Source organism: Phyllostomus discolor, chromosome 9 (assembly GCF_004126475.2).
Source record: "Phyllostomus discolor isolate MPI-MPIP mPhyDis1 chromosome 9, mPhyDis1.pri.v3, whole genome shotgun sequence".
Taxonomy (NCBI): Eukaryota; Metazoa; Chordata; class Mammalia; order Chiroptera; family Phyllostomidae; genus Phyllostomus; species Phyllostomus discolor.
In genome coordinates this window covers 57485993-57606702 of record NC_040911.2, presented here as the reverse complement: position 1 = coordinate 57606702, position 120710 = coordinate 57485993, and the positions used below count along the sequence as shown (strand labels likewise).

The following is a 120710-nucleotide window of genomic DNA, read 5'->3' as shown; positions in this document are numbered from 1 at the left end:
CAAGAAAGGGCTTCTGCTGCTCAGGGCAGTGAGTACACGCCATTAGATAATAGCCTGGGTCTCTGCAAAGAAGGCCAACCTTCTCTCCCAGAAATGAGGAAGCTCTAAGTGGAACTATCTGCCAGGGTTTCTGAAATTGAGCTAAGCCCTGGAGATGGCACTGGAGAATTGGAAGGGTTTTTGCAGATACTGAACTGCTTGAGCAAAGACCTTGAATTCTGAAATGCAAGGCATGTGCTCGCTGGGGTTTGGGATCCAGGATTCACAGAGGATGTAAAAGAAGAGACAACATGCAGATGCCATGACCCATGGACAAGTTTCTGAGCAGAGGGCACAGATGAGAAGGTGCATGGTGATCCTCTCTGGGTGGACCAGAGTGCCTAGAAATGGGATGCAAACAGGGACACCCAGAAGGCAGCTGGCCTGAGGAAACCAGGTGGAGAGGAGTTGGCCAGATAACTGGATGAGAGGGGCTTGAGCTTGGGTCTGTGAAAGATCCATGGGCAACCAGAGGGTAATGCCCCTGATCAAATCCCACTGTGCACAGCAAGGGCACCTCCCAGACTGGAATTTGTGCCACCATCACCAGAGAGAACACTGGAAATGTGAATCTGGAACTGGTAACAGCAGCATGCTGCGTGAGGGAAAAAAAGGGAGTATGTGAGAATGGTAGAAAAGGGAAGCTGCTCCACTGGAGTTGGAGGAAGAATAGTCAAAGAGGAAGGAAGAAACCAGATGTGGCTAGTGTCACAGAAGGAAAGGAGGAGGAAGTTTCAAGAAGGGCTGATATGTCACAGTGCAGACCACTCAGAAAGTGCATTGATCATCGGTGTGGACAGGTTCAGCAGAGCTGAGGAGACTGGTATTTCACCCAGTTTCTTTTTTAAACCTAAATTACTTACAGTATTTAAAAATTTTTAGATCAAAATGCAGTTCAACCCTGGCTCGTGTGCCTCAGTGGATTGAGCGCAGGCCAGAGAACCAAAGGGTTACCTGTTGAATCCCAGTCAGGGTACATGCCTGGGTTGCTGGCCAGGTCCCCAATAGGGGGCCTGCTATAGGCAACCACACATTGATGTGTCTCTCCCTCTCTTTCTCCCCCCATCCCTTCTCTCTAAAAATAAATAAATAAATAAATAAATAAATAAAATCTTTTAAAAAATGCAGTTCATGTCGAGGCCACCGACCAGCAGCGACCGAGGAACACTGCAGATGGCTCATCAAAACATGAGAAAAACATACACAGAGACAACCGAGTCCTGTGGAGAAATAGAGATGAAACGGCCACTCTCTCTAGTGGGGAGTGCCTCGTTCCCCTGCCTGAGCAGGCTTCTATTGGGTTTGTTTGCATAAGAATTCAGGTAAAGCTCATTACTCATTGCCAGGAAGTAAGGATCAAACAATAGATAACAAGGAAGTATGAGGGCCTATTTTGAGTCAGGGTCAAAGAGCTGTAAAACTTTAAGGAACAAACTTACTTCTTCCTTAGACCCTTATCATTCAATTGAGAGCATTCTAAACAAAGCAGGTTTCACAGGATTTTACATATTCTTTCTTAGAATATTCTTTCTTCACCCAGGGAACCCGCTCTTTCCAGCACAGGGCTGCACCACCCTCTGTCATTGTTTCAGGCTTAGGTGGAGCAAGGGAACTAAGGCAACCAAGAGATAAGGAGATTTTCTCACAGACAGTGAGGACTCAGGCTTTGTCAAAGCCAAGGGGCGAGGGTCCATCACCCCCTTTTGCTGTAGCCCCCAAAGTCCCTCCCTGGGGGCCTCCCATGTGATCGTGCCTGCCTTACCTGTCATTGGCTAACCAACCAAGCATTGGGGGCCAGTTATAGATGAAGTAAAAGGAGCAAAAGTGGTGCTCCTGCCAGAGAGATAAGCCTGTCTCCTTGGTGGCTTACAGTTCCAAGGTTGTTCCCTCAGCCTTAGCCTTGGCAGGTGTTACAGCTTCTGATACCAGGCAGAGTGGTTCCCAACAGTTCAGATTTCCCTTTAAAAAAATCTGATTTGACATGGGTCGGAAAATGAAGGGGTGCGGCCTCCTCTAGGTGAGCCAGACTCCCAGAACCTGGTCAGTGAGGGGGTACAGCCATTGTGAGGCAGAGGGAAGGTTCTGAAGCTCTGGGGGGAGACCTGGCTATAACTGGAGGAGAGAAGAAATCAGTGGAGGAAGGCAGTGTGGCCCAGGTCATGCATGGGGAAGGATACAAAAGACACTGTTCAGAGTCCATGCCAGCCCTGATAGATCCCTTGGTGTGCCAGTAGAGGGAGTACTTTTGCCAACAGGGGGTTTGTTATCTGAGTATCAGAGCTTGGGAAAACTAATTCCAGGCTTTGGGAGCTGGCAGGGACCATGTGATTTCATCCCACTGGCCTCATTATACAGATGAGAAAACTGAGACCTTGAGGAACGGGTAATTAAGTGGCCAGGATTAGTGTCCTGTCCGCCTTCAAGGATACCTCTCAAGCCCCACACTCCTAGGTGGGTAACTCTCCTGCCACCCATCAAAGGAAACCATGAGTGAAAGGCTTCAAGTGGCCAGTAATAAGTGACAAAATATGGAAAAAGAAGCATCTGGAAGTGGCCAGGGCCTAGCCAGCCTGGAAGAAGTTCCGGGAAGGTACTCTATCCCTAGGTGAGCTAGTCCAGTCCTGGGACTCCAAACATCATCCATAAAATGATGATACTCCCTTTCTGTCTCCAGAACTGATTTCTGTCTTCTGACCAGTGGCCTCTGGCATCCAGCTGCCTGCTACCATTTCCGCATCTCTTCTGTTTAGTGGCTAAAACAACTCATTTTCTCTTGCAAGCATGTTCCTCCCCAGATTTTTACAAACTGTTCCAGGCAGAAAGGAGATCCCCTCTGATTTTTTTTCCTCTACCCTCTCACTCAACCCTTCATCAGGTGATCCCCAGTTGGGCCCTCCATTCAGTCACTTTTTTCCAAGCCACTATGCTCTCCACCCTTCCACTCTGGCTTCTCTAGTCCTCTCCATACAGCAGCAGGGGGAGTAGTTAACAGAGTGCAATCCTGTGTGTCCTGCCTCTGCTAAAAGGCCTCCAATGAATTCTCACCAAAAAGGATAAATCTGCACTCAGCCACACAGGCCTTCTTGTTCCTCATACATACCCAGGGGGCTTCCATCTCAGGGCCTTTGCACTTGCTGTGTGGTGGGCTTTCATTCAGATCTCAATTCATAAATACCTCTGCAGAACAGCCTTCCCAGTCAGCTGTGTTAAAATACCTCCCTAGAATTCCTGTTATCACCCTTACTTTATTTTCTCCATAGCATTTATCATCTGACCCTATTTTGCCTATTTACTTGACTACAGGGAGCTCTCTAAGAGCAAAGGTCTGCCTTGGTTTCTGCCAGGCCTCAACCCTGGGCACATCTTACCTGGCTCATGCAGCACCTGCTCTCTTTTCTGGGCCTAAGGAATACACGGGTTTGCCAGAAAGGTGGCAACAGGAAGGTGGACTGGGAGTCTAGGCCCTGGTTTGGCTTGAACCTGGCTCTCCCACAAACTCTATTGTGACCCACTACTTCGACCCACACAGCCCAGCCTGGATTCCCCAGTTTGTGAAAAAGGGTTGGATGTATGGACTTTGCGTGACCACTTCAGCTTTGACAGTCTGGTTCTGGACTTCTGAACAGAGATAGATGTCCTTGAGAGAAGTGAGGATCTACAAGAATATAGCCAGGCTGGAGGATGGGACACAAACTTGATGGCCAGGTATCAGAGGAGTTGTCTATAGGACATGCTGGGAAATACAGGACTGGGAGCCCACAGCTGTAGGCTCCTGTATCTCTGTGGGCCTCAGTGTTGTCATCTCTGAAAGGGGTATATGCACAGGAGCTCACAGAGGCACCTCTACCCTGGGAAGGTTTCTGAAAGCCTGGGCAGGAGCCCAGGAGATTGGGGGTAGGGGTGGGGGCACTGAGGAGTGCTACAAAAGTCACCAGCCCTGGGGATGGGGTTTAGAGGCCCTGCTGCCTGAGGGCCCCTGGCTAGGGAAGGACCACTTGCTTGGGCCACGCTGCTGAGGATAACCGTTGAGGGCCAGAGTCTGTCACCCCAAAATGTTTTAAATTGAGAGATTGGCTCCAGCCCCTGCCTGGGCTGGTAGGAAGGGTAACAGGGCCCCATTTGGGATTTAAAATGTAAATAGGAATTTAGTGCTTTTCAGTATTTAAGGGGAGACAAAGGGAAGTAATCAGACAATGGGAAGGTTGCCTTTAAGATGCAAATGTTGTTTTAAAACCCTAAATGGGGACATGGTTAGGGGCCTGGGCCCCACATCCTGAGGCAGAGCTGAAGGGCCTTCAGGCCTGATGAAACTTGGCAGGCAGGCCATAGATCAAAGCATCAGAGGAGTTGCTGTTGAGGTTGAGAGGGTGCAAAATGTAGGGATTGGGACAGAATGGAGTTCCAGGAGGTCCAGCCTGGAGGGAGCCTCGTGGCTCCTCCCCTGGTAGGAGTGGAGGGTAAAGTAGACGCTGGGCCCCAGCTCTCAAGGGGCACTGGGAAAGGCACCTGGGAAAACATGCTCCATCCACCTCCTCTTCTCACACCTGCTAGTATCCAACTGCTCACAGCCTAGGTTTAGGGCACCAACAAAACCAGAGCTCCCCAAAGTGTTTTAATGTAATAGGCATTTTTAAAAGAATGGACTTAGTACTTATTATGGAAGAAACCAGGCTCTGCAGGGCTTTACACAGCACCAATACTATTTTTACTTGGAATCACATTAACGGAGAGAGAGGGTCTGTGCCTCAATCTCCAACTGCCACAGGCCACATACACACATCTGCATTATTTAGTCTCAAGAGAGGGCTTCTTTCCAAGTGCTCAGTTAAGAATCCCCAAACTACAGATAAGACCTGCGATGCTGAAAGAGTTCTGGACAATTGGAGATTTGAACTTGTCATCTTGAACATGAACAGTTATTCATCTCCAGAAAAAAAATTAGCCATCTTCTTATGCCAGTTTTACAAGAACTGTAAAATTAGTTGGACTGGGCACTGTAGTGGCACTGGAGAAAAGGGAGGTGGGGGCCCCAGCCCAGCCTGGGCCCAATCCTGCTGAATGAATGAGATGTGATTCAAACCCAGCTCCAGCTTGGTACTCTTTCTTACACCTGTCACAGCACTGACCTACACAAGTCCTAACTCAATGTGTCTGTGTGCTGGATCCCAACAGGCCACCTGGCAGAGCAGGCAGTGGTCACACAGGGGTTGTGACACCTTCAAAAAGCTTAGTAGAATGCCTACTGTGATCTTTATAAGGCTCACAAATTTATTTCATACAGTTATTGCTTGTCCAGTCTTGTGGATCGTGAAATTCTCTACTGGTCAAGAACGAGTGAATAGCTGACTTGGGAATTTTCTACTGAGATGGGGTCCTCAACCTCAAACCAGACTCTGTTGCCTAGCTACCATTATCTGAGGAGAGCTGGAAGAATGGGAATATTGTGGCTTCATTGGGTAGGGAGTAGCAAAGGGACTTGCCACTTCAGCAGCTGTCAGTCACTTAGTCCATACTACCATTATCTTCTGGCTGGTCCCCTACTTCCTCTGCCTGCCTTTCCTCCAATTCACCCCAGTCCTTTCTCCACTTAGACACAGTCTAAGTAGCCTTTAAAAAGTGAACCAGAACTTGTGGCTCTCCTGCTCAAAACTGTGTTCCTTTATTTCCTCTAATCAGGTAATAATTCTTGAATGAGGTGGCCCTTGAGGAACGCTTTGGAACTATTGAGGGGTTGAATGGTAAGGATCCTCAGATTTGTCTTACTGTCCTGTCTGCCCACCCACACTTCATATGAAGAAGCTGAGGTCCAGCAAAGAGGAAAGCTTTTGGATTATACTCCAACTCTAATTCCTGAGCCAGTGAGAATTAGGCTTGCCCTATTTGACTCCCCTGTCTGTCCACTTAGCCAGGTGTGGGGAGGGTAAAGCAAGGCCAAGAAGAAGCCACAGACTGGGGATAGGCATTCAGCTCTTTGCCTTCCTTGTCTGGATGCAGAAAACAACCATTGGAAGTCTGTCCAGACAAGGCCCCAGAACCACGCCTCCCTGGGAGCAGCCCAGGGAGCTGTATAGCCTCAAGAACAGTTGTGAGGAGAAACTGAGCACTCTTCTGACATATAAACTATATTTTAGGTGTGCACATTTTGTGCAATTTGCACCCAGAAGATTGAGAAAGCCTCCAAGTCCATCTCTTTGTGCCAGATATTCAAAGAGTCTAAGTTTTCTCAAAACACTCATTGGATCCTGCCTACTCCCTGCTTAAACACTTGGGTGGCTTCCCATCACACATAATAAAATACAAATGTCTCCCCACAACTCTGAAGGCTTGACAAGGTCTGGGCCTTGCCAGCCTTACTTGTGTTCCTACCCCACTCCTCTTTGCTGCCTGCCTTTCTGTCCATGCTTGCTGACTACAACCCCACCGTGGTGCCTTTGTGCTGTTGTTCCCACTCTTTGTAGACCCACAGATCCCATCTTTTGTTGCCAATCTAGTTAATATCACTTCACCTCCTTAAAGAAGCCCTCCCTAAACACCCCATCTGCAGGATTGCCTCTCACCTTTCACCATCATTTTTCCATGTTTTTCTTCATAGCACTTAAAATTACTCAGAGTTTTTGCATTTTTTCCTAGTTTCTCCATCCCATCAAAAGGTCAGCTTATGTTTTATGTTTCACCAAATCCTCTGTACCTGGCATACAGGAAATGTTCAATAAACATGTTTGAATAAATGAAATATGAAGGACCTTCATGGAATACAGAGATTTGCCATGATCTTTTCTGCCCAGTGTATTGAACCGAGTATCTGGAGACCCAGGAGGTGAGGACCAAGACAGCATATTCCCCTGCAACCTCTTACCTGATATTTTGAGGGTGAGCAGTTCACCCTAGTTGAGGACTGAGCATTCACAAAGGAGACGACTTGGTCTATCTTCCCATTCCCACTGTAAGCTCCCCTGCAGAGGGACAGGTGTTCTGCGCTGGGTGAGTGCCTTCTGGGAAATGCCTGTTTGAAGGGTGGCTTGGAGTAAATGTTGACAGAACATGTATGCCAGGTGTGGTATGAGGGAGTGCTTTGCATCTGGAGACCTGAACTGGTTCTCAAGGACAAATTCCTCAATCCTAGGGTTAAAAACAACCCGTGATTATGTTCAGTAACAACCAAGGCCGGATCAATCTTTTTGGAGGCCTCTGGGAATATAACAAAAAAGACCCTTGGTATACATATGAAAGATGTTTAGGGCTGACTCCTAAAGATTCTGGACCCCTCAAAGGATGGGTCTCTATTTTAGGGGGAAGTGGTAGCAGGTTCCCAGTTATCACCATTTTTAGCTCTAGAGCCTCTTGAGGGTGGGAGGGCTAGTCCCCCTATTAGCCATTTCAATGGTGTGCCTACACGTTGCTCAATTCAGTGCTCCTGAGCAAGCGGAAGGCGCGGCCCCCTCCGGGTGTTTGGCTTGGCCCAGACGGGGCGCAGGGCCGACCTTTCTTACGCCGTTTCTCTGTACTCCAGTGGCTGGAGCCTTTCCTTCTCCCTAGCTGCACCCACACCACCCCCTCCTCGAGGGTCAGACCCCAACATGACAGGCCCCAGTGCCAGCACAGGCTGCGCAAGCGACAGCAAGGCTGCCTCCTAGGTTCAGCTAGAGCGCTCGCGACCTTTCCCGGAAGACTCAGCCACGGGCCTACTCACGTCTACCCGGAGACCAGCACGCCTGTTGGGCCGCCTCCCAACTGCAAGGCCCGCTAAAACACCCACCAGAGTTGCGCGACTTTCCCGAGCACTACTTGAATCCTGGAATGTGCGCCTTTTTCTGGGGTTAGTGGGTTGGCGCCTCCAAAATTTGCAGATCCTAAAAACCACCAGGGACGCTTATTAACATACACACTCCCCGACTTCCCTTCTTTTAGGAATCAGTCTACAGTGAGGAGCGTGGATTTCTGTACTTGAACAAGGTGGTAATTAGGTAGGGTTCGCAAAGCCTAGAATTGGGATTCCGGTATTTTTCGCTAGTGTCCAGGACCAGCATTAGAGATTTTCTCCAGGAAGGTTCTCCACTTGAGGCCTTGGCTAGTTTCCCTGGGGTGGGGCCCAAAGCTTTGGGGACTGCCTCTCTATCCTGGTAAATTCTGGCCAGGCCATCACAGTTCTGCAAAAGCTGTCTTTGAGCTCCACCTGGGAGTCTAAAATTAACGTTCCAGCACCACTCGGTCCCTGTCATCTCAGGCTATGCCACATTTAAGTTTGCTGGTCACCTCACAAGACCCCCTGCACACATTTTTTAAAAGATTTTATTTTTAGAGGGTAAGAGGAGGAGAAAGAGGGTGAGAGAAACATCAATGTGTGGTTGCCTCTCAAGCACCCCCAACTGGGGACCTGGCCCGCAACCCAGGTATGTACCCTGACTGGGAATCCAACTGGCGATCCTTTGGTTCACAGGCTCGTGCTCAATCCACTAGCTACACCTACCAGAGTTGCACATATTTTTAGATGCCCACAGTTCCAATAGAGGAGCCGATCAGTTAAAAATATAAAGGGGCAGGCTGACCTGAAGGCATACTTCCAGGGTGATCTGGCCAAGTGAAAGCTGGTGCATAGCTGACCTGCCTGGCACAGAGCCAACTAACAGCTAGCTTCCAGAATGACCTTTTAACTGATACCCCTGACCATTCCTGATGCTACTTTCAAGGCCTGTGCAATTGGACTGCCAGGTCCTGTGGTTATATTGGACAATGGGGACCAGTGTTTCTCAGAGCTGTCTGATCATATACACCACAAGAGACATATTCACAGATATAACTACCAGACTCCAAACCTCAGTACTTTTCCATGCTGCCTGTACCTGTCTGGAATGCTTTTTAAGTTTTCTCCCAGGAAACAAACAAAAAAGACAAAAGGACTTATTTTTATATGTCCCAGAGTCCACCAAACTTGTGGACTGGTGACATAAAGGACAGAGTGGGGCAACCCATGAAGGAACAACTATGGTCAGCCCCAGCTTGTGCCAAGCAGAAGGTAGGTCTAGGGACGCAAGCTTTCTTTAGAGTAGACAGTGTTTCTAAATATGTAACCCCTTGTTTTTTTAAACATTGGAGCATTCAAAGTTTAGATTAAAAAAAAATGCAGCCCTGGCTGGTGTAGCTCAGTGGATTGAGCGTGGGCTGCAAACCAGTGTCGCAGGTTCAATTCCCAGTCAGGGTACATGCCTGGGTTGCAGGCCATGACCCCCAGCAATCACACATTGATGCTTCTCCCTCCTTTCCCTCTCTAAAAAAAAAAAATAAATAAAATCTTCAAAAAAAATGCAAGTAAAACACATCTGCACCTCTGGGTTGGTCCTTAGGCTGCTTGCCTATTAACCCCGAACTTCAGTGCAGATTCAACCCTGTATGCCCATGACCTTATCAAAGCTTAACTCATGTGCAGACCTCCAGACACCATTCTCTGCATGTGGTTGATGCCACAAAGATCCCTCCTTGTTACTGGGGCTGTCGCTCTACAAGTCTATAAGACTCTGCCTTACTCAGCTGCCTAACATGGTTCTCCTTCATGAAGGCCAGGAAACCTACTGCTCACTGAGGAACTGGTTGAAGATTCTTTACCAAACTGATTTGGGAACCCAACCTGGAAGGATACCCCAGGAAAAAAGGGAGCTGGCCTGAGGCCCCTCAGTATCTGGGCCTCTCACCACTACAGGGCACTCAGCATTGTGAGACTCATTGCCAGGGATCTCTTTTTTCCTTTTAACTTTCCACCCCAGACTTCAAAACTTTCTCCAAGGCCCCTCCTAGCACTGCTGAACCTAGAGATCACAGAAGCCAGCAGCAATACAGGAATCTGGCAGTGCAGGTCTGGGCAACTTCCACAGGTCTGGTTCACTCCCAGTCCTGACATTCTCCAACTCAGTGCCAAAAAGCTAGAACTAGTTCTAGTGCCACTTTTTGCCTGGTTTATGTGCTAAGCAACCTGCCTGTGTCTATCACCCAGCACAACACTCAGATGCACCAGTGGTCAGCTCAGGGACTGCATTGTTCCAGGGAGTTCTCGCCTCCTCCAAATCCAGGTTTGGCTTCTCAAAGTGGTGTCATAGCCACAATTTCCTCCAGTAACCACATTCATGTGCACACAATAAGGAGCATGTGAACAGTTCTGCAGGCTTCCCATCTTTTTTTTTTTTTTTTTAAAGGGATTTCTTATTTCTTCTTTCAACAGAGTATGATGTTTGCTGTGGGGGCTCTCATACATGGCTTTTAATATGTTGAAGAAGCTTACTTCTATTGCAATACAAGTTTTCAGTGTTTTTTATCATGCAAGAATGAATTTTTTTTTATGATTGATGTACAAGTTGTTTTTTTCCCCCTTTGTTTTTTAAGACACAGGAACCAGGCAGATTAAGTTTTAAATGAGGTGGGTCCTCAATTACTGATTACAGGGAATTCAGGAATGAGAAAACTGGTGCATTTTCTTCCAATTTTTTAAGAGCAGCTAGAAAACTGGATTTTAAAAAAAGATTTTATTTATTTTTAGAGAGGGTAAAGGAGAGAGAAACATTGATTGGTTGCTGCTCATACACACCCCGACCAGGGACCAAACCAACCACCAAGGCATGTGCTTGGACAGGAATAGAACCAGTGACCTTTTAACTCTGCAGGATGATACTCTACCAACTGAGCCACAGCAGTTAGGGCAGAAAACTTAATTTTGTGTGGTATCGTCCAAATTTAAATATTGGCTTGATGTGTGTAGGGTAAGTAGGTCAAAATTGTGTGCATTACAACAGTGGTGGCGGGGGAGAGGGTTAGAGTACATTTGAGATGTTTAATTTTTTTAAAGGCTACATCTTCTGTGTCTTACGACACAACAATGGGCCTCACACATAATTGTAGCTCAAAATACTTAGGGAAATATTTTTACACCAGTTCAAGTCTGGCTGCACATTAGATTCTCCTGGAGAGGTTTCAAAAGGGTACGTCAGCCTCCACCAGTGCTATGAAGTTTAGTAAACTGAGTTGGGTCCCAGGCTCTCAGTGATTCTCATACAGAGCCAAAGCTTGAGAGAAAGGAACCTTTCCCCAGCCAACTTTCAGCAATTGCTTTCTCCTCTTTACAGAGGGAAGTTTGTACTTTAACAACTTTTTGAAGAATTAAAATGAGCCAGGAAATGGGAAACCCAGCAAGAAGGCAGCTTTAAGAAAGAAAAGTTAAAAAAAAGTCAATGTTAGACATGGGAGCTAATATGTAGATAGGATATGTTAAGGGCTGAACCGTGTCCCCTCCCAAATTCCTGCATTGAAGCCCTAAGTCTCAGTAACTCAGAATTGGGACTGTATTTGGAGACAGGCTCTTTAAAAGTATAATTAAGTTAAAAATGAGGTCATTTGGGTGGGCCCTAAATTGGACACCCTTCATTGCATGTGGCTGTGCCATAAATATCCTTTATAAGACTAGGAGATTCACCCTGGCTGGCATAGCTCAGTGGACTGAGCGCGGGCTGCGAACCAAAGCATCGCAAGTTCGATTCCCAGTCAGGGCACATGCCTGGGTTGCAGGCCATGGCCCCCAACAACCGCACATTGATGTTTGTCTCTCTCTCTCTCTCTCTCCCTTCCCTCTCTAAAAATAAATAAATAAAATCTTAAAAAAAAAACTAGATTAGATACACCTGAAACTAATATTGTACAACTATAACTGAAAAATTAAAATTAGAAGGGAAAAAAAGATTAGGACTGACATATGGAAAAAGGATCACGTGAAGACATGGAAAATATGTCCATCTACAAGATAAGGAGAGAGGCCCCAAAAGGAACCAATTCTGTCAACATCTTGATCTCAGACTTCTATCCTCCAAAACTGTGAAAAAAATTTGTTAAGCCACCCAGTCTTTGGTATTTGTAAGAGCAGTCTTAGCAAATAAGACAAGAGCCAGTGAAAAGGAATAAGATGGTATCTAGAAGTGATATTGGGGGACACAGGAAAATGCCTGTGCCACATCATGGTCAGGTTCAGAGGTAGCTTCACAATCAAGTTCAAGGTGTGACACTGATTATCAAAATCAAGATGAAGTTAAAAGTGACGGTAAATATCAGAATCAATGTTAAGGTCAATTTTAAGAATAATATCATTTAATAATTGGAGTGGGCCAAAGTATAAATGACAGTCTGTGACCAAAGGAAGAAAGGGTTAATTCAGGGGTTCAAGGTCAAAATGGGTCATAGTAGCAGGATCAGTATGATGCTAAGATTATTTCATGGTCAAGCTGAGAAAGGTCAGGATGACTGGTAGTGTCAAGGTGAGGACCTACAGTAGGGTCAAGGTCAGGTTCAAAATGAAAGCAAGAAGTGATCATATTCAGGGTCTGAATTAGAGTCAAGTTCAAGAAAAACAAATTCAAATTAACCTCAAAGTCAGGGTAGCTCAAGGTAAGATTGTTAGTGTAAGGAAGAGGGTCATGATGAGAATTAAGGCCAGGTTCAAAGTCACATCAAAACTTAGGAACATAATTCTATAGTCAGGATGCTGCTCAGCATCAGCATGAGGATCAGTCAAATGTCCGAACAGGGCTAAGGATTAAGGCCAGTATGAAAATCATTTTATGTTCAGAGCAGCTCAAGATCAGGTGTATCATTAGTGACAGAATGGCAGATTCAAGATCAAGGATAAATTTAGAAATAATATAATGAAGACAATGATCAGGGTATTTCAGGTTGAGGTTAAAGGTCACAGAAAGTATCAGTGTCACAGTCAAGGTCAGTTTCAAGAACAAGTTAAAAATGAGGGCAAAATATGTTAAGCATGATGGTTAGGATAAGAACAAGGGTCAAAATTAGGGCACGGTCCAGGGTCAGGGTTAGAGTTAGGGTAATTTTCAGTGTGCAAGTTTCAAGATCAATATTATTAAAAGTCAATGTCAAGATCAAACTAAAAAAGTGGTTGACACAGAACATTAGTGGATCAAGGTCAGATTCCATGTTAATATCAAAGCTAATCCTAAGTCACTTCAAGTGGATAATGGTCAGGATAGCCAGTACCTGAAGAACAAGATTGGAGTCAAAAAGTTCAAGGTTAAATACACTGACTGAGCATGAAACATTGGCAGGATGGAGTCAGAATAAGGATCAATTTTAAGGCCAACTTCAAGATAATCAAATCCAAGGGTAAGTTCAGTACTAACCTTAGTTAACATGCCAGCACCAGGTTAAAGGTCAATTTTAAGGTGAAGTCCAACTTTATTCCAAAGTTGTAATAAACATTTGTGTGACATACATGGTCAAGTCCAGGTCTAGCTCAAAATTAGGGCACTTCCCACCAGTAGATGAGTGGATAAAATATCTGGGGTACATTTACACAATGGAATATTATGCAGTCATAAAAGAGAAGGAACTCTTACCTTCTGAGACAGCATGGATGGACCTGGAAATTATTATGCTAGCTGAAATTAAGTCAGTCAGAGAAAGACAAATACCATATATTCTCACTTATATGTAGAATCTAATGAACAAAATGAATTGACAGACAAAACTGAAACAGAGACATGGGTACACACAATAGACAACTGTCAGCAGACAGGGAGAAGGCAGGGCTGGATGAAAGAAGGTGAAAGGATTAACCAAAGAAAATATATACATAACCCACAGACAGACACAACAGTGTGGTGATAGCCAAAGAGAAGGTGGGGGACAGGGGTGAGGGCTGAGTAGAGGTAGGCAAAGGGGGGTGGGCATGGGAACATCTGTGTCAACAATAAAAATAAAATTTAAAGAAGGGCAATTCATAAGGAACATGATATTCACAGTGAGAGAAGCTGGATCAGGGTCAGGATCAAGGTCAGTTTCATAAGATCAAGTTAAAGGTCATTTCAAAGCCATGGTAGGTCAAGATCAGGTTCATGGTAAAGATCCAGCTTCAGGTAAAGTACAAGATCAAACTAAAAAGAGCATGAGCTCTGACCCACGTTGCTCAGTGGGCTGCGTGTCATCCTGCAAAGCAGAAGGTCATCAGTTTGATTCTCATGCAGGGCACATGCCTGGGCACAGTCCTTGGTTGGGATGCATATGGGAAGCAGCCAAGTGATGTTTCTCACATCAGTTTCTCCCCCTCTTGTATGCCCTCCCTTCCCCCCTCTCTAAAAGCAGATAAAATATTTAAAAATGATAAAAATAGCATAAGCCCTGGCTGGTGTGGGTCAGTGGACTGAGCACTGTCCTGCAAACCGAAAGATCACTGGTTCGATTTCCAGTCAGGGCACATGCCTGGGTTGCAGGCCAGGTCCCCAGTTAGGGGCATGTAAGAGGCAATTGATCAATGTATCTCTCACACATTGACATTTCTCTTCCTCTCTTTCTACCTCCCTTCCCCTCTTTTCAAATAAATAAACAGCATTCGATATGGTCATAATCAAAATGAGGGTCAGTTTCAGGGTCAAGTTCAAAGTCAGACATGGTCAGAATGAGAATTTCAAGGTTATTTCAAGGCCAGGAAGTGTGAGTTCCAGGATGACCTTCATGATAATGAAGGTAAGAGGTTAACTATCAAAGTCAAGTTCCATGTTCAAGGACACACTCGGGGCAAATCATGGGTCTTTAGAGTGTATCTGGCTGAGGATCAGAGTATGGGTTAGGATTAATGAAACAAGATGAAGGTAAACTCAGCAATATACATTCCCCTCAACAGCAAGCACTTACTGAGAAGTTAAGCCTATTAGAATGAGTATAAGTAATGGTAATGAAAAGAATCCGTCTTAGTGCCAGCAGGCTCAGTCTTAACCATTCAATTTATGTAACTTCTCAATTTATGTAACTTCTCAAAGTGGATACAAGCAAGTGCTACATACATTCATCTTTATGGTACATTCTTACTGTGAGTAGAGTGAATTAGCATGAATTTAATTAGTGCTATTGGAAAGCATACTTACTAATGCAAACAGGTTCAGCCTCAAACATTCTTGTCAAAGGTTAAACATTATATAGCTGATTATTAACTAACGTGAACACAAGCAACATACTAACCTTTAATGTACCATCTTACTGAGAGATGGAGAAATTAGGATCAATTTGAATAGAAGTTTGGGTAAGAACTCTTCTTGTTAAGGTAAAAATCTGTACTCAGGAAATTGTAAGATACTGAAGAAAGAAACTGAGGAAGATACAAATAACTGGAAATACTTATTCCTATCCAGTGTCCATGGATAGGAAGAATGAACAGCATTAGTCACAATGGAGTATCTCACAGAACTAGAACAAATACTCCAAAAATTTTTATGGAACCACAAAAAGCCATGAATAACCTCAGCAATCTTGAGAAGAAAGAACAAAGGTGGACGTATCACATCACCTTGATATCAAGCTATGCTACAAGGCAAAAGTAGTTAGAACGGCATGATACTGGCATAAAGACATATACAAGTCAATGGGAAAAACCTGCTCCTTCATGGTCAATTAATATTTGACAAATGAGACAAGAACACATAATGGGGTAAAGACAGTGTATTCAATAAATGGTGTTGGAAAAAAGTGGACAGATACATGCAAAAAACTGTACTGAACTGGCCAATAAGTCCACTTAGTTTTTCTGTAAGATAAAAGACACATTTTTTTCATTTTCACCAAAAATTTTATTGCTTTGGATATTTTGAGCATGTCTGCTCTCTCCTGAATGGTAGAATGTTGATTGTTCTCAATGTCATGATTTCATCGCTATCAACTTTACCTGGTCTACCCAACTGTGGATCATCGTCCAGAGAGAAATCTCCAGTACAAAACTTCACAAACCACTTTTGACATGTTCAATCCGTCACAGCATCAGTCACAGCACCTTCTCCATACGCTGCACAAAACTTTTTTTTGCACTTAAGTTGCATTTTTCCTTTCTTGAAACATTAAAGAATAATATGCCAAGAATGTTCTGTATGTTCTTCCATCTTCGATATTAAAATAGCGGCACAAAAACTCACCAATTTGAAGATGGAGGCGTAGGTAGACATACTGTGCCTCCCTGCACAATCAAAATAAGGACAAAAATTTAGAAACAAAAAACAACCAGTACTGACAGAAAATTGAACTGTATAGAAGTCTGACAACCAAGGACTTAGACACATTCATCCAGACCAGTAGGAGGGGAGGAGTTGGGCGGCCAGGTGGAGAGCAATCAACGCAAAGCTGTGGCTGGCCAATGCGCGACCCCCGCCCCGCCCCCCCCCCTGGCCCCAGCAAGGCGGCAGTGGGCAGACCCAGCTAGGTGGCAGATTGTGGAGGGGCTTGGCGCACAAGGCGGCTGGCAGACCAGGCAGTCCCACATTCGCACACAGATAAACCACGAGAAACTGGGGAGCAAGACAGGCCACGCAACCCAGGGTTCCAGCATGGGAAAATAAAGCCTCAAAACACCTATTGAACACACCTGTGAGGGTTGAGGTTCCAGGAGAGACTCCCAGCCTCAGGAGAGTTCGCTGGAGAGACCCATAGGGTCCTAGAATGTACACAACCCACCCACCTGGGAATCAGCACCAGAAGGGTCTAGTTTGCTTGGGGGAAGTGACTGAAATCCAGCAGAGAGTGGAGCAAGCGCCACTGTTCCCTCACGGACCCTGGCCCCACATACAGCATTACAACCCAGCAACGTGGGTTGCCTCACCCAGGTGAATACCTAAGGCTCCACCCCTCACTAGCTAACAGGAGAGTCAAGACAAAAAAAAATGGCCCAAATGAAAGAACAGATCAAAGCTTCAGAAAAAATACAACTAAGGAAAGAAGAGATAGCCAACCTATCAGATGCACAGTTCAAAGCACTGGTGGGTAATCAGGATGCTCACAGAATTGGTTGAATTTGGTTGCAAATTAGATGGAAAAATGAAGGCTGTGCTAGGTGAAATAAAGGAAAATGTATAGGGAACCAATAGTGATGGAATGAAAGCTGGGTCTCACATCAATGGAAGGGACCAGAAGGAAGAAAGAAACATACAACCAGAAAAGAATGAAGAAACAAGAATTCAAAAAAATGAGGAAAGGCTTAGGAATCTCTAGGACACCTTTAAACATTACAACATCCGAATTATAGGGGTAGCAAAAGGAGAAGAGGAAGAGCAACCAATGGAAAACTTATTTGAACAAGTAATAAAGGAGAACTTCCCCAGTCTGGCAAAGGAAATAAACTTCCAGGAAGTCCAGGAAGCTCAGAGAGTCCCAAAGAAGTTGGACCCAAGGAGGAACACACCAAGGCACATCATAATTACATTAGCCAAGGTAAAAATGAAGGCAAGTATCCTAGAAGCAGCAAGAGACAAGGAGACAATAACCTATAAAGGAGTTCCCATCAGGCTGTCAGCTGACTTCTCAAAAGAGACCTTGCAGGCAAGAAGGGGCTGGAAAGAAGTATTTCAGGTCACGAAAGGCAAGAACCTACACCTAAGGTTGCTCTATCCAGCAAAGCTTTCATTCAGAATGGAAGGGCAGATCAAGTGCTACTCAGATAAGGTCAAGTTAAAGGAGTTCATCATCACTAAGCCCTTATTATATGAAATGTTAAAGGGACTTATCTAAGAAAAGGAAGATAAAAAATATGAACAGTAAAATAACAACAAACTCACAACTATTAACAACTGAACCTAAAAAACAAAAACAAGAACTTAAAAAGAAACTAAGCAAGCAACTAGAACAGGAACAGAACCACAGAAATGGAGATTATATGGAAGGTTAGCAACAGGGGAGTGGGAGGAGGAGAGGGGGGAAAAGGTACAGAGAACAAGTAGCATAGATGGTAGGCAGAAAACAGGGGGAGGGCAAGACTAGTACGGGAAATGTAGGAGCTTAAGAACTTATAAATATGACACATGGACATGAACTAAAGGGGGAGAATGTGGGTAGGAGAGTGTGTGCAGGATGGAGGGGAGTGAAGGGGGGAAAATGGGACAACTGTAATAGTATAATCAATAAACTATATTTTAAAAATTCACCAATTTGGTAGTTCTTTAATAATGCATGCTGACATGACAGCTGTCAAAATATAATCTAACAAAACTGTTTCAAATGAAATTAAAGACAACTAAGCACTACTAGTAAGAACCATCTTATAGAAAAAACCAAAGGAACATTTTGGCCAACTGCAATAACTAGGCAACCAAATTATAACAGATACGAAAATAAACTCAAAATGGATTAAAGACTTAAATCTGGAAACCATAAAAATCCTAGAAGAAATCATAGGCAATAAAATCTCGGACATTTCCTTTTCTGTTTAAATTTTTTTATTGTTTATTGACTTTATCTAGATAGAGTACCACAGATTTGTTTTTTCACTTATTTATAGTTTCACTGGTTGATTATTTTTTTAAAAAAGATTTTATTTATTTATTTTTAGAGAGAGAAGGGAGGGAGAAAGAGAGACAGAGAGAAACATCAATGTGCGGTTGCTGGGGGCCATGGCCTGCAACCCATATATGTGGCCTGACTGGGAATCAAACCTGCAACACTTTGGTTTGCAGCCCAAGCTCAATCCACTGAGCTATGCCAGCCAGGGCCAGTGGTTGATTCTTGTATGTGCCCTGACTGGGAACTGAACCTGCAACGTTGGCATATGGGGACAATACTGCAACCAAGAGCTACCTGGCCAGGGCTCAGACATTTATTGCAGCAATATTTTTTCTGATGTTATCTCCTCAGGCAAGGGAAAAGAAAAAATTTAAAAAATTGGACATCATCAAATTAAATAGTTTCTGCACAGCAAAGGAAAACCATCAACAAAATGAAGACACAACCACTGAATGTGTGAACATAAAGGGGGTTGTTATACAAGTTTATAAAGAACCTACAAAACTCAACACCAAAAAAAAAAAAAAAATCCAACTTAAAAAACGAACAAAAGTCCTGAATAGATAGTTCTCCAAAAAGGACATACAAATGGCCAACATTTGATATGTGCTCCAGTCACTAATTGTCAGAGAAACTCAAATTAAAACCAAATTATCACTTCACACCTACCAGAAAGGCTATCATTAATAAATCAACAAACAGTAAGTACTGGTGAGAATGTGAAGAAAAGGGAACCCTTGTGCAATGTTGGTGGGAATGCAGATCGGTGTTGTCACTGTGGAAACAGTGTGGAGTTTCCTAAAAAAATTAAAAATGGAACTGCCTAAAACCCAGCAATTCCACTTGGGGGAATGTACCTGATACATACCACTATGTGTAATAGCCAAACAGATGAGAGAATAAAAAAGCTGTGGTACATTTACACAAAGGACTACTACTTAGCCATTAAAAAAAAGGAACTCTTACCTTTTGTGACATCATGGATGGCCCTGGAGATTATTATGCAAAGTAAAATAAGCCAGTCAGAGAAAGACAAAGACCATACGATGTACTTTATATGTGGATCTAATAAACAATAAACTAACAAAATATTAACAGTCTCACAGATACAGAGTATGGACTCACAGCTGTTCGGCAGGGAGTGGTGTTGAGAATCTGGGTGGAATAGATGGAGGGATTAAGCAAAACAAAACAAAAAAAGAAAAAGAAAAAAGAACTGACACAGACAACAGTATGGTGATTACCAGAGGAAAAGTGGAGGTAGGAGAAGTAGAAAACAGTAAAGGAGTGATAAATAGTTACAGGAGATTTGACTTTGGGTGGTGAATGCATGATGTCATAAACAGACGATATGTGATAGAGTTGTATATTTGAAACCTGTATAATTTTATTAACCAATGTCACCCCAATACTTTTTCTAAAAAGAACTTTGAAATGTTAATTATAGTAGTGCTTGTATTAGGTAAAACTTCTAAAAGCTCAACCCCCCCGTACTGTTTCATGTATTTGTATAATATTCATAAGAGTAACTAAATTATGAATTTCCATAACAAGGATAATGCAAAAAGTATTAACTTTGGTAGTTCCTAAGCCTCTCACATAATTAAATTTTTTACATAAAGTAAATAAATAGGAAAAAAACCCTCTTCTTGCTAATGTAATCAACTCCATTCTGGATTCCTCATAGTTTGTTAAACTAAATGAAGATGAAGGTACACACAGCAGATAGTATTTCACATTCACACTGTGAAGAGAGTGAGTTTGGATTAAACTAAGGATTACTAATGAAATGAATCTGTGTTAGTGCAACAAACTCATTTCCAGACATTCTTCTCAAATGTAACTTATTGTTTGTTAGAGCAAAGTGAGATGTATGTAAACAGAGCCAACACACATCCGCCTCAATTCACATTATTTCTGGGAGGCAGGGCAAACACAGGAACACACATTTGTCTCAATTCACATTCTGACTGGTAGGCAGGGCAAATTCAAATGAAACTAAAGAATATAACTGAAAAGAAACCTTACTGCTTGGTGAAGCAAATGAACTTATTTCTCTCAAAAGCACATGGGTATTGTGAATCTAAGTAGGAATATGGAAAAAGTTACTGTATTAGTGCAGACTTTAGTCTCAGCTATTGCTTATTGTAGATAAATCAAATTTTGAAGACCATAGTATGTATGTGTACCATTTAGGTATACACAATGTAATCAAGATCAGTCAGACATTGGGCTGATGGGATACTAAACTGACAGTCAGGGTTTGGAGAATGAGATTCTCCAAGTAGGGTTTAATGTTAATTTCAAAGTCAGGATTATGATTAGGGTCAGCTTTAAGGTCATTTCAAGGGGACCACATTTATAGGATGACTGTCAGTGACAAGATGAGGGTGAAGATTAGAGTCAAGTTCAGTGTAAGATCAAGATTAAAATTAGACTGAGTTATTACTGGGATCATGGCCACCTACAAGGTTGCATCCAAGCTTATTTCAAGATAAAACAGGTTGTTAGGATGATCATCAGCTTTAGGATGACGGTCAAGATCAGAAGTCTATTTCCATGTTACATTTAACACATTGTTTGCGGGTAGTTTCTATCGCGCGCTCTACTACCAGTCAACGTAAAACGTATAAATACGTTTCCCACATACAATGTGTTAAGGTTAGAACCAGAACAGATTAGAGGTAAAGTAGTCTGGTTGTAGAGGTGAGCATCAGGCAGAGTCCATAAACCATGGCCCAATCACTAGGCTCCAAGTTGGAGAGGACTCTGCTTCTCTAGAAGCCAAACATAACACCAGTTAGACCCAATTAGACCAATTGGAACAACCAATTAGACCCAGGGAGTAGGAACAGAGGAGATTTAAGCCACACGTTACTAGGTGGGATTGTAGTCATAAGCTTCTAAGAATGCCATTTTTAATGCACAAGTATGAGCCAAGAGCAGGTGCAAGGTAAGAAACCAATTGAGGAGCTTGAGAAGTGGAAATGTAGAAAGTGTAGCAAAGTATAATCCAAGAGCTATGTCAACAGGACATTTCTGCAAAACCTATATCCACCCACTAACTGAAACTAATTTTTATAAATTAGTTCTAAGTGGCACCTATTTACTTGCAGTTGGTGCCTTATATATGTTGGAATACACGTCACCTGCTGTCAAATCTTCGTCTCCTGTGAAACATTAGAAATCCAGAACTATAATATCCAAGTACCAGCAACTACAACAATTAAAAAACAAAACAACACAAAGGCCACTCACAGGCTGTGTGTGGCCCATAGGTCACCAGCAACTTGTGGTTGCTCCTCTAAAGGGACAGTGTCTTCTCCATTCAGAGTCCCCACCTCCCCAATACCATAATTAGTTAAAAAGACATAAAACAAAAACAAACTAGGACAGATACTACAGAGCTGAATATGAGAAAGACTTTCTGCCTCAAAGCACCACATGTGGCCAGTTACGGAGGGCTCTCTTGCTTAATAAAGCACTGGTTATGATTAGCTAACATGATGTCTACTGAGCCAATCAATGGTCTGGAAGAAGGAAAAAAGACAGGGCAAAGGCAGATGATCTTTGCTCTTGTTACATTTTATTGGCATCACGTTCATCTCTTTACAGAAGAACTCAGCCTACACCCTAGAATGTAGACCTTCGGAAAAGAGGAAAGTGCTTCGTTAAGCAAGCTACAATGCAGGGGTAGATCTTCAGGAGGGTGCAGAACTGCCAGGGTTCCATACCAAAGAAACGGGTTAATTAATAATGGGCAATACTGGGGAGCCTATGGGGAAAGGAGAAAAAAGTCTGCTAGCTTAAGGATACCACAACCCTGAAAGGAGTGCCTTCTAGAACAAAGGTAAAAATCTTGAGGACAGATCTGTTTCAGGAATTTCCTTTTCCTCTTATAAGTAGGATGCTGATCTAATGGGGAGTTTCCAAGTGTGGAACAGGGAAAAAAATGGGGGGTGATAAGTGAGAATTTTAACAACAGTCATCTATCCACTGCATACACCACTACATTATGCAAATCAACCTTTTGGAAAATTTAGATACAGAAGGGAACCAGACAGTTCTCCCCCTGGAGAGATGAAAAGCTTTTTGGCTCTTAAGTCTTTGATAAAAGGCATACATAATTCTTGTGCCTACTGTACAGAATACTGCCTCTAGCTGGATTTCTGAATTCTGAGTTGCTAACACTCTGCAATCCAGACAGGGTTCAACCCTCCATTTTACATGCCTGCACTACAGGACTTAAACACATAATCCAAGAATTTCTTACACTAATTTATACATTTTTAATTGGTTGCATATATTAACATGTACTATAAGATTCTTTTCTAAGAAGCATTACATAATAAATGGATACTGTAAAAAGATCTGATTAGTTAAAAGTAACAAGCATTAACAGATACATACAAAACTCAGCCTGATCAGACTGGGTATGAGCCTGTAATGAAGCATGGGGCACCAGCCTTCCCAAGTGGTAGCCTTCACAAGAGGGGGGTGGGGATGGGGTAAAAAGATCACAAGACCCTTAAAAAATTCAGATAACTAATTAGACACAGATTAACTGTAAACAGTTGTCTCTCCCTGGTGGGCAAAAATAATAAGCTTCTGATGCCGACTCTACACCAGAACAATTTCTACAGCTGGCCCACCCTACTGCCACACGAGGGCTGATATAGTGGGTGGGCAAATCCTGATGGAGCCATCACATTCCTGGGCTGCTGGAGTCTGTCTGCTTGTGTAAGATCTGTGTGTGGAGGGGCGAGTGTGTTTGACGGGGTTTCTTTTGGCAGCTGGATATGAAAAATCACTTTATGTTTTGTCTGAAAAAGGAGAGGGGGGCTTTGTGTTGGAAGGCCTAAGTGTGTTCTCGGTTTGTGAAGGGCTCTGTGCTCTGCTCACTGCCCATTCAGCAACTGCAGCTTTCCGTCGAGGGTTTGGCCCGGTCATTCTTATCCAGTTTGATGGGTTCAGGAAATTCATTGTACAGCTCCACTTCCGTTTCCTGGACAAGGAAAGGCACAAAAAGGTTTGTTACTCAGGGCATACAGAAATTCCCGTGGTATACTTCCACTCAGGCCTAGTGGGTAGGGAGTGGGGATAGACCTAGCAGTGAAGGGAAGGCTCTGGCAGAATCAACCCTCAAAGGCTAATCAAGAGGAAGAAAGGTGTTATGGTAACTATAGGACAATGTGAAGAGAATTGAACAGGAAGAGCAGCAATTGAAACTGAGCAATAAGGACAGAAGCTGACTCATGCTCTGTATCAGATGGCAATCTGGTGGCTTAGAGATGACAGCCAGCTCACAGATGCTTTCAGTATGGTCCACAGTCACCAATACTTAAAATAAAAAAAGAAGTCAGACTTTACATGGACTGGATTTTTGGCAACTCTTATTTCCAGAAGGCAACAGTGAGCTGAAGATGAGTGTTGCTGCCTCTCAGTTACAAAACATTCTTCTGGTCCTCTATTTGCCACTAAGTTTTCTGGACTTAGGGTCTATTTTCTCCTCCCCCTCCCCAAAGATTTAAGAGAGTTTCATTTCCAAATGCTGAATGCTTAGAAACCAGCTGTGGATGAATTTTATCACCATCTGTAGTAAGAGATCACAGGAGATGGGATCTAGCAAATTAGTGTGACTTTTGCAATTAACATTTCCCAGTGAGGAGCAGATTTCTACTTTCTGGTGTACAAAAACAATTTATCACTTAAAAACTGAGTAACTGTATGTCAGGAACTGTTCTAGGATTTGCAGATTGAAGCAAATGTTTCTATTAATTAAAAGTTCTCTAGGAAGAATTATTCCATTCACAGTAGCTACAAAAGTAAAAACCTCTAGGAATAATACTCTTAAAAACTAGCTCCCCATCTCCATATGGCAACCCCAACCCTTGCTAACCATTTTTCTACTTTAATAGTTGCCCATTTTGGACATCTCATTTGATGGATATTTGTTGGGGCTATTTCCACTTTTTGGCTATTATGAATAATGGTGTTATAAACATTTGTATACAAATGTTTGTGTAAACCTGTTTTTGTGGGTACGTACTTAGGAGTAGAGCTGTTGGGTCATATAATTACTCTGTGTTTAACTTTTTGAGGAACTGTTTGTTTTCCAAAGTGTCTCCACTACTTTACATGCCTACCAGCACCTAGGCATATATTTGGTATGAAAGGCAAAGGACCTTAAAAATTATAAAATCTTATTGAAGAATATAACACAAGACCTAAAATAATAGCTGTTACTGATTGAATGTTTGTATCCTTGTATCCTTCCAAAATTCATATGTTGAAGTTCTAACCCCACAGTGTAGCTACATCTGTATTAAGTAATTAAGATTAAAATGAAATCATAAGTGCATCCTTATAAGAGACACCAGAGAGCTAGCAGTATCCTATGTCTCCCCACCCTCTGCATTTTCACACAGAGAAAGGCCATGTGAGGACACAGGAAGAAGGTGGCAGCCTGCAAGAAATGAGGAGAAACAGAATTTGCTGGCACCTTGATTATGGACTTCTGGCCTCTAGAACTGAGAGAAAATAAAATATTGTTATTTAAGCCACCCAGTCTGTACTCTGTTATGGTTCCTAAAGAATACTAATACAATAGCTATAATGCAATTCCAATCAGAATCTCAATTAGGTTTTATTTTGGAGGAGGGTAAGGAGAGAAAAGGGTAGAACTAAAATAAAATTCTTAGTTTTAGTCTAAATGAAAGATAAACCAAAATAGTCAGTAAAAAAATATAAATAGGCCCTGACTAGGTGGCTCAGTTGACTGGAGTACTGTCCTTTGAACTAAAAGGTTGCGGGTTTTGTCACCAGATAAGACTGGAAATAGATCCCAATATACATGAACATTTAATATAACAGAGTAATGTTTCAACCTGGTGGGGAAAATTGTTTATTTAACAAATAGTTACTAATATTTGAAATAACCAGCTATCCCTCTGAAAGAAAAAGGTGAGTCCGTACTTCCTGTCATAAACCAAAATAAATGCCAGCTGAATTAGACAGGACATAATCTAGATATAGGAAAGCCAGAAATTTAAAATGGCATACCTGACTAAAAAATAACTTTTTTTTTACAAGATTTCATTTATTTTTAGAAAGAGGGGGAGTGAGGGTGAAAGAGAGGGAGAGAAACATAAATGTGTGAGAGAAACATTGACTAGTTTCCTCTCACACGCCCCCAACCAGGGACCCCACCCACAGCCCACGTGTGTGCCCTGACTGGGAAGTGGCAACCCTTCAGTTTGGGAATGATGTCCAACCGAGTCATACTAGTCAGGGCAAATAAACTTTTTTTCTATGGCCAAAGGATATGTATATATAAAAAAGACAGCAGCCATGGCCAGACAGATCAATTGGTTAGACCATCATCCCAATACCCCACAGTTGTGGGTTCTATCCCCAGTCAGGACATAGACCATAATCAACCAATAAATAGGTGGAAGAACAAACCAATGTTTCCCTCAAAATAATCAATGAAAAAATTTTGAAATAAGACAGCTGAGTTAGAAAATCACTTGCAATACAGGTGATGTTAATTTTAGTTCATAAAGAGCTCATGAGAACTGAGAGGTGTCCAGGCAAGTGTTATGTATTGGGTATCTGCAGCAGAGAAAACTTAAAGATTGGCAGTGTCAGCAGATTTACAGATGATGCCTATTGCTTGCTGACAAGGAGTCAAGAGAAAGAAAACCTGCATTGCTGGTGGGATATAAAGTACTACTGCACTCGGGGAAACTAATCTTGTATTATCTCTTAAAAATACACACACCTTTCAATATAAGAATCTCACTCCTGAGAGGCTAGCTTGTAGAAATAAAAGCATTATAAGGTGGCTATAGAGAGAGCAATATTCGAAGAGAAAAACAGTAAGGTTGATGGCAGTCAACTTCCCATACATACTTAGTTTTACATGCAATTATGAAAAACACACTAGGTGTGTGGGTGGGTTAAAGGCAGAGGGAAAGAGGAAGGCAAAAAGGACTTAAGTCTATATGCTGGTCAGTTCCTTCCCATTGCATCAGTGTTTCTCAGTAGGGGATCTCCTGGAATTTGGTGTGGACCAATTCTGTGGCTAAGGTTGTCCCTTTTCATTATAGAACACTTGGTGTAGTCCCCAGTCCTTGGAACAATCCATTCCAAGTATCTCCTGCCTACAAGTCCAGATGCCCTATCCCGCTGAGAACCACCACCTTCTTCTATACACTGTTTCCTGGAGCTAGCAGAACCTGCTTGGATCTTTACAATCACTATGTGCTCCCTGAAATGTTCTTTGCATCCCTGACACCCCCTCAACCCAAGTCTGACTACCACAGACGACTGACAATGCCTCATAACTTGCCTTAATTCACTGGCTCTGGCAGAGCTGCTAAATCCAAAAAGCCTTCAACTCACACATGCCAACAAGTACCTTTTTGGTCTGTGAACAACTGAGTGAGCACAAGAAAGAAAATACAGGAAAATTTTATTCAAGGAATACAGCTCCTAGAGCTTCTGGTTAACTTTCTGATGACAAAAGTATTAAGTTCATCTCATTTAACATGTACAACCTATGTGCAAAGCTGGTATTCTGATTTTTCAAATGAGGAGGTAAAGTCTTATATATGGTTAAAAAAAGCCCCACAAAACCAAACTCTAGAGCTAATGATGGGTATCAGAGCTGAGATCAGAATTCAAGTTTATCCCCTTAATAAACAGAAGGAGCAATCTGACCAGGGACCTCCTAATGGCAGGATCTCCTTAGCATGCAAATAAAATAAAAACATGCCCAGTCAAACAAGGGTTTGACTGGGGACCTCAAAGGGACCTCAGCTGAAGTCTTCACTGCCCCTGCATCATTCAGTTTATTCACCAACAAGCTAAATTTCTAGAAGCTTTAGCAGAATGTGCCATTACCTTTCCAGACAAACATACAGGCTTTCCGGCTACATGGAAAACAAAGTCAGCTAGGAAAGACAATTAAGAATCAGGAAGCCAGGCAGGGGCTAGGTCGATGGTCAGTCACCACAGGGAGCCAGACAGCTTCCAGAGACCCACCTGTTTAAGTGCATTCCGTGCAATTGTCTGGAATGCCTGCTCCACATTGATGGCCTCCTTGGCACTGGTCTCAAAGTAGGGAATGTTGTTTTTGCTGTAGCACCAGGCCTGTGCTCGTTTCGTGGCCACCTGGAACAGGAAGCAAGGTGCATGTGTGCTCATATTAGAAGCAGCTAGCCAGGTATGTAAACCAGCCAGACTGGTGGCAGCGCAGGACCACCCTGGCACCGGAAACAGCTACTGAGAGGGAATGCGAGGTGCAGGGCAACGATGTCTATAGGGACCTGGTGACAGTCTGAGAGGTACTAGCTTTTGACAGGTTTGCACCATGCATGAACGAATGTAAGCTAATCATTCTTGGCTAGGAGAGGTTTGGAAAATGTGCACCGACTGTACAATTTGTTCAAGGAATTTTTGTTGAAAAATATGATCCTATAATAGAAGATTCTTATAGAAAGCAGGTTGAAATCGATGCACAACAGTGTATGCTTGAAATCTTGAATACTGCAGGAAGAGCACAATTTACAGCAATGTGGGATTTGTACATCAAGAGTGGACAAGACTTTGCATTACTTTATTCCATCACAGCACAGTCCACATTTAATGATTTATAAGGTTTGAGAGTATAGATTCTTCAAATTAAAGACACTGATGATGTTCCAACAATTCTGGTTGGTAGTAAGTGTAAGTTGGAAGGTGAATGAGTTGTGGGAGAGGAACAAGGTCAAAATCTAGTAAGACAAAGACAACTGTGCATTCTTAGAATCCGCTGCAAAATAAAAAATAAATGTTAATGAAATCTTTTATGACTTAGTATGGCAAATCACCAGAAAAAGTCCAGTACCTGGGAAGGCCCACAAAAAGTCATGTCAGCTGCTTTAATATACTAAATGCATTGTGGCTCTGAGCCAGGGCTGAAAAACTGTTGCCCAATTCAACAGTGCCAGTATTACAACTTTGTTAAACCTACCAATATCTTAAATGGACTGTGATAGTGCCCTGTAAGAGGCAGATTAAAGCTACTACATCAGTTTTACACATTATAATCATTTTCTAGTATCACAAGAGAAAATTTTACTTATATTAATAGTCCTAGAGTGTGCAGCTGGTAAAACCAGAGCCTACAATCCAGTATTCCTGCTAAGAGACATTTTCACCCACTACTGCTATACAAGTATGAACATGGTATACTATTAACACACCCCATAGTTTGTATTGGAGAGTACAATAATGTAAATCCTAAAAGCACCGCTATTTTAGCATAATAAAAAAGGAAGTCCAAGGAGCTCCTATACAGACTACTCCAGGTAACTTTGTTTCTTTGATACTTGCAGTTCACAGCAATTTTTTAAAAAGAAAACCAAGGTCACTATAATTGTATTATACAAATAAGCACTTTAACACAGCTATACAGTTTTTTTAATTTTTAAGAAACCTGTGGAGACAGTGATCTTGTCTTTAAAACAGGATAGCCCTTTCAGTATAATGACTTAAACATGCTGCCTATAATATCTGTTGGGAAGGAAATGTCCAGATTTTTCAAATCTATTATATGTTTCCTTTTTTGTTTACATACAGAACAGTGTTTATAGATGTATGTACAGTGAGAGTCTACAAAAAGTTAAAAATAATTATATTTTCAAACAACTTTTAATTGTTTTAATAATTTTTGTAAATCATTTTCAGGCTTCTGCAGCTATAGATTCTCACTGTGAATCCCTTGCTTGCTCATGCATAAGTATACTTGAAATACCAAATATACACATTTAGTATTTTCATCTGTTGTTTCACATGTGTACTGTTTCGGCTGAGATGTTAAATGGTGGATGAGTACTGTGGGTGTGAATGTGGGAAGTAATTTTAATCATCTGTAATTGGTCACAATGCCTAAGTTGCAGTAACTATGGCTGTTTTATTTAACTATCCAACAGGGACCCACAGTATTTAAATTGACCAACCTAATGTTACAACTACTTAGACATGACTAAATGTAAACTAAAAGCCCTAATTAAAGTGGTGCAATTTTATATTACTTAGCATCAGTAGTTCAATGAATTTGGATTGCCATGCAAGGGTTTGCATTATTAAAAGAAAAAAAAAAAGGTGGTAGCTAACACTGACTCAATCCTTCCCAGGAAGAATTACCATCCCTAGTATACATGTAGTATAGGTGAGTAAACAGATTTCAGGGATAAGGGTATGCAGCAGGTAGAGGGTAGGGAGAGACCTACAGACCTGTCCAAGGTCACCCTGCTGGCTATGCAGAGTACAACTAGGATTCAAACCCAAAGTTCATTCACTGTCTACAACCCATAGCTTTTGACCCTCAGCTACATATGTGTACACAAGCAGCTTGTGAAGAGAGTAAGTAGCCAGCCCAGGAAGAAATGAATTGCCTCTCCCAGGACCTCAGAGATCCCAGCACAGGAAGTGCCTGACAACTTGGTCTTAGGGTCTGCAGTCTCTTCCCCATTACTGTTAATGTTAGATCACCTGTGTCACACACCAAAGTGCCAAAGAATTCTGAGGCTCTCAACAACACCCTCACATATCCTAATTTCTTTTACTACCCCAGCCCATTTTCATGTACAAGAGCAGGACTAAGTCACTTAGGAAAGAGAGAAAAAGAGATCAATGGTCAGAAATAAACCTAGCTATAATTAAGGAACAGTCTATGTTCCCAAGAGAAATGCATATGAAAGTAAAAAAAAGTAATTTTACTCAAAACAATCTTCTGCACCATACAGGTGGCTTCTTTAAGGTGCTGGGAGAGCACTTGAGAATGATAAAATCTAACTCCCTCCATTCAGGTACAGAAAGGGAACTGAGGCTCAGCAGGCAAAGGCAACAGCCCAATATCAGAGCCAGCTGGGGACAGGTTAAAGATTCAAACCAGGTCTCCTGGACCCTGGTCCTTAAAGGCTGCTGGCCTTTAAGGTAGTTCACACTCCCGTGTGTACCTTCTACAGCCACTCTGGGCTTAGCACAGAACCCTTCAAATTCACATGGTAACTTAGAAGTAGGTATCTCATAAGAGAGAAAAATAACAATGGGACAACTAGAAAGCCACCATTTCCCAAACTCCTCCTGGGTGCCAGGGTTTTCATGTGCACTGTTATCTGATCCCAGAGTGTTCTCATTATATGAGTGAAGATTCAGATTCTAAGAAATATCCCCAAATTAAATGTGCATGAGCCAGGCCTTAAATTCAGTCCCACCTTTAAATCTAAAAGACCAAAATGCAAAATACAATAAGGCCTCAAGTCAAATTGTTTCGCTGGGACAGACCAAGAGGGGTGCCCAGTACAGGCAGCACCACAGAATGGACTTGTTGCTTTGCTGGCATGACTTGAAAGGGAACATCCCTGCAGACACCAATGATCCTGTTTTACCACAGGGGAAAGCCAAGATGGTATGCCTTTACTAATTTAGAGCAAGGCCCCACTTCCAAAGGCTGAGCAGGTAACTTATTAGCTAACTATTCCCCTACCCTCAATATGTGAGCACAGAGACATACTGTATGGGTATTGGTCCTTGAGGGATGTGGCTTTATACCAATCAAAGCTAAAAATAGCACTGTCATCCCAAACTTAGCTGTCACTTTTAAAAGGACTTTTCCATGATTCAATAGCATTAACCTACATGAGGGCAGGTTTATAAGCATCCACATCTATGATTACCATCATCTTTAGCACTTACTTGTCTGTTTTCAAGGTCAATCTTGTTTCCCAACACCACGAAAGGAAAGTTTTCAGGATCCCGAGGACTGGCCTGGATGAGAAACTCATCTCTCCAACTATCAAGGGTTTTGAATGTGTTGGGGGCAGTCACATCAAATACCAGAACACAGCAGTCTGCACCTCTGTAGAAGGCCACACCAAGAGACTGGAACCGTTCCTGTCCTGCTGTGTCCCAGATCTGTGAGAGACAAAACATTTACTCCTTGGGGTCAGAGCATGCCAGAGGAAATGAGATGGATTATGGGGCCATTCAAAGATAAGTGACTTCAGAATTCAGGAAACAGATTTCACCACCAGAGTATCCAAAACAACCCTGACAAATACCACATGTGTGAGTGCATAGACAGTGTCTATGAGGGGGTGACATTGAATATGAACTCTGGAGTGCTAAAATTTAAATCTTGATCCAGATGGTGGTCATATGGTAGATACTTATATAAAAGTCACACTATAAACTTAACATTTATGTACTCTGTGAACTTTCTGGGAGGGGGTTATGGAAATATAGGGAGGAGATTTCTCACTAGATTGTATATATTTATCTATACATTTTATAGTACATAGTTTACCCCCTACGACTAGTATGTTCTATTTACACCTCAATTTAAAAAACAAAGAAAAAACCCTGACATACAGATAAAGCAAAAGACAACACGAACGCATTCTGGAGTATAGATGAAAGCCAGCTTTTAAACAAAAGAGCATGTACTAGTGACCAGCTAAAAAAACTTCACCTTATTCACTGTCATCCAAAGTTCAAGAGCAAGGGTGGATTTCCTTACTGCCCTAGATCTCTAACAGGACCACGCTGGTCAGCCTGGAGATGTGACTGTCTGGAAGGTTGGAAATGGCAGCATTAAAACCTTCAAAGAAGTCCTGGCTGGATGGCTCAGTTGGTTGGTTGAAGTGTCAACCCATAAACCAAAGGGTCATGGGTTCAATTCCCAATCAGGGCACATACTTATATTGCAGGTTCGGTTCCAGTTGGAGCACATGCAAGAGGCAAAAAATTGACATTTCTCTCCCTCTCTTCCTCTAAAATCAATAAGCATGTCTTCAGATGAGGATTTAAAAAAAAAAAGACCATCCAAGATGATTCAATAAAATAACATGAGCTCTGGCTGATAAAGCTCAATGGATTGAGTGCCAGCCTGAAAACCACAGGGATGCTGGTTCGATTCTCAGTCAGGGTACATGCCTGGGTTGTAGGCCAGGTTCGCAGCAGGGGGCATGTGTGAAGCAACCACACAATGATGCTTCTCTCCTTCTCTTTTTCCCTCTCTCTGAAAATACATGCATAAAATCTTAAAAAAAAAAGAAAAAAGAAAAAGAAAAAAAGGGGCAACATGACTAGACAGGCTAAGCTTTCCCTCACAGGTGGCCAAAAATAGCCTAGGTTAACTGCAGGTTGGAAGGGGCTACCAGTGTCAGTGCTGGGAAGATCACACCTCAGCTTTCTTTCTAATAATAATTCCGAAGAGCCCACAGGTTACTCCTCTGAGGGCAGCACTAAGAAGCCCACCTCAGCTCTGATGTACGTGGCCCACCATGATCAGTACATGACGATGTGGTTGACCATACTCTTGGCCACACTTCTGGTGGCAGCAGGAAGCCTGACCCTGGCAACCCACTCCATTCCCAAGTAACTCCAACCAGTATACATACTACTCAATCTGGGAAGAACCTTTTTAAAATAGGACATGTCCTGGCAGCTGTAGGGGTTGGCCCTGATTGCAGGAATGGAGTTAGGAGGCTGTTATATAAATGTCCGCATGTGGCATACAGCTCAAACGACTGGGTAAAGGAAGCAACCATTCAAACACAACCAGAAGGATGTGATGATGGCTTACATAAAACGTATTTTTCAGACTATAAGATGCACCCCCATTTGGGAGGAAAAGTAGCTTACCTGGTTTGTTGGGGGGGGGTGGCGGTGGAGTGGGGCCATAGAAGGCAGGGCCTCCTACTTTTTTTCCTACTCTAAAACCTAGGTGCGTCTTATAGTCCGAAGAATGTGGTAAGTTTACAAGACAATAAAGACAAATTCAAATCTAATTATTCTACAGGGGACTAAATGCTGCCTGTGCCCAATAATAAGCAAAGTACATACACAGTAGGCAAAATAGGATCTCTATTGACAGTAAGATAACCAGGAGAGGAACTGCCGGTGATATTTGCCCTTGTGGTTTTCTGGTTTTTCAACATTCTACACTGAATATGTATCTCTTAGGGTAGCAAAGTGAACCTTTTGTCATAAAAGGGGACTGAGGTGGAAGGACATAAGGAAAGCAGAAAGAAACTACTGTTATAAAGAGAAAATAGGGAAGAAAATTTTAAATCTAGGCATGGACAAATTTAATAAAATATTTTTCATTAGAGAAATAACACTATTATGTAATTTGCATGAGCAAAGGAAAACATACTCAAAACACTTGGCACCTTCCCAGAGACCATCTTCACTAGCTATGTACATTGTAGGATTTTATGTAGCTGAAACCTTATGCTACACATCACTGCATGCTCTCTCATTACCATTCCTTTGCCCTGCAAAATAACACAGCTTTGGCCCCAGCAACAACTCACATCTTTACTATTGCTCAACAAACTAGGAAACCAAATTCAGTGAACAACTTCATTCCTGTTTTTTTGCAAAACACTGCTGCCAATTTTCCATAATTATAAGTAACTCAATAAACATTAACATGCAGAGCCTTTTCTGGATTTCAGATTGCTTCTTTAGGATAGAGCCCCAAGAGGAGAACTATGACAGAACTCTTGGTGGGAAGTACAGGGTATTAGGAACTCAGATGCATAGAGAAGGCAAAGTAAGGAATTTATTTTTAAAAAGCTGGGAAGTTGGAGTGGCGGTTATTCTTAGCAAGTTTCCAAAATTAATTTAACTTCAAATTTAGAAGAGTTCTATGGCTGAATCTGATCTTTTAAAATTTTTAATATTTTAATTGAAACATTTTATATATTATATTAAAAATATACTTACTACTCTTAATGGAACAAATACTAACGATGCCATTTTAACACCAGTTTTTAAAAAATAAAATGGTTAACTATTCCTCATAGCATTCCCTTTCCTTCCTCCACAGAAGTAAATAGCTCTTGAAGATCTGCCTTACATAAATAATATGATCCTGTACATCTTTTTGCAACTTGCTTTTTTTCCTTTCCAGAAGTTAACAACTATGTAGTATTCCATTGCCTTAACATACCACACTTCATTCCCCAATCATCTGTTATTTGCAAGGCTGCAATGAGCATTCTTACTACACTTCTCTTCTTTTGCCCACATGTAAGTTTCTCTAGAATTGCTAGATTGCATATGCTCAACAATGGAGGGCAAAACAGTAGTCTCTGTATAAAAGCTGCACTAATATAATACATTCCTAACTACCATCTTGAGAATATTCTACCTAATTCCTAGCAAAAACCCGACTTTCAGTCTTTTTCCCATTATTGTACACTTATACTTACATGCTTCAATAACTTTAGAGTAAAATGTAATGAATCACTGTTAAAATACAATAAAGAGTACCTGTGTTGTACATTTCAGTAACTTCAGCGAGTCACAGTCTGAATATTTTTGAATTCTGCTTCTAAAATGTCATATCCTTATAGTTCCATTGATGACTGCATAGTATTTATTGCTGCTTAGGATCAACAATTTCAAATGATACTTTATACTGAAATGAGATACTTATGGAATTTTATTTTAAGTTTAATTTTAGTCTCAGAGAAGGTAATGCTGCCTTAAAGGCTTAGACCAGGTTTTTTTCTCTTGGTCTAGAAAGCTCACTTAACAAGGGATGCAAAACAACAATGCCTTGATCTGTGATACTCCATATGAAATCATTTCCAACGAGCATTTTTGTCAATTTTCAAGTTTGCTAAGTCCAAACAGCCATCCTTGATAATGACACTTACATAGCCTTATTTTTCCAACAGGCTACAGGCCCACCATGTCATTAAATCTAATGCTAATAGTACAAGAGCCAGTTGGATCAACCCCCCTGAATCTTGCCCAGAGGGCCAGTTGTGGCGGGGGGTGGGGAGTTGTTGTAGTCCTTCTGTCATTTCTCTGGGCCAGTACAATGCATCATGGTCCCACAGCATAGCATGCACTTGAAACCTGCCTTTTCAGGGATGACATCCCTGATACAATCATAATCTATTTTATTAAACACTATTTAGTCAGACACTGAAAGTATCTGGGGTCACAAAACCATGGGAATTTCTTTAAGCCACACAATAGCAGGGAAATTTTTCTAATTACACCATTTGAGAGGGAGAGAGAGAGGGAAGAAGGAAGGGAGGAACAGAGCAAGCTACCTCCGTGCCTAAGGCAGCACTAACCTGCCCCATCAGTTTTTTAAATCTGCAACTGCATGACTTCAAGCCACTGGACATTAAGGTTTCTTCTAAGAGTTGCCTGTTGACATCTGTCCATTGGATACTATTACGCATTATCCACATTCTCTCCTGGACTGTGGTTATTTTAATTCTTGGAATCTTGTTAATCAGATGTTTTATTTAAAATGCAGTCTCCTACCAATCTTTATGACGTGTGCTTATTTTTTTAAAATCCTAAAGTAAAATACTCTTTATTTTCGTTTTTTACAATTTTCATTTTGTCTTTTTGCTATCCAGGTCTTTAATCCTCTGGCTACCCCCCACCTAAATGGAAAGCCACTCTGACCCAACCTTGTCGACTGTGTAACTCCTCCTCCCTTCCCTAGCCTTCTTCAAAGTCCACTCTATATTCAGTGTCCAGCTAGGTATGCCCTCTGCTCCCTTGATCTGTATACCTATGACAATATTCATACCATTTAAATTACTATGGGTTCATAGTAAATTACCTTTAAATTGTTCATGATACTCGACTCCATCTAATGTTTACTACTGATTGATTTCTAGCTTCTTCCAGAATAACATAAGAATTAAAAACCCAACAACAGTCACTAATCTTTCTCTACGCATTTAAATTACACAGTTCAAATCCTAGTTTCCTTACACTAGTTTAGAAGTTACATGCTCTTAATATTAGGGTCACAATTCTAAAAATAGACACATGCATACTACACAAGTTTATCTTAGTTTATCTTATCTCAAACCTTTTCTACTGCCTAAACTACATCCTTTAGAATTTCCACCACTGTAATTTAGTGATGTACACTTTCATTCTTAGAAGATATTTTCAGTAGGGAAAGAATACTATGTTGACAGTTTCTTTGAGAATATATTCCATTAATTGTTGATTTCCATCATTACCGTTGAGAATCAAAAGAAATGCTGCATCATTCAGGGTCATCTTTTTCCTCTGGTTGCTTTAAAGTGTGCCTGGTCCCCCCCACCCCAATTTCATTATGATTCATGTAGATTTCTTTTTTATTTATGTTTTGGGATTTGGGCTTCCAAAATCTGTGGACTGAGCCATATCAGTTCTGCAAATAGTATCCTTGATCTATTCTCTTTCTTCTCAGATTGATTAAAAATAGATCCAGCCCTGACCGGTGTAGCTAAGTTGGTTGGAGCACTGGCTAGCAAACTGAAAGGTGGTGGGTTCGATTCCTAGTCAGGGTACATGCCTAGGTTACAGATTTGGTCCCCGGTCAGGGCATGTGTAAGAGACAACTAATGACTCTCTCTCATATGATGTTTCTCTCCTTCTTTCTCCCTCCCTCCCTTCTCTTCTCTCTAAAATCAATAAGCATATCCTCAGATGAGGATAAAAAAAATAATTTAAAACAATAAAATCTTTAATTTTTTTTAAAAAGGTCTGATCCTGTTTTTTTTCTGATTTAGTTTTAAAAACTGAATCCTGTTTATACCTCTCTTTCATATCTCCCACCATTCTTCTTCATTTTAGCCCTCTTCTGGTATATCTTATCTGCTGCTAAAAATATTCTCTGAATTTCCAATTTTTTGGTTATTATATTTCATTTTTAGAAGTTGTTAACCTACGTTGACTTGATTAGTTTTTTCTCTCCAGGTATATTAGATTGCCTTATTTCTTTAAATATTAAAAAAAATTACCAGTGAAATGACCATTTCCACTGGTTCTTCCCTGTTTTCTTGTTTGGATTATCTTTTATAAGCTGCTAAAAGTCCCTGAAAAATGTGAGGATTTCTCAAGACCTAGGATGATGATGCCTTTGTACAGAAATGATGGTTTTCATTTAGTTCTAGTCTTTTAAATTGGCTGCAAAAGCACAAGGGCCAGCCCTTTGTTTTAACCTCTCAGAACACTTTCCAGACTCCACTCAGTGCCCTGTTGCTCTCCAGATGGTATTTACTCTGGGGGTACAGCACTCCAGGATCCCAGATTAGCAGTGTATGTAGGGGTCTAGTATAATGGCCACCAATCCTGAAGGGGCCAGGTTCTGACTTCTGAATCAGCCCATATGACTATCAAACCCCAGCTTGCTTCTCGAGGTCTGTTTCTCCTTGTACAGGAAGCAGCATATACACATAAAATCTTTTAAGTGGTACTTTACCCCTAATACTTCTAAGGTATTCCATTCCTTTCTGCCTTCTGTTGCTGCTGAGAACTCATCCATTTAACTATTGTTCCTTTATAAGTAATTTGCCTTTTCTCTCTAGTTGCTCTAATGATTTTGCTTTTTAATATTCTGCAATTTGGAGTTTTCTTCAAGGTAATCTACTTATCTCTTACAGTTTACTCTTTTCACTTCTTGAAGTGCTAAGTTTCCCATATCCTCATTTTTTAATAGTATCTCTTTTCATTATGGTTTCTATTCCTTTTTCAAAAGTCTCTGGTCATTGTGAACATATCTTGTGGTATATTACTTCCTCAGGTGGCTATGAGCTCATCTTCTGCCCATGGGTTATAAGTGTCCCCATAGGGTAGTCTTACTTTTGTTTTTTTCAGGAGTGACATGGTCTATTTTAAATTCTTCCAGACAAAGATTTCTGTGCAGAGTATAAATTCAAAATACACATATGAACATAGTGGGACTGAGGTTCTCCAAAAAGGACACAAAGCCCCAAGCCAATACTTCACACATAAACTTTGCCACTTTCTTTGGTTCAGGTATTTGGTCTTGCTTTTTTTTTTTTTCCCCACATCTTTCCAAGATCCTAGACAAGTATGTGTGTATGCATGTGTATCCAAGGAGATTCTCAGTTCTAGCTCCCCACCTTGTGCTGTCATATCTTCTGTCTCTGCAAACTGATAAAACTCAGGTACTTGTTATAAATTTGCAAATTACCATGGCAGGAGCCCCTGAGTTTATCACTAACATTCAGTTCCCTTTTCTTTCCTGTAAATCTGGAAATGTCGTTTTCTCAAGCTTGGCTTCTTTAAACATTAGTTATATTTTGAACATTTCTATGTGCATGTGTGGGGGAGGTCAGGAAGGGAGATCCAGAATAACTGTGTTCTGAATGTGTGAGTCAAGAAAGTGTCAGGTCATTTCCCTCTGGGAGGATGTCACAGCAGGAGATCAACACATGTAAAAACTTCTACCAGTAATCTGTATCATTCAAACATTTCAGTGAATCTGGTGCTTGCTAGGACTACAATGGAATAAGAATTGTATTTGAATCTAGAGACACAGTCACACAGGGACATCATTTTAATGTGGAAGGTGCAAATGTGACAAAGGGGCCTCACTGGAAGCAGAGTCACATGCACATTATTTGGAAGAACTGGCAGGAGTGAAGAATATTTTGTAGCCAGAAAGTGAAGGCTTTCGAAAAGCCATATAAGGAATCTGTATTTTATCTTGTTGAAAGGGAAGCCCTTAAAAAATTAAGTTGATACACAGTGGGGGGAAGAAGATGGGCTTAACAGAAACACAACTTTGGTGGCTACAGATAGGCTAGATTAAAGAGCCAGAAAAATACTGAAACTATTTCATGACTGCTGTAAGAATTTAGGAGAGACACAAAGATTTTTTTTTTGTTGTTGTTGTTGTTGTTTTGCCTAAAGCACTAGGTGAGGATATTAAGAAAAGTAAAAGTTAGACATTCTGGACAAGAGTCCAGAGTTAGACAGGAAGGCACCTGTAGGTTGCTAAATTTAGCAAACACAACAAAACAAACAGAAACAGAAAGTCCACTTAAATTTTTAGTGTGCCTCGTGCTACATTTGGACCATACTTGATTTGATGTCTTGTATTTTATCTGGCAATTTTACCTGTAGCCAACCATCCGTGAAAATAAAAGCAAGATTTGCGAAGAAGGAGGGAAAAGGCGTAAACGTGAAAAAAAGTGTTAGGACTCAATGAACTAACAAGGCTTGGTTGGCTTACCTGCATTGTAACTAGTCTGTCATCCACCATCACTTCCTTTGTCAGAAAGTCTGCTCCTATTGTGGCTTTGTATTGATTACTGAATTTCTTGTTCACATACTGGTTCATGAGTGATGTCTTACCAACTCTGAAATTAGAGAAAAACCACAAGTATAAAACAACTAAGAAGGGAGTGAAACTGATTCTGGTACTTGCAACTCAGAAGGGACAAGCCTGTTGTTAGAAACGAGGAACTGGGTTCACAACAAAGGGCCAACAGTAGCATTCCCAGCATCACTCATTTGAGGTTGTACTTTTCTCCTGGGATAAAAATACAGACTACATATATGAACCAGATGTTAAAAAATGCTTGTAAACTTTGGTACAGGAAACTCAGTAGGTAGAATTTTTTTTTCCTTCCAGAAAAATGACAGCAAATACTCTCCAAAAATATTTCTGCTGTCTTGGGGGTTTCTCTACTTAGTGGTTGCTATTCAGTCCAAGAAAGAAATAGCAAGAGAAAGTCATTGGCTTTGAGAGATACATACAAAATTGAGCCAACCCATTGCTTCAAAGTTTCAAATTTTAAACAGAGAAAGCACCAATATTCCACCATACCAAAATCTACCTCAAAAGTATGCTTCTCCAAGAGATGTTTTTCAGTAAAAAAACTAAGCAAGAGACAACATGTGATTTTTCTGGTGATAAGTTTAGTTCTGGGTAGGCTGAATATAATGTCAAAGCCTTCCTCATAGCCAATAACATCACCTTTCTTTCCCACCAAGGAGCATACTCATTTTCATATGCAGATGACCTGAAAGTATAGATATAGCCTAAGGCAGTGTTCTCCAACACAGGCCACGTGAATCAGAATTTCCAGAGAAGCAGCTGAGAAATTCATAATTGAACAAAGGCCTTGTAACTCTTTTCCAGCAGGTCTGGGTAATGCAGGCCTAAAAGCAGTACCTTTCAATCCTGACAGCACACCAGAAACCCCAGAAAGTGGGCGTATATGGGTAGAAGAGAGAGGGAGGGAGATAAAGAGTGAGAAAAAATGAGAGCGAGCACTGCCAACTAGATTTAGCCCACTGGTCTGGAGAAATGCTAACTTTTTTTTTTAAGATAAGCCTTTTTTAAAAAGATTTTATTTATTTATTTTTAGAGAGGGAAGGGGGGAAGGGGGGAGAGGGGGGAGGGAGGGAGAGAGGGGGAGGGGGGGAAGGGGGGAGAGGGGGGAGGGAGGGAGAGAGGGGGAGGGGGGGAGGGAGAGAGAGAGAGAGAGAGAGAGACAGAGAGAGACAGAGAGAGAGAGGGAGAGGGAGAGAAACATCAATGTGCGGTTGCTGGGGGCCATGGCCTGCAACCCAGGCATGTGCCCTGACTGGGAATCGAACCTGTGACACTGGAAATGCTGACTTTTAAAAGGCTCCTTAGGTGATTTAAAAAACAGCCAGGGTGGAAAAAATGCTGCCATTTTAAAGGAAGGGCAAGTATCTTTGGAATGGGGAGGATACCTACATTTATTATTATTACTATTATTATTATTAATTTATTTTTAAAAATATGTGGCCTCAGCCCTGGCTGGTGTAGCTCAGTGGATTGAGCGCGGGCTGGGAACCAAAGTGTCCCAGGTTCGATTCCCAGCCAGGGTACATTCCTGGGTTGCAGGCCATAACCCCCAGCAACCACACATTAATGTCAGTCTGTCTGTCCCCCACCCCCAACCTTCCCTCCCTAAAAATAAAATAAATAAAATCTAAAAAAAATATGTAGCTTCCAGTAGCTCTAAACTTTCATAGGTCACTTCAGAAACCAAATCTAAAAAGACACCCACAAAATCTTAGCAGCTACTAAAGAGTAAGTTAGTGGCAGATCTCAGATCAGACTAGTCCCAGGCTCTTTCAAATAAAGGCCTAAAGCAGGCACAGCAGTGGGAGAATACTGCACAACATACCCCAAACCCGTATCTGGCAGGCACAATACCAATAGCAACAAGTCTACATAAACAGGAGTCCCTAGTCTAACCAGCTTGAAAAAGAGGGATTCCACGAAATTAGAGTTCAAATAACCACCTATTCAAATCATGCCAAAAATCAGAGAACATAGGGTTATACAGTGTAACAAGGAATAATTCAAATTTCTGCTGTGCCCCAAAATATCAGGGAGAATTGGGCCCTAATGTCTCCACAATTACAGAAGTGGCAAATGTCAGCATGCAGGGCATGGGTTCCAAGGAGGTGAAGCTTTTAAATCCAAGCCAATTTGTTAGCTCAAACTTAAGAGAAACACTTACCCAGAATCTCCCAGGATGATAACTTTCAGCAACACTTTCTTCCTAGAGGTCATCTTTCAAACTAAAAAAAGAAGAAAAAGCACCATAAGGAGGATGTTAACACCAAGGTGAACCACTTTCCGAGACACAAACATCTACCTGCCCCAAGAGAACTATGCCCTGAGCCTTCCTGCTGGCTATTTCCCTACCATCTACAGGCTATTATAGAAAGCAGTATCAGTCATCAGAATTCTGGATCCCAAAGTTAGGTAAAAAACTTGGCAGGGCCAACCTGTCCCTGAGAGTAGACTGAGAAAACTCACTGTCCTGCTAGGATGTGGGATGAATTTGGATTAATGTAGTGATTTTCAATCCTTTTCATCTAATAGCACCCATAAACTAATTACTGAAATTCTGCAGCACACCAAAAAATATATTACACTTGTTGCCAATCTGACAAAAAAAAAAGTATAATTTTGACTAATTCACAGCAGATGAATTGTGTTGGCTGTTGTCATTTTTTATTTGACAATCTAAGGGAAAAGAGATCAGTGGTGCTGACAACGTAGTCAGGTACTGCATGTTCTAAAAATTCTTGCAGTACACCAGTTAAAAACCACTGGGTTAATGCTCCAAGTTGCTCAGCTCTGCCCTAGTTCCTTCAGGTGTCTGCTCAAATACCACCTTCTCAGAGAGGTGTTCACTTGAAAGTAGCATACCCCTCATTTGTTCTCTAGCCCTTTATTCTACCTTATTTTTCTTCAGAGCACTTACCATTACTCAATATTTTTTTGTATCATTTTGTCTGTCTTCTCCCTCTTTTAATAATCTCCATGAAGGCAGTCTTATCCCCCACTGTATCTCCAGTGTCAAATAGAGAATTATTATCAAATACTGGGGTAGTGCATGAATAATACTTGACTTTGAAGCTCTTGGAACTAGCTTTCCCCAGAAAATCTTTCAGGCAGTTCTCCATACCCTTCACCCTTTGCTTAGTCGCGTTCCACAAGTGCCCACACCATGGTCTATTTTACTTATCAAGACAGGGCTCCTGTTTCAATTACCTCTCAGATCCCAGAACCTGACTCACTACAAAAAATGAGTGGCTTTCAGAAAAGTAGAGTCCTCAATTTTGGACCCCAACATGAATGACATCTAAAGTCTGTTAAAGGACGACTCCTCCTCAGAGAATTGGAATCCTCAATAGGAGTCTTGTGTTCTTCACTAGAATCCAGAATTCAACACTGAATGAGTGCCCTCAAAAAGGGCATCAGATCCTCATCCATTATCATCAGCAGACAATGAAATACCCAGAGCAGGAGGCAAGAAGTAACAAAAGTTAACATCCAACTGCTGCCTTCAGCGCAGCTGGGGAAAATAAGTGTTTCTACATAAACAAATAGGTAAAGAAGGAGGTTCAAAACAGCTTGGTGTTATTCTTTTGCATTCTTAACAAAACAGTCAAGAATGAGTCTCAGAAAAGCTCCTTTCAGTTTCCTCTTTAACTACCTAGCTTCCTCAAGGATGAGGTGGATATAATTCTGCCTATAGGGGAGTGACTTAATAATGAAATTCTGATCCCAGACTGGCTAAATTTTTACTCTGGTTTTGCTATCTGCTATTAGCTGTGTGACCTTAGGCAAGTCATGTAACCTCTCTGTTGGGATAGGAATATAGGGATAATAGTTCTATGTCCTGAATGAGTAAAATGCTCAGGACAGTGACTAAAACACAGTAGTTAGTAAATGCTGTCTATCATTTTAATGTGTGCTAAACAGAGATGAATAAATAATGGAACAGAGTACAGAGGTAATGAGGTCACGAGAGTAGGTTAGATAATTAAGCTACATGCTGCTGTTTCCAGATGCTTGGCTGTCAACTGTCTTCTTTCATCAAGTGGTATTGCACCAAAGACCACAAACTGAAAGGAAATATTAAAGCTAACCACTACTCCATAGAGCAGGATTAGATAATGCGCCCTATTACTGAAAGTGGCATTTTCCGTGGCTTTAGAAAATAGTGTGGGAACCAACCAAGGCTAGAAGAGTTTACTAGGCACTTAAACCAGGCCCCACCACCTACCTCGAAGTTCAAGCTGTCTCAGTGCCAAAGCCTCATACCCATGGTTGGTCTATGAGGACACTGTACTTTAGTCCCCCAGCATTTGCCTATTAAGCTCCCATTCATGCTAGTTAGAAGGCAGTATAACAATAAGGGGAGTTGTGCAAAGTCTGTTTCCTTTAGGCTTCCATCACATCAAGGTTTTTTTGTTCTTATTACCAGTGTATCTCAGAGATAGTGCATATCTGGTTCCAAACCATCACAACACAATAAATATCACAATAAACCAATTTCATGGTTTCCCAGTGACTAAAAAGTTATGTTTTCACTACACTGTAAGCTAGAAATGTGATAGCATTATATCTAAAAAAAAATGTAAGCACAACACCTTAATTAAAACTACTTTAATGCTGAAAGAAAATCATTATCTGAGCCTTCAGTGAGTCATAGTCTTTTTGCTGATGGAATGTCTTGCCTCAGTGTTGATAGCTGATGACTGATAAGGATGGTAGTTGCTGAAGGTTGCGGTGGTTGTGGCAATTTCTTAAAATAGAACAAAAAATGAAATTTGTTGCATTGATTATTCCTTTCACAAAGATTTCTCTGTAGTATGCAATACTGTCTGACAGCATTTTACCCACAGAACTACTTTCAAAATTGGAGTTAGTCCTCTCAAACCCTGCTATTGCTTTATCAACTAAGTTTATGTAATATTCTAAATCCTTTGTTGTCATTTCAACATTCTTCCCAGTAGCTTCACCAGGAGTATATACTCCACCAAGAAACAACTTTCCTTGCTGATCCATAACAAGCAACTCCTCATCCATTTAGGTTTTATCATAAGACTAACTCCTCATCCATTTAAGTTTTATCGTAAGATTGAAGAATTCAGTCACATCTTCAGGGTCCACTTGTCATTCTAGTTCTCTTGCTGTTTCCACCACATTTATAGTTACTTCCTCGACTGGAGTCTTAATACCTCTCAAAGTCATCTATGAGGGTTGGAATCAACTTCTTCCGAACTCCTGTTAATGCTGGTATTTGGCCCTCTTCCCATGAATCATGGATGTTCTTAATGGAATCTAGAATTTTAATGCCTTTCCAGAAAATTCTGTTTACTTTTCTCAGATTCATCAGAAGAATCACTATCTATGGCAGCTATAGCCTTACAAACTATTTCTTAAATAATACGACTAGAAAGTTAAAATTACTCATTGATCCATGCACTGCAGAATGGGTGCTGGGTTAGCAAGCATGAAAACAGCACTAATCGTGTTGTACATCTCTTGGGTAACTGGGTGCACTGTCAATGAGCAGTAGTAACATTTAGAAAGGAATCTTTTTTTTCTGAATAGTAGGTCTTAACAGTGGGCTTAAAGTATTCAGTATACTGTGCTGTAAAGAGATGTCCTGTCATCTAGGCTCCCCCAACCCCCACCTGCTCTCATTTATAGAGCAAGGGAGAGTAGGTTAACATAATTCTTAAGGGCCCTAGAATTTTTACAATGGTGAGTATGTCATCAGCTGCATAAACCCCTAACAACAGTCAGGCTGTCCTTTGAAGCTTTAAAGCCAAGCACTGACTTCTCCTTTTAGCATCTTCTTTGAATATGACACTGTTTCATCTACACTGAAAATCTGTTTAGTGTAGCCACCTTCATTATCTTAGCTAAATCCTCTACATAACTTGATGAAGCTTCTACATCAGCACTTGCATCTTCACCTTGTACTTTTAGGTTATGGAGATGGCTTCTTTCCCTGACCCTCACTGACTAACCTCTGCTGGCTTTCAATGTTTTTTCTGCAGCTTCCTCACCTCTCTCAGCCTTCACAGAATTGTTCTGGATTAGGCTCTGTCTGGCTTAAGGGAATGCTGTGGTTGGTTTGACCCTCTATCCAGATCACTAAAACTTTCTCTCCATCAACAACAATAAGGCTGTTTTATCTTCCTATCATTCATGTGTTCACTGGAGTATCACTTTTAATCTTCAAAAACTTTTTCATTGTGTTTAGAACCTGGCTAACTAGTGGAAGAGGCTGAGCTTTCAGACATGCCTTCCTCACCGAGCTTAATCATTTGTAGCTTTTGATCGAAAGTAAGAGACATGTTGACACTTCCTTTCACTTGAACATTGAAGAGGCCACTGTTCGGTTACTAACTGGCCTAATTTCAATAGGAGAGGGAAAGGGAAGGGAGGGAAGGGGGGATTGCTGCAGCAGTAAGAACACACACAACATTTATCGATTACATTCACCCTCTTATATGAGCACACTTTTGTGATATCCCACCCCAAACTATTACAATATTAACAAAAATCAGTGATCACAGATCATCGTAACAAATATAATTAAAATTTTGAAATATTGGGAGAATTACTAAAATGTAACAGACATGATGTGACCAAATGGTGTTGGAAAAATGGCATCAACAGACTTGCTCAAAGCAGGGTTACCACAAACCAAAAATTACAAAACAAAACCAAAAACAAAACCCCCCACAATATCTGCAAAAAAGCCAGATATGAGTTGGGTTGTTTTTTTTTTAAAGATTTTTTTATTTATTTATTTTTAGAGAGGGAAGGGAGGGAGATAAAGATAGAGACAGAAGAGAGAGAGAGAGAGAGACAGACAGACAGACAGACAGACATCAATGTGCGGTTGCTGGGGGTTCTGGCCTGCAACCCAGGAATGTACCCTGGCTGGGAATCGAACCTGGGACACTTTGGTTCCCAGCCCGCGCTCAATCCACTGAGCTACGCCAGCCAGGGCTCCAGATATGAGTTTATATGCCAGACTGCCTGTTATCTGGGGAGTCTCACAGAGCCCCATCTTCCTCCCCAGGGACTGCCTTTGACCAAGATTTAAGAGTCTCACCCCAAGGTTTGGTACCATATTTTGGACTTGAGATCAGAATTTCAAATCCAAAGAAGGAAAGAAGAGCAAACTAAGAAAGAGATAAAAATGTTTGAGAAGCTTTGCAAAGAATTCTTCAAGAATATTGCCCTGGCTGGCATGGCTCAGTGGATTGAGTGCGGGCTGCGAGCCAAAGCATTGCAGGTTTGATTCCCAGTCAGGGTGCATGCCTGGGTTGCAGGCCGTGGCCCCCAGCACATTGATGATGTTTCTCTCTCTCTCTCTCTCTCTCTCTCTCTCTCTCTCTCTCTGAAAAAAGAAAAAGGAAAAAAAAAAAAAGAATATTTAAGAAAGCCACTATTTTGAGAAGGGGAAAAGGAATTTCCACAACTTGGTTTAGTACAGTTCACTGGGTGTACCAAATACTTAATAATATTAGTAAGAAAGCAAACAAGAAATACATAAGCCCCCTAGTCCTGCATGACAGATTTCACATTTGTTTCCTTTTGCTTTTCTGCTTGCACAGGCTACAGGCTTAGCTCTAGGGCCATCTTGTCAGGCTGACTGACCCTCTTGGGCAGCAAAAAAGCCTCTTCCTTATCTGCAAACCCCAGTCACAGTAATCCCAGAAACTACCTGAGGACACACAGAGGAAGTCCCATAAGTCCCCACTACAGCAGTCACACAGCATCAGCACACAACCTGGTATTCTGTCCCCTCCACATTTTCATTTGGGGCTTGCTCAACATTTGGGGGGTTGTTGCAAATGGTACTCAATAGTCGACCCAAAGAATTCCACATCTGGTTTCACCAGGACATTGATGGCTTTAAATTGGTAACATTTAAAAGCTATGTTTTTGTATCTAATGTTCTCCAGGATAAAGAATGAGCCCTGGCTGGTGTGACTCAGTGGACTGAGTGCTGGCCTGCGAACCAAAGGATCACAGGCTTGATTCCCAGTGGGGGCACATGCCTGGGTTGTGGGCAAGGTCCCCATTTGGGAGCATGAGAGAGGCAACCACACACTGATGTTTCTCTCCCTCTTTCTCCTTCTTTTCCCCTCTCCCTAAATATAAATAAAAAAAATATTTAAAAAGAGAGAAAAAAGAATGGGATACTTGTTTCTAGGAAAAAAGCTAAGAAAAAAACCAAAACTTGTACACAACCTTTGTCACAAGAGATTGCCCAAGCATCAGAGTTGTTAAAAATCTCCATTGGCAGTTTTTCTTTTCTGTTATCCATTTCCATCATCAACTTCATGGATTTCTTTTTAAATCCTAAAAAGTTAGAAATTTCTAACTAGAAAACAGTTTCCTAATGCATAGACCACTTATTTTTACAGGAGAAAATGAAACAGGAAGAGCAGAAAGAAAAGGTTGTTGATCCCTGTTCCTTAGAAATGAACGTTTTAATAACATCTATTAATTTGGTTATAAATAAGTATCTTCTAAAACCTTTCTAGACTAAGGTATATTCTGAACACATTTTTATTTCTTCTGCTATCAAACCAAACTTTCTCAGTGTGCCTTAGAATGAGTTCCTTGGAAGAACAGACACTTTGGAGTACAAACCCTCACAGTATTCAATATGATTAACTGATTCTTTCTCTTCAGTGTATTTCTTGTGTAATAAATCAAAACATAGAATTTCCCTCCATTAGCCTGCTTCTCTGAGGCAGAGAAGTCAGCTGGCCAAACAGGCAGACACGACAAGGAAACCCCAAGCAGGTAAAATTTGTTCGGTCAGGGAAAATCCTATTCAAGGATATGGGCCAGCCAGGGTTAGTGAGGGAAGAAATGGCCTGACAGAAAATGCAAAGGAGTATGTAGGGGGAGGGAAATAAGGAACAAACGACTGGTGTGGGTAAAATGAGAAGAGAAGGGAAGGGACAGTAAAGTTAGGATCAGTGCACCATTTAAAAGTCAGGATATTTGGAGGTAAAACAATTTTGCCTGGCGATCAGAAATATAAAATGAATGACTAGACAAGTAGAGGTGAGGCTCTATAGGGAGTTGCAGTATCAAAGAGTGGAAAGCAGTTTTTGGGAATCCATAAAGATAACAGTGTAGCCCCGGCTGGTGTAGTTCAGTGGATTGAGCACAGACTGCGAACCGAAGGGTCCCGGTTCAATTCCCAGTCAGGGCACATGCCTAGGTTGAAAGCCAGGTCCCTGGTGGAGGCCACGTGACAGGCAAACACATTGATGTTCCTCTTCCTCTCTTCCCCTATCTCTAAAAATAAATAAAATCTTAAAAAACTGAACCAGGTGTTAATTATATCCAAGGTCACAAATCAATGAAGTGGTCACAGTGGCAAAGCTGGAATCACCAAGTGTCAGTGCATGCTAAACAGTTACCCATGAAAATACCAGGACAGTTAAACCAATTGATTTTCTATAGTCCATTAACATTTTTACTTGCTTGTTGTTTTCAAGGTGCCTACTTGTGAACAGCTAGGTCTTTCTTTTTGAAATTACAAAGTACCCCCCCGCCCGCTGAAACTTCCAGTACCCACTTGACACCATACACAGTTATTACACAATTACTGACTATATATTCTCTATGCTGTACTTTACATATGTGTGAACAGCTAAATCTTAACCAAAAACATGACTTTTGTGTTGCCCTGTCCCTTATTCACCACCTCCAATTAAAATACAGTCAAACCTCAGTTCTCAAATGTCTCCTCAGCCAAGCTGTTGACAGAAAAAAAAATGTCAGTTGTTGGACAAAACTTGGGTTCCTGACCTGACAACCCTTTCATCCTGAGACCTGTATGATCAGTCATATATCTCTCAGGTAACACACAAAGGAGAGGATGCATAAGTATAAATCAGTTTACCACCTCATGTTGTTAACTTCTCAGGAAACTGCTCTGTGAATATTTTTGGGTTTTTTGTTTTTGTTTTTGTTTTTTTGCTTTTGTTGCTGCTTATTTTTATTAAATAGATGCACAAGTCACCATAGGCCCTAAGGTTAGTAATAGCAGGAAAGTAAAAAGGAAAGTTGTGAGAACGAGAGAGAATAAAAAAAAAATAATTGCAAAGTATGATAGAGGTGTTCACGTGTCTGATCTGGATACCAAATATGGCATATTGAAATCAACAATTAGCACAATTTGAATACATAAAGAGGACATCAAGAGTGCTGATGTTACTAAGAGTGTGAAAGTGCTCACCAAACAATGATCACGAGCAATTGAAGAGATAGAAAAATTGTTGTTGATCTGTACAAATGAAAAGCAGGTAGCTAGTGATAACACTTCAGAGGCAATGGTATGTGAAAAATCGAAGATGCTGCATGCTGACCTCCTGAAAGATACCACCGAAAAAAGTGATTCGTTTAAGGCTAATAGGGCGTGTGGTTCAATAAATTTAAGAAGTGGCATTCATAGTGTAGTGAGGCATGGGGAGCCTGCCAGTTCTACTAACAAAGTAGCTGCTGATAATTTTGTGACAGAATTTCAAGAATACATAGAAGCTGAGGAATTTATTCCCCAACAAATGTTCAAATGTGATGAAACAGGCCTCTTCTGGAAAAAAATGCCAAAGAGGACCTACATCACACAGGAGGAGATGTCAATACCAGGACACAAGCCAATGAAGGACAGGCTGATGTTATTGTTGTGTGGGAATCTGAGTGGGGACTTTAAATGGAAGCCTCTACTTGTCTACCAATAAAAAAACCCACAAGTTTTCAAGAAAAAGGATGTCATGAAAAGAAAAGTCGTGGATTGAGCGTGGGCTGGGAACCAAAGTGTCCCAGGTTCCATTCCCAGCCAGGGTACATTCCTGGGTTGCAGGCCATAACCCCCAGCAACCACACATTGATGTTTCTCTCTATCTCTCTGCCTCTATCTCTATCTCCCTCCCTTCCCTCTCTAAAAATAAATAAATAAAATCTTAAAAAAAAAAAAAAAAAAAAAAAAGAAAAGAAAAGTCAAATGTGACATGGAGGGCTAATAGCAAAGCATGGGTAACCAGGAAATTTTTTTTTAAATCCTCACCCCAGGACTTTTTTTTTTTTCATTTTGTTTTTAGAGATAGGAAGGGAGAGAGAGAAACATCCATGGGAGACAGAAATATCAATTGGTTGCTTCCCATGCCTGGACCAGGGACTGAACCTGCAACCTAAGTATGTGCCTTGACCAGGGCTCAAGTCAGTAACCTTTGGGTTACGGGATGACACTCCAACTGGCCAGGGCCAGGCAACTTCTTATTGAGTGGATTCATGAAGTGTTCGCCCGAAGTGTGAGTGTGAAGAAATACTTCTGTGAAAAACAACTGCTACTCAGGGCACTTCTTATAATGGACAATGCTCCTGCCCACCCTCCAGGCTTGGAGGCCAAGTTGGTGGAGGTATACAGCTTCATCGCTGTTAGGTTCTTGTCACCTAACACAACTCCTCTCAACCAAGCATATGGACTAGCAGGTCATTTCTAATTTTAAGAAACAGCACTGTTTCAGAAGTATTTTGAAGTGACCTCTGAAACTAATTTAATGCTCAGGGAGGTCTGCAAGAAACATTTTAATATCCTCACTTGCTTGAGAATTACACACAAAGTGTTTATGTGTGTGCGTTGGCAGGGGGTGTGGGGATTATCTTTGAGGACCATGCAATCAGCCTGGAAGAAACTGTGGCCTGAGTATGTTGCTGAGACAGACTTTGAGGAATTTGAGGAAGAGCCTGTGTCTGCTGTGGAGCATACTTGATTCAGAGGTAGATGATGATGACGATGATGAATTGGTAGAGGACCACACCACCGAGCTGACCACCAAGAAACTTTCAAGACCTTCAGAGGGGGCAGCAACAGATGACAGCTGAAAAGCTCTCCTCAGAGGAGGAGGGAAGAGAGGATATTCCTATTTCACTAGTCAAGGAAATGCTTGGGAAATGGGGGGAAAATACAAAATTGCACCAGAGTAGTGATGAAAGTGAGAGGAAATGGAGGCATTTTAGGGTTTGAAGTAAAGATAGATAACATTAAGTGATAGACTGGACTGGGAAGGATATAGGAAGTGTGGAAAAATGCCAAGGAAGTCACTAACCTAGGTTTATGACTAATATAACCAAAAGGGTCTTAGGACAGGGAATCCTGAAAAAGAGCCAGGAATTTTTAAAAAAGGAATTGATTTTCAATTAGACATGTTAAGTCTGAAATGACCTTGACAAAGACATGGGCTATACTCAACTAAGTATGTGTTTTATTTGGTTAAAGTGTCTTTAAATGGTAAATGTAAATTGAGTAGAGGACAGATATTGACCAAAATACAGATGTCATAAAAGCACAAGTGGCAAACGCAAGGCCTGTGGGCTGAATCCGACCCTCCACCTTGTTTTATCCAGCTTGGCAGCATCAAACTCTCCCTTAACTGTTTAGGAGTAGTTATGCTTAACACAGTCCTAAAATTACATTCGGCCCTTTGAAGGTAACCGTGAGGCTGATGTGGCCCCTGGTGAAAATGAGTTTGACAACCCTGTCATAAAGGATCTGAGTAAGGGTTACCTTTCATGGTAGGGGGAAAAAGAAAAAAAGAAAAGACAGTAAAAGCACAGATAATGTGGGTGGAGCAAAGCTATGACCAACCTAGAGTGGAATCTGCCAAAAGAGGAGCCCACATCTGGGACACAGATGGCCGAGGGCAGAGAGCAGGGCTTGGGGAAATTCTTGTCTTGGTGAGGCAGTTTGTACTCTGGAAAGTTCAAGAGCCACTGCTTTAACAGACTCTAGGATCTCTGGTAGGGAACATGTATTTTGAAATTCACATTCAACTACTTCCATGTTATAGTTTACAGGGCTTTCAACACTAGGAAAAATATAAGCGCAGTTGAATTTTATATTTCCCTTTCCTCCAATACTGGAAGGCTGGGAGCAATCTTGCAATCAAACCTAATTTTAAAAGATACATTTGTATTTAGTGAAATCTTGTTTCACTGTTAATTGAAGGAATGATGTTTATACTAGGATTTTATGAATTAAGTCTAGATGCCTGTGCTAAAACAGGAATGCCAGCATTTACTGGATATGAAGGGCAGTACAAAAAATAACAGATGGCTGGCCTTGCCTTCTAGAGGTTTGCTGTCTGTAGGCAAGAAGACATAATCATTGTATAGGGCAGTATAAATAAATACAATACAAAAGTAGCATAGCAAGGAAGAGAACACTATCAGCAGAAATACTAAACAAGCAAGACTAAACAGCTGTACATGCAATGCCTAAGGAGGATTCAATGTGTCAAAAATAATTAGACAGGATGTTTTACTTGTTTTCATTCCCTACAAACTTCAGAGAAGTTCCCAAGAACTGAAATGAGAAAGAGCAAGACTATGAAGGGTCAGATTTAGGGAGTGGCTGGACATCACAGAAACCAGAGTTTTCTAAGGCCAGTTGGGATGTGGAAGCAGGGCCTGAGAGCATGGATTTACCAAGACCGGAGGCCTAAGTGGGTACACAAAAAACTAAAGCCCAGGTTGCCTACCACAGGTGCTCCAGATGACCACGCAAGGGAGTAATCCAGTGTAACCTTACAACATTTCTCCAGAATATGCCTAATTTCCACCCTCAAATACCCTGTTTCAGCTGAGCTTCCTATTCCTCCTTTGTACTCAGGAGTCTGCTCATGTGGGAGGAAGCAATGTCTAAGCTGTTTTAAGTGCCAGTTTTCCTGGACAACAGTCCCTAAGTCCCCAGAGCATCTGGGTCCCAGGGAGCCCTTTTAACATACTAAATCATAACTACCTGTTTATCTGCTGTCACCCAACTGGCAACAGAGGAAGGGGCAAGTTCCCCTTGAAGGCAGTCTTCTCCATCCCTGGATCCCCAATTCCAGCAGTGCCTGCCTGTCACATGTGAGGGCCTGGTAAACAACTACTGCTCAGACAGTGCACACACCCAGAGGTCAAGGAAGAGACCTGGAGAATGGTGGTCTTTCTTGGTTTAAATACACAGTTCCAGGTTGCTGCTCCTCAGTTTTGTCTTCTAGGCTCAACCCAAAACCAGTGATTCTAAGTTTATTAGCACAAAGCTAAAGACTTTAAGCCTCTTGTCCACCACTGCACCTCGTATGTATCACTTAGCAGGAAAGGCTGGCTGACACTTCTGGCCAGGGCAAAGTCTCTGAAGCAGACATAGTACTAAGAGTTGCCTGTGCTCTCACTTAAAAGGTACAGGCCTTACTTCCGTTATCTGTGATCCTTTAGCAGTAAAGAGTTGAAGGAAGTAAGTAAATATCTACAAGGACTATGCAATACATAAAGAAATACCTTGGCACTCCACTTTCCCCAAGTTTCAGTTACTTTTGTGGGAAGCTCCACATCTTAACTGGAGTCTATCATGGCAACAAGAGGCAAATTGGTACATATTCACACCAAGGAGTGGCTAGACATTAGAATCCCCAGTTACTCTTTCTGTTACCATAAGGAGAACTCAGTGCCATTAAAGCAGTACTATCCCTCAGGTCTAGTCCAGGCAGATTAGGTGGCACTACCAGGTGTGACCTTTTTGCATACTGATTGCAATGCAGATGAAAGGAAGCAGAAACCAAACTCTGCCACCCATTTGGGTATCAGCTTCTGTCACGAGAGAACTGTTCTGGTATTTGCAATGTTGTCCATTCAGCTAGGGCTCAAATGGCACTCCTTCCTTGGAACTCAGGATTTGCTGACACAGAAAAGTGAGGTAACTTGTTTAAGGCCATATATGTTAGTGATCTGTGAACCGAAGATTTGAATCAGGCAGTCCAGCTCCAAAATTCTTGCTCATGTCTTTCAACAAGAATCACACTGGCTGCCTCTTCAACGTTCAAATGTTCAACTGGATGTTTAAGTACAAGGTACCAGGCCATGTTCTATTTTATAGTTGTGCTTTGATTGTCCCATTCAAATTTGCTTAAGGATATTGAGATCGTAGTCCCCTCTAAATGATAAACAGAAGTATATTCTCCCAAACTCTTACAGAGATGGCTAAATGGTTATGCTGAATATGAGGGAGAGAAAGATGGCTAGAAATTGCCCCCAAAGGCAATTTAAAGTCAATCCTCATGAGGAAGTGCTGGAGAAGTAGAATGACCATGGGCTCTGGGATCACCACCATAGGCTCAAATACCAACTCAAACACACCCAGCTATGTGAACTTAAACATGCCTCTGCTTTCATGTGAAAAATGAGGATCCTTTACAAACGGGATGCTCCCGAGAAAGCTCCTAGTATTCCAAGTGGCACATGAACTATTTTCAATGATTATTACATGAGAGTTTCTTCAACTGTGATGAAAGACTTGTGCCCAGTCAACAAGTATTATTTCACCTTTCAAATTTCATTACTGTAGTCCCTCACACTAACCTGATGATATATGATATATATATATATATATATATATATATATATATATATATGTCAACTCAGTGAAATGTGCCTTTGATCCTAGTTATATTTCTAATACATACCATACATTGACTCATTATGTTCTACCTAAAACCATAAAGTATATCAGCACAATGTATATGTTGGCAAGCACTGGAGTCATATTTAGAGTAAGACTCTTGTCATTTGAGGAAGATATATGGCCAATGACTATAGCAGAAAAAGCAGAAATGAGAATTACACACTGGATCACTAAGTGACCTACTCCCATATACCAGTCTGAATTCTTGCTTCTGTTTCTATTGTTTTGCAGTACAATATAGGCCCATGAGCCCTAAGACTATGGGTTACTGCTCATATGATCCTCACCGATATTGGCTGTACCACCTCAGACTAAAATATCCTATGTTCTGACATCTTCTATGACTTAATCATACTTAACCATATCCAATCACATGTCCCAATTTTATTCAGGAACGGTGGTCAATAACCATGAACAGGTAGGCAGGGGAAGCACAGCTAGTTCAGTTCAAATACTTGCTGAGTGCCTGTTAAGTATCAGTTACTAGGCTTGATGTTGGGGTTGACCTACGAAAGAAAACGGCAAATACTTTTTTTACTTCAAAAGGAGGCCATCACAAATCTCTACAAACTAAACAAAGCTTTCTGTTTTATAGCCTTCAAAGTATTAAACTGGAAACCTCAGCTGTCTACTTCAACTCCTTACAAGTCAAAGGCTTCTATGTAATCCTATAACTAGTGAGGCCAGTTGTAGAACAAAACTAAAGCACCTAAAATTTAGCCACAGACTTCTGGTCAAGATGGCGGGGTAGGTAAATGTGGTACTCAACTCCTCCCACAACCATATCAAAACTACAACTTAACTACAGAAGAACCATCATTCAGAACCTCCCAAAATCTGGCTGAATGGAAGTCCTACAACTAGGGAATTAGAAGAGAAACTATATCAAGACTGGTAGGAGGGGTGGAGACGAGGAATGTGCTGGTCCCACACTGATGTGTGGTGGATAAAAATCAGCTGCAGAGGTCCCCTCTAAGGAGTGAGGGGTCTCAGCCCCACAACTATGCAACCCCTGCCCAGAGTTCCAGTGCTAGGAAGAGAAGTCCCCTATAACTTTTGGCTGTAAAAACCAGTGAGGATTAAGGTTGAGGGTCACAGAGGATTCTGGAGTCCCAGGCAGTTTCTCTTAACAGGCCCACACTTGGGCTTACTTGAAATAATTTTTTCTGAGTTCTAATCCTAGGTCAGGAGCTCAAAAAGCACCAGAAACATTCATGGATGAACTGAATTGTCCTGCATGAGGTCAAGAGCTGGGGGAGGGCAGCTTTCTCCCAGACAGAAGTGATGGCAGAGGCCATCATTCCTTTGGTAAACCCTCCCCTCCCCACAAAGCTGGCAAGTCCTTACTATTTCTGAGTCTCCATCAACCTGACTCACACTGTTTACCCCTTCCTGTAGGTTCCCTGAGCTCCCTCCTACTTTCAGGCCCACCCAAGCTTTTTCCAGTGGCTGGATAGAATAATCAGTTTTGGATTATGCTTCAGATTTCCCTAAAATCTCTCAAACAAGCAGCATTTGGCCTCAGTGTTCCCTACATCTCTCACTAAGTGGTCCCAGGTCCAGGACTAGCAGCAGGCCGACTTGGGTCACAGCATGGCCTTCCAAGCCCAGCACAAGTTGTAGCCATTTGCAGATCACTTTGTAGCTTATGCTGGGTGGCCCTGGGTGGAACACAAGCAGCAGCTGACCCTGGCTTACACTTCCCAGGAGGCCCCAAGCCACTGCACTCAGAGGACAGCTTCAGACTATGTCAAAGCACCACCACACAACAACCTCCACAAGCAGCACACTCAAGGAGTGAACACAGTGGACACCAGAGACCTGCTGAAGTAACTCCTGCTTGTGGGGTGGGCCCTGCACAGCCAATCTTCCAAAGTGGTTGATGGTCACAGCCAGTCCTTGCAGCTGAACAGCCTGGGGGTAAATCCCTACCACTGACAACAGCAATCAGGGCTCAACTAAAAGGGAAGGATGTACGCAGCCCACAAGTGAGGGACTACCCTGAGTAACCAGCTTAGGGGAAAGGGAATGCTGTGCTACTGGACCTTACAGAACACTTACTACATTGCCAAGACACAAAGTCAAATCCTATCTAACACACAGAAACAAACACAAGGCGGCTGCCAAAATGAGGATAAAGAAACATGGCCCAAGTGAAAGAACAGAACAAAAACAGCAGAAAAAAATCTTAACAAAATGGAGACAAGCAATTTACTAGATGCAAAGTTCAAAACACTGGTTATAAAGATATTCTAGGAACTCAGTGAGAACCTCAACAGCACAGAAAAGAACCAGGCAGAAATGAAGGATACACTAACTGAAATGAAGAATATTTAGAGTGGATCAACAGTACAATAGATGAAGCCAAGAATCAAATCAGTGATTTGTAATATAAGGAAGCAAAAAACACTCCAACACCATAGCCAAAAAAAAAAAAAAAAAAAAAAAAAAAACCAAAAAACAAACCAAAAAAAGAGGATAGTGTGAGGAGCCTCTGGGACAACTTCAAGCATATTACCATTTTCATCACTGGGGTGCCAGAAAGAGAAGAGAGAACACAAGAAATTGAAAACCTACCTGAGAAAAAATACAATATAGATTTAAAAAATAAAACATATCATGAGGTAAGGATTAAAAAAACCTATTTGAAAAATATAATGACAGAAAACTTCTCTAACCTGCTGAAAGAAATAGACATGTAAGTCTAGGAAAGGCAGATAATCTCAAGATGAAGCCAAAGATTGCCACACCAAGACATATAATTAAAATGCAAAAGGTTAATGACAAAGAGAGAATCTTAAAAACAGCAAGAGAAAAGCAGTTAGTTACTTACAAGGGAGCTCCCATAAGACCGTCAGCTGATTTTGCAACAGAAACTTTGCAGGCCAGAAGGGACTGACAAGAATATTCAAGAATATTTGGTGGTGAAAAGCAAGGATCTATAACAAGATTACTCTACCCAAAACAAAGCTATCATTTAGAATTAAAGTACAGATAAAGAGCTTCCCAGACCAAGAAAAAGCTAAGGGAGTTCATCACCACTATACTGGTATTATATAAAATGTCAGAAGGGTCTTCTTTAAGAAGAAAAAGAAGATCAAAACCATGAAATATGAACAATATTCAAAAAATATGAATTAAAATAATTCAAGCATAATAGGTCCTTAAAAGTAATTTACTATCAACTCTTTATCAGAAGAGCTACTTCTTCCACAACAGTGTTACATCACCTAGAATAATTACGAGTTATGAAAAACTACCTTCTGTGCAGTGTTCCACTTTCAGAAGCTGGATTTATCACCAAACCAAAGCTCTGTGATTTTTTTCAACTTCTCTCCATGCAACATGGCTTCTAGATTCCTTAACTTTCTGGTTGTCCACCTAACTGGGTTAGATTCAGTATACCTCCTAAAATGTCTGCAGCTTTGTTTTTTGTTTTTAACTTTAAAAAAAACTTTAATTGTTGTTCAGGTACAGTTTTCTGTCTTTTACTCCCATCCCAGCCCATCCCCTCCAAGCCCTCCTCCCCTCCCTCCCATTTCCACTCTCCCCTAGTGTTTGTCCATGCGTCTTTTATACTTGTTCCTATACACTCTTCCTCTTTTCCCCTGAAATTCCCTACCCTCTCCCCTCTGGTTGTTTGTATAAGCATCATCCATTACTAAAACACGTCAATGCCATAAGAATGTTACCCAAGTGCAAAAAAGGATGACTGAGAATTTTATAAACCTATAAAAACTTACTCAGCTTTGAAGTTCTGAATTGTACACACAGGTACTATTAGCCTTGATAGTCATTACAATTGCCCAGGAACTGTACTGATATTGGCTTAAGTTTCCCTATAATGCCAACCCTTGATTAGTCTAGACCAGGGGTGTCAAACTCATTTTCACCAGGGTTTCAGCCTTGCAGTTGCCTTCAAACAGCTGAAATAATTTTAGGACTGTATAAATGTAACTACTCCTTAACTGTTAAGGAGTTGAAATTACATTCAGCCCTTTGAAGGCAACTGCGAGGCTGATGTGGCCCTTGGTGAAAATGAGTTTGACACCCCTGGTCTAGACCATGTATTTCCAACAGGGGTGATACTAACAGTGGTTGGTGACCCTCTAGAAGCCATGGTATATAAATGGATATACAGGGTATATTTGTGGTATTAAAATTTCATTGAGGCAGCCCTGACTGGGTGGCTTGGTTGGAACGTCGTCTCATACACCAAAAGGTTGCAAGTTTGATCCCTGCTAAAGGCACATACCTAGGTTGCCGGTTCGATCCCTGGTTGGGGAGCATATGGGAGGCAACTGATCAATGTTCTTGTCTCTCTCCCCTCTCCTTCCTTTCTCTCTAAAATCAATAAACATATCCTCCAGTGAGGATTTTTTAAAAAAAATTTCATTGGAGCACAGGAAAAACAATTGGGGCATGGGGAGTCTAAAAAGACCCAGGGAGCAAAAGGGAGATGCTCTAATAAAAAAAAGTTCAGTGAGAAATGTTGGTCTGGACCTATGCTGACCTATACAGTAGTTACTAGCCACAGCTGGATATTTAAGCGAAATTAAATAAAATCAAACAGAGTTCCTCAGCCATACTAGTCACATTTAATGTGTTCAGGAGCCACATTTGGCTAACCCTTACCATAATAATGCATAGTGCAGATACAGAACATGTCCATCCTCACAGAAAATTATATTATACAATACTGGTCTAAACAATTCTAAAGCATTTTACTAGGATTAATATATAGTCCTCAAGCACATCACATCTCAGTTTATGGCCAGTATTTATTCCATTACTAATTATCTAGTTTCTTTTTCATACTTTAAAATTTTTTTAAAAAATTTATTGCTTTGGAGGGGGGAGAGAAAGACAGACTGATTTGTTGTTCCACTTATTTATGCATTCATTGGTTGATTCTTCTTTTTTGAGATTTTATTTTATTTATTTTTAGAGAGAGGGGCTTTGCAGATGATGCCCAGCCCAAACCCACAACCCTGGCATATTAGGAAAATGTTCTGATCAACTGAGTTACCTGAACAGAGCCCCTCTTCTTTCACTCTAGAAAACACAGTAAAGATACTGGTTCTTCAAAGGAAAATTTTAGATATTATTTAACATGTAAATTTTTCATCATGTACTACAGAAGAAAAACAGCTGCATCATAACCACTTCAAAATAAACAGTATACTAGGTCCTAACAGGGGGGAAAGGGGAAAGGGTCATCAAAGAACATGTATACAGGACAAAGCCAAAGGGAGTAGGATCAAGGGTGGGAGGTGGGGATGGGTGGGCTGGGGGGAGTTGTAGGGGGAAATGAAGACAACTGTACTTGATCAAAAAGAAAAAAAGTATATACTAGGTCCTTTATAACCATTCAAACTGAAGTTCAGTTAACTGTTTCAAAATCACTAGCTTACAGTAATGAGGTGAACACAGGAACAAAGAAATGTTCAAATCAAAACATGCAATATTGTCAACAATATAAGATGGAACATTAAGGACCAGAAACTGTTTGCACTGATCAAGAGAAATGAAATTTATAGATTACTTGCTGAGTAATGTAAAGTTATGAAACTTAATCAAATCTTAAAACCCTTCTCTGATTAGGTGCTAGTGACAGTTTAGATAGTTTCATCAGATCAGAGAACATCCTCTTTAGGAACTGTATACAATTTTGTAAGACAGTCCCATATTTTATTCTCAAGTCTTTCTAATTAGAACCATAGTGCAGTGAGGTGTTTCATAATGTTAGATTTATATTCCAAAGCCATTTCTTCCTGAGCACTTCATGAAACAAAATGCTGAGGTAAAAGAAATCAAGTCAGATAAATGATAATCTGTCTCCACTTAGAATTTTAAGCTTCAAAACAAGTATAACAATGCAAAATATAATATCATGCTTACTCAAGTTAGATATCAAAAAGTTAATAACCACTAATCGTGGGATACATGACCCAGTGCCCTGAAATAGGGAAGCCCAGGCAATGTTGTACAGTACTGCCATTAAGAAAGAAGGAAAAGTAGTTGAAAAGGCAAAAGGAGTTATATTAGATGAAAAGCAAAAATGTCCTTTTCCCTTCTAGTGGAGGAGTGAAGACAGATTCTACCACAGCTGACCAAGACAAAAAGTTTCAAGTGAAGGTGGGGTGGAGAGCCTCACTAGAGCCAGGGAGCCTACTAATCCCCATCTTAACACAAGCTATGGCCAAAGACCAGCCTGCAAATGTCAAGGTTGCATTAATGCCACCTCTCCTCCCTAGCACTCCTGCTATTCTCAATCAACAAGCTCCAACCAGGCTTTCCTTACATGGCACCCCAACCCTCACAATTAAATGAAGGGCATAAGAAGGATTCTCTCAATGGCTGCTGGGTCTCTAGTGTACCCAAGAACCTTTTAGTCCCAAACATGTTCCAGCTGGTAGACTGGTTTGTTTCTTCAAAAACACAAACTTCAATTTCAACTCTGCACTATCATACCATCCCAATCTCCCTACCTCTTCAAAGAATAAGATCAAAGGAAACAAAAAATGTGGCTATACAGCAATTCTCTCTCTCTGACCTAGAAAAGGGAGAGTTACCCCAAAAGAGAAATACAAGTTAGAGCAGAAAACTATGACAGCATTTAAGGGTCTACAGGTTTCTAACTTTTAGGTACTTCTTCTAAGTCAGACACTAGAGATACAAGAATACTAAAAGTCTGTCAACTTGTCAAAAGGGCTAAGGCTCAGTGGCTATCATCCTCAAAACAGATATTCAAAGCAAAAAAACACATCAGCTTTAAAATAAACATGTTGTCCTGACAGACATAGCTCAGTTGATTGAGCATCATCCTGCAAAGCAAAAGGTCACTGGTTTGATTCCCAGTCAAGACATATGCCTGCATTGTGGTCCGGTCCCTGATCTGGGCATGTGTGAAAGGCAACGAATCAATGTCTCTCTCACACAGTGATGTTTCTCTCCCTTTCTTTCTCCCTGCTTTTCCCTCTCTCTAAGAATAAATAAAATATTTTTTAAATGCCATGTCACCAAAATATATTAGATTAAGTATAATATGTAATCACTGGGGCTTTAATTCACAAAGCTTCTCCATCAAAAACATTTTAAACAAATATTTTAAATATTTTAAGAATTTAATATGAAAGAAAAAAGTACAGAAAACAGTATTATAAACTCTCATTGTGTAAGGAAACTTCAAACTGAATTCTATTCAATATATTCCCCCGTGGAAAATAATTTCCAGGTCCATTTGCATGTTCCTTTCAACCTTTAAAGACCTACATGTAAGTTTCCCCCCTATTTTCCTCAATAAGTGAGTTAAACAAGATTTTTGACATGTGTTCATTTCATATTTAAGTGACCACCATGATCTCACCTTTTCTTGAAAATTATCTTTTAACACCCATCACCCAGATTAGACAGCTAATTTCCAACAAAGTTTTTTAAGTATAGATGATATACAATATTATATAACTTATATTAGTTGCAGGTGTACAATATAGTTATTTGACATTTTTATACCTTACAATATGATCATCCTAATAACTCTATTAATCATTTGTCACCATGCAAACTTATCACAATGTAACCGACTATATTCCCCTTCACTTTTATAACCCAACCCCCTGACCTCTCCCCTATGGCAAAAATCTCTTTGGTTTCTATTTCTATGAGTCTGTTTTTATTTTCTTGTTTGTTGGTTTATTTATTTATTTTTTTAAGATTCTACTGTAAGTGAAACCATACACTGTAAGTGAAATCCTTCTGATTTATTTCACTTTGCATGGATGGGCCATCTAGGTCCATCCACGTTGTCACAAATGCCAGGATATTATTTTTTATTGCTGCATAACATTCCATTGTATATATGTATATACACATACACAAACACATAACTTAATCCATTCGTATATTGATGGGCACCTGGTTTGTTTTCCTATTGTGGCTATTGTAAATAATGCTGCAATGAACATAGGGCTTGCATACCTTCCCAAATTAGTGTCTTTGTTCTCTTTGAGGAACCCTTGTGCACTGTTAGTGGGACCGAAAACTGGAGCATGTTTGGTCCATCTTCAGAGGGTTTAGCCAGACAAGATTCCAGATAATCTAAAGCTGGTCACACACAGGCTGGTCAGAATGCTATGGCCTTCAGGGGTGTTCCCAATACCCTTACCCAAAAGGGGCTCATATGTATTTCTTACTCAGATTGGGGGAACTTTAGGATAACAGACCAACCAAAGGGCTTGGGACCTGAGTACTTTGAAGGTGACTGAAGTTTAAACATGTAAGAATACACAATTTTTTATAAGTAAATTCTGAGTTTTTTGGGGTCCCCCTCATACAAAGATTCCATTTACATAAAATACCAGAAAATTGGGGCTATAAAACAGGTCAGTGGTTGCCTAAGAATGGGTAGGGAAGGAGCAGCAGGCGAGAGGATGTAATTACAAAGGAATATTAGTAGACTTGGAGGGTGATGAATTTGTTCATTACCTTGATTGTGGCAATGATTTCACAGATACATGCATACAAGGTCTGTCCAGAAGGTGTCCAGCAATGTAATATGAAAAACAAGAGACATGTATTGAATAAGATACAAGAAACGTTGTAGATAGGACAATGACGCCTCAGTCCCCTTCAAAGTAGGCACCTTGGGACCTCACACAGTTCTCCCAATATCCATCAGCTTCCTGAATCTCACTGATGGTCTGAAATCTCTTCCCTTTCAAAGATGATTTTAGTTTTAGGAAAAGCCAGAAGTTGCAGGGTGCCAAGTCTGGGCTGAAGGGAGAGTGAGCCACCTGGGTGATTTGATGTTTCTCCAAAAACCTCTGTAAGAGATGTGATTCACGAGTGAGCGTGTTGTTGTGATGAAGCTGCCAAACACCAGTTGCCCATAGCTGCGACCTTCTGAATCATCTGAATAGCTTCCACAGAGGAATGTTCAAGCTTAATGCAAAATCTGATGCAGACTCATTGCTCTACTAGCTCAGTCATTTTGAATGTGACAGCCACACAGTACACATGCTCACTCAACAGCATCTACAGCCCCCACTGACTAGTACAGTGAAGTCATCGTGGTTCACGCATGTGCATACCAGTTCACTCTCCTTGGCTGCCAGGTCACATCGATACCACGTGAACCATTCTTGTTATATTAACAATGGCTGGACTTTTCCTGGACAGACCTCATGCATCAAAACTTAAAATGTATAGTATAAACATGTATAGTTTATTGTATGGCAATTATATCTCACTTAAGCTGTTGTATTTTTTTTAAGGTAGTTAGAGAGTCTGCAGATATATAAGGGGATGACATGAAAGAAACAGACCTTGCATTGCTTCAGTTCAGTACACCAAATCTGGATTCTACTTCAGGCTTTCCTTTTTCTCCCCTCCCCTTCCCCCTCTCTTCCTCCTTCGTATTTTTCTTTTTAAGGTTAACACATTTATTTTGGCTTATAAACAAGAAAAACACTTAAGGCTTTTTTAAAAGAAGAATTTATTTATTTTTAGACAGAGGGGAAGGGTGGGAGAAAGAGAGGGAGTTAGATCAATATGCAGTTGCTTCCCACATATCCCCCCACTGGGGACCTAGCCCACAACCCAGGCATGTGCCCCAACCAGGAACTGAACCAGTAACCCCTTGTTTCACAGGCCGGCACTCAATCCACTGAGCCACACCAGCCAGGGCAAGACTTTTCTTAATTACCTGTTGCATACACATCTTTCATGTTTTCACATAACATGCAGAAACCTGAATCTGTCCTTCCCAAGGTAAACATTCTCTACTGTTCTCAGGCTCGAAACTATTTCCTATGTTCCTTTACTCCAACCATCACAACTGATTTAGACCTACCCAATCTATCTTCCCCAAATCTCTTTACCATGTGCACAACCCCATTTTAAACTCTCATTATTTCCTGACTCTTTAATTCCTTATCCCCAGTCTCCTGCCACTCTATTCTGGCCTGCTTTGCTATATGCATAGTATTAGCTACCAAAGTCAGCACTCCGAGGCCTAACTCTTCCAGCTATCTCAGAGTTTGGTCCCAGCTTCCTTTTGAAGCTACCACAGCAGGGGTCTATTTGCTCACCACATCCATCTTTCCTTCTACCTTAACCAGCCTCTCCACACTCTCTCAGTTCCCAGCTCCTCAAAGGAGCATCCCATCCCTTCTGTGCTCTGTGAATCAAATGCAGCAACTCCTGATTACAGACAAACACTTGACTGAAGGGACAAATCAATCCTATTCTTTTGTTGAGCAATTCAAAACTTGTTTGTTAAACAACTGGTTCAGATTCTGTCCTCTAGAGTAATGTATTTGGCAAACATTCATTTAGTACATACTGAGGCTGCTGTGTTTGAGTCTCTATTTAGTGGGGCACACTGGAGTTAATGTTAACTCCATAGAAGGAGCTAGAACCACTCAGTTTCTCAATGAAATTATTTGAACACCAACATGCAGCATGGTTGAGTGGTGCCACGCACCAGGCATTAAGGATGCAGCAAGAGATGGATGGTCTCAGGCAAGACAGACCCAGCTGTAAATCAACAGAAAAGGAGAAACCCACTTTTGAACCCATAAGGGTGGCTACAACCAATGTGAAAGGTGAGATTGACAGCTTTGATGCATACCATGTTCACTGCATATCTGTAATAAACAAACACCTCTGCCAGCCACAACTTTCTCATTTTACTAAATTCAGTCCCTTTCTAGTGCCCTATTTTTTCTATCTCTGACTCTGCCAGTGACACTATTTTTAACTGGAATAAACTTCCTGTCCCTCCTCACCATCTCTGCTTCTCATTCTTGCCCATATACCCTCCCTAACTCCATCTCAAATAAAACTCTCTGAAATGAAGAGATCTGTCTTCAGTTGGCCTCTCTACCTATACACAAGCACAAATGTAAAAAATTAACGTTAACTCCAATGTGCCCCACTAAATAGAGACTCAAACACAGCAACTTCTGTATGTACTAAATGAATGTTTGCCAAATACATTACTCTAGAGGACAGAATCTGAACCAGTTGTTTAACAAACAAGTTTTGAATTGCTCAACAAAAGAATAGGATTCACCAAGAAGCACTGGGTAAACACTATCATTGGAAACAGATGATAAGTCATTCATCAGGACAGCAAGTATAAGATTGTACTAAATGTACTACATAACTCCTTTCTGGCTTCATGATTTTATATTCAGCTACTAAAAATGTTACAATGCATAAATTCTAACAAACACAATTATTTCATTAAAGATTAGTATCTCATACAATTCCTCATTCACAAAAATCTCTAATTAGAGAAAATAATGCAGGATGCTTTTTTAATGAGTTGTACTAGAAGGAAAAACTTTTTAACAGATGAATGCCAGAAGGCACATAAAAGGAATGACTGAAATAGGAAAAAAATCATTTTGCAGCCCTTACTGAAAACAAATGATTTGAGTAAAGATCATCAATAATGCTCATACAACAGGTGAAAGGTGAAAAGTAGGGAACTAAAGTTAAAGACCCACACGGCATCAAAATGTTCTCCCCACATATTACTTGCTGAAGAGCAGTAATATAGCAGTGACCATCTTAATATACGAGTCATGTTCTGCTTAACAGCGGAGATCCTTTCTAAGCAACATGTTAGGCATCTATTTTTGTTTGTGTAAGTCAACTCCGTGATGTTCACATCACAAACACAGTTGTGATACTCTGGGATCTATCTTTAGAAAAGATTCTGTTAATGCCAAGAGTATTAGTTAGGGTTCTCCAGAGAAACAGAAGCAACAAAACCATTAGGATGGAGGAACAACCTAACCTAACAGATCTGTTCACACCATATGAAAGCCCATGCTTTGCCAGTTACCTTCAAATGAGATTTAAAATCTGTTGTTAAAAATAAACCATATTATGTGAGATTTATATGCACAAATAGAAAACAATGTGTAAGTACATAAATATATACATGAGATTTATAGTAAGGAACTTGCTCACATTATTACAGAGGCTGAGGTCCCAAGATTGGTAGTCTAAAGACCTGAGAACTAGGAGAGCTGATGGAGTAAGACCCAGTCTGAGTCTAAAAGCAGAAAAACTGCAGATAACAGTGAATTCTTTCTTGCCTTTTGTTGTATTCAGATTTCCAATAATTTGGATGAGGGCAATCTGCTTTGCTCAGTCTATAGATTCAAATATTATCTCACCTAGACCCTCACGAACACACCCAGAATAAGACTTTAGGCAAATATCTGACATCCCAGGGCAGTTAAGGTGACACATACAATTAACCATCACACCAGGGTAGGTAATGTAAACCCAAGTCTTCACCCACTTGAAGTTTCAGGTAATATGGGGAACTGTAAAGCTCAAGCATCTCAAGCATAAGTCCAGCTCTTCAGGCTGAGGAAAAAGTGCTAAAGAGCTAAAGAACAGAAAGTCAAAGTTTGAAATTTCAAAGGTTACATTACTGAAAAGTATGTTTAAAGGGACTTAAACTGTGCTCGCAAGGTTTTGGCAAAATAAACATCCACCTGCCTCACAAAATCACCAAGAACAGCCTGCTTCAGATAGTAAGATTTAAGGAGCCCTGGCTGCTGTGGCTCAGTGGATTGGGGCCCTGCCTGCAAACCAAAGGATTGCTGGTTCGATTCCCTGTCAGGGCACATGCCTGGGATTCGAAAGGCAATGACACATTAATGTTTCTCTCCCTCTTGTTCTCCCTCCCTTCCCCTCTCTAAAAATAAGTCAATAAAAAAAAAAAAAAAAAACCCAATAAAGAAATGCCTATTCAGGTCCCAGCCAGGGCATCATTGGCTTCTTTCACATAACTACACCAAGAAAAACAGGGTGTCCCTCTCTGTTGGTTATCATGCCAGTTCTTCCCAGGTCACCATACACAGATTACCAGCATCAAACTTAATGCAATCAGTTTAGATAGTTTCTGTGTCTAGAAATTTGCCAATTTCATCCAGGTTATCCAATTTGTTGGTATACAAGTGTTCTAGAACCTCTTTTTTTCTTGCTGTAGAATCAGTAGCAACATCCCACTTTCATTTCTGATTAATACTACAAGCCTTCCTCCCCACCCCCCCTTATCTATAGGGAAGAGGTCCATTTGGCAATGGCGAATGTAGCTCAGCCCTGGAGCAGAAAACTGGCAAGTGCACGGCGGCACACAGGATCCAGGCCCACAGATCAGCTTTCCCATGGGGAACCAGGCCTGCATTATATCCGGACTGCTTTGAGGTTTGCTTTTGCTAAAACTTCCTCACCCTGAGTGAAGGCAGCAAATGTTTAACGCCTATCTTTGAAATAACTTCCTAAAGTCTGTGCTAAACCTCCCAAGGACAGAGTGCAACCAGTTCAACCACTTTTTCCCTTGCATTTGCAACATCCTTTTCCTTGTTATCTGTAAAAGGTAATCACCTAAAGCAAACCTGTGCATAATGAATGAGGACCTTCCTTGATGTAACGCTCTCAGAAAAGTAATAAAAGCCTGTTCGTGCAAGGGCTGGGGTGTTCTCGCACTCAGAGAGTGGCCATGCCATCCCTTCTCTCCACAAGACTTATGCAGTCCATGTGAATTTGTTCGTCGCATCCACACCACCACAGAATCCACATCATTTATCAACCTAGCTTAAGGTCTGTCTGTTCTAATGTTTATTATTTACTTTCCTTCTACTATGTTTCGGTATAGTTTGTTCTTCTAGTTCCTTAAAAGTTAGGCTGTTGATTTGAGATCTCTTTTAATGTTTGCTATAAATCTCCCCCACCCTCTGGCACTGCTTTGCTGTGTCCTGTGAGTTTTATTATGCTGTGTTTTCATTTTATTTCTAAGTATTTTTAAATATTCCTTGTGGTTTCTTCTTTGGCCCATCGGTTCTTTAATAGTATGTTAATATCCATAAATTGTGTCTTTTCCAATTTTCCTTCTGATTTCTAAATTCAGCTAGATGCCACTGGAGAAAATACTTTGTACGAAATCTATCTTTTAAATCTATTTAGTCTTAAATTGTGATCTGCATGGTCTATTCTGGACAATGTCCACATCCAAAAAATCTGTATGGTTTTTCTGTAAAATAAAAGACACATTTTTCACTTTCACCAATAACTTTAGTGATTTGGATATTCTGAGTATGTCAGCTATCTCCCACCATTGGCTTCTAGTGGCTAAAGGCCAGAAGTGCTGCTAAACAAACATCTTCTAATGCATAAGAGAAGCCCACAGCAAAAAATGATTTGGTCAAAATGTTTATAGTACCAAGAAACTGCACAAACCACTTCTAACATATTCGATCAGTCACAGCATCTTCTCTATACACTGCACTAATCTTTTATTGCATTTCAGTTGCATTTACCCTTCTTGAAATAATAAAGCATAAACACGCCAAAAATGTTACGTATTTCCTTCCATCTTCAAATACTAAAATGGCTGAACAAAAAAATCACCAGTTTTAATTTTTTTTTAAATGAATGCTGATAGGACAGCTATCATAGTACAATCTAACAAAATTGTTTTGAATGAAGTTAAAGACACTAAGCTGTACTAGAGCCTTCATACAAAAAGCTAAGCAAACTTTTTGGCCAACCCAATACATTCCATTATTTGGTAGGGTCCTGTGTATATCTGTTAGATATATTGGTTTATTGTGTTCTTCAAGTCCTCTGTTTCCTCATCTACTGTTTGGTTCTATCCACATGTATTGTAAAGCTATCTATTGCTCCCTTCAGTTGTTAATTTTTGCTTCATGTATTTTTATGGCCTGTCTAGAGGTGTGCATATATCATTGCTTTATCATCTTGCTGTAGCGAACCTTTTATTAATATATGTCTTTGTCTCTTGTAAGCTTTTCTGTTTTAAAGTTAATTGTCTGAAATTAGTATCACCTCTCCTCTCTTTTAATGACTATCTGCCTGTACTATTTTTTCTACCCTTTTATGTTCAACCTTTTGTGTCTCTGTACTTCAAGTTATATACTCTTAGCCCTGGCTGGTGTAGCTCAGATTGAACACCATCCTGTGAACCCAAGGGTTGCCGGTTCAATTCCCAGTCAGGGCACATTCCTGGGTTGTGTGCCAGGTCCCCAGTGGTGGTTCTACACATTAATGTTTCTCTCCCTCTCTTTCTCCCCCCTTCCTCTCTAAAACTAACTAAATAAAATCTTTTAAAAAATAGTAAAAATAATAAAAGTTATTCTCTTATATATAAATAGATCACATTTTTCTACCCAGTCTGCCAATCTGTTCTTTGAGTTACCCACATACATTTAAAGTAATTACTGATAAGGAAGAGCTTCTGTCTTTTTGCTGTTTGCTTTCTTTATGCTTTATATATTTTTTGTCCCACACTACATGCATGGCTGTCTTCTTTTACATTTAGTTAAATTTTATAGAAAAACACTTTAATTCCCTATTCATTTTCTTTTTGTGTATATTTTATAGCTATTTTCTTTCTGGTTACTGTGGGATTACATCTGACATCCTACAGGTATAATACTTATGTGAATTTATACCAGCTTAACTTTGATAACATAAGACCTCTACTACTACAGTTCTGACCCTACCCCTTATCACAAAAGCACATCTTTATGCATGTGTTTCTAAAAACAAAGAATATTAATTTTTTTAAAAACACAGTAGTCTCTCAAATTGAGTAGAAAACAAAACGTAGAGTCAAAAACCAATATTACAATACCTTTAACAGTCATCATGTATTGACACTTAGTAGAGATCTTTATTTCTTCATAAGTCTTTCATTTACTGTCCAATGTCCTTTCATTACAACCTAAAGGACACCCTTCATATAGGACAGACCTACTGGTAAAGAACTCTCTCAGCTATGGTTAATTTGGGAATGTCTTAATGTCTCTCTCATTTCTGAAGGACAGTTTTGCCAGATACAGGATTCTTGGCTGATAGCTTTTTTCCTTCAATACTTTTGAATATATCAACCCAGAGCCCTCAGGCCTCCATGATTTCTGGTGGGACCCTATTCATGAACTTATTGGCAAAAATATGATGAAGCTACCTTCCTCTTAGCTTTATGGATTTTAACAGTGTGCCTTATCCTGTCTTATGCAAGAGAACATTTTTGTACAGTATCATGATATCAGTTAAGTTGTAGCATAATTGAGACCAATCAGAGTTTAAGGAAAAGAAATAAAATATTTTAAGTTTAGAGAATACAAAGTTCTGGAAAACCAGAAACTATTATAGATTTTCAAATTATAAATGGAAAGAAAAAAGAAAAACACTGAAAAGTCCTAAAAATTTAATTTGTAATAATATAAATATTTAATATCTCATATAAACAAAAAGCTCTTTGTTTGGGGGGGGGTTGTTTGTTTGTTTCTTTGTTTTTGGTAAAGGATCCTGAAGACCAAAATATGAGAAAGCCACTGTGGTTTTACCCCCTGCCATGACTGGTGCTTTTCTTGCTCTGACCTCATAAAGTGTTATTTTTTAAAAATACGTTATTTTTAGAGAGAGGAGAAGGGAGGGAGAATGAGAGGGAGAGAAACATCAGTGTGTGGTTGCCTCTCATGCACCCCCAACTAGGGACCTGGCCTACAACCCAGCCATATGTGCCCTGACTAGGAATCGAACCGATGACCCTTTGGTTCACAGGCCCATGCTCAATCCACTGAGCCACACCAACTAGGGTGTCTAGCTAGGTGCCATTTTTAAAAAAGACCTTATTTATTTATTTTACAGAGATGGGAAAATAAGGAAAAAGAGAAACATGTGAGAGAAACATAGATCAGGTATCCCTCACATGCCCCCAATTGGGGACTTGACCCACAATCCAGGTACGTGCCCTGACCAGGAATCAAACCAGCGACCTTTCAGCCCTCAGTTCAGTGCTCAATCCATTGAACCACAGTAGCCAGGGTTATGAGGTGCCATCTGTGATGGAGTTATAAAAAAATTCCTTATAAGACCCTGGGGTTGGACTAAGTGAGGTCTTTGGTCTTTATAGTGCAGGAAGCTAATTTATTGCGATCTGTTGGACTTGAACCAGTAAGCTTTTCTGTATTCAATTTTGCTTTTTTCTCTACTTTCTTTTAAATATTTCTTTATTATTCCTTTTACTTATTCTTTGTTTTTATTTTTCTTAATTTTTGTCTTCATTTTTTCAACTTTTCTGTTTTCTAGTTTTTCTAAAATATTTTAGAGTGCTTACAGTTGATAGTAAAGTTAATATTGTTTGTATAGTTAATAAACTTATTTAGAATACTATGGCTGATTAGCACAATTAGTAAGCACAGTCAGCACTGTTAGTAACATCAGTTAGTAACATTAGCAGGTCACCATGTTGCAGGGTCTTGCAGCCATCTCTGCTGACAAGGTGTTTCATATTGGCAATTACAAACTTCTGACTACTACTAGCCAGGGAAAACACTGTCAAGGTGAAGCTGGCCCAGCACATCCTGACTGGGACAGGTGGCTGTCAAGGTCAGTTTACTGAGTTTGTAGATAATATCATCCAGCTTCCAGGGACTTTGGCATGAAGTCCACCACATAAAGGCCTACTAAATAAGTTCTTTGAGGTGACCAACACTGAGAAAACATTATTCCTAATTACGAATATAGGGTTAGGGTTAGGGTTGGACATGTTTGATTACTTAAAGCAGCAGCCTCCAACCTTATTGGCACCAGGGACCAGTTATGTGGAAGATGGAGTGGGAGAGAGGATGAAGGCAGAGCTCAGGTGAGCCTCACTTGCCCAATGTGGAGTGAAGGGGAGGAAACAGGAGATAGAGCTCAGGGGTTGGGGACCCCTGATTTACAGGAGCACAGCCATATGACCAATGAGGCCCCAGGCAAATTCAGGCACCTGGTATCTACTGTGTCCAGTACTGCCACCAGAAGAACATCATGTACAGGGACCTGAAGCAAAAGAATGTGATTTCTGATGATGAGATGGATATAAAAATTATAGACTTTGGCCTCCACAGTGAGTTTTTTAGCCATGAGCTAATAAACATATTCTCTGGCAGCCCCCTCCCCCCCAATGCTGTCCCCAAACTCTTTCAAAGCCAAAACTATGATGGCTCTACAGTGGATGTGTGGGGCCTGGAAGCTGTCCTATATTAGATGGTGACTGGGAACCTACCTTTTGTAGGAGAGAAGTCTGGGAGCTGCAGCAGCAGATACTGAGTGGATACTATCACGTCTTCATGTGTTTCAAGTGTGAACGCTTCTTAAATAAATTGATGAACCTTGACCCCAGTGATGGAGGAACTTTAGAAGAAATAATGAGAGGCTTGTGGCTAAAACATGGACCAAGAGAAGGACTTAGACCAGGGGTGTCAAACTCATTTTCACCTGGGCCATATCAACCTCACAGGTGCCTTCAAAGGGGCTGAATGTAATTTTAGGATTGTATAAATGTAACTACTCCTTAACTAGGGGCAAGGAGCTTGGCACTGCTGCTGGGTGGAAACAAGGTGGAGGGCTGGATTCAGACCGCAGGCCTTGTGTTTGCCACCTGTGACTTAGACCTAATTACAGCTTTCCTGTAACGACATGAACACCCAGGTGAAAGAGGTGATGGTGACCATGGGCTTTGAGTAGGATAAGATCCAGGACATTAACAAGCAGGAGGTAAGAGAGAATGACAGCCATGTACCTGACCCTAAGCTCCATGAAACCCAAGGTGAAGAACTACACCATCATGGTAGGGCCCTCCCTTTACTCTGACCCAAGTAGTTGCAGTCTTTCCACAACCACAAGGTTCAGCCAGAGGTCTCTGCATACCCAGTGAAACATAGCTATAGTGAGCATGCTATTCCTACCTGGTTCCGCAAAGCAGAAAATCAGCAGCCTGAGGAGGACCCAGATTCAGGGAAGAAAGCGAAGGAGTCTGCTAGTCCCCTACAAAACAGAGTTGAGGACCGCCCCCTAGCATAGCCCTGGGACCTCTGCTCTACCCATAGCATCAGTCACAGGAACAGAAACAGTGGAGCTCTAAGGGGAGCCAAATGCCCCCAGGGTGTGTCTACAACAGAAACTCACTCCATGGTGGACAGTCTAATGGTATCCCTACCACCTCCTCCCCAACCTTTCCTTCTGCCACAGTCAGAGCAGGGGCTAGAAAGTACCTGAATGAATTTTTAAAATTGTGGACAGCCAAGGTATGGTCACAATCAAAGACTCTGAGGTGGTCAAAGCATGCTCCCTGAATTTTAAATAGAGAACCAGAAGATGCTGATCTCCAGAGAGCCGCTACAGGGTATGGGAGATCAGCCAGAGGCCGGACAAAAATACTTGCAGGTGGGAATAGTATAAGAAGTACACACTGTGTGTGCAGGACACTTGGATAAGAGGACCAGGGTCTGGCAGATGACTGATCCTCTGCACAGGATTCAACTCAGGTAGGTATCCAGCATCTATCTCTGTGGCCTTCATAGGCTTAGAAGACGGCCTTGAGCCCCATTAGGGACAAGAAGAGGTTGATCTAGCTGTAGGTATACCCCTCAACCCTCACCTTAGTGAAAATGAAGACACTGGACTGTTTTTCCTGGGGCCCTTCTCTCCTCCTCTGCCCTTCTCTATCTTTTCCTCCATGTTTGTGTTGAAAGAGGACCATTCTTATAAAGTACTTGGTTCTTCCAAGATATTCTAATAAACTTGATACTCCAGATAGATGTATCAGATACTGCTTTGTATCCTCCCTGCACAAAACTGGGGCTGTGCCTCCTCCAGTTTGAGAGAAGTGCAGTGATACAGTATTTGGACTTAATCAGAACAACTAAGTGGAAAAATCACACAAGAGAATTATCATGAGAACTCCCAACAGCAATGGATGTGGTTCTGAAAGGAGAAAGACTTGTGAGCCGTACTGCAAGGCAGGAAAACAAAATTCTTGTCACCTTCCTATACTCCCACTACCTAACATTTTCAGAAGGACCAAGAGAGACTTTTGGTCCTGTGGCCTGTGTAAATTACAACCAAGAGATCCACAAAGTTCTATGAACTAGTCTGTGTGTGGAGTCACAGAATTGGCATGGGTGTGTGACCCAAAGCAACTTGGGGTTCCCTTACCTGTACAGTTATTATTTCCTTGCCTATAAAGCAGGAGTTGGGCCTTTCCACTGTGATTTCTACTTTTTTTAGAGCAGTGGTATGGAACAGTCCCTCTAAAAGGCCTGAACAAAGGCATAGGCCATTCAGCCAGCTTGAGGTGCCAGGGGAGCTTCACAGCAAGTCAGGCTTCCAGGGGACCAAGAAGGAGGATTCATGGTAAGAGTCAACAACCTGGAGGACTGGAGGAGATGGCAGAAAAGTGGCATTTAAAAGGAAAATCCCCCCAAAATAAAATAAAGTTAGTTCCAGGTTCCCAGGAACCCACTATTTTAATTTTAGGTGGTGATTTTTTGTTTCAGGTACCCATCAGTGAGATTTCATGTGGGCTCCTAAGAAGCCTCAGAATGTCCAGAAGGCATCATCAGTACAAGCTATAACAGGAGAGTTTAATAGATGTATACTCAATGTAATTAATGATAAAGTAAGAGTTTACTTCTGCTATTTATACATTTTTTAGCCCCTGGCTTATTTCACTTAGCATAATGCTCTCCAGTTCTATGTGTGCCATCCCAAAGGGTAGGAGCTCCTTCTTTCTTTCTGCTGCATAGAATTCCATTGTGTAAATGTACCATAGTTTTTTGATTCATTCCCTTACTGATGGGCACTTAGGATGCTTCTAGAACTTGGCTATTGTAAATACTGCTGCTATGAACATTGGGGTCCATGGGTTCTTTTGGATTAGTGTTTCAGGGTTGTTAGGATATAATCCCAGCAATAGAATTGCCAGGTCAAAAGGCAGTTCCATTTTTAGCTTTCTGAGAAAATTCCATACTATTTTCTACAGTGGCTGCACCACACTGCATTCCCACCAACAGTGCACTAGGGTTCCCTTTTCTCCACATCCTCTCCAATATTTGTTGTTCGCTGCTTTATGATGGCCTTTCTCACCGGTGTGAAGTGGTATCTCATTGTGGTTTTAATTTGCATCTTTCTGATGGCCAGTGATGCTGAGAATCTTTTCATATGTCTCTGGACCCTTTGTATGACTATGACTAATTTATAACTGGCAGTTTGTATTTCTCAGTCCCCTTTAACTTTTTCACCCACAGTGTTCATTTTTCTTCACTCTTTTCTCTTTCTGTGCCTCAGATTGAGTAATTTTAATTGTCTTAACTTTAGCTTGCTGATCTTTTCTTCTGTCTGCTCACATCTGCTGTTAAAGCCTTCTAGTAAATTCTTCATTTCAGTCACTGTACTTTTCTGCTCCAGAATTTGTTTTGTTCCTTTTTATAAGTTCTCTTTCGTGAAATTCTCATTTTGTTCAGACATTACACACCCAATTTTCTTTAGACCCCTGTCCATATTTCCTTTAGCTCACTGAACATATTATTTAAAACAGTTGATTTGAGCCCTGGCAGAGTGGCTAAGTTTGCTGAAGCATCATCCTATACACCAAAAGGTTGAGGGTTGGAACTCCAGTGGGAGAGTGTTCAGAAGGCAACCGATTAATGTCTGTCTGTCTGTGTCTCTCTCTCAAATCAATCAATGTATCCTCAGGTGAAGGTTAAAAAAAGAAGACAGCTGATTTAATATCTTTGACTAATAATTTCAACATCTGAGCATCCTCTGGGATGGTTTCTGTCAGATTCTTTTCTCCTGTGAATGGGCCATACTTTCTTTTTTCTTTCTCTCTTTGTCTTTTTTGGACTATAATTTCTTCTTGTTTCTTTGTATGTTTAGTAATTTTTTCACTGAGAAGTAGATATTCTGAGTATTATAACACAGTATTTTTTAAAGGTTTTATTTATTTATTTATTTCCAGAGAGAGGGGAAGGGAGGGAGGAAGAGAGGGAGAAAAACATCGAGGTGTGGCTGCCTTTAACGTGGCCCCACTGGGAACCTGGCCTGCAACCTAGGCATATGCCCTGACTGGGAATCAAACTGGTGACCCTTTGGTCAGCAGCTGGCACTCAATCCATTGAGCTACAACAGCCAGGGCATAACACAGTATTTTAAAAATCTGATTCTCTCATTCCTTAGGAATTGCTGATTGTTGCTTGTTGAGAGCTGGAACTGTCCATTTGCAAGCATGCCACTGACTTCATGAAGAACTTTTCCATCCAATCAAGTTTCAGGGTCCCAAAACCGTTAATTTCTCACTCCTTCCAGCTCAGTGGTTGACATGGTAGAGGGATCTCAACTGCTAAAGCTTCCTGCTTCATAATTTTGCATGGTATCACTGCAGTCTATTGTCTTCTAATTTGAATATCAGTGACCCAGTCCAATTTTGAACCTTGACCAAACTCAAACCACTCAACTGCTGCTAATTCTCTCAACAGAAAATGCCAAGTACGTGCATATTCTTAGGATATAAGGCGTGATTTGTTTTCCAATTTTGGTAAAGGATCAGGAAAATCACTCCCTCCTTAAATCTCTTGTGACTACAGAAGACTACCACAGGAAAGAATTCATATGTGGCAAAAGATGAAGATAATCTAATCTAATAGGCACACACTCAAAATGTCAAACCAGTGGCTCCTAGTTTAAGCACTGTAATATTAAGTGAAATGTAGTATTAAGAGGTGGGTGAAAAGGAGCATGGCACACAATATACTTTAAGCATCTTTATTCTGGAAACAACTGTCCAGTGTGCTCTGAAGCTACAGCTGGAGTTAAAATTTCTAATTCTGTGCTCAGCACACATCAGGAACTTGAAGATTTCCTAAAATATTCAGCTTCCTTTGTCTTGACAGAAGCTACCTTCTGGAAGCATATCTAAGAAAAGACACAAACAATATTCCATGCAGGTAAAGTACTTAACTCTCACTCCTGAAATCTCTCTATAAAATATACTATTTTTAAGGCAATTAATTTATATCAGTAGGGTAGGACCAGAATTATAGTATTTGGAAAACTGACATTCAAATAGTCAGCAGTTTTCACCAAACAAGTCCTTTGTGCAAAAAACAACCAACCAGTCAGTGGCCATGACTATGACAGGATCACTGGTGAAAAGCAAGAAGGGAAATTGAGAACTTCTATTCTATACTGACAGAAACTAATACAAACTGGGGTGCCAGAACTACCCAGGTATCTTTGGTTAATGCTATTTTTCAGGTGTTAGCCTCAATTTCGCTTTCACCAACTCCACTGAGCTTGCCCAAGCCCACTGTGCAAAACCTGTCAAATATGAGGCTTCCCTGCTTTTATACTCACAGCCATCATCTTAGACCAAACTTGTACACATCAAACCATGCTATTTTAGTTGTCAATCCTGTCAACCAAAGGCACCACAAACTACTTTTAGCCACATCACAGTACTTCTTACCTGGGTGCTTAAATAACATACCTGAAAAAAATGCAAAGCCTACTACACTTGAAATCAGCTTAGTAGTACCGCATATAATGTTACCTTTCTTACTGTATTGAGTCCCAATTATCTCTTAAGGCCTACCACCATCTCAAATCAATTGCTGTCAAGAAGACTGCCTGCTTCTAGGTCCTGCAACATTAGCACATTTGGAAGGTAACAGGTCCACTTCTCTCCCCATGATGGATCTCTTTTAGCCACGAAAACCCCAACTGGGACTAAAACTGCCCCTACTTCAAAATACATAAATACAGACTTATATGTATTATTAGTGAACATTCTGAAATGTAGATTTTTTTAAAGCAGGACAAAGAACAAATTATACTCTTGTGTTTATTAGGGTGAACCCTACAAAAATTTTCATAGGTCAAAACCAAGCAAATTTATGGGGTTCACTATTATCTCTAGGTGGGAGAGACTAAAATGGGACAAAACCTTGTTTTCAAGGTGTCCTTTTGCACAACTGGATTTAAGGAGTATATCATTATCTATTTATACACAAAAATGAACATGCAGCCCTGGCTGGCATAGCTCAGTGGATTGAGCGCAGGCTGCGAACCAAAGTGTCGCAGGTTCAATTCCCAGTCAGGCCACATACCTGGGTTGCAGGCCATGACCCCCAGCAACCGCTCATTCTCATTCTCATTCTCTCTCTCTCTCTCCCCACCCTCTCGCCCCCGCCTCCCTCCCTCCCTTCCCTCTCTAGAATGAATGAATGAATAAAATCTTAAAAAAAAGAACAATTACAGATGGAAGTTAAAAAAAAAAAAAAAAAAAAGAACATGCAGAAGCCCACTGTCAAATCTTTTTTCATACTTCATCATCCCTTTCTGTAGGTGGATCTTCACATGTCACACAACCAAACAGAAAAATTCTCCCAAGACAGGAAATTACTACTTTGGCATTTCCATAGCACAACACCCAGAAAATGCATCCTTTGGGTACCTGCACATTCAACTGACTACACTTCTACTTCCCCTGTATCACCAGAGGCAAAGATTGGTGTTCTCCACCAAATCAGTGGGAAGCAGAAAAAAACTTCCTTCTCAGATTTTAATATACATTGTTTGATTTGGCCTGTGAGCAATCATGGGTGAGGTTATTCACTAATTGTGTACACCATCAACCTAGGGAGGGGCTACATTACAGAGCTGGCCAACTTGAGCTCCTCCTCACCACCCCTCCCCACAAGGGGAATCTTTTCAATACTACCTCTCCTCTCCACTAGGCTAACAGAACCTGGCCACAAGGTTCTACTCTTCACCCAAGATGTGGATGGATGCTCTACAACTCCAGACAATTTTATAGGTTCACGAATGGCAAATCACAGAAGACCACCATTTGGCAGTGGCAGCTGGTCAGTCACATGTAGACAGGATTTCATACAACATACATAAATGATTGGCTACACTTTTGTAAGATAACAAAAGGGAAAAAAAAGAAGAATTGGCTGACCCATTGTATTTTTATCCTGTCTAAATGACAATCATTTCTTCCAGTTTAGGTTGCCAACCTTCCTTCAAAAGCCCTGAAAATACAGACTAGCCTAACCCTCTACTCTTAATCTGTGGAAATTAATTTACCCCTTCATTATCTGTTACAACTGATTGATAAAAAGAAACATTTTTAATGCACGCCTAGCCTAGGACATTCCTAAGGATCTGTTTTTAACAATCCTCAACCAAGAATGACAAATCTAACTCGTCAAAGTTAACAGTAAAAATCCAAAGTAAATGTCCATGTTCAAGTACTTCAAGAAAAGACCAAGAAGGAAAAACATGAAATTCTTTAAAAAGCTTCATGAACATAAAACCTAACACTTGTGCTTCTTCTACCACCATGGCATCCTGTTTGGTCACTGGCATTTTTCTCCTCTCTCTACTCCTCCTCTCTTATGTCTGGAGTTCCAGCATGGGATGCTAGATCTAGGTTAAGTGTTAGTTTTTTCCCCTTGGTGCTCACACTCAGGTAACTTTCCCATGAGTGTGGCACAGAAGTAATGGCAATGACTACATCTCCCAGGCTGCATCGTCCTTTGTCCTTCTATTGGCACCAGGTTTTTCCTTGGTGGAAAAATGTCCCTGCAGATCTGGTGAAGTTTTATGTGTAAGGGGACAGACATAGGAAGTACAAGGACAAACACCGACACTCCTTTCAAGTTGTGTTGAATGCTCAAAAGGAAATAAGGTAATGTGATGTAGTGATACATGCCTTCTGGGGAATCTAAACAGATGTGAATGATAAGGAGCCAGCCCTTTGAAAAGCATGGGCAAAAACATTCCAGGGTGCTGAAGGAAGGATGTTGAAGGAAGAGGATGAAGACCACTGTAGCTGTGAGACAAGGGGGAAGAGTGGCTGAAGATAACATTCATTGAGCACCTATTATAAGCCTCACACTAAATGCTGTTTATTTATTATCTAATCTGTCATACAACCACAGCTGGTAGATACTGTTATATTCCCCATTTATAGTTGAGGAAACTGAGACAGATGTAGGGAGGTTAAGTGACTTACGCTTTTAAAAAGGTCACTGGATTCAGTGTGGAGAATGATTAGGAAGGAAGCTACAGTGGAAGCAGTGGGGCAAGTTAGGTTTTTAAAGTATGTAAGTAGTGATAATGGCCTGGACAAGGATGATAACAGAGATGAAATGTGCACAGATTTGGAATATTTACAAAGTACAATCAATAGGATTTGTTGATGGATTTTTGGGGGTGAGGGAAAGGAAGAATTCAAGGATGACTCCAATGTATGGGGTACAACAGCGATAAGTAGTCCGGCAGTGCCAAAAGAAAAAAACAAACAAACACAAAACCAAAATCTAATATTTGCTTTCCAAAATAGTTTTCAATCCATTACCACAAAGTAGGATTAAAAGATATGTACCACCCTTGACCAGTGGCTCAGTTGTCTGGAACGTGGTCCCGTACACCAAAAGGTTGCAGATTTGATCCCTGGTCAGGGCATGTACAGGAGGCAACCAATTAATATTTCTCACATCAGTATTTCTCTCTCCCTCTTCACCTCTAAAATTAATAAACATATCCCTCAGGTGAGGATTAAAAAAAATAAGAAGATATGTACCACTGCCCCACCAACCCAAGCAAGGATCCTAGGGGTCCAGAACCAGGTTTTCTACTGTTTGTACTGCTACTGCATCACATGAGGCTTGAGACATGGTAGATGTTCAAAAAAACCTACTGACTGAATGAGCAACTGTATTTGTCCTGGATACAGGAGAAGTAAGGGGAAGATTTAGTTTCTTGCCTCTGCCAGGGCACTTTAGAAGAGGCTTCATCTAAATTTCTTGATACCAGACAAACTGATTAAGGGACCAGAACAAGGGGTAGAAAGGACACCGATTAATTTTTTATTGTTTTCTTTAATTTTATTTTTCAATTACAGTTTACATTAAAAATTATTTTTATTAGTTTCAGATGTACAACATAGTGAAAAAGAACACCAATTTAATCAGAAGCAACTTCAAGAGAGTTCAATGTAAGATGGAAAGCTGCCCAACTTCTCAAAATATATGATGAGGCAAAAGCAAATAAGATAGTAGTACTGTCCCAAAGACAAAGAACAAAACAAGAGAGTAAGTGAAAAATTAGTATGTCGTAAATATCTAATCCATGGGGGAAGGATGACAATATAATGAAATACTGGGACAACTATGCATTTGAAAAAAGATTCTGGCATCACATCATGCAGAATTTCAAATGTGCTCTGTACTAGAAAAAAATGTTTCTATTGTCCTGGGGATGGGAAAGGCCTAAGTATAATATGAAACCAAGAAAACAGAACAAATTCACAGTTGGGGCTATAAAAAAATTTCTACACTACCAAAACATCAAACAAACCAAGTCAAGAGAAGTAAGCCAGGAACAATGACAACATCAAAAAAAGATCAATATTCTTGCTACGTAAAAAGTTCAGCCCTGGCTCGTGTGGCTCAGTGGACTGAGTGCCGGCCTGCAAACCAAAGGGTCGCTGGTTCAATTCCCAATCAGGGCACATGTCTGGGTTGCAGGTCAGGCCCCCAGTAGGGTGCGTGCAAGAGGCAACCACACATTGATATTTCTCTCCCTCTCATTCCCTCTCTCTAAAAATAAATAAAATATTTAAAAATAAATAAATAGATGGACAGTTCAGGTTAAAAAAAAAAAAACACCTTACTTGTGGGCTTTAGAGAACCACAAAAGAAAAATAAACAGCTAATGTTGTTTAAAAGCTTAATTTATCAAAGAAATGGAAATGTTAGACAAGGCATCATTTAACTTTTTTGAACTAGTTAAATTCACAACCATTAAGAAAGCTAACAATTGGCAATTATATAAATAAAATTCTCCAACTACAAATGCCAATATTTGACGTGGCAGTATGACAATGAAAACCGAACTTTAAAGTATGTATAGTATGTATAACTACTACATCTTAAGAAAGTGACCAGATAAGAGGACAATGATAAACATTAAATAATTTGTTTAAAAGTTGGAATAAGTAATTTGTCCATTTAAAGGATGGCTACACAGTGGTAAATAAATACTACAAAGCCATTAATAACAGTATGTACTGATAAGGAAAGATATCTAGTGTATACAGTGGAATTTTTAAAAGCAAATTACAAATACCTACCCATGTGTGCAAATACATTTAAATATAAAAATGTAAGTTCAAAAGTATAGTTAATAAACTTCCCATGGCATGTGTTGTAATTATGAAAGAATAAACAGATTACCCAAAAGGATCATAGAGAACTATTTGACTTTAAGATTCTATATTGCTTCTGTAATTTAAACCAAATCCATTTTAGGAAACTAAAGAGCTAACAACAGGTCACCCTTGCCCCTCATAAAAAAGTGAATGAGCAGACCCTTCAAGGGTCTTGTAGGCAAGACCCTTGAAACTGCCAAAACGGACCTTTAAGTTTCTGATGGTGTCATCTTGCCAGTTAGGATACTGGAAAAGTCACTGCAGTACAACCAAGAGCCAAAGAAAGTTGAAACATAAAAGCACCTGTATGACTGCTAATCATACTACTTGCATTTTTCAGAAGTGGGAACTCAAGCTTAGTAATTCACAACAAATGCTTCTGCAATCCTATAGCTCCTGGTACACTAACTTCCCTTTTTCCTTTTAAAATTCTTTTATTTTTTTAAAAAAGATTTTATTTATTTATTTTTAGAGATAGGGGAAGGGAGGGAGGGAGGGAGGAGGAAACATAGATTAGCTGCCTCTTGCATGCACCCCAATCAGGGACCAGGCCCAAGACCCAGGCACGTGCCCCAACCAGGAATTGAACTGAAGACCTTTCACTTTGCAGGATGATGCTCAAGCAACTGAGCTGGGCCAGTCAGGGCAAAAAAATTTTTTTCTTTTTTTAAAATTGATTATGCTATTGCACTTGTTCTAACTTTTCCCCCTTTGCCTCCTTCCACCCAGCAATCTCCCACTTCCTTTGGCTATCCTTCCTCCTTTATTAATATCCATAGATCATGCATAAAAATTCTTTGGCAACTCCATTTCATAATACACTTGCTCTTAACATCCCCCTGCTTATTCTCTAACCACCAATTTGTACTTTATTTATTTATTTATTTATTTATTTGAGATTTTATTTCTTTTCAGAGAGAAGGGAAGGGAGGGAGACATCAATGTGTCACAGAACCATCAGTCGGTTGCCTCTTGCACACCCCCAATTGGGGACCTGGCCCAAAACCCAGGCACATGACCTGATCAGGAATTGAATTATTAACTCTTTGGCTCACAGGCCCACACTCAATCCACTGAGCCACACCTGCCAGGGCCCAATTTGTACTTCTTAATCCCTTCACCTTTTCCTCCATTCTCCCAGAAACCCCTCCCCACTGGCCACCACCCCAATGTTCTCATATCTATGATTCTGTTTCTGTTCTGTTGGTTTCCTTAGTTTCTTGTTTACATTCAACTGTTGATATGGCTATGTATTTATTGCCATTTTAATGTTCATTGTAGTGATCTTTTTCTTAAGTCTCTTTAATATTTCATATAATAATGATTTGCTGATTTTGGTTTGCTAATATTTTCTTAGGATCTTTTTGCATCTGTGTTCACCAGGGATTTTGACTCTATTATTTGCTTTTTTGTGAGGTCTTTACTTTCTGGTAACAGGGTAATGCTGACTTCATAAAATGAGTTTGAAGACTTCCCTACAAATAATTTGAGGACAGGCATTACTGCTTCTTTGAATGTTTGGTAAAAATCACTGGTGAAGGCTCCTGGTCAGGATTTTTGTTTGTTGGGGAGTTTTTTTAATTATTGATTCAATTTCATTAGTAGGTACTTCCCATTCAGATTTTGTTTCTTCTTGATTCAGTCTTGGAAAATTGTATGGTTCTAGAACTATATCCATTTCTTCTATCTGCCCAATTTGTTAGCATATAATTGTTCATAATATTCTTATAATTTTTTATATTTCTGTGATGTCAGTTGTCACTTCTCTTTCATTTCTTCAAATAGGTTGAATCAAAGGTACGCCTTTGATTCAAATGTCCTTACACTTTATGCAGTCCTGGAGGCCCCTTAAACTACCCTCATTTTTTAAAATTCTTTTTCTTTTTGCTGTTCTGATTGGGGATGTCCTGCTACCTTATCTTCCAAAGCAACTCAATCCTCTGGTTCATCTAATCTGCTGTTAATTCCATCTAACATAGTCTCCATTATAATCACTGTATTCTATTTCTTTTTTTATGGTTTCTTTTTTTTTTTTTTTTTTTTGTATAACTGATAGATTGCTTGCCTCCATTTCATTTAGTTCTTTTTCTGGAGTTTGGTTCTTGTTCTTTCAATTGGGAAATATGTGTCTCCTCATTTTGGCTGCCTCCCTGTGTTTGTTTCTATGTACTATGTAGATATGCTACGTCACCCAGCCTTGGCATAGTGAACTTAATGTAGTAAGTGTCCTGTACAGCCCAGTGCCCCAGTTTCCCTGGCCAACTGAGCGAGCTGCTCCAAGGGTGTCCCTAGTATGGGCTGTGTGAGCTCTCCTCTTATAACCTTGATTGTTGTTTGCACATCTGTGGGTGGAACTGAGCCTCAGGCTGATGGGCTGTGAGGAGTGGCTGAGACTACAGCTGATGAGCTGTTGCTTGGGGCTGACCCCACTGAGCAAGACTCATTTCAGTGGGGCTCTGATGCCTGTTGAGTCCACCTTTGGGTGTGTCATTTTTGGAGCTAATTGGGTGGTGTTCTGCTGTGGTCTGAAACTAGCCCACAGGTGTGTTGGTTCTGGCACTTCTTGAGAGGGACTCCATTGCAGGCCCCAACGAATCAGCTGTTGACTGTTCCTGACCCAGGTACAAAGTGATCTGCCGTTTGCAGCTGCTGGCACCATCAGCTGTCACTAGTGCCAGGTTTGGGGACACTCAATAAGAGGTACAAGGTGTATGTATGCACACAATAAAAATATGGAGGCCAGTTGCTTATTTGGGGTTTGTGGACACTTGAAATTTTAGGCAAGTCCACAGCAGGGTACAAGGTCAGCTGCTTGTAAGGAACCACTACCGAAATAGGTTGGAGCCACTGGTGAGTTGGGTTGGGTCTCAGTGAATCATCAACGAGGGTGGGACAAACAGAACCAGGTGTTAGGCAAGGTGGTGGAGACCCAGATTTGGTACCCACCTGGGCATGCAGGCTGGGTAGTGGAAGAACTCAACAAAGGAACAACGGTGCCTGTCAGGAGTTCAGTCCAGGAGACGGCTTCCCCTCCAGCCCTTGATCTGAAGCTAGAAAATTCACTTTACCATATGTCTCTGGCACTTTTCAAATTGCAGTCCCTTTGCTGGAGCTTTGCACCATTGTTTGTGAGCCTGTATGCAGGCCCTTTAAGAGGACATTTCGGTGTACAGCCCTCCATCTCCAATGTAATCCCCACTGATTTTAACAGCCAGATGTTCTAGGGACTCCTTTTGCCAGGCTAGAGAGCCTGGTGTGGGGCTGGAATCCCCTGTTCCTCAGAGGAGATCTCTACTGCCAAGATATAACTGCCACTCATAGGTGTAGAAGCCCCTTCTGTGTCTCCACCCCTTCTACCTGTCTTGAGGTGGCTTCTTTATATCCTTAGTTATAGGAGTTCTGTTGTTAACCTAGTCTTCAGGTGCTTCTCTAGAGTAGTTTTTCTATAACTTAGTTGTAATTTTGATGCAGCCATGAAAAGAAGCGAACACATTATTTTCTTACTCCTCTGTCTTGACCAGTTGTCCACTGATTTCAAATAATAATGTGAAGAATTTACTATAGGTATTTCTGTTTTTCAGCCAGGGAACAACAGACGCATGTGTACATGCATCTATCAAAAGCCACTTGGGAATATTTCTTAGTTCTTGGAAACTTTTGGGGAAAAACAGATAAATCAGTCTAGGATCTACCCTGAAGATCCTCTCCCAGGGTAGGTAAGACACATATATAAAATGCACTCACATGTATTCAGTGAAAGGTGAGAACAGAATGTGCTTAAGTGGCCAAGAAAAGCTTTAAAATGGAGCTAGTGGTATATGAGTTAGTTAAGAAATGAAGATAAAGGGAGCAAGGAATAAAGTGTGGCATGGAAAAGGTAAGTAAAGCAATTCAGGGTAATACAAGATGTGCATCAAAAGGGCAAAACCAGAAAGACAAGTTAGACAACTTGTGGAGGCCACAACCCAAAGGGTATGAAAAAACATCAAGTTCTGTGGACAAGTATTTAAAAAAGGAGACAACAAGCCTAAAATGAAGTCACTTGTACTAAGCCTCATATCACCAAACCAAGGAATAAATACTTGACTAAATTACAGTTTTAGCTTCCCCCAGAAATGGAATTTTAAACTAGTCAATATGGAATCACCTGTTCAGCACTAGTGAGGTAATCTGCTTGACAGGCCCCTGCCATCCCCGAAATGTCCTCACCACAAATAATCCACTCTTTGGTAGTTTACTTATTTTTCCCGCCCCCTCCTCCTTTTGAAAGTAATTCTGTACAGCTCTTTGGAGCTTCTTTCTGTCTGCTAGATGGGACGCTGCCTGAATCTTGAAACTTTGAATACAGCCATAAAGATTTTTGAAATATATGCAGTTGGTTTTTGTTTTTTAACACAGGGAAGGAACAGGACTAAGAAGTACTTTAACACTATGATAGTACTTTACAAAAAGGATAGTAGAGGAGAGGGGTTGAGGAACCAGTAAAAACACATGAAGCTTTTTTTTTAAACCCTCTCCTGAGAATATGTTAATTGATTTTACAGAAAGAATAAGTGAGAAAGAAAAACATCAATGTAACAGAGAAACATTGATTGGCCCCCTCCCATACAAGTCCCAAATGGGGATCGAACCCACCACCCAGGCATATATCCTGACTGGGGATCGAACCTGAAACCTTCTGGTATATGGAACAAAGCTCCAACTGAGCCGCCTGGCCAGGACAAAAGACAGTAAGCCTTATATGATTCCAACACTGAAATTATGGAAAGCAAGGGAGGGCTCAGACTCAATCATTTCATTCACACTTCGTGCAAAGGATATTTCAAGTTGCATGAACTGAGGTTACTGGACATCACTTAAAAGAAATCGGCCCTGGCTGACCTGGTTCAGTGGACTGAGCGCCGGCCTGTGAACCCAAGGGTCGCAGGTTCAATTCCCAGTCAGGGCACATGCCTGGGTTGCAGGCCAGGTCCCCAGTGGGGGGCATGTGAGAGGCAACCCCACACTGATGTTTCTCTCCCTATCGAAAAATAAATAAAATTTTTTAAAATAATAAATAAATAAAATATTTTAAAAAATATATTAAAAAATAATAATAAATAAATTAAATAAATCAGTTTCTTAGGACAGAATGGTGATTTATGAGTGATGATGAGTAGCCTGGCAGCTTTCTTAGCATTTAAATTACCAGCCAAGCCCTGGCTGGGTAGCACAGTTGGTTAAAGCATTGTCCCAATACATCACAGTTGTGGGTTCAATCCCTGGTCTGGAAACATAAAGAATCAACCAATGAATGCATAAATAAGTGGAACAACAAAAATCAGTATTTCTCTCTCTCCCCTTCTAAAATCAATAAATAAAAAATAAAAATAAATTGCCAGCTGACTAGTACCATTTCCTCAAATATTTCCAACTCTGCTTTCCAAGTCCACGGTAGAATCGCACTTCTTGGTCTCTTGTGCAATGTGACTCATTCTGTCTAGTGTGTTGTAAGCAGAAGTGACATGTCATTTTTGGGCTGGGACATTTAACTGAAGGAGCAAGACCTTCCAATAGTTTTTTTCCCCCACTTTGTCAAGAACACTGGCAATATTCCATATTGTACCTGCTCCTTCATCTGGAGTAAGAATGTATAGCCCCTAGACACCCACACTAAACATGCTGCATAAACAAAAAATAAACCTATGTTGTTTCCTGCCATTTTAAGTTTATTTGTTACTACAGAATAACTCAGCCTATTCAGTCTGATAATGCTTGAAAATTCACTGCCTGGAAATTTACATTTCAAAAGAAACAGAATAATCAAAGCATCCTTCTTTGAAAAAAATGAACAATACATTTTATATAGAAGATACTATTCTTCCTATTCTTCTCACCACTATTTGGTTTAAAGAAACCTGTCAACTGAGAATACTGAGTGTTAGTCCAAGTTCCACTACTCCAGGACTCCACAGTAGCAAGCATGTCCTTTCAGGCCATTCTCTCATCTGAAAAAAAGATGGTGAAAACTCAAATTCTGCTTAGTTTGAACTTTGAATTGAAAAATAAGCTAACAGTTGAGCTCTATAAAATGTAAAGAGATTGTTTACAAATATACTTTATTTCAGGTATCGCATTCATGTGGGGAGGGAAAAAAACTAAGGAAACTTTCATAAAGAAACAAGTTCCTAGGAAAGCAATTTTTGTTCAGAGGACTTCATAGTCTAGACCAATAGACTGAGGGATGATGTTCCCACTGTATTCAAGATTTCTAAATGCAGGTACCAAACCAAGAGCTAAGAGTCCTCTTTTAGTAAGAGGCCAGGATGATGGTGCCTTTTCCCCCCTTCTTTTTGGTATCACAAACTGAAAAGCAGATACCTAGAAAAACAGTTACACAAAACTATTTTCAACAGCTTAAAAGCTTTTGACATCAACCCCAGACCATCTCAGGCACTTAGCTAGTAAAACACATATTGCCCATAAATTACCAAGAGGAGCCCACAATGGGCTGGCTGGCTAAAGGAAAATCCAACTAACTGCTCTCTCCTCCATCCCATTCCCCAAACCAGCTCCTACACTTTTAACATGTGCTAAAGGCACTGCAGAGGAAGCACATCTTTGAAGGTTTAAGCGTAACACTTGTACTTTGGGCCTAGCCTCACCATTCTCTAAATGTGTTTTTTTTTTTAGATAAGCTTTAAGAAACATCAAAGCCATTACTCATTCATATTGGGATACCAAAACCTATATCCTATCCTGGCATTATCCAGTGAAACATCACTTTGGCTGATATTTTTAAATATCAACCACTAAACATGGCATTCAAGTGCCAATCTCTCCCTCCCTCCTCCAGTTTGGTCCCCATACATACAGTCACTCCCAAATTGGAAATACTGCAGTCTCTTCATCTGCCTTACCATTTCCCTACCTCCTTTATTTGCTTATACCTTCACTCCAACGGTAATGGTTTTCCCAAGTCTCCCTTGCAAATCAATTTATCCAAAAACCCACTCAGCACCCATTTAATCCAGCCACCTCTAACTAGAGTACATCTAGCATTTTCTTTAAGCTATATTTATGACTCTCATCTGTTTTGTCTTCATAATTATTCCTAAACTTCCTGTGCTTTTCATTTTATGCTCCCCATAGTTGCCAGCAGTGTTTTCCTATAGCACACAATAAAAATCTGTCAAATGAACACAGAACACAGTTTATCATTCAAGAAAGCTATACATACTAACCAGTGGCTTAGAACCATAACTGATATGCTACAAACAGTAACTTATTGTACAAAGTTAGAACTGGAGAGTATCTTTTAAGTTGACTGAGTAATATTTCAAGATCCATCCTAGAATAATGATTTATCCTTGCCCTCAAGGAATTTAAACAGGGGAGAGACAAAGTCATGTAATAATATTCCAACCAAAAAACACCACCTAGTATCTAAATTATCAGTGAGAACATTCAAAAGAGAATTACTCCTATCATGTATGTTAGGGAACACATACTCAAGTGTCAGACTAAAAGAATTTGAATGAAAGCACAGACTACTATGGCTAGGTTTACCCCCCACACATGATATTTTGGTGCCAATTATACCACTAGCAACAGATTCAGAGTACCAAGGCAAAAACTAATCCACAGTCAGGGCTAATTCTCAGCCCTGACTGGCGTAGCTCAGTGGATTGAGTGCAGGCTGGGAACCAAAGTGTCCCAGGTTCGATTCCCAGCCAGGGTACATGCATGGGTTGCAGGCCATAACCCCCAGCAACTGCACATTGATGTTTCTCTCTCTCTCTCTCTCTCTCTCCCTCCCCCTCCCTTCCCTCTCTAAAAATAAATAAATAAAATTAAAAAAAAAAAAAAGAACAACTATGAAGGGCTAACAGCTCACTAAGACTGAAGCCATTCTGCTTTTTTCTTTTTCCTCCCTCCCTTCCTTTTTTTAGAGAGAGGGAGAGAGAAAGAGAGGGAGAGAAGCACTGATGAGTTGCTTCTCCTGTGTGCCCTGACCAAAGACTGAACCCGCAACCCAAGCATGTGTCCTGACTGGGAATTGAACCAGGAACCTTTTTGGTTTGCAGAAGGACACCCAACTCACTGAGCCAAACCAGTCAGGGAAAGCCATTCTGCTTTTCAGAAGCATTTGCTCTCAAACTATGACAAATTTTGCTCCAATGACAACCTCCTCACATCCGCAAGGGCTGTGTATTCTGGTACCGAATGGAGCCATAAAGAAACAGCCTCCTATCAGAAGGGCAAAAACAAAAGAAACAGAAAATAACAGTGTTAGCAAAAATGTCGAGTACATGGAACTCTCATACACTACTGGCAGGAGTATAAACTGGTACAACTTTAGAAAATTGGCAATAACTACCAAAGTGTAATAGATACAGTTAGGAGCTGAAAGCTGTGTTCCCCAAATTCCATATGTTAAAGTCCTAACCCCCAATACCTCAGAATGTGACTGTATTAGTTGGAGACAGAAACTTTAAAAGAGGTCAAGATTAAATGAGGTCATAAGGGTGAACCCTAAACAATATGATTAATGTCCTTGTAAGAAAAAGAGATTAGAACAGAGACAGGTACAGAGGAAAGACCATATGAAAACACTGGAAGAAAATGGTCATCTACAAGCCAACAAGAGAGGCTTATAAAGAAACCAACCCTGCTGACACCTTGATTTTAGACTTCTACCATCCAGAATTACAAAAAGATATATGTTCATTGTTTAAGCCATCCATTCTGCGGTATATGTTCCTGTAGCCCTGGCAAAAGAATACAGATACACTGCCTAAAACTCAGCCTTCCACACCTCTGTATTAACCTAAGGAAATATGTACTCACAACAGCAATAAATTACACACTACCCAAATGCCCATCAATAAGTTAATAAATACATTATGGTATATTACATAATGGAATACTACTAAGCAACAAAAATGGAGTTACAACTACACTCAACACAAAATCTCACGAACAGTGAGTCACAGAAAACAGATGCAGAAGAGTACATAGTGTATGATTCCATTTATACAAAGTCCCAATCAGGCAAAATTAATAGTGTTAAAAATCAGCAGACTCATTACCCTGGGAGAAGGGGACGATAATTACTTGAAGGAGGCACAAGGGGGCTTCTGACTTTATGGAAATGTTTCATGTTCACTTATTTGTGTATTTTCATGTATGTATGTTCTACTTCAAATTCAAAGTTTACTAAAATATAGAAATGACAAATTACTTAAAAATAAAGGCAACATTCTGCTTCTCCAGTGTCACTACAGCAAATAAACCTTATTTTCGAACTAGATGCATCAGGTTCTTTACCTACTGCCATTAAACATTTGAAAGATACAGCTAGTCACATGATCCCAGGAGATAATCTCCAGTTTAGATCAAAGGAGTCAAGAGTGTCCAGTCCCCTCCCCAGTTAAATTTTCACATTTTTTATTCAATTTCATTAAAGGTATTAAAATACATTCATAGGAAGAAAATAACCAGTTAATATCTTGATCTTCATCTAGGTAGTAAATCTAATTTTTCTTTTTTTTTTTTTACTTCTTTATTTTCCTATTTACCCCCCCACAAGAACAGACAGATTTAATAAACAGAAAAACAGAAATGTCATTTAAATAAAGTAGTGGGAGAAAGATACATTTTTAAAATTTTTAATTGTTTTTTAAGATTTTATTTACTTATTTTTAGAGAGGAGAAAGGAGGGACAAAGAGAGGAAGAGAAACATCAACCTGTGGTTGTCTCTCAAGCACCCCCCCACTGGGGACTTGGCCCACAACCGAGGCATGGGTCCTGACTGAGCATCAAACCAGCGACCCTTTGGTTTGCAGGCCCGCATTCAGTCCACTGAGCCATACCATCCAGGGCAGAAAGATACATTTTTTATAAACAAACACTGAGACCTTTATTCCAATCATGTATAATCAAAAAGGCAGGATAGTGCTTCAGGAAGAACACAAGCTACATGGACTTAGATTAGCATTCTAGTAGGTGGGCTACCTGAGTACCCAGCCTAGCTATATCAGGCACAAATACAGAAATGGCTATCCTTTAAGCCTATACAATTGCCATGAGTATTAAATGAAATCCTATGCAGATTTAAGCATTACACAAATACTAAAAAAGCATTTAAAGACAAATATTGTGTACAAAGATTTCTACAAAACAATAACACTCTTTAACAACCATCAGCTAAGTGGCACAGGTCAGAGAATTTAAGAGTGGCTCTTAACCTGTGGGCTGCCCAGATGACTGAGAATTATTTCAGGGATGCCCAGATCTGTAAGTGCACAGAGAATTGTTAGTAAACTGATTAAATACCATATACAAGGTCTGTCCAGAAAAAGTCCACTATTAATATAACGAGAATGGTTCATGTAACATCAATGTAACGTGGCAGCCAAGGAGAATGGATTGGAATGTGCATGCATAAACAACAATGACCTCACTATACTAGTCAGTGGGAGTGGGAGGCCCACTGAGTGAGCATGTGCATTGCAATCAAAATGACTGAGCAAGAAGAGTAACAAATCTCCATCAAACTTTGTGTTAAGCTTGAACATTCCTCCAAGGCAACTATACGAATGATTCAGAAAGCCCCAGCTATGGGCAACTGGAAGATTGGCAGCTTCATCACAACAAGGCACTGCCCATGCATCATGTCTTGAGCAGAGCTATTTGGCAAAACATCAAATCACCCAGGTGACTCAGTCTCCCTACAGACCAGATTTGGTACCTTGCAACTTCTGGCTTTTCCCAAAATCGAAATCATCTCTAAAAGAGAAGATATTTAAGACTGCTGATGAGATTCAGGAAAGTACAATGGGGCAACTGATGACAACTGGGAGAACTATGTGAAGTTCCAAGGTGCCTAACTTTGAAGGGGACTGAGGCATCATTATCCTATGTACAATATTTCTTGCATATTGAGTCTTCTTCAATAAATGTCTCGCCCTGGCTGGCATAGCTTAGTGGATTGAGCACGGGCTGCGAACCAAAGGGTCACAGGTTTGACTCCCAGTCAGGCCACATGCCTGGGTTGTGGGCCAAGTTCCCAGTGGGGGCCATGTGAGATGCAACCATACATCAATGTTTCTCTCTCTTTCTCTCTCCCTTCCCCTCTCTAAAAATAAATAAATAAAATCTTAAAAAAAAAAAGCTGACATTCTATTTTTAAAAATAAATAAATAAATGTCTCTCTATTTTTCATATTACATAGTGAATACCTTCAGGACAGACCTCGTATAATAGGCACTATTTTTCATAGTGTATGTTGTTACCATTGGGTTATTTTAAAGGTTAATATATAGAAGTCTTGCTATGTATTCTCAAATAACTCAAAGTAAAAGGTTTGCCCCTTTTAAAGACCAGGGAGCCAGAATAGTTATGGGAGGTTTGTCAAATGGAAACAAAACTTTTTTACATCGCACAGAAAGACTGAAAGCCAATGATAACACTATTTACTTGCAATGCAATTTTTTAAAAAATTTTAAAGAACAGATCGGATTCCAACCAAGAGAGGTGTAGGTAGATACACTTTGCCTCCAAAAGGATAATCTAAAATAAAAAACAACCAGAACTGCCAGAAAATGGAACGATAGAAGTCCAACAACCAAGGAGTTAAAGAATAAACATTCATCCAGATTGGTTGCAGGGGTGGAGATGGGCAGCTGGTGCAGAGAGGACACGTGGCAATGCAGTAGCTGGCAAACCAGATAGTCCCACATTACGGTGCAGAAAAAACTGGGAGTAACACTGAGTACTGAGAAATCCCGGCCCAGGAAAGACTGAGTAACACAGGGTTTCAACACCAAGAAAATAAAGCCTTCTAACCTCTGGCTGTAAACACCTGTGGGGGTTGCAGTGAAGAAATGGCCAGTCTCTCAGAAGAATCCATTTGAGGGGCCCACAGGATCCTGGAACATACACGAGCCCATGTACTTGGGGAATCAGCACCAAGGCAGAAGCTAGAAAGGTGCCAGTCGCATGGGGGAAGTGAGAGAGAAGCAACTGAAAGCAGGAAGAGAGCCAAGAAGGCAGCACTGTTTCCTCTCTGACCCTTTGCCCATATACAGCACAACTCAGCAAGGTGGTCTGCCCTCCCTGGCAAATACCTTAGGCTCTACCCTTTACAACATAACCGATGTGCCTACAAATTGAAGAGACAAAGAAATATGGCCCAAATGAAAGAACAGATCAAAACTCCAGAAAAAGAACTGAGCAACAAAAAGATAGCCAACTTATCAGATGCAGGGTTCAAAACATTGGTGGATCAGGATACTCAGAGAAATGACTGACTGTGACCACAAAATGAAGAAGTGAAGGCTATACAAAGGGAAATAAAGAAAAATATACAGGGGGGTTCTGGCCAAGATGGTAGGAGAAATCCTCTGCTTCCTCACACAACTAATCTAACAACCAATCTAAAAATCAATAAACAATCAGAAGTGCCTGAAAATCAAACTACATGGAACTCCGACAACCACAGAATTAAAGAAACAGTCAACCAGACCAAACAGACCAGTAAGGCAGTGGACCAGCTCAAAAAAACCGAGGCAAAGCATCAGACTGGGCAGGTGGGGCTGGCTACAGTGAGGCAGCAGGCTGCACAGGCAGGGCTGACTTAAGGGGAAACTGACTCAGAGTTGACTGTGGACTATGGCATTTGACGCAGTGAGAGAAACTCCCAGTCTCACACAAGCATCCAGTGTAAAGTGCACCAGAGACGAACAGATGAGCCCCATTGTTCCCTCTCTGGCCCCTCCCCCACAGGCAGTGCCACAACACAGCAAAGAGGGTTGCCCTGCCCTGGTGAATACCTAAGGCCTGCCCCCTTACTACTTATCAGGTACACCAAAACAAATAAATATGGCCCAAATGAGAAAACAGAGCAAAGCCTCAGAAAGAGAACAAGTGATGAAGAGATAGCCAACCTATTTGATGGAGAATTTCAAGCCCTGGTAATCAAAATGCTCACAGAGCTGATTGAGCTTGGTCAAAAAATGAAAAAACAAATGAAAGATACCCAAAATGAAATAAAGTAAAATATTCAGGGCATCTACAGTGATAGGAAGAAACCAGGACTCAAAGCAACAATTTGAAACAAAAGGAAGAAATAAACAGCCAACCAGAACAGTATAAAGAAACAAGAATTCAAAAAACAAATGGAAGGGAGGCTGAGGAATCTCTGGGACCACATGAAACATTCCAATATACAAATTATAGGGGTGCCAGAAGGAGAACAACAGCAAGAAATTGAAAACTTATTTGAGCAAGTAATGAAAGAAAACTTCCCCAATCTGATGAAGGAAATAGACTTCCAGGAAGTCAAGGAAGCACAGAGAGTCCCAATGAAGTTGGACACAAAGAGGAACACACCAAGGCACATCATCATTAAGTTACCCAAGATTAAAGATAAAGAGAGAATCCTAAAAGAAATAAGAGGAAGGAGAGAGTTAGCTACAAAGGAAAGCCCATAAATAAGGCTATCAGCTGACTTCTCAAAAGAAACCTTGCAGGCAAGAAGGAGCTAGAAAGTAGTATTTGAAGTCATGAAAGGCAAGGACCTACATCCAAGATTACTCTATCCAGCAAAGCTATCATTTAGAATGGAAGGGCAGATAAAGTGCTTCCCTGGTAAGGTCAAGTTAAAGAGTTCACCATCACCAACCCCTTATTATATGAAATGTTAAAGGAATTTATCTAAGAAAAAGATAATCAAAAATATGAACATTACAATGACAACAAACTCACAACTATCAACAAATGAACCTAAAAGAAAAGAAAAATAACAAAAACAAAAACTAAGCAAACTAGATCAGGAACAGAGTCAGAGAAATTGACATCACATAGAGGGATTTCAGTGGGGAGGGGGAAGGCAGGAATGGGGGTAAAAGGTACAGGGAAGAAGAACCATAATTAGTAGGTATAAAATAGATGGGGAGAGATAAAAATGGTATAGGAAACAGAGGACTCAAAAAACTTATATGTACAACCCATGGACATGAACTAAGTCCATGGCAGTGCTGGAGAATGCTGGAGAATTGGGGGGGAAAGCAGAGGGGGGAATAAAGGGGGGAAAAGTGGGAAAACTGTAATAGTATAATCAAAAAGAAAAAAGAAAAAAAAGAAAAATATACAGGGAGCCAACAGTGAAGAAAAGAAAGCGGGGACTCAAACCAATGATTTGGAATAGAAGGAAGAAATAACATTTTATACAAACAGAAAGAAACAAGAATTCAAAAGTATGAGGGGAGGCTTATAAAGTTATCTGGAACACCTTTAAATGTTCCAACATCTGAATCATAGGGGTGCTTGAAGGAGAAGAGGAAGAGCAAAAAATTAAAAACTGCCCTGGCTGGTGTGGTTCAATGAATTGAGTGCCAGCCTGTGAATCAAAGGGTCACTGGCTTGATTTCCAGTGGGGGCACATGCCTGGGTTGCTGGCCAGGTCCTCAGTAGGGGGCATGTGAGATACAACCACACATTAATGTTTCTCTTCCTCTCTTTTTCCTTCCCTTCCCTTCTCCCTAAAAATAAATAAATGTAGTGGGAAGGAAGGAAGGAAGGACAGAAAGAAAGACAGAAAGAAAGAAAGAAACTGAAAACTTACTGGAAAAAATAATGACAGAAAACATCCCCAATCCTGCAAAGAAAATAAACATGCAAGTCTTGGAAGCTCAGAGAGTCCCAAAAAAGTTATGCCCAAAGAGGACCACACCAATGTATGGTGTGGTCCTCTTTAATTATGATGTATACATCATAATTAAAATGCCAAAGGTTAAAGATAAAAAACTAATCTTAAAAGCAGCATGAGAAAAGCAGAGACTTAACCTACAAAGGAGTTCTCATAACACTGTCACCCAATTTCTCAAAAGGAACCTTGCAGGCAAGAAGGGAATGGCGAGAAGTATTCAAACTGATGAAAAGTAAGGACCTACAACCTAGATTACTCTATCCAGCAAAGCTATCATTTAGAATTGAAGGGCAGATAAAGTGCTTCGCAAACAAGATAAACTTAAAGGAGTTTATCATCACAAAGCCCTTACTATATGAACTGTTAAAGGGAGTTTTCTAAGGAAAAGATCACGACTATGAAGGTAAAATAACAGCAAACTCACAACTATCAACAACTGAACCTAAGAAAAACAAAAACACACTAAGCAAACAACTGGAACAGGTATAAAATCATAGAAATGGAGATCACATGGAGGGTTACTACTGAGGAGGATGCAGAAAAGGTACAGGGAATAAGAAGCATAATTAGGTACAAAATAGATGGGGGGAGGTTAAGAATAGTATAGGAAATAGAGAAGCCAAAGAACTTTTATGTACAATCCATGGACATGAACTAAAGGGGCAGGGGGTACTACTGAAAGGAATGGGGGTACCAAGCAGAGGGCAGATAAATGGGAGAAAAACACTGGGACAACTATAATAGCATAATCAATAAAATACACTTTAAAAAAGAAACATAAATCAATGGAATAGAATAGAGAGCCAAGAAATAAACCCAAGTCTCTATGGTCAATTAATTATTTGACAGAGGGGGCATGAGTATACAATGGAGTAAAAACAGCCTCTTCAATAAATGGTGTTGGGAGATCTGGACTTATATATGCACAAAAAAAAAAAAAAAAAAAAGACACTACACCACCAACTTACACCATACAACAGAATAAACTCAAAATGGATAAAAGACTTATGTAAGTCATGACACCATAAAAATCTGAGAGGAAAACATAGGCAGTAAAATTTCAAATATCCCACATAGCAATATTTTCATAGATATATTTCCTAAGACAAGGGAAATAAAGGAAAAATTAAATAAGCAGGACATCAAATTAAAAAGCTTCTGCACAACTAAAGAAACCATCATCAAAATGAAAAGAGAACCAACTGTGTAGGAGGACATATTTACCAATGATATATCGGACAAGGGTTTGATCTTCAAAATATATAAAGAACTCATCTGACTCTACATGAAGACGACAAACCACACAATTAAATAATGGGCAAAGGACTAACAGACACTTCTCCAAGGAGGACATACAGATAGCCCATAGATATATGAAATGATGCTCAACATCACTGGCCAACAGAAAGATGCAAATTAAAACCACAATGAGGTATCACCTCACACTGGTCAGCATGGCCATCATTAAAAATCAACAAACAAGTGTTGGAGAGGATGTGGAGAAAAGGGAACCCTAGTGCACTGGTTGGTGGGAATGCATACTGGTGCAACCACTGTGGAAAACAGAATGGAATTTCCTCAAAAAACTAAAAGTGGAACTGCCTTCTGACCCAGAAATTCAGCTGCTGGGAATAAGCCCTAAGAATCCTCAATCACCTATTCCAAAGAACTTATGCACCCCTGTTTACAGCAGTGCTATTTACGATAGCAAAGTGATGGAAATAGCCTAAAGTACCAATCACTAAATGAGTGGATCAAAAAACTGTGGTACATTTATACAATGGAATACTGTACATCAGGAAGAAATATGGAAATCCTACCTTTTGCGACAGCATGGATGGAACTGGAGAATATTATGCTAAGTGAAATAAGCCAGTTGGTGAAAGACAGTATGATCTCACCTGTAGGAGGAATCTAATGAACAAAATAAACTAACAAACAAAATAGAACCACAGACATGGAAACATGGAACAGACTGACAGTGACCAGAGGGGATGGGAGAAAGGAATAATGGTATAAAGAAGGGGAAGGGACTAGTCAAAGAACATGCATGAATGACCCATGGACATGGGCAACAGCATGGGAATTGACTGTGGGAGTGGGGCATGGGAAGGGCAGAGGAGGGCAAAGGGGGGAAATTGGGACAATAGGAAAACAATAAAAAATTTTCTATTACAGTTTACATTCAATATTATTTTGCAATTAGTTTCAGATGTACCACAATGTAATTTTTAAAGGATTCCTGAACTGTGCTGGATAACTCCAGGAAAGCCAACAGTTAAGACATAGCTCTTCACTTAAAAGAGTAGAAGCACATTTGAGAGCCAAGCAAAGTTACAGAATTCATAAAACTGCCCAGGTAGCAAGTCCTTCCTTAACATGCTTCCTTAGATTTTCTCTGTACTAACATAAAGCAGTCCTAAGAAATCAGAAAATGGACAAAAGAAATCTGTCAGACTGATCTCCACAGCAGTGATGACATCACCAAAACAGAGAGCCCTAGGGGAAGCTTGAGGTCCTCTGCATTAAGTACTGCATCTTGCCCTGACTGAGCGCCTGCCTGCAAACCAAAGGGTCGCTGGTTCGATTCCCAGTCAGGGCACATGCCTGGGTTGTGGGCCAGGTCCTCAGGAAAGGGGTGCATGAGAGGCAACCACACATTGATATTTCTCTTCTCTTTCTCCCTTTCCCTCTGCCTAAAAAATAAATAAGTAAAATCTTAAAAAAACAAAACAAAACAAAACTGCATCTTCACACAAACAAGATCGGTTCTGTATGTCACCATTGTAACCAACACCCAAGATCTCTTCCTTCCCCAAAGAGACATTGTGCAAGTAGCTATTCTTAAATTTGATTTTGAAATCACAGCCTGGAGTATTAAAACTGAAACTAGTGAGAAAAACAGCTAAAAAGCCTGTTCTGATTTCACCCACCACATCACTTTTACCACAATCACCATTAAGGTTTTTTTTTTTTGTATTGATTTTCCAGTCAATACATTTTATGTAATTATCTAGTTTTTTGGGTTTTTTTTTAAAAGATTTTATTTATTCATTTTAGAGAGGGAAGGGAGGGAGATAGGGAGATAGAGAGAGAGAGAAACATCAATGTGCGGTTGCTGGGGGTTATAGCCTGCAACCCAGGAATGTACCCTGGCTGGTTCCCAGCCCGTGCTCAATCCACTGAGCTACGCCAGCCAGGGCTCACCATTAAGTTTTAAAACATAAATGCAAACTCTTTTTTGGTATTTAACGCATGTGTGTGAAGGAAAAAGCAGAAAATGGAAGATGTGATGTTAAATAACTGCAAGATATAGACACATTGCAGAATGCTGCCACAGCAAACTGCAGACAGCATAGACATCTGTCTATCTAGTCTAACAGAGATCTATTAGATGGCATTAATAGATAAGTGATAACACACGTGATGAATGCCTGAGAATACAATGGCAATGTTACATGGGAGATAAGAGTCAGCAGAAAGTCAGTAGCTGCAAAAGGGAAGGAGGCAGTTTATTTCAAGAGCTTCAGTCTCCTTCAGAGAATGACATCAGTACCAAGGGGAACCACCCTTTAGTCTTACTAGGACTCCTCTCCTTACCTACCTGGAAGGCCTTGCCTGTAACTCTTAGTCCAATATCTGGTCAATGCTGAATTACATAGATAGAGCATTAGACAATTTGTCACAGAAATAATGGTAAGTATGTCAAAGCTCAGAGAGGAAGAGTACATAAGATGACTGTCATACATGTGTGATCTGGGGTCTGGGTTTGCTACATCTTGTGAACAAAAAAAGCTAATGTCGAATGTAAGGGCAAAAATGTTACTAGTGCAGAGCTCTTTGGAGATTTATTAAAAGCTAATCAAATAACCAAAATCTTTTTGCTTTACTTGGCTGTGAGGTCAGTAATTGAATTTAAAGATACACTTCACTATAAAGCAATGCTCTTTGATTGTAACATGTGGGGGCAAAAATAAAATAAAAAATAAAAATACTGTTCCAAGTGGTTGCTAACAATTACCTGGAGGAATATACTGAAAAGAACTATTTTTTGAGTGCCTTCTACCTTCCACCCTTCTGTCTGTTTACTCATATAGTTCTACCATAAATGCAAATTCAGATCCCCTTTTAAAGAGGGAGCCAGAACAGTTGTGGGAGTTGGGTGACACAGGTTTTATCTAGGATGACATGTGTTCTGTGAATGGCATGCAGTACTTTAAAACTTTCTTCTTCATCTGAAGAAAAAAAATCCAACATGCCAAATGTGCCTTTGTTCAAAGAGGACTGCAACAGCTAGCATTTGCAGTGTTTAATGGTAGGACATAAACTAAAATACCTCCTGTGTAAACAAGAAAATACTACCAGAGAAAAAGGAGAAGCAAAAGGCTATTCTTCAAAAGACATGAGCAATTAGAAACCCTAATATTCTCTTCCATGATCTCTTCAAGAGCAAACCATACAAATGTCGTTAAAAGTAACAAAGCCTTCAAGTTACCCAGAACAATCGACTGGATTATTATGAATTCACTTGTAGAGATGAGAAACAACTCCTCTTTCCAAAAAAGAGGAGTTGTTTCCAAAACTTACTCAAGTTCTACCACCAAGCAATTCCACAACATAATGCCTGGCCATGGTCACTCACTATTCTTAAACTTCTTGTGGACAGGAAAAATGCCTGTATCCCTGAGTCAATATCCAGCAATGCCTGATACAAGGTAGATACTGGAAACATTTGATGAATAAATGAAAAGGTGCTTATCATTACTCTTCTCTATACTTCTCTATCTTCTCATTACTATATATACTTATATATTATTCAAGGTTACCATACATACTACTCACTTACAAGGGGATACCTCCAAAAAACCAGAATTATCTTCTGTAAGGCACACCCCTTGTAATATACAGGCTTCCCCTGCTAGCTGAGTGTCCTAGGAACCCATCTGTATCAGTGTACCAGCTGATGCTGATGTGAGAGGCTACATTCAGCTTCAGTGATTTTTAAGACTCTTTCAGCTTGTTTGCCCATTTCATATGGGTGATTTACAAATACACCTGCGCACACCACATTAGGTGCTCAGCAGCTTTTGAACAAAAAAGTGCATGACTCTTGTGCCCCACTCTCCTTATTCACCAGATCTCCCCCCAAGCAACTATGTTTTGCCAATGTGGAAGAGGAGAAAAAATTTACCCCTTCCAAAAAGGGCAGAAGCACTAAAGGCATCAAAATTGATGCATTCAAAAACTGTTTTGAGCATAGGAAAAAACGTCTCGATAGGTGTATTGCTTCAAATGGAGAATACTCTGAAGGTGACTGAAGTTTAAACTTGTAAGAATACATAAATTTCCTAAGTAAATTCTGTTTTTGGGGGGTTCCCTCTTGTAAATACATTAGGCTGGGTGGCAAAGTTAAGAATACAACAGGGTTGTGAGTACTAAGCTTGAGCTTGGACAGTACCTTCAAAAGTATTTACAACTTACTTTGCAGTTCTTAGACTCAAATCTGAACAATCTCTCCCAAGTATGAAGAGAGAAACACACTAATAGAAGGCTATTATTCCATGGATGAGCAGACATAAGGCTAATATGCTGCTTAAGACACAAGAGACAAGAGCCTATTCTTTTGGAAACCAAAGAAAGAATATAGTATTTTCAACAGGAAGAACCAACGACTGGGCATTATGTACTAAGATTTTAGGAAAGGATGACACGGCAGGATTGCCAGATCTACCTCATTTGACAAAAGATTTAAGTAACCTAATTTTTCAAACCTCAATTAAGTACTTTGCTAGAATTCCAGAGCTTTTAATTTATTGGCATTGCACTACAAAAAAGATGTGTTAAAAGTCCAACCTAAAATGGGATTATTGTATGGCTTGAAGATAGAACTAATGTTACCAATGGAGCCTTTCCAAAGACATCACTAGGAAAAAAGGTTAGCAGAGACAGGAGGAGAGGCAGATTCCAAGTGCCAAAAGATAAACCACAAGCTTTAGGGGCATCTGAAAGCATTACAACCCTCAGACTAAATATAGTGCTTTGGAGTCTGGCTGCCTAGGCTTGAATCTCTGCTCCATAACTTAGTAGCAGTGTGGCCTTAGACAAATGACTTAAACTCTGTTTTCTGATTTCCCTATCTACAAATGTGCACAATAATAATACTTCATAACTGGTGTTCTGAGAATTAAATATAACCTGTGTGAAGGTCTTTCAACGTTGCCCAGCATACTCTAAGTGATTATTCTCAATTTTCCCAATTTTAGGAACCATTATGCAGTAAGAAGCCCCCGACTCGTGTTCCCACACACAGTTCCAGAGCCAACCAGTCTTTCCCCCAGTGTTGGAAAGCTTCCTTCAGGATTTACCATAACATGTTTACGATAAAAAGCTCCTTGCCTCCCAGAGCCAGAGGCATGTCACATGTATACGAGTGTTTGAGGCCAGCCCCGTACATGTGACCTGCCTCACCGCTCTGATTCAGTTGCTGTCAGGAAACTTTACGCACTAAAAAAGAGTTAGGCTGTTCAACTGAACAGATGGAAACGTGGCTCAGGCCTGGGAGATTTCACCAATGCCCGCGCGAATGGTGGCGCCTGGTTTCCCCCGAAACAGCAGCTGAAAATCGGCTCCAACACTCTCCGGCTCGCTACTCCAAGGAAAGCAACCGGCTAGCGCGTCCCGCAGCGAGCACAGGGCTCCCAGCGATCTGCGGCCACCCAAGTCAGGAATCCTTCCCGGGTCTCTGGTCTTAACTCCACCAACAAATAATGGGTCCGTGACTACCGGCCCCAGGTTGGTAACGGGGCCAGAGGTCACAGCCGGCGACCTCTGAACTCTCCCAGGCCGGGTCTGCTACAGGGCCCTGAGCGACGCGGCTACAGGGCCCTGAGCGACGCGGCCTTTCCCGGCCGGGCCCCTTCTGGACGCAGAGCCTGACCGAGAAAGAGATGACGCGAGGCCTTGGCGACCAAGGAGCTGAAGAGGGGGATGGGGCCAGGCAGCCAGCCCGGCTGGGCCCGCTGCTTACCTCAGCCGCTCCGCTGGGGGCACCGGGCCGGGAGTGTCACGAGGACTCCTACGAAGAAGGAGACGCTAGCGAAGACAGGGACAGGAGCCTAAGTTCCGATTCCAGCGATCGCTTCGGCGCTCTCTAAGACTCCAAAACCAATGCGGCCACCGCCTCCGGCTTTATGGCCAAGACTCAGGCTCCGCTCCCACTTCCGCCACCGCCACCGCCCCGAGCGGAAGTACCTGTCACGAGGAGTTAGACGTCCGTGATGTGAGGGAGGAGCCCTGCTTCAATCCTGCGTCACGTTCGGGTAGCCTGAGGCCTGGGCTTGGATCACGTGGGGTAAACATGTCTGCCCCTTATGATTGTCGCCATCTTTGAGTCTCTGGCAACGAGAAGGACGGCGCCATGTTGAACCCAGAACCTGAAGCTTCCAAGCCATCCTATGGTTCCCCCGTAATAACGAAGTGGGCGGAAGCGGGGGGCCGGAGAGAAGACCAAGTTAAACCGGGCCGTGCATTAGTGTTATTAGTGTCGCTCTCTCGAAGGCCCTGATAATCAGCGAAGTAGTTATGTGCCTTGAGCTAGTCAAGATCAACAAAGTCTACTCTAGGAACGGGTTTTCCCTGGGAGAACTGTGAGTAGTGGGAGACAAGACAGTGGTTATATCACAAACTTACATCAGGTTAAGAAAGGGCATCCATATTTCCTGAGCACCAAATGTAAACCTGTATTACACTTTGGATAGTTTCCATTTGTCCTCACTTAAATGACTTGAAAGATGTTCATCGTTTTGCAGATAGGAAACTGAAACCCATCACAGGTCACTTGACCTAACTTACAAAGTAAGTGGCAGTGCAGGCATTTGAACCAAGTGTTTGATGCCAATGTGTGTGATCTTTCTAGTAAACTGAAAATGACTGTACTGATGGTAGCAGAGTGATACACAGAAGTGAATTAGACAATGACAGTACAGGATGGCAGAAGAGTGAGGATGTATAAAAACATTAATTTCATAATATGAGGCCCAGTATTTGGATTTTTACAAGCTCTGAAGCTTCGCAGAGCCTAACTTTGTCTTTTTGGGCTCTGAAATGTCCTGCAGAGCCAGGAGCACCCCTCTGTACTTGCATTGTTGTTAAATAATACTCCCTGTACTACTGAGACATAAGCACATCCAAACCTGTATGTAGAGAATGTTTACGAATTATTTGGGCCAAACTAATGAAACTAATTTCTAGGCCAGGGAGCTAGACATCAATGCTTTGGAAAATAACAATTTTGCAGTTTCTTTCATATATTTGAAATTATGGAGAAGACATATGGAAGATTGGAAAAGGCAAGGTAAACATTAGATTACAGGATAGTTAACAAGATTAAATTACAGGATAGTTAACAAGAGGGAGAAGAGAAATCCTCTTTTTAGGATTTCTACCCCTTTGAGGGGTATTATTTCTGGCATTTCAAAGCTGTGTTAACCTAGATGCACAAGAACAAGGGGCAGGGCTGGCTTAAAACTTTTCACTAAAGAAGTTGCAGACTTGGTGCCTGGCCACCCACCATGACCTACCCAGTTAGGAATTTGTGATCAGATCATCCTCTGAGGTTACTTTCCATAGAACTCCTTTTTTTTTTTTTGTCCATATTATGATTATGTGATCAAAGCAGCTTTATTTTTTCACAGGCCTGGGTTAAAACTAGTACTTCGTAAAAGCCTAATCATATTGCCCATGGTTCTCACTTCGCAACCCCACTTGCTTCAACGGTGAGTCAGCCATCCATTGAAAGTCCAATTGCCCCTACCCATCAAAAAACAAATGATATATGTTTATTGTCTTGTTTCCCCTAGCAACTCATCTGTTTAATCAGCAGTTCCTTGCAACTTTTGCCTTTATAAATGCTGCCCTATCACATTCATTTTGGGACATATTCTTTGTTCATATTGAGGGCTACAATTTGCAAATCATTATATGAATAAACTCTCTCTAAATTTATTTATTTATTTTAACATATCTCTGGCCCTGGCTGCTGTGGCTTAGTGGATTGAGTGCTGGCCTGCGAACCAGAGGTTTGCCAATTCGATCCCAGTAAGGGCACATGCCTGGGTTGCAGGTCAGATCCCCAGGTGGGGGTGTGTGAGAGGCAACCGACAGCACATCTGTATTTCTCTCCCTCGCATTCTTCCTCCATTCCCCTCTCTCTAAAAATAAATAAATAAAATCTGTTTTAAAATACTATCTCTGGATGTTTGTTTACATTAATGGCAATGAGGATGGGGATTGTGGAACTCACTGTGTCAGGCACTCGCAGATCCCTTTGAGTTCAAGTTGTCTTAATTCACCATTGGAAGGCATGCATAGGTGAGTCCTCTCAAATCCTCGATCTCCCACAGTTTTGATAGAGATCTGAGAATTTTATTCTGACAGTTTTATCCTTAAGGGAGGGACCCCTCTATAAAGTTTTCAGGAAGGGAAGCTTCCATAAAGGATCACAAGAGTAAGATTTACCAATAAAATCTTGGGCAAAAATCTTTCTCAAGATACACAGGAAAGGGTTCCTTCAGTTGGTAAATACTTTTAGCTCTAAAATGACCTCTGAAGCCACCATCCAGCTCCCCTACAAGATATATATTCAATAACTTGTGGCCCCAATAGTTGCGATTGGCTTAGTCTCTGGACAAGAATTACATGGGACAATTTATAACGTTTTTCGCCAAAATGGATGCCTTCAAAATTTCCAAATTGACTAATTTGAAATCTCAACTCAAATGCCAAGATTTTCAAACCTGCCAAAGGAAATGTGAGGCTTTCTGTAATTGGTATTTTAAGCCTCAAAATGAGACCATGGAAAACCACTGCATCCCACCAAAAAAATAATTCTAAACTTAATAAATGCCTCCAGAAATTAGAAGATAAAACTTGTGCTTGTGACCCTCCTCCCTTAGTTTCTTTTTTTTAAGTTTATTTTTTAAATTTACTGATTGATATTTGAGAGAGAAACAACAATTTGTTTTCTACTTAATGCATTTATTTGTTGCTTCTTATATGTGCCCTGACCAGAGATCAAACCTGCAACCTTGGTGTATCAAGATGATACTTAATGAACTGAAATTCCTCCAGTTCCTCCAGGAAACAGAGCCATTCCTCCCTCAGTTTCAAATTCTCTGGAACCCTCTTTTCTTCAAAGCCTGAAGTCTGAAGAGACCCTCCTCCAGCTTTCTGCACCTCACTGTGGGCAGTTCTGCAGGAGTTTTCCCCGTGCATGAGTACTCATTCAATGCTGTGAGCTTTTCTTTCCCTTTATTGTCTTTGCTTGTTCTGTAGTCATTAAGGAAAGAGAGAGAGAGTATTTCTGGTCAAGAGGGAGATGTAAGTAGACATGCTTCACCTCCTCATGAAACCATACAAAGAATTAAAACTAGATCTCAAAAGAAAGAACACCCAGAACCATCAGAAAATTGAGCTGTATGGAAGTCCAACAACCAGGGATTTGAAGAAGCCATATTAATCCAGATGGGTAGGAGAGGTGGAGTTGTGAAGATAGGCAGAGAAGTGAACAGATGTGGTGTGGCGCTGAGAGGCAGTGGTGGTGGAACAGAAAATCCCACATTCATGTAGGGTGGATAAAAATTGGGAGGAATACATTGGGAGTGAGCCATCCCAGCCCCTGGCCGAACTGCACTTCTCAGGGTTCCAGCGCCAGGAAGATAAATCCCCATAACTTCTGGCTATAAAAACCAGTTGGAGTTGGGGCAGTGAAAGAAACTCCTGGATTTTTTCCCTGCCTGGTGTGGTTCAGTGGATTGAGTGCCAGTCTGAGAACCAAAGGGTCACCAGTTCAATTCATAGGGATGCCAGAAGGAGACAAGGAAGAGCAAGAAATTAAAAACTTATTGGAAAAAATAATGAAAGAAAAATTTCCTAATTTGGTGAAGGAAATAGACATACAAGTCCAGGAAGCACAGAGAGTCCCAAACAAGACGGATCCAAACAGGACCACACCAAGACAAATCATAATTAAAATGACAAAGGTAAAGATAAAGAGAGAATCCTAAAAGCAGCAAGAGAAAAGTAGAGAGTTACTTACAAAGGAGTTCCCATAAGACTGTCAGCTGATTTCCCAAAAGAAACTTCGCAGGTGAGAAGGGACTGGGAAGAAGTATTCAAAGTTATGAAAAGCAAGGACCTACATCCAAGATTACTCCATCCAGCAAAGCTATCATTTAGAATGGAAGGGCAGATAAGGAGCTTCCCAGAAAAGGAAAAGCTAAAGAAGTTCATCATCATCAAGTTATTATTATATGAAATGTTAAAGGGACTTATTTAAGAAAAAGAAGATAAAAACTATGAACATTAAAATGACAATAAATTCACAACTATCAACAATTGAATCTAAAAAACAAACCAAGCAAACAAGCAGAACAGAAACAGAATCATAGGTATGGAGATCATTTGGATGGTTACCCAGTGGGGGGATAATGAGGGAAAAGGTGCAAGGATTAAGAAGTACAAATTGGGCCCTGGCTGGTGTGGCTCAGTGGATTGAGTACTGGCCTGTGAACCAAAGGATTGCTGGTTCAATTCCCAGTCTAGAGCATATGCCTGGGTTGCAGGCCAGGCCCCCAGTAGGGGGCGCACAAGAGGCAACCACACATTGATGTTTCTCTTCCTCTCCTTCCCTCCCCTTCTCTAAAAAGAAATAAAATATTTTTTAAAAAAGAAGTACAAATTGGTAGTTACAGAATAGATAAAGGGATGTTAAAAATTGTATAGGAAATGGAGTAGACAAAGAACTTATATGCATGACCCATGGACATGGACTAAGGGGGGGATTGCCAGAAGGAGGGGGCATTGCTGAGTGTAGGGGTGCAAAGAGGGGAAAACTGGGACAACTGTAATAGTATAATCAATAAAGTATATATTTTAAAAGTCCAGAGATACCTTTTTAAAAAAGAAATGTGGAGAGTTTATTCATATGATTTTCAAAATAGGAAATGTAATCCTCAATATGAACTGAGAATATGTTACAAAATGGAAGCAATAGGTCAGAGTATATAAAGGGAAAAGTTGCCAGGAGCTGCTGGGCAAAAGATGAGTTTACAGGGGGGAAAAAAACCTCTGTAAACTTATATCATTTGTTTTCTGATTGGTGGGGTCAACTAGAATTTCAATGGATGGCTGACCCAGTGATGAAGCAAGAGGCATTGTGAATTGAGAGCAATTGGTAATATATGATTAAGGATTTATCAAGTCCTTGTTTCGGCCAGGCCTGTAGAACAAAAAGGCTCTCCTTGATCACACAATTATAGTACAGAGAATATCATTTAACAATGATGCAAGCAATACTATTTACCAAACAGTACAATACCATGGAGGTTGGGAGTAATGAAGCTGCTGAATCTGCAGAGCATTTCAGAACCCAAAAGGACAAAGTTAATGCTCTGCAAACAGCTTCAAAGCTGAAGTTGTAAATATCCAAATATTGGGCCACAAATTATGAATTTAAAGTTATCACAAGTCCTCATTTTCCACTTTTCATCACACCTGATAGAATGCCAGAATGCTGATGAGTCTAGTGATGAATCCAGTTTCTCATTTTGAGTTTCACTTTTGTTGCCAGAGTAGTATGGCTCCTTGCTCTAGGTCTGTTTCATTTATGGAGGAGAAAAATTTGACCAAAGTTCAATAGGGGTTTAGTCCTGATGGCCAAAATCTGTAAGACTGAATGATTAGGACAAAAGAAGTTAAAGTGGCAGTCCTGGCTGGTGTAGCTCTGTGGATTGAGTGCCAGCCTATGAGCCAAAGGGTCACTGGTTTGATTCCCAGTCAGAGCACATGCTTATGTTTTGGTCCAGGTCCCCAGTAGGGGGCACACAAGACACAACCACACGTTGATGTTACTCTCCCTTTCTCCCTGCCTACCCCGCTCTCTAAAAACAAATAAATAAAATTTTAAAAGAAACTGAAACTTATTGGAAAAAATAATGAAAAGAAACATGACCTTGGAGTTCCAGCTAAGATTGAGGCATAGGTAGAAACCCTTCACTTCCTCACACATCCAAAAAAAGGATAACAAGAAATCTAAAAGTAATAAACAACCAAAAGTGCCAAAAAATCAAACTGCATGGAAACTCTAATAATAAAAAAAAAATTAAAGAAACAGTCAACCAGACCAGCTGACTGGTAGGAGGCAGATGGGCAGACAGGCAGATGGAGAGAACCTAGGGCAAGACAGTGGACTGTGGGGGCGGGGCTAGCTGAACAGGAAACTGAGACTCAGAGCTGACTGTGGACAACAGTGGGGGTTGCCCTGGTGGGAAAAACTCCCAGTCTCACATGAAAGTTTGTTGGAAAGTGGGGCTAGAGCCCAGCAAGCGAGCTGCATTGTTCCCTCTCTGGCCCCTTCCCCACAGACAGCACTGCAGCACTGCAAGGAGGGTTGCCCATCCTGGTGAATACCTAAGGCCCCGCCCCCTTACAACTTATCAGGTGCACCAAGACAAATAAATATGGCCCAAATGAAAGAACAGAGCAAAACTCCAGAGAAAGAGCTAAGTGATGAGGAGATAGCCAACGTAACTGATGTGGAATTCAAAACACTGGTAATCAAGATGCTCACAGAGCTGATTGAGCTTGGTCGAAAAATGAAAGATACCCAAAGTGAAATAAAGGAAAATATTCAGGGAACCAACAGTGACAGGAGGGAAACCAAGACTCAAATCAACGATTTGGAACAAAAGGAAGAAACATACAACTGGAACAGAATAAACAAACAGGAATTCAAACAACTGGAGACAGGCTTAGGAACCTCTGGGACAACTTAATTTAAACGTTCCAATATTTGAATTATAGGGGTGCCAGAAAGAGAACAACAGCAGCAAGAAATTGAAAACTTATTTGAACAAATAATGAAGGAAAACTTACCCAACTTGGTGAAGGAAATAGACTTCTAGGAAGTCCAGGAAGACAAGAGTCCCCAAGAAGTTGGACCCAAAGAGGAACACACCAGGGCACATCATCATTGAGTTACCCAAGATTAAAGATGAGAGAATCTTAAAAGCAGCAAAAGAAAAGGAGGCAATTACCTACAAAGGAGTTCCCATAAGGCTACCAGCTGATTTCTCAAAAGAATCTTTCAGGCAAGATGGGGCTGGAAAGAAGTATTCAAAGTCATGAAAGGCAAGAACCTACATTCAAGATTACTCTATCCAGCAAAGCTATCATTTAGAATGGAAGGGCAGGTAAAGTGCTTTCCAGATAAGGTCAAGTTAGAGGAGTTCATTATCACTAAGCCTTTTATTACATAAAATGTTAAAGGGACTTATCTAAGAAATTGAAAAGGAGCAAAAACTATGAACAGTAAAATGACAACAAACTCACAACTATCAACAACTGAACCTGAAAACAACAACAACAATATTAAGCAAACAACTAGAACAGGTACAGAAGCAGAGAAATGGACATCACTTGGAGGGTTTTCAGTGGGAAGGCGGAGGGGAAGAACGGGGGGTGGGGAAGGTACAAAGAATAAGAAGCATAATTGGTAGGCATCAAATAAACACGGTTGGTTAAGAATGATAGAGGAAACAGAGAAGTCAAAGAACTTATATGTATAACCCATGAACATGAACTAAGTGGGGAATGCTTGAGGGTTGGGGGGTGCAGAGCGGAGGGGGTATAAAAGGGGAAAATTCGGAAACCTGTAATAGCATAATCGATAAAGTATACATTACAAAAAAAAATCTCACTTATCATGTGAGGAATCTAATGAGCACAATGAACTAACAAACAAAATAGTAACTGAAGCTTAGATACATTAAACAGACAGCTGTTGGAAAGGAAGCCAGGAGTGGGGAGTGGGGACAGGATGAAAGATGGTGAAGTGATTAACAAAATAACATTTATGCACAACTCATCCAGAAGGACAACAATCTGGGGACTGGCTTGGGGAGGGCAAGGGTGGAGATTGGGGGAAGTGGGGAAAGGGAGAAAAAGCAGGAACAACTGTAATGGCATAAATAATAAAAATAAAATGTAAAAAAAGTATTAGATGTTAATAAATTTAAAGATATGCCTGTCTATTTTAATTAAGCTAAACTTAAATTAGTTTCAACATTAAATTTTTTCCAGATCATGTGATCCTGAAATGCATTTAAATTTGTTTCTGTTATATTTCTTAATCTACATAAGTGCTTAATTTCTTTAAGCTAATTGAGCACAGCTCTTTATATAAACTAATTTTAGTATTTCCTCAGAGGCAGATACACATACATATCTATAGATGAACAGAGACCTGATAGTTTAAATCTCAAAAGTTTAACCATAAGGCAGGTATATAAGGCACAAGGGGAAAATTCATTAATTTATAACAGTTGAAATAAATTTATTCATCCAGATGGCTAAGCCTTTAAGATTTTTATTTTGACCTTGATAAACAATTTTTAAGAAGACTGTGGGCAGGGCAGAAGGCTGCTTAAGCAAGGGAGCCTTTCAGCGACTTGTGTTTTTAAAAAACACTTTCTTTTTTTCTTTCCTGTGGTTTCCTTTTTATATTTTAATCTGTAGGACTTTAAAAGTTACTGAGGCTTAGAAAATCCTGGTAGATTTAATTGTCAAATTTTTGAACATAGAGTTGTTATATTCTTTAAATTTCTTGTCAGGTTTCAGGCAGGATAAACAGTAAGAAATTTTAAAGCCCAAATAGCCAAAGTTTCTTTCAGGATTCGTTTAGAAATTAATTTGTCTTCTTCAAACTTTTGTTTATTGAATAAAGAATGCATTTTATTGTCTCCAAAATGTTTGGATTCCTGTCCTTATGAAACCTCTCTCTTTAAAAAATATATTTTATTGATTATGCTGTTACATTTGTCCCAATTTTCTCCCCTTACCCTCCTCCACCTGGTACTCCCATTCCCTCTAGCAATCCTCCCTTTAGTTAGTATCTATGAGTCCTGCATATAAGTATTCTGGCTTCTCCATTTCTTATACTATTCTTAACCTCCCCCTGTCTAATTGTATCTATTAATTGTGCTTCTTACTCCCTACACCTTTTCCTCTATTTCCCCCCTTTTCCCTCCCAACTGATAACCCTCCAAATGATCTCCATACCAATAATTCTGTTCTTGTTCTGGTTGTTTGCTTTGTTTGTTTTAAATATTTTATTTACTGATTTTTAGAGAGGAGGGAGGGAGGGAGAAAAACATCAATGTGTGGTTGCCTCTCAAGCGCCCCCGATTGAGGATCTGGCCCACAACCCAGGCAAGCGCCCTAGATTGGGAATCAAATCAATGACCCTTTGGTTCTCAAGTTGGCACTCAATTCACTAAGCCACACCAGCTAGGGGTCTTAGTTTGTTTTTTTAAATTTAGTTGTTGATAGTTGTGAATTTGTTGCCATTTTAATGGTCATAATTTTGATCTTTTATTTCTTAAATAAGTCCCTTTAATATTTCATGTAATAATGGCTTGGTGATGATGAACTCAATGTCATTCAATGTCATTCTCCTGCTCAAAATCTTCCCAAAAGTCAAAGCAAAACCTAAAGTCTTTACAAACAAAAGGTCCAACCCCAAAATGCCTTTCTAATGTCATCTCCTTTCAATGTCTCCTCTGATCAGTCTATTCAAACTATACTATTAATAGTTTAAGAAAAGAGAAGGCACACAATAACTCAGTCCTTTGCAGTTGTGTTTATTTCTATCTGAAACTCTTCCCTCAGATATCTGTATGGCTACTTCCTCACTTTCCTTAGGTCTTGAATATCATCTTCTCAGTGAGAATAGCCTTCCCTATTTAAAACTGAAGTTCACCTTTCTATGGCCACTAGATATAAAACACTTACTTGCTATTTCTCTTTCTGCTTTTTTTGTTTCTTTAAATTGCTTACTTGTTTGCTTATTGTCATCTCCCCCAGTAGAATGGCAGTTCCATAAAGGTGGGGATTTTTGTGTGTTTCATTCATTGCTATCTCCCTGACTCCTAGAAGAGTGTGGGACACAGTAGGTGTTCAATGAGTACCATTTACAGAGTATTCAGTGGAATTTGGAAATAGTCTCAAAGGCAAGGAATTATGGTAATTCCACCCCCTTCTGCAGCCATTCAAAATGCTAGGTTTGAAAATAAAGTAGCAACTAGAAAACACAAGAAAAGTCACAGCACAAAGACAAAAAGAGACTTTTGAACCCCTAGCCTTCTAAGAAACAGAGTGAGAAGCCTATCCTAATGCAATTGTGGACTATTTCTTATGGGAAATAAAGGAAGACTCAGAAGAAACCCATGGGACAAGAAGATGGAGTCAAGAGTTGCAGAGAATCATTCCCAGGGAGCAGGATTAGACCTTAATCAAAGAACTGACAATATGGGCCTAACTGGATTTCAGAATTGCTATGATCAGTAGTAGCTATGTCACTCCTGCTTTTCCCATTTTTGAAAGAAGTGTATACTCTGGTTATCTAACATTTGTCAACTCTATTTTTTGGGTCAGTGGAGAACAGATAACATGTCTGCAGCTGACAGGTCTTCAGAACAAGAGGAACAGTACTCAAGAAGGTGTTCTTGAGGAATCATAGCTGAAGAGCCTCGTCACACCTGGACCTGACCCTATGTGACTCAGTTGGTTGGGCACCATCCCACAAACTAAAAGATTGCCCATTCAATTCTTGGTCAGGGCACATGCCTGGGTTGCAGGTTCGGCCAGAGAGTGTATGACAATATCCATTATGACCCAATAATGTGTTGGAATGAGAATTTTGGGGGTCCTTGGGAGAGGTGAGCATATTTTATACATGAAATATAAATAATTTGTGTCCAGAAGGTAGAGCATGGTCGATGAAAGATAGCAATTAATTCTTTACTCCTTCTTTGAGTTGTGAAACCTACTTTCCTTCCTTTTGAATTTGGGTTGACCAGTACTTACTTGTTTGACCAATAAAATGTGGCAGAAGTGATAACCTGTGATTTCTACCGCTAGATTGTAAGATGCTTTACACCTTTTGTTCAGAACTCTTGAAATGTCCAGACTATAGAGGCTTCTCCTCAGAAACCACCTTCCATGTTGTAAGAAGTCCAACTATGTATAGTCATTCTTATCAATAGGCCCAGTTGAGCCCCTAGTAGGCAGCCAGCATCAATTGCTAGCCATCGGGATGTCCAACCACGTTAAACTGCAAATAACTCCAGATCCAGTAATAGGCCCCAATGAGAATTATCCAACTGAACCCAGCCAACATACAGAACCAAGAAATTTTAAATTTTGTCTTGAGTCACTACATATGAGCTGCTTTATTACACAGCAATAGATAACTAGAATAGATCATATACAAAATGAAAGGGAAGAGAATATTTATGTAAAAGACCTTTAGTATAACAGGTTTGGGGGTCGGAGATATATCTCACAGAGTTTTTAGCTAGTGCAATGACACAATCACAGTTGTTTTAAGAGTCATCTATTAGTTCTGACTCTATGTGACTTGGTTGGGCACCATCCCACAAACTAAAAGATTGCCCATTCAATTCTTGGTCAGGGAACATGCCTTGGGTTGCAGGTTCGGCCAGAGAGTGTACAAGAGGCAGTGGATTGATGTTTCTCTCCCTTTCTTCTTCCCTTCCCCTTTCTCTAAACATAAACTTAAAAAACATTTAAAAAAGAGTTCTCTAATAACTTGGTGTCCTACTGGAAGCAAGAGAAGAGGAAGCCTAAGCTGAAGTTGTATATGAAGCTTGGCGGGGAAGGAATGGTAGGAATTGTGACTTATTGATCCATGCATACTGTTCACTTAAGAAAGCTTGTCACATCAACAGAACATGAATGGGACCTGGTGCTATTTGGATGAGCGAAGTCAGAAGGAGAGAGAGAGGACTGGAGCCTAGAAGGAGGGGCAGGTTGAAGTAGGTTAGGAGTTAGGATTTAGGAGTAAAGGTCTGGAAATGCTGACTCAGAGGACCTCCATGGGACATTCAAGTAGAGATGTTCAGGAGGCTGTTAGATATACTTGACTGAGGTAGAGAAGGGATAGTTAGGTATCTGGGTCCCTCAGAGTAGCCTGGCCCCAAAAAAGAGATTTGAGAGTAGTAATGGGTATGGATATGAATAAGATAACCCATGGAAAAAGTGTAGAAGTGCTTCCTTTTTTTTCAATATACTATTTGCTAAGAATAAATTATGTGCTAGGCATTGTTAGATGCTGATGATACAAGAAAAGCAAGGCCTTTGGTCTCAGGGTCCTTACAATTTGTGTGGTAAATAACATGTAAGTAAACACACACACACAAATGAGAGTTTAATTCAGATTTCCATAAAAGTGGAACTGGATACAGACTTCTGGCAAGATGGAGGAATAGGTGGACGCACCGTACTTCCTCGCACAACCAAGAACAGAACTACAATAATTTACAACAATGATTTGCAGTCATAATATCAGAACTGTCAGAGGATTTATCTAAATGGAAGTCGGACAGCCAAGAAGTTGAAGTAGACCCGTACATCCAGACTGGTAGGGGACGACGAGCCGAGCGAGCGGGCGCGGGGCTGGCGCGGGTCGCAAGCGCGCGGAGGTCGGGGGAAATTTGGCGCAAAATCGGCGCGATAGCAATCCGGGACGCAAGAGCGCAGCGGTGTAGCGGTGATCCCTGAGTACGCAAGCAGCGGCTGGGGGAATCAGTGGGCAGCGATTGTGGACCAGGGCAGAGCTCACGGCCCAGAAGCCCAGGGAAGTGTCTGACTCCAGGAGAACGGAAGGGTCGCCATTGATCCCTCCTGTCCCCACTCCCGCCCCTGCCCCCACACATGACGTCACAAGCTAGCAACTGGGGCGCCCAGCCCCGGTGAACACCTAAGGCTCCGCCCCCCACCGTAACAAGAGCAACCAGACTGGAGAAAAAATAAGTAAATAAGTAAAATAATAGGAGAGATAGGGAAAGACATAAGACATGTTTCCAGCAGAACAGATCAGTCCCCCAGGACTCATCCTTTTGAGTGACCAAGAAATAGCCAATCTATCAGATGCACGGTTCAAAACACTGGTGATCAGAAAGCTCACAGAACTGGTTGATTTTGGATCCAAATTACATGAAAAAATGCAGATTACCATAAAAGGGATGCAGGAAGACACACGGAGGAGAGCCAATTGTGAAAGGAAGGAATCTGAGTCTCAAAACAACACAGTGGACCAGAAGGAAGATAGAATCAACCAAGCAGGAGAGCATGATGAAATAAGAATTCAAAAAATCGAAGAAAAGCTTAAGACCATCGAGGACACCTTTAAACGTTCCAACATCTGAATTATAGGGGTACCAGAAGGGGAGGACCAACAAGTGGAAAAGTTATTTGAACAAATAATAAAGGAGAACTTCCCCAAACTGGCAAAGGGAACAGTCTTCCAAGAAATCCAAGGAGCTCAGAGAGCCCCAAAGAAGTTGGACCCAAGAAGAAACACACCAAGGCACATCATAATTACATTAGCCAAGGTAAAAACGAAGGAGAGAATCCTAGAAGCAGCAAGAAATAAGGGGACAGTAACCTACAAAGGAGCTCCCATCAGACTGTCAGCTGATTTCTCCAAAGAGACCTTACAGGCAAGAAGGGGCTGGAAAGAAATATTCCAAGTCATGAAAGACAAGGACCTACATCCCAGATTGCTCTATCCAGCAAAGCTCTCATTTAGAATGGAAGAGAAGATAAAGTGCTTTTCAGATAAGGTCAAATTAAAGGAGTTCATCATCACCAAGCCCTTACTTTATGAAATGCTAAAGGGACTTATCTAAGAAAAGAAGATAAAGAAAAGACATGTATAGTAAAAGGACAGCAAACTCACAATTATTAACAACCACACCTAAAGCAAAACCAAAAGAAACTAAGTAAACAACTAGAATAGGAACAGAACCACAGAAATAGAGGGCACAAGGAGGGGCTAGCAGTAGGGGTGAGAGGAGGAGAGAGGGGGAAAAGGTATAGAGAATAAGTAGCATAGAATGTAGGTTGAAAATAGATAGGGGGAGGGCAAGAATAGTACGGGAAATGTAGAAGCTAAAGAACTCATAAGTATGACACATGGTCATGGACTAAAGGGGGGGAATGTGGGTGGGAGAGGGGGCACAGGGTGGAGGGGAGTGAAGGGGGAAATGGGACAACTGTAATAGCATAATCAATAAAATATATTAAAAAAAGTGGAACTGGTTAAATAAAGTATGATATATCCTATCAATGGAATAGTATACAACTATACAAAATAATGAGAAAATTATCTGTATATTGATATGGAAATATCTCTAAGATATATTAAGTGATAAAGCAAGATACAGAAAAGTGTATACCATATGCTCCCTTATTTGAAAATAAGAAGAGTGAGGATAGAATAAGAATTATTTCAACAAATAAAAAATGTGCTTATTTGGTATGTCGATTAAGGCTTAATCAGAGAAGTCAGAATAAGAAATTAATGGTAGGAATTAGACCTCACCCAATTGTCAGTGTTGGTAGAAAGTCTATGCAGGCTGTTGTTTCTGTGTTCAGTATTGAGCCTAACATTGGCAACTATAGGTCAGCTAGACTAGCAGTCAGGAAGAAAAGCTAGACGTGGATGAGAACAAGTATACTCTGGAGCCCGTGAAGATAACTAGAACCCACATGGACCAGTTGGAGCCCAAGTCTGTCTCTCATCACCTCCAACTTCAGTCCCATGCATGGGTGACGTGCAGCAAAATCTGGTGCTCTTCACCACCGAGCTGCACATGTCTTTGGCCAGGATTCAGAAAAGCTGAAGGGGAGGTCTGCTGAGGATTAGAGGAGATGTGAGTATGGATGCTGCCCCAAGCCAACAAGACCAGCAGACCAGTGATGCCATGCACTAGCTGACCCACTGCTTGGCACCCCGCATGATTTTCAGAGAATAAACAATATGACTGCTGTTTCACTTTTGCCTTCCAAATCTCATGCAAAGTTCTCTTATAACTAACATGAATACAGATCCGTAAAGAGAATTCTGGGAAGCACAGCCATAGCTTAATCAATGCACGACAAAGCCACCATGCCTGATGTATGGGATGGGGTGGGAGCTAGATTTTCAGTGCATATCTTTTATACTATCTTTAACTTTTACCTGTGAGTTTGTGTTAACTATCATATATTTAAATTATAAAATCCATAAAGTGATAAATGGGGTGCAGATAATAAGATGGATTATGGAACCAATGATAGAAGTTGGAGGAGAGGTGATATTAGACATAGGTGGTAAGAAAGGCTTTCTGAAGAGGTGATGTTTCAGCAAAGACCCATTGATAAGGTAGAGCCAGCCTGTTGAGAGTACCTGAGCAAAAATGCTACAGGTAGAAGGAAAAGCAAAAGCAAAACCTATTGTAGAAACACAGTGTCCTGCCCTAGCTGGTGTGGCTTGGTTGGTTTGAACTTGTCCCGTGCACCAAAAAGTCATGGGTTCCCTTCTCACTCAGGGCACATACCTAGGTTGCGGGTTTGACCACTGGTCGGGGTGCAGATGGGAGGCAAATGATCAATGTTTCTCAGATCAGTGTTCTCTCTCTGGCCCCCTCCCACTGTTCCTTTCCTCTCTCTCTAAAAGCAATGGAAAAGAAACAAACTGTCCTGTTCAAGAAGTGGAAAAAAGTAGGTGAGGTGGAAAAATGGACATAATCAAATCGTATGTGGTCTTGTAGTGTTACTGAACAAGGGAACCTGGCCTTGATCAGGTCTGCTTAGGGCCAGCCAGTAGTGTGTGGGTTCTTGACTTCATGTAGGAAAGATTTCACAACTCAAGCCTAGGCGACTATAAGGATATATTTATTAAAGCTGATGACAGTAAAACAAGGAAGGGCTTAGCACAAAATACGCATCAGGAGAGCCTAAGCTGGGCTCCCTTAGCTCACTGAGAAGTCAGAG

General features: G+C 40.7%; 1 protein-coding gene and 2 pseudogenes across 1 annotated transcript; 1 reads left to right on the top strand and 2 right to left on the bottom strand.

Annotated features, from left to right (window-relative positions):
- Positions 1 to 21903: 21903 nt before the first annotated feature.
- On the bottom strand, positions 21904 to 105067 carry RAB7A (RAB7A, member RAS oncogene family). Its single transcript, XM_028524234.2, has 6 exons — positions 104842 to 105067; positions 41685 to 41745; positions 39413 to 39539; positions 31087 to 31305; positions 27388 to 27516; positions 21904 to 23344 (listed from the first exon to the last, which is right to left on the bottom strand). The coding sequence occupies exons 2-6, from the start codon at positions 41735 to 41737 to the stop codon at positions 23249 to 23251; spliced, it is 624 nt and encodes a 207-aa protein (XP_028380035.1). The 5' UTR covers positions 41738 to 41745; positions 104842 to 105067; the 3' UTR covers positions 21904 to 23248.
- On the top strand, positions 27720 to 28659 carry LOC114506481 (annotated as a pseudogene).
- Positions 33182 to 36010, bottom strand: LOC118496901 (annotated as a pseudogene).
- Positions 105068 to 120710: the final 15643 nt, after the last annotated feature.

Coding starts and splice junctions, on each gene's coding strand:
- RAB7A (XM_028524234.2), bottom strand. CDS start 41,737: ATGACCTCTAGGAAGAAAGTGTTGCTGAAAGTTATCATCCTGGGAGAT. Junction 39,540..41,684: donor ATCATCCTGGGAGATTCTGG/GTAAGTGTTTCT, acceptor CTCTAATTTCAG/AGTTGGTAAGACATCACTCA. Junction 27,517..31,086: donor TTGACCTTGAAAACAGACAA/GTAAGTGCTAAA, acceptor TTCCTGTTCCAG/GTGGCCACGAAACGAGCACA.